Source organism: Adiantum capillus-veneris, chromosome 15 (assembly GCF_014529385.1).
Source record: "Adiantum capillus-veneris isolate H3 chromosome 15, ASM1452938v2, whole genome shotgun sequence".
In the NCBI taxonomy this organism is placed as follows: Eukaryota; Viridiplantae; Streptophyta; class Polypodiopsida; order Polypodiales; family Pteridaceae; genus Adiantum; species Adiantum capillus-veneris.
The window spans coordinates 125,488,195-125,632,373 of NC_140945.1; the positions used below are offsets into that span (position 1 = coordinate 125,488,195).

At 43.6% G+C, this 144,179-nt stretch overlaps 2 protein-coding genes and 1 pseudogene across 5 annotated transcripts; 1 reads left to right on the plus strand and 2 right to left on the minus strand.

Annotated features, from left to right (window-relative positions):
- Positions 1-34,808: 34,808 nt before the first annotated feature.
- Positions 34,809-100,935, minus strand: LOC147441450 (FAD-dependent oxidoreductase family protein). Of its 4 annotated transcripts, none has more exons than XM_086483090.1 (5): positions 100,465-100,935; positions 59,467-59,640; positions 56,091-56,515; positions 35,145-35,304; positions 34,809-35,073 (listed from the first exon to the last, which is right to left on the minus strand). In XM_086483090.1, exons 1-5 carry the CDS (start codon positions 100,732-100,734, stop codon positions 34,954-34,956), a joined length of 1,149 nt encoding a protein of 382 aa, XP_086339216.1. In that variant the 5' UTR covers positions 100,735-100,935; the 3' UTR covers positions 34,809-34,953. The 4 variants fall into 4 exon arrangements, with proteins under 4 accessions (XP_086339216.1, XP_086339217.1, XP_086339215.1 ...); XM_086483091.1 differs by having other exon boundaries at positions 35,201-35,304; positions 59,467-59,748; XM_086483089.1 differs by having other exon boundaries at positions 59,467-59,748; positions 100,465-100,932.
- Positions 88,653-90,201, minus strand: LOC147441451 (uncharacterized). The gene is made up of 2 exons (XM_086483093.1): positions 89,803-90,201; positions 88,653-89,712 (listed from the first exon to the last, which is right to left on the minus strand). The coding sequence occupies exon 2, from the start codon at positions 89,353-89,355 to the stop codon at positions 88,963-88,965; it is 393 nt and encodes a 130-aa protein (XP_086339219.1). The 5' UTR covers positions 89,356-89,712; positions 89,803-90,201; the 3' UTR covers positions 88,653-88,962.
- A 384-nt stretch (positions 100,936-101,319) lies between the features above and the next one.
- LOC147441452 (uncharacterized) lies at positions 101,320-102,108 on the plus strand (annotated as a pseudogene).
- Positions 102,109-144,179: the final 42,071 nt, after the last annotated feature.

Genomic DNA, 144,179 nt, shown 5'->3' on the forward strand with positions numbered 1-144,179 from the left:
CCCCCCCCCCCCCTTGTCAAGAACACTGGCACGCATTACAGAGGTCTCTCTCTCTCTTATTCACACCCACACACACACACACACCCCACACTACCCCCTTACACCCTCTCACACTTCCTCTCTGTCTCTCGCTCACCATCCCCGCTCTCTCTCTCTCCCCCTTGTCAGCCCGAAGGCACAACACACAATAGCCCTCCCTCTCTCCCATAATACACACACACCCCCCTACCTCGCCACACACACACACACACTCCCCGTCCCTCTCACCCCCCCCTCAACCCTCGCATGCTCACTCACGCCATCGGCCCCCCCAGCCTACGTAGTAAGCAGCCGTAAAAAATTATATATACATATATATAAAATAAAATTACTCCCTCTCTCTCGTTTCCACACACATGCACTCTCAATACACACACACAGACACACACACTTACACACCCACACACACCCTATAAACATACACATAGCCACTCACTAGAACACCTAATGCACGCATATAAACACACAACACATGCACGTCATACACACAACATGAAGTAAAAAAACAAAGATATTCGACATTGACGCCATTGACAAAGGAGAAGAAGCACCAAAAGCACAAGGAAACGACACCGAATCAGGAAGTGACGCCAAAGCCATGCCTCGGCCGGAATCAAAAGGAAGTGACACGTAGCATCTCAGGATCATGCAACAAAATACCAATTTTGGCACCATCAAACCTCACACCGGCCACCCGAACCATCAACAAAACCCCTTGTAAATGCCCCGAACTCCACTCTTCCCTAATAACCTAGCCAATGGCTAGTGGATTGTAAAAAAAAATCTCCCCATCCCACTCTTACCTCCTCTCTCTCTATCTCTACCTTCTCTCTCTCTATCTCTCTTACTAGAGAGGCATCTAGACTCTCTACAGTGACCAGTGGATATTTGCATGGAGCATTAATTAAGGACCACCTCTCAAGCCTATATAAAGAGGCCTCCTCTAAGCACAAAGGATCACACATGAAGGAAGAACACACTAGCTCCATGCACTCTACATTTCATGCACCTCTAAGCACATAATGCATCTCCCAAGCTAGGGAGCTCATGGCATCATGTTTTGTTGCAAGCATTGGCAACATCACCATCATCCCAATCTCCACCACACCATGGTTGAGTTACTATTCATGACCACCCCATGCATATAAGTCACTCACTATCACCCCGCAAGGCAACATGAGCACGCTAGGATTGAATGCACCGACACCATGCTACCCCGGGCCACTCTCGATGCTGATGATTGACATCGTCAGTGGTTGCATCATTTTGATGTTTCCCTAAACTAACCTCCCACTAACGTGCTAACCACCTACTAACTTCAAAGTTCGCCATGCACCATATGGCGCTCACATTCCATCATGCACCCCCAGTGCAAAGAGCAAGGTTGGTAACAGTGAAGACCACCATTTGTAAGTATCATCATCATCAATAAAGTGTGCAATGTTGTCTTGATCTTTGAGTCCATCCTCTTTTCTCCTTAGCTTTGTTCTTCCCACATTCGCAGGATGTTTCATCTCTTGTATATCACTCTGCTTGTGCTTCATCACATGCGCCCTCACCAGTTAGTCAATATGCTCCATTCCGGTCTTCTCACATACCTCTCTCATAGACACACTCCTGACTGTTGAGACTAGGAAATGTTTTATATCTCAACGTTTGCTATATCATTATTTCATGTTGGTTAGCTAGATGGCATCTCACTTTTGCTACCCTAAGTCATCTATGACTGCGTCCTAGCCGCACTTATGCTAGGTGGTGCCCCTCTATAGTTATAGGATAACTCCTACCTTGAGATGATTCTAGGGGTTGTTCAGGCTATGTGTGGTGTAGAGGCCACCCCATATGGGATGTCATTTCCGGCTATCAAGGTATACACACACACACACAAGGAGTTGAAGAAGAAGATGGAGATGGAGCAAGAGCACTCTTCAATTGCACAAATGAGAGAATGAGTGATTTTTAGGTTTAGGTGAGTTTTATATGAGCTCGTCGATTCACACTTGGGTGCCCATGCTTAGCCAACTAACCCTTGAATGTTCCAGTTAGAGTGTACCTCTCATCGACGATCACTCTTACCCTTTTCCTATAGGACCGACAACCCCAGTCCATGACTACTAGAAGTGGACGCCGGTGGTTAATATTTACTTTGATATTTTGTTGGTTTCTTGTTGTTTTCTTTTTCATCTCTAATCCAACATATATCTCTAATTTCATCTCCCTTTTTAACCAAATCTATCGCTCTCACTCTTAGAAAGTCATTCTCTCTACAAATTCTAGGTTCTCCTTGCTAAGCTTAGTACATCTCTCCCCGGAGTATCCTTATTGCCTACGGGCAAGAATAGGGCTTGGGAGGGAAACTTCTCATCTCTTTACTTCTCTCATATTTACATTTCTCACATACTATCCTAGATGAATAATCCACATGATGTGAATTTCTATCGCTTCCACTTTGTGCAATCTATTACAATTAACGTATGGATTAGCCGTAAAATACACGTTAGTGTTTTTGTTTGGCCCAAAAAAGATCAATGAACTACTTCTTTCACCGGATCCCATCATATTACCCCTTATAGACTATAACTTTTCTTTTGACGTAAGTGTAGTTATCTTGCTATGAACCAAGAGGATTTGTACACACAATTAATATTAATCATTAGACAAAACATATATATTATGATAAGCACAAAATTACAATTCCAAAGAACAATCCGTAGCCTATTTGGTCAGCAAAGATTGAATGCCATTAACTCATCTATTAACCCTTTCATATTACCCATGATACAATATGATCATAGCCTTTATGTTTTCATCTTTATGCTGTTTTGATGTTCTCTTTTGTGTTCTTTCTTTCTGTGTGTGTGTGCAAGAGAGAAAGAGTGGGGTTTCTTTGATTTCTTTTCCTTCCAAACCCTAGACTTCATGGCATCTATGGTATAACTCCTTCATATAGTTTCTGGAGTTCTCTCACAAACTCTCACAACAAAAAGCCCGATGCTTTCCTGTCAAGACCACGTAGGTGATACTAGAGTCTATGTCATCTTCATAGTGAAAATAAGTAGTAGATGGATCACAACCTACTTGGTTCATAGGGGTAACTCTCAAATGCAGAGGCTACAACCCTAGCACTACAAGGGATAATGGTGTGGTTTAGACAACATTTTGGGTTCTAGGGACCATATGCTATGAGGGTTTCTCAATAGGTGGGGAATGCATTAATGTAAGAACCGAAGGTGAGTCTATCTAGGCTAGGTGTGATCTCTTTTCCATTATGCATTTAAGCACTAGGAAATCCTTAGCTTGATGGTCCATACCTACCACACAAATTGAAAGTCCCGTTAAACTTTACTCTAAAGGTAGGGCATTCATTGGTGCTATGTGGTCCCAAGCAAACCGTAGCACCATTGTTGATCCCTTCTTGGATACACATGATTATTTTGTGGAGTATGATTATCCCTAAGGCTTTCTTGGATAGCCTTGGTGAGATTTTCCAAAGTCATTTCAGATATCTTTGGCTCTTTCATGATTGCTTTTAGGGTCACTAGCTCATGCCAGGAATAGACAACAGACACTCTTTCTCCTTCAATCATTAAATTGTTTTACAATTGAATTGCATTGGTGGTGACTGCTTCCCAAGTAGTGATACCTCTAATGACTAGGTCATTACAGATATCCTCATGTCATAGTCCCCTAATGAATCTATCGAGCAGTTGGCTATTGTTGAAATGCTCATTTGGATTACAATGAGAATTCAAATGTTTCAATTGACTAATAAAGTCCCTCATTGACTCACCTCCCTCCTGTTGGACTTTTTGGAGTTGAGATGCTACACCCCAAAGAACTCCCTCTTGTATGTACTCTTTGAAGAACAATCTCCTAAGAGTAGGATAGTGCGTGTGCTCTTCATTCCTTAGGGTTCTATACCAATCCTCTGATTCCCACTTCGATTCACATACGTGTGCAAATACCTCAATATGCTTTCTAACATCTCCATCTCCATTGAGTTTATGTGTGACCTTGGCCACTTGTACTGCCTTGCTTCGAAGCTCTCTATCAGGCGTGCTATGCATATTTCAACAATAGATCGACCAATATCTTGAGCAAATATTTCCAAGTCATCCAAGTGAGCATGTATAGTGGGTAGAGGTGCTCGTTGGACTGCATGTGAATGGTTGGCATTGGGTTTGACATATGGGTGATCCTTAGGTTCCAAGCTTGCTATGATGTTGCGTGATGTGGTGGCCCAAAGTTCATATGTGTGGCCCTAGCCATAGTAGAAGCACGATGTGATATGTGAATGCTCGCTGGTATGGCCCCACTAGTATAAGGGCTTGAATAGGGTGGTCATGGGGAGTAAGCTATCAAAATAATTTTTTTTCCATTCTCATTACTGGGATAGGCATAGTAGTCGTAGTGTATTCAAGGGAAAGATGAGCTAAATTTAGAAAGGTAAAACTATACTTGTGGGCTCAGACTGTATCAAGACTCCATGCAAAACAACATATGAAGGATCCATGTGACTTACTAAGGGAGTCTTGATTTTGTGATAGGGTAGGTTGTTTGGCCTTTCCCATATCCAAAAATCTCATAGGACCTATCGCAGGAATTTTAACCTCCTTGTTTTGTCTCTCCAATTGGAAAACCCCATGGATGACATCACATACCATCCGTTGCTACTCCTCTAGACTTGTGGCACTAGATGTAGATTGTACAACCTCTAACCAACCCACATGGTATGTGTAGCCCGTGTACACATCGGTCAAAGTCTCGATTTGCAGGTCATACTCCCAATTTTCATTGAGAAATACCCCCTCTAAGCTTGGCGTGCTAGAGGTTACCCTTGAACTGGAGGCATTATTGCTCCCTATGGGCTGACCCTCAAGGACTACTAATTTGGGAGCACATGGTTGCTTGATTGGCATGATTGTTGTCATAGGGGCCTTTGATTTCATGGCTTGACATTGTTCTATTATACGTAGGCTATCAATTTCCCTCTCCCTAGATGCTTGCATATATCGTTTGACTTCTTGTACTTCAACAAGACTCCCTTCATCGAGCAGTATAACTTCAGAGGGTGATAGCTTGGTAGGGTCTCTAGTGAATGCCGGGGGTAGGATATTGACATGGACACTCTTGGGGAGTATATGGTCTACATGAGAAGTGAAACGCAACTCTACCTCCCCGTCACCTTTGTTTACTTCACTTGTTGTAGGATCCAAACGAGTGGCTTGACTAATGGTTTCCATTAGGCAAGTAAGCACACTAGAACTTGGTTGTGGGGCCAAGACAGATATGTTTTGGTTTGTATTTTTTGGGTGTGGGTCCATCATTTCACAATCAGAGTAAGAGTCATTAGCCACCACGATGTGTGGATCTTGGGTTGCACTACATTGGGTCCCGGCCGAAGGCTTGGAACCTAACATGGGTGGATAATGGGTTCTTGTGTAATTTGGGGCATTGTCAGACTCTAGCACTCGTTTAGACAATAAATACATGTGATGCGCATACCCTAAAAGTGTTGACAAGTACCCTAAGAGGCCTCGCCACTAGCTATTTTGATCCTTTTTTACTTGATTTTTCTTGTTTTTTCTAGCCGATTTTCATGTGTGTGAGTGGGAAAGTCTAAAAGAAGCTAGTGGAGGGAAAAGGTAAAGGCTACATCCCATTTTCTTCCTTTTGCCCTTGAGAAGTGGGGTACGTATATAACATGAGACACATTATTTCTTCACTTGAAAGGAAGCTTTGGAGGACCCTACTTCCTTTTTTTTTTAAAGCAAAACTCACAATTGTGAGTGGATTATATTGAGTAGCCCAAAAAATTACAAGGTTTTGGGCAAAAGATCTCAGAATGACAAGATTATGGACCTTGTGTGTCAAGGATGTGGAGGGGGGGTGGTAGGGGTGGCTGCCCAAGACCCTACTTCCTATATATATAAATCAAGACCGAGACCAAGGTCGGGGCCAGTGAGGCTCTTTCTTTTTCTCGCCTACATTGGGTACTAGTTAGAGTCGTTTTTTTTTTGTCAATTCAAAAATCACAATCACTTATAGGTCTTTGTTTTTTGTTTCTGTTTTTTATTTTTTTATTTTTCTACTTTGATCTCAACAAAACTTACGTTTACAAACAAATTGAAATTACCATGCCTTAACACTGCATAGATTTGTAGAAAAACAGCAAATCGCCTATCATTGACATGCAAAAAAAGAAGTGAATAAAAATGAGTAGATATGAAGCAAAGCCTATACTGACAAAAAACCAGCAGAATGCCTCACATCTCCACTGTTAAGTATGGAGCCTGATTTAACCCTTGTAATTTTCTGTGGTAAAAATGCACATTTGTAAGGCCCTCATTATGAGGAGAAGCCATCGTGCGTGAAGAAAAATAACTCGCCGAAAACCAAAATTTTAACGCCCAATCTCGAGCTGGAATATTCCTTTTTGCCTAAATATTATGACCGGATGGCGGCCGGAAAGTGGTCGAAAAACGATCGGTTGATTGGCCGGTTGGCTGGTGGTGGCCGGTAGTCAATGGTTGGTGGCCGGTGGTCGAAAGTCAATGGCCAGTGGGGCCAGTGGCCAAATTCAATGGTCGGTGGCCGAATTCAAAAGCGGACTTGTCTTCCCAAGGGCGGCCACACATGGGCGGATTGGAGGGTCCGATTTGGACTTATCTACACAAGGGCGGCTACACATGGCTGCCTCTCATGAGAGAGGGCAGCCCTTTTGTCCTATAAAAGGAGGCCATTTCTACACACATTTCATAGTGTGAAGTTGATGCAACAAGGTGGGTGTGAGGTGGTGAGAGTGAAGCAAAGTGGGAGCTCCAAAAGGGTATAATCCCTTTGTAACCTACTTCTTGTTTTGAAGTACTAAAGCCACTGAGCGGCTGCTTTCCCGTGGACGTAGCTTACATTGATTGAACCACGTATATCGTGTGTACTCTCTCTCTCTCTCTCTACACTATAATCTCTTGTGTGTAAAAATTATCTCTCTCCATTCAGTAATCTACTCAATTATCTACTTAGCTACGTCATATATCCTAACATCTGCATCCACATGTGCATACATAGACAACACACACATACACACACTTTTTGACCTTTCCAACATGCAAAAAAGACCTCATCACACAGAATGCAGACTGCGGTGGAGCTTGGTGCAGAGCAGTTCCCCGGCAACAACGACACCAAAAGTGTCAATTGCAAGGAACTTTTTCAGTACCGTGTGCAAGTCACAAGGGCTGCAAGCACACAGCCTGTGCACACAGATAAGCTCTACAACTACAGATTGGTGTGTCACTCACCTCCTACAATGTTGTTGCTGAGAGAACCCTTGTGCACACCGAGAGGAAGAATCCACCATTGCTAACCGTCCCCCTCACTACCTCCGTACTCGTCGCTACTCAATCGCATACTCTCTCTCTCTCTCTCTCTCTCTCTCTCTCTCAAACAAACAAACAAACATCCAAGAGGATAAGGCAAGAGCAAGCTTCATACGTCCAAAATGATCGAAAGACTAGCTTTACAATCTGTATCTATGAGTCCATCCCTTTCACATACAGGCGTCCACATTCGGCCAATTACAGAAACCCCCATAGGTTGTATATATGCCTCATTGGAATTTACATTCAAACTTCCACCACTGAAAAGAGGAAATAAACTGTCATAAATTTCATGTGAGCTTATATTATTATCTCTAGTACATGATAGCAAGGACTAAATGTAATCTTCCACAACCACAACATCTCATGAAAGCAAGATACGCTTTGTTTGTGGATGGTACAACCTGTAACCTTTGCTTTCAGCACTATAACCATCAAAAATGCACTTGACAACCTTATCATTCAATTTTTTGTGTTGCATTTGTGGTAGCAAAGCATAAGCCAAAACCCAAAAGTGCGCATGTGATCAATAGATGGATTTCTATCATGCTTGGCTTCATGTGGAGTCATAGACTGCAAATCTTTTGTAGGACACATGTTGAGTACATAAGTGGCACACATGATGGCCTCAACCCAAAATGAATGTGGAAAAGCTTGAATTTTGACCATACATCTTGCCATCTCCGTAAGTGACCTCTCTCTCTCTCTCTCTCTCTCTCTCTCTCTCTCTCTCTCTCTCTCTCTCTCATGGGAGCTCTAGAGATAGACTCTATGCTCAAGCTCTTGGCTATGGATGCAAATCCAAGACAATGAAAGTTCCTTCTTCTCCATCTCTAGTATTCCATTATATTAAGCTATGCTAAGAGTTTTCCCATGAGAAAGTGTACACAAAGAATCCATCTCTTGATTGAAAAATACTTCTTTTCACCCTCATCTTCCTCTTTCTCCACAGTTCCTTTCTCTCTGTTGGGGTGTTTAGGGTTTGGGAAGGAGGTTTATACCATGGAATCTTGAAGAACACAATCTTCTTGATTCAAGAAAGGTTCCACAAGAGCATAAAAATGTATTGTAACAAAGATCTCTTTTGAGAGGATTATATACAAGTCCTTTCGTAGGGGGGGACGACTCCAAGCAAATCCGATTCTCATTGAATTGTTAATCTTATTTGGGTATTCTCTTTGAATTATATGCATAATTATAGTGTATTTTAACGTGTGATTGTATAAATAAAGGCACAACGTATCATCTCCTTAGTATCTTTCTCTTAAAAAATACAAATCTTGTTGAATCCAAAATTAAGTATTAGATTCTCTAACATTGGTATCAGAGCTCAGGTTTCTCTTTTCTTGCCTAAGAAGAGAGTTCCTTGAGTAAACTATTAAAGGAGTTGGAGTTTTTCATTGCAATAGGGTAAGTGGGACTGGATTTATTATTTTGGTTGGTATGACTGTTTATAGGGTACAGAGGACACCAGCAGGATCTATGTCCTTAGGACTTTCCTATGGGTTAACCATTACTGCGCTATTAGTTGCCTGATAAGAACCATTGTCGACCTCACACTATTAAACCCACGCCACTACTCTTTGCAGTTAACAATATTCTAAACCATGGGTGTAGTTACTTGAGTGCTAGCTTTCAATGGATAAGAGAAGTAGTAGCCAAAGTTTTGAAAGTGACAAGGAAAGAGCTAGGATACACATACAAGGAAATTTAATCATGGTACAACATAATCAAGAGAATATAATTAATATTGGCATCTTAGTTTTGGCTCATGGTATAGCATTTGATGATGATTGTAGAGTTTTCAATTACCTTGTTGACAAGTTACAAGAAGCAATGGGAAACCCTATTTTTCTAGTAGAGGTTCAAAGTCAAATTCAGGCACTTCAAGCTCAATTTCCCCCAAGTGCCCACGAAGAGAGAGTTCTTGTGAGGCTTCTTAGTGAGATCTTCAAAAGAGGAATCTCTTTGGGTAAATAGAGGAGGTACCATAAGGACCTCCAAGGTAAATCTCTTGAGAAGAAAAATCGCATCCTGAACTTCCAAGGGAGAGGTACAAAAGTGACACCCCTCCTACCTCTAAAAGTGATGCTGCCCCAAGAATGTGGCAGGAATGACGGTCACCTAGTCCTTCCAAAAAGAAGAGGAATTCATCAAGTACTCCCTCCCATGCCAATCCAAATAAGGGAGAAAGAAATCCAAGCAAAAGGGAGCGAAGAAAATGGTCACCATCCTCGCCTTCTTCCTCATATCATCATCACCATCTTCTGACACAGAGGACAACGACTTGCCACCCAAGAGAGAGAAGAGAAGGTGTAAACAAAGGAGCTATGTGGCATGGAAGAGGTCACACAAGTTGAACAAATTCAAAGAGAAAGGAAAGAACATCAACTTCCTTACCTATGATGGAACCTGCGGAGCAACTGATAAAGTGTTGACCTTTATCAACCAGCAATTTGATGCAGCTCTTGAAGATAAAGATTTCTCAGAATCTAATTTGAAGGTAGGCGATTAGTGAGACGAGGATGCTTCCAAGTAGTAGCACCAATGAGTATGTGTGTTTAATATTGTATCCATTCGTATTTGAAGTTATGAGTGTTAGTATGGCAATAAGCATGCATCAAATGCAAGTAGAACAAGTAAAAATATAATGTGGCGCTCCATACACATTTAGTACCCTCTTTGCAAGGCATCATTGCCCCAATGCATCTTATCTATTAACTTAGTCTTCATACTAAATGAATTTGACTTAGATGTCCATTTTGTTGAAACTATCTCATCAATGATTCACACACTTACTTTCTAATGAGTTATTACTATATCATTCACCAATCAAAGTTATAGTTTCAAACGATTTGATTTTAGCCAACTCAAGGGGGGAAAAAAAGGCTAGTTAAGGCTCTACCCCTTGTAAGACCAAAAAAAAAAAAGGTCAACATTTTGATCAGGGTACTGTTTGCCTTGGTTTATGTTGAATCATATGTTAAAAGCTTTTTTTTTCTTTCTCCTCTTTTGGAAGTAAGTGGATCATTGATGTCTCCGTCTAGCTTCTCATCTACCTTTATCATTTCTTTACTTAGCAAATTTTTCTTTGCATGTTTCCTTACATTCTATGTAGGCCATTTGAGGGTACTTCAAGGTCGAGAGCAACTTTCATCTTTTTTTTTTTTGGAAAACTCACAATTGTGAGTGGATAGTATTAAGAACATCAAGAATATACACCGGCCTCGAGCTCAAACCGAGCCTTGAGGGTCAAAGGATTACAAGTTTTCTACTTGACAGAGAAACCACACCTACTCCTAGGCTTTACTTATTACAAGATGTCATCATGACATGTATTGTTCTAGACCAATCCTCTAAGGCTTGTTTGCCTCCGATCATGTGGATCGTCACTCTGCCCTCTTGTATGATTTCACAAAAGCTTGCCACAACCAGATCCCCCTCAAACACGCGACGGTTTCTTGCTTGCCAAATATGGTGGAAGAAGTAGTACCTCATTATTTGAGTGCAGACAAGAAGAGCAAGACTTCCCAACCTGTTATTACTACCAAAGAACAGATGAGTCTTGAAGAACTTAATTTGCCATGTCCTTTGAATCCACTTACATATTTTCCCATCCATGCCACTGATTGCCTGGCATCCCATGAAAAGGTGGGCTAGGTCTTCACTAGCTATTATGCACCCTGAGCAACGATCGGACCCGATTGCTCTTTCTTGTATCTTTACGCCCGTCAACAGAGCACCCCACATCACTTTCCATAGAAATATCTTCATATACTGAGGCCACCTTGACTTCCAGATGTTCTCCATGACTCCCTCCCACCATTTTTCCATCCAGTGCCTCTTCCATAATTTGTTGAGGGGGCTATACCAATTAGCCTCGTACATTAATGTATGGTAAGTGTCTTTAGAATGTGGTTTCCAAAAGAGGCTACTCCCGGGCCATCTCCAAGTGTCCCATTCAAAGTTGGATTCACAAATTGGCATCACCACCTTATCAAGCTCTTTCATCACCCTGTAGACTAGTAAGATCTCAAAGCCATTCAGTTGAAATTGGATGGCTAAAGAGTCAGCAGTTTTCCAGCACTTCCTATTGCCATCCCAGAATTGCTCTAGTCGAACAAGCCCCTTATTATTCACATTCCTGGCCATTTCTATCCAATAGGGGCTTTGCGGCGGCCTCGATATTTTACAGATCCAAGGGGACCAGTGCAAAATGGAGTTCTTAAAGTATCTGGTTGCTTCCTCCCATTCCAGAACCTCAGTTGCTCTTTTGCACTTCCTCATCAATTCCCCTAAGAGTCCACTAGATGTAAGATAAGACCACTTCGGGGCGAAAAGTTTGTCGTGCATCAAAACCGCCTTCCACTTTCCCCCTTTCGATCCCAATTTTATTGCATCAAGCATTTTCTTGGTCATGATAGCCCAAGCTTGGTCCTCTTTAGCCAATGAGACCATAAATTTGGCACAAAGGGCCTTAGCATGGGATACAGGGTTAAGAATCCCAAGCCCTCCTCCTTGGTCTACCGGGCGAGCAACTACCTCCCATCTAGCCCACTGCCATGGCCGAGAGGTTTTTGTGTTGTTCTTCCAAAGAAACCTTTTCACTGGTTTTAAGGATTCTTTCCAGTTACACTTAGCCATCTTGAGCACGGGGCTGAGGAAGCAATAAACGGGATCATAAAATCATTAATCACTCTAATGCGGCTTTGGAAGGGGAGGAGAACAAACTCCCATCTTCTCATTTTTTAGCTTATTTTTTCAAGGACCCATTGAAATCTTTGCATGTGGGTTACGTCCAGCCCTATGGGGGCTCCTAGGTGTCTGAATACACTCCCTTTTGAGATAATCTCTCCTGTCCAGACTGTAGGGTCAAAAGAGTCGTTCTCCGATAGGGAAATAAGTCTTGACTTCTCTATATTGCACTTGGATCCTGATGCGACGGCAAATGTTTGCACAATCTCCAGAGCTCTCCTGAAAACTTGAGGGCACGCCTTCAAGAATAGGAGCGAATCATCTGCGAACATTTTGGCCAGTAGATGGTCGTTGCCCAGTAATGCCAGACCTTGAATATCTTCCCGCACAGCACATGCTTCGAGCATAGTAATGAGAGGATGCGACCCGATGGCAAAAAGCAAGGGATCCAGGGTACATCCTTGCTTAATAGACCTTTTAACCTCAAAAGAGCCCACAATTCTGTCATTAAACAAGATCTCTAAATGGCTGCTAGTGCCTAGTGTGCGTATGAGGTGGCAAAGGCCAGGCCCAAAGGCCCAAAGCCCAGAGCTCCCATGACTTCTTCTATATAGGACCATTCTATTCTATCATAGTCTTTGTCGAGTTCCATCTACAGCAAGATTCACTCTTTCTTGGAGAAGGATGCATACTCTATTCCTACCATTGTTGCCAAGATATTGTCATAAATAGATCTCCTTTAATGAACCCGTGTTGATGGGGAGAAATGATCCGACTTAGGAGGGGGGCAAGTCTAAGAGCTATTGCCTTGGCAATAATTTTGTATGCTACTGACATCATCGTAATGAGACACCAATGTTTAAGTTGAGAGCAATAGATATGTTTGGGGATGGGCTTAATCAGCCCTCTCTTAACACTTGCATCCAACGACTCTTCGAAAACAGCTTGATTGGCTATCCGTGTGACTGGACCTTGAGATCATCCCAAAATTCCCTGAAGAATTCCCAGTTGGGACTTTTCATTTCCAAGAGCTTTTAGTGCCGCTGAGCATTCCTCCTCAAAGAAGGCCATTTCCATGCAGTTGGCTTCCTCCTAGGGAACCTTCTTTTCCACGCTCCCAAGTAAAGACGCTCGGGCTTCTTCCACTTCCTGAGATTGGGTCTCTGGCTGATCGATAATTTGGCTAAGATAATTGAGCATAATTTCAGCCATCTCATCTTGGTTTTGAAATGTATTCCCTTTCTCATCATCGAGCACTTGCACACGGCCCCGACTCTTCCTCACTTTCAGAGCCCTAAAAAAATGTGCTTGGTTAGAAGGCTCTGGTTGAAGGAAAGTTTCCTTAGAGAGCAATCTTGCCTTCTTGATTTCCTCCAGTTGTTCGCTGGCTAGGTGAAATTTAGCTTCAAGCCATTGCTTGTACTCATCCTCGGTTGCCAGTCCGGCAGCCTTCCTAGAAGCTAATTGCACTACATCCTCTGTGAGATGTTTGATATGTGCCTCATTGGCTTTTTTAACCCAAGGACCCAAATTTTTGATAGCTTTTTGTACACTCTGCACAAATATATTCCAAGCACTAGGTTTATTCATCCCCACATCTTTCTTGAGCTTTCCCAACACTTTCTTGGTGATTCTTCTGAAGAGAGGGTCTTTGAACAGGTGTGTCCCTGTAACCAGAAGCTTTTTCTCCCCTCTCGAGGATTGCCCCTCCCCTTTATCTTTTGTGAGTTGTAAGTGTAATGGCATGTAATCGGAAAGGCTTTTTGTTGAGATTACCTTCATCTCTAATGTCGATGGGATCCAGTCAGCTTGATGAGAGCAGTAACATCTGTCTAGTTGGGAGGCAGTGCGGGCATACTGAAGGCTTGTGTAGGTGAATCCAGGCATGTTATTACATGGGCCCACTTCCCACAAGTCAATCATGGCCCACTTCTCACATAAGCTCAGCCATTTAGACTTTTCTAAGCCAGCCAGTATACTAGCCGAGCCTGTCCTATCCTTTTTTTTCTCGACCATATTGAAATCTCCAACCATTAGCCACTCCCCTTCAATCGGAGTGTCCCTGATCTGCATCCACATTCTAGCTCTATCCTTTGCGTTGCAGGGGCCGTAAACATTTACTATGGTGATAGGTTGATTGTCCCATCTGATTCTAACACCAAGGACTCTTCCGGAGGGGTGATTTCGAACCATCTTTGGCTCCAAATCTCTATCAGCAATGAATAAAACACAACTGAAACCGTCACTTCCTTCCCCATAAAAGATAAGTTTTTTTCCTACAGCCTGTTTTCTCTTGCTACGAGCCTCCAAATGGTGCTCTTGGATGGCCCAGCAATTGACTGCCTTCTCTTTCTTCACTTCTTCCCAAAAGAGAGTGCCCTTCTTCCGGGTTTTTAATCCCTTCATGTTCCAAGATTGAATAGAAGCGTACTCATCATTGGGAAAGGGGGACAAATTCTTCTGCCTCCAGGAACTGTTCAACAGAGTTCCTATTCAGGTTTTCCTCTTCCATTGGCTCCTTTTCTGCTAGAAACTACATGGTATCCAGCTTGGAAGTGAAAAGGTCCTCTTGATTTGTCTTCCCAAAAACTTTGAATAAGTTGTCATATAGGAGAGGAGAAATCCGACGGGAGACCTTTGATTTGTCCCAAGACCCTAGCCTGCATTTTGAATCGTTTATATGAGATATGAGATACTTGTTGCTAGCCCTCATCTTTTGACCTAAGAGTTGGAGACATCACGATCTTCAGCATTACTAGGGTGGCCGTTCTTTGTTGAAGTGGTGGATGAAAAGTGGTAGCTTTGGGTGGTCTTGCCCTTACCCCGATTGCCATGATCTTCTTTCTCCACATCTTATAGATGTGAGACTAAATAAGGCAAAATTTTGTGCTCTACATCATGTCCTGGAGACTAAGTAACACGTCGCATTCAATTTGGGGGGTGGGGGGCTCATGAGGGGATCAACGGGTCGAAAGTCCAAGGTGGGATCTTGCAACGGACTAAACTCAAGCAACATCAAAATCAAGGCAAACGGGAATCAAGGGAGTGCAAAAAATTAGGGCTCCACCACTCGGTCTTGAACCCCATGACCATACGGCCCGAGTTTGGGGTCACATGGGCTAACCAACTCACCCATGTGCACATGATGTACTCCTTCCCGTATTTATGGCTCTTTATTGTAAGTCAACATTCATTGCTGCGCATTGGGGGTTTAGTTTGTGCCTGGGTTTAGTTTTAATGTGGCATCTTTTTGCTGTGATTTCCCTGGTTTTTGTGCGTGCACTCGTGACCGTGGATCCCCTCACCATATTCCCTCATTGAAGGTTGTGTGTTATTTAGTCTTGAGGACATCATGTTTCCATACTTCAAAATATTGGACATTGTACGTGGAAGGGTGCATGATGACTAAATACGATCAATATGCTAGCAGCTACATCGAACGAATAGGTTTTGCACATGCCTTTACTAGAACAACTTGAATTGTTGGAGGGTGTGACAATTAGATGGGTTTGTATTTTAACTTGCTCTAGTGTGTTTGGAGGGTGAGAGATGTGTGCATGCATTGATGAAGTTCTTGATAACAAAAGAAACATTGACCTTGGCCCATCAACTGAGTCTCTCTTTTCGTCATTGCGAGTGCTCAACAGCAAAGATTGTGTTCGACGTTGTTATGGTGAAAGCAATCTCAACAAGAGGTTTGATATCCTTAAGCTAAAACTATATTGAAAATGCACTAGGGTTCACATTATGGTCATAACCTTTACTTGGTGAGTCGAGGGTCCTTTTTCGGCTCCTTGAGGTCACAAACGGCCACCTGGTATCAAAAAATTATATATATATAAAAAACGTGACGAACAGCATCGCAAGCGAATAAAAGCAACACGTTAAAAAGCGGTCCACAGACACCCTGTCAAAAGATGAAGGGTCGTAGTGAAGGTAGCAGAGACTGAGGAGGTTGAAAGGAGCAAGAGCAGCAGCTCTACAGTTGAGGAAAACATCGCTGCTCTAAATAAAAAAACTCCGCGTGAAAAGCTACCAAGTGAATAAAATAAAAAAAGAACTCTTCATTGCTCAATTGCTCTCAGAAGCAGTTTGATCTTCTCCACAAGCAGGTTGCAGAGAAGCAGCTCGGAGTTTTGTCTGCAGGTAATTTTTCTATGGCCACACTTTGCAAGTGCGAGAGAGAGAGAGAGAGAGAGAGAGAGAGAGAGAGAGAGAGAGAGAGAGATGAGTGTAGGCTATGATGGTAGTAAGCGATGATGGATTTTCTCATGCATGACACAAGGAGATTTTGACATGTTACCATTTGAAAAAAATATAAATTTGTTAGATGATTCACTAGTTTGAATACACACAACTAGTAAAAGTGCAAACTAGCAACTGTGATACACTTTCTAGTTGGTCAATCTAGTAAGTTTGTTGCTATATGGCAAATGATACTACCATATAGTAACTAAGTTGCTAGATCTAACTAGAAACTCTTCACACTTGCTAGTTTGACCTTAGCGTGTCAAACTAGTTAACCATCTAGCAAATCCAAACTAATGTCACCTAGTAAATCTAAACTAGTTAGTGACCTAGCAAATTTAAACTAGTAAGACATATAGAAAATATAAACGAGTAGGATGTATGCTAAGTCAAATCTTTAAGTGATTCAGGAAATGATTTAATCAACTAATAAGAGAGGTACATGTAACCAAATATGAAAGTTCAATAAGATAATGTCATTTTCAAACACACATAGAAGTTTCAAAGATACAAATCTCAATCTTCATTTGTCAACTCCACATCTTTGAGTGACAAAGCTCCTACCTTATCAAAATTGATACAAACTATGCTCTTCACTAAGACCCAAGTCACTAAATTCTCACACATGGTAAAAGAATTGGTGTCACCCGTCTTCCTCTTGAAGAAGGAATGCATTTTTTTGAGAGCAGTATAAGCACGTTTTACAAGATGATAAATGTCTTCAACCTTCTTAGTACCAAGCCATTTCATTAGAATGGCTTCTTTATCACCTACACATAACACTAGTGGCTAAAAAAAACAACAAAAAGTATTATGAAAAGGTTTGACGCAATTAGTACTCCAATCATAAGGCATACCATGTTGAGGTGCAAGGTTGAACATATCACACATCCACTCATGTGTAAAATCTCAAGTCCATTTGATCATTTCTGGCTTGATATCTTGAAGATCTCTCACTTTGCAAGTGGCCAACTTTTTGAGTCCACCACATACATCCTCAATAGTAAAAAAACAGGGCATACATGAAAGTGAACCATAAAATGGCACTTTTTCAGCATTTGGTTGCTCATATAGTTGCCTACAATATCTGTACATATCTTTAGTGACTCAAGTTACCAAAACTCTCAACCCGCTTGCCCCTAAGTTTCTCCAAAATCTTCCGCGTGCATGTATCTTTTCTTGGACTTGAAACAATTGTTGTTTTACTTCCCATCTTCTCCTCTTCTTTCGAATCAATGCCTTGTATGTATGCAAATGTCTTTGATAGTTTTCTTTGTCCATAGTTGCATCAATCTTTATAAAGGTATTTTGAGCAGCTTGGCATTCTATATCAAACCACATTTAACGTGATCTATCTTTGTTGATACCATGGCCATGCTTTATGGCAAAGCATTCTTAGGCACAAGAACAAATACCTTCCTTGAAAGCTTCCCATTTATTTTTCAATGGTGCGTCATATCTAAGCTTTGTCATCCATATTGTTTGCTCAACCATTTCAATGTACATAAGTGCCTGTTTGAAATCCATACATAGTGATAACTTCTCTTCCCTTGGCTGAGATTATCATCTTAGTTGTTTCTCCACATGCAAGGTCGATACTTAAGGTGAGATGGTCTGATTATGGGGTCCATTGGCCAAGCATAAAACTCTTTATGCGATACATGATGGCTTCGAAGAGTATTGTATAGTCAATCATATGGATAGAGAGAGTTTTGGGGGAGGAATATTGTGTGTGTGTGTGTGTGTGTGTGTGTGTGTGTGTGTGTGTGGGTGGGTGGGTGGGTGGGTGTGCGTGTGCGTGTGCATGTGCATGTGTGTGTGTTTAAGGAGGGGAGAGAGAGGGGGGGAATAGACAAAGGGGGTGAGAAAGGAGAAAAAGACAAACAAGAGGGAGGAAAGTGAAATTGAGAGAGAAAGAGAGAGAGAGAGAGAGAGAGAGAGAGAGAGAGTCTACCTACTAAGAAAATTAGGGTGAGTGAGGAAGATAAATAGATAAAGACTGTGCTACCCATGTTAGGTACATATAGAGATGAAGAGAGAGAGAGAGAGAGAGAGAGAGAGGAGAGAAAGGACGGTTGGAGGTTGAGAGAGGAGGGGAGTTGGAAGTTAGTGGTAGAATGTGGAGGAGCAAGAAGGGTTGTGGTGGCTCAAAAATAGTGTCACTTGCTACCAGCGATAGAGGCAGCAATGGGCGACATTTGGTGGTAGTGAGCGGCAAAGGTGGTGGAGGGAAAAAATCTCGCTCCAAATTTCACTCACTCTATGGCTATCTATCTTTTTTATTTCACACTAAGCAATACACTCTCTGTTGTGTGCCTTGAGCTTCCTTTGTCTTCTCCAAGTTGTGTGTGTTTTCTTGCAACCCTAATTCCAACATCCCTAATGTAAATTTTTTGCCATATTGATTTTTTGGTGATTGATTTTGTTTTTATGGCTTTTAGTAGTAATTTTTGGCTTCAAACTTGAATTAGACTCATCATAGCTCAAATGGGGCATCATAAGGAATTCTCAACTTTGAAGTGTATCTACTATCAAAATCGTCAACATCCAAGAAGTAAGTTCTCCATCTCTCATCTCTCATTCTAACTGTGAATCAAGAGCTACCCAATATACCTTATATTTTCCAGCAACACCAGTCCCAGAAGTCAATTGAATATCTAAAGCAAAACCTCTCAAATTTGCTTCAGATTTTCAATTCTCAGAGCCATATTTGCAATTTTGGAAATATTCCAAAATTCAAAGAAAGGGAGGAAGGAAATATAGACAGTGGGAACACCTAAAGATAGGAGCTTAGACTGGCGGTTGAACTAGTAATTATCAAGCCAATTACAACAGTAACTACACAATGGACAGACACTCAAAGGCCCAGTTTAACAGCTATAAATAGGACTCATTACTTCATTTGACGGGCCATTAGGTGGGAGATCATTGTATTCCATTGAATTGTGCACATCTGTCTAGTATCATTCCTAGAGCTCATCTCACTCTTCTACTCTTTTGACTATTAAGCTTTCAAAGCAATCCTTTGGCTCATGTTTTTGTACTACATTCTAGTTGTATTGATCTGAATACACAATCTAGTTTCACTTCCAGTTCTAGTATGTTTATCATTTCCATTCCAGTTACCATTTTCATTTCAGAATCATTGTCTCTGTCTCATGTGTTGTTTGAAGTTTGCTTGCCTGAGCTGGTTTAGCTAACTCTACTAACCCAATCTTGAATAGTTATCTGAAGAGACCAACTCATTCCAAGGGTTCCACGTGGTGTCCCCTTAAACCCATATGCAATAGAAATTGGGAACCACCATGGTATATATGGAAGAAGAGAAACAACAGGTAGCACAAAGGGGAAAGCCCTCTTTTGGGAGCTCGTGGCTATGATGGTGGTTGTCACTTTGTCTACAATCCTTTGTGTGTGTCATGCATGGTGCTCTTGCATATTTTGAGCAGTGCTTCCGGCCATTGGCAACACTTGTGCGTTGGGGGATTCAAACCTCGAGCGGCATACGATGGGTTCTTATGCAAGTGACGCTTCTCACAAGGGGGAGGGGAATAGTCACGGTGTCATGAATGTTCCACCTCCTACAAGAGGCAATACATGTGATGGCGTGATGCAAGAGAAGATATTTCTTAAAATGGAAAAAGAAAAAATTACTTTCTTTCCTATTTTTTAGCAATGGTCAAAATGAAAGAATGGAGAAATATTGGTGTATATGTGGGCGTGATTGGATAGAGGTGAATGGGGACTCTCTCTCTCTCTCTCTCTCTCTCTCTCTCTCTCTCTCTCTCTCTCTCTCTCTCTCTCTCTCTCTCTCTCTCTCTCTCTCTCTCTCTCATCAAACCTAGAAAATTTTGATTAGAGAGAGAGAGAGTCTCTCTCATCAAACCTAGAAAATTTTGATTAGAGATATCAAACCTAGAATTTTGATTAGAGAGAGAGAGAGTCTCTCTCATCAAACCTGGAAAATTTTGATTAGAGAGAGAGAGAGACAGAGAGAGAGAGAGAGAAGAAGAAGAAGAAGAAGAGAGAGAGAGAGAGAGAGAGAGAGAGAGAGAGAGAGAGAGAGAGAGAGATTTAATCTATCCATTATTGGTGATTTTTGATTGGGGATTTTAGAATAAGGGAGTATATCGATTGATATCGAGTCCAATCTCCACTCTTTGGACGTACGAAATTCATCAATGGGAGTCGATTGTTGGCTTATATTTATATCTATCTCTCTTTAATTTTTTTTAAATCTTTGTTTTATCTATGATCATCAATTAATTACCTAATTCCTAAAGTCCATATTCTATCCTACTTGGTCTCCCTTGGAGATTGACATTCTCCACATCTTTTTAGTGAACCCATAGCGATATTAACGTTCTTAAACAACAAGGGTGTCATGATACAGACACTCTTATTCATTTGTTTATCCATAATGTATGCTTTTTGTAAAGGAACACTATCACAAAAATTCTCATTCTAGGTATTCTTGAAATCCACATCACAACGTAGAGGAACCTTTCAACTCACATCATCCTACAATCCAAGCTCTCTCAATTTATCTAGCTTTCATTCCTTATGCTTTCCAACCTTTACTGCACCTTCAAATGTCTTTGGTCTTTTAAGCTCAACCTTTAATCTCAAATCAGCCCTCAAGCTTTGCATAAACATACACTTCTTAAGCATAAGAGGTGAAAAATCACTGCTCAAAGCAACACACCACCTGTTCCAAAAATCATTAAACTCATTCACAAATGCATCTACACTTTGATCATCACCGTGTGTCTTTTAATGGAGTTCCATACATCCTCTTGGTCCTCTGCCTTCTTTAATCTCTCAAGGAAATCTTTCTTGACCTCATGATAGCTCACCTGTGGAGGTTGAGATGAGATGAGATTAATCAAGAATCATACTCACTCAATGAATGCATCAGCATACTCACCTGCATGACCACAGAACTTTTGGAAACTTTGTTATCATGTCCAATCAAAAGCAGTACACAAAAGGTCACTTAAAGTAACAGCTCGATGGCGAGCATCAAAACACTATTGGGAAAACAAGGATAAGGAGCACCTCTATAGTAATGTCTCCCAGTAGTGCTCTAGACAAAAAATCAACACCACAAACCATTTCAAAACAACTCTCACGAAACCACAACTCGAAGGCAAGTGATCCCTTGGGAATTTATAAGAACACGCCCATCTAAAAGATCGCCATGGAAACTAGGAAGCACTTTCCCTAGCATAGAATTATAGCACATGCCAACCAATGCACTTGAGGAAAAAGCTCCCACCTCCACCAATTTACTCTTTAAAACCAAAATTTCAAAGTGTATGTATGCCACAAAACATGTAAGCCTTCACAAATTAGTCTACACCAAACTACTGTGGGCTGCCATATCTTGTACCTTGTGGGAAACGAACTTTATCTTCTAAACCACAACTCCAAAAGGAATGCTCTCAAGGATTTAAAATTCTTTATAATTTCTAAAACAAAATTTTTGGGGACATTGAAGTTTGAATCTATGCACCACTATATGCAAAAAATTTGCAAACAATAGGCTATCATGGCACGACTACATGCAGAGGAAACTAATCAAGGAAAACATTTGTATCCAAAATCATGAAGGAGACACAATAGCCAAAAACTTACAAAATTGTGATAATAAGATACCCCTTTCTTTTTTACAATTCACATCTTACTTATATACAAAAAAACACTTCAACTGCTTACGTATAGGTCTCTAGAGTGATCTACTAGTTTGCACTACATAGGTGACTTGCTTATGTAGGTACATTGTCGTGATGTGGCACGTACATAGTGGGAATGAATGCTAGGAGATTTATTTTGTGACTTTCTAGATGCATCAATATATTTACCATAACATACATATTCATGTCCAAGAATAAGGATAAGCTTTCTATCTTACCCTAGTATTTATCTCAAGGATAACATAATCTTACTTTACCATTAGAAAGTATTGTGGAAAGAAGCGTCAACAACTGTGCCTCTTTAATGCGGGAAAAAAGACATTGGTGTTTTTTCTTACTATCGCATTATTATCTCACACTCTATCTAGATCCTATAGCTATAGTAATTTTCAATATATTTTTTAGAAATTCTCATATTTCATTTGATAGCTACTAGGAAGGTACCAATTCCTAGTGGGACACTAGCTTGCATAATTTTCAAAGATACACCTATTTTAATTCGTTATTGAAATGATGCTTACAAAACTTGTCAAGGAGAAATGTCATGCTTTCATATTGCATGAGGTGTCCATTGGAATCAAATGGAAGTTTAGGCTAAAGGGACCACAAATAGACTTTTGCTCCCAGAGAGATATCCTACTTTGATGATTTTTTAACGCATAGTTTCCATCCGAGTTGAAAAACATATATAAAAGCGGGGTCGTAGCCCATGAGCTTTTTTTTTTTTGGAGCCATGGTTGAGGAGATATGCTCAAAATGGTGGACCTCAGTTTGCCCACATCATGCAAGGAAAAACCATTTCAAACTTTGTCAGCTCCTGTTCACACTAGATCTTCTCTTTCTTGTGTAACCCTTGGGGGTCCCCTTCACCTATAAAAGGAGACCTCTTCTTTATTGAAAAGCATTCAATAGAGGGTGAAAATATTAATGCCTAATCGTACTTAACCATAAGCATAAACCTAATCCCTATACTTACTCCTTGAGGAAGACTAGCCAATGTTATAAGCATTCCATAAAAGATCAACTCTAATCAAACAAGGACTTGAATTAAGTGCATCAATCAAGGCTTGAAGTCTTCCCTCTCCTTCTCTCTCCATCAAATTGACAAATAAATCCTGAAGGGTTTATCAAACAAGGTGTGTTTTGATTTGTGGGTGAAAGCATGTTAACTTGTCGCGCTTTTTGTGCTAGTTAGCAGTTTCAAGTTAGCAAATCTTCGAAAAGTTGGGCGTCCGGTAAATTTTTTACAAATAACATCAAAATTTGTCGGAGGTTGTACATTTGGATTCCTTGTTTCAAGTGCTTTCTATTGATATATCATATGTCATAGATCTTGGACATGTAGCTCAAATTATTGTACTAGTTAGCATATGTCAAAATTGTGCTAGTTAGCATTGTCCGGGACATGAAAAAGCATGACAGGTTAACATGCTTTCACCCTTGTGCTTTTGTTGGTTTCCTGATGTTTTTCTTTTCATCTATAGCCTAATCCTTATCTCTATCTCTATCTCCAAATCTATTTCCTAAACTAGCTATTATCCAATTCTAATTCTACACCAACCCTTATCTCTATCTCTATCTCCAAATCTATTCCCTAACCTAACTATTATCCACTTCTAAGTCTACACCCACCCTTACTTCTATCTCTACTTCTACTTCTATCTCTATCCATATCTCCATCTCTCTTGTGTCCTAATTGTTGAAGGTTGTCAATGTACAACACTCCGTCAAAGCTATGATCAACCTTCTTGGGAAGCTATACTAATGTTTGGTCTTATCAATATAATCTACTCTCCATTGTGAGTTTTGCTATTTTAAAAATATAAACGTCTACTTTTATAGGATTAATATAATATAATTTCTTGGTTTTGCTAATATAAAAAAAGTCTTGGTTGTCTGCATATGTTCCTAAAGCCAAGATTGATTATACTGAACATGGTAATTACCTTAGCACTTAAATAATTTTATGATGAAACATTACATGTTCCACATTTTACATCAAAATTGTGGAAATATGATATAGTGTACACTCGCACACACACACACACACTCACACACATGCATCGATACATGAAGATTTACAATCGATTTCCTACCTTCACTCTCTTTCTTACCCCCCACCACCCACACACACACATGTTTGTGAGCTTGTCATTCATGGAATTGTGATTAAATCCCCTTTTAAACATCGCATCTTTTTATGTGAAAACATGATACTCCTACATTCTTGAAGTAATCTCGCAAAGATTTCAAACATACCTTGAAGGTTTGTGTAAAAGTTAAGCTAAATGTGAATGCAATCACTCTAATGCCCATTTTCTTCATCAAGGTTTTCAAATGTTGTCAATCTTCTCAACATCTCCTCTCTCTCTCTCTCTCTCTCTCTCTCTCTCTCTCTCTCTCTCTCTCTCAATTTTGATGTAGCACTTTTAAGCAAGCAAGCTAAAATTTTCCATAAGTTGGCACCAAGGGTAGCATCTCCACCTCTAGCTCTACAGGCTACGAAGCCATGGAGATGGGTGTGCTCAGGATGGCGTTGCAGCAGGTTAGATCAAATGCGGTGCTTACTAAACGTAGCATCTTGGTAGACATGAAGGCAGGTACACCCTGGGATGGGTTGTCAGACGCCTTCAGCCCCCCCCCCCCCCCCCCCCCCAAGTCGGCATTCTTCCTCAGGCGACCTACATCTCATTTCTCCTAAGATACAGAAATAGATCATGTCATGAGACTAAATGCCGCTATCAAATATGAAAAAATTGTGCCAATGTTCGTGTGCTCCCGCTTGATATCCGCATTAGTAAAATAAGCCTAATAAAAACGAACACATTATGTATAGGGATGCATGTTGCAAAGTTGTGGCGGATAATATTTAAGTCGCAAAAATTGAAGGAGAAGATGAAGAGGTGCCACTGGTAGTAGATGGGAGGCTCAAGCAACAAAGGTTAGGAGCTTGAGGCAACAAACCTGCAAAGAAAGATTTGTGCCATTGTGCCTGCACGATGTGGCCACGCTACGGTTAGAGGGTGGAATATGAGATTATGGAGGATGCGAGGTTGAGGAGGTGTCATAAAATCTAATATCTAACCAACCCAAATGATTTTCTCATATTAAAATGATCATTTAATGTGGGGAAATAAACAGGAACAAGGGTTAGAATATAGACATGTGCTTATGGATCTATCTCAACATGGGGCCAAGGTAAAAGGGGTCCAAATGAGAGATGATCTGTCAAAGAGAAAGGCTAGCTAATGGAGCTTAAAAGACCTTAAGGTTAGCTTCATTAAAGACCTCCAATAGTTCGTGTGAAAAGCCTTGGACCTTAGGTAAGCTAGGGATGTGCTTGAGGTGGGAACATGGCCCAAGCTTGAGGTGCTTGTTGTACTTGATGACTGAGATGCTTGAGGTGCTTGATGACTGAGGTTCTTGAGGTGCTTGATGACTAAAATGCTTGAGGTGCTTGTCGTGCTTGAGATGCTGGGATTTTACTTGAGGTGGGAACCCGGCCCAAGCTTGAGTGGGTTAAGGGCCGAGCGTGTGGTGGGAACCAGGCCCAAGGTTGAGGGGCTTAAGGTGTCAAAAAGTCAACAAGTATCCCTACAAGGAGGGGGAAAGCCCTACAAGTAGGGGTATGAGAGATCACACACACACCCTCACACAAGGCAAGCCTAAACCAAGGAGGCAACAAGGACACATGTCAAGCTCCTCTCCATGTTGCCCTCATAAGGTGCTTAGAGCCTATTGGTTGGCCTCTCAAGGGTTCCAGTAAGAAATTAGTTTATTTAATTGATTTTTAAAGCATTTTTCAAGCCCTCTCTCTCAAAGGAGTAAGAAGTACACTTGTCCTAACGCTACCCTTATTTCTTGATATGCACTAAGCATGTGATTGGCCAGGCTTGAGGCCAATCAGGTGCAGGTTAGTGCTAGAAAATGGGGTCGACCAAAGCAAGGAGGGGGCTATCTTGGGGGGTATACTCTCCCACACACACACACACACTTTCATTGTGTGAGGTGCAAAGTGCAAGAGCTCCATCTCCTTCTTCAAGCTTGTAGAGGAATTGAGAGCCTACACCAACACTCTTGGTATGGAATGAAAATCCAGCCAAGAGCCATGCTCCAATTCTTAAGCTTGCCATCTTCTCCATCTTCATTACTATACTATTATGTATGCTAATCAAAAAGAGCGATGATAAGTGAGGAACTATTTCTTTCTCCTATGAATGTTTCTTCTTCCTCTTTCCTATCCTCATTCCCCGCTAGCTCTCTCCACCTTTGAAGGTGTTTCAGTCCTTGGAATTGAGGCTGGAGATGGTTAATGATTTTTACAAAGTCTATGTTATGCTCATGATGCATGAAGCTTTCCATCTTCATTGCATCACCTAGGTCACTAGGATCACAATGATTGTATTGTACCAAGTCTCTATCTTGATGGGAGAATCTAAAATGCAAAAGCCTATTGGGGAGACTGGCTCCACATAAATCCGGTCCTCAACTATTGTCAAGTTCTCTAAACTCTCTCTCTTACAAAAGTATTGTTCATGCCAAGTTAAGTATTATGGTTATGTTGCTACTCCTAATTAAGTTCACCCTTTATGTTCTCAAAGGAGTCTCACAAAAATGCTCACTCTAATTCTCCTAATTCCGCTATTCTCAAAGTTCATAGGCCATTTTCATAACATTGGTATCAGAGCTATTGGCTTCTCTTTTCTTGCTTAAGAAGAGAGGTCCTTAAGTTGACCATAAAAGGTTGGGCCTATTCGTTGCAATAGGGTAATTGGGACATGGATCTATTATCTTGGTTGAGAAGCACTTAGTTTGTGGTACACCATTGGGAACTATAGCCTTAATAATGGAGTCTCTCGGGGCTTGCCTTTGTCTTAACCATTATTGAGCTATGAGCAAGCTCAATAGGAACCATAATCAATCGAGAAATGTTTGACCCTCTCCACTAGTCTTTGCAATCAACAGTGTCTAAACCACGGGTAGAGCTGCTTGAGAACTGATTTTCAAAGGTAAAGAAGAGTAGCGACTAAGGTTTTTGAGGGTACCAAAGCACAAAGTAATCTATACATAAGTTTAATTAGCATGGCGGAAAATAACCAAGAGAGTAGAATGAACATTGATAACTTTTATTTCGCACATGAAGGTGCTAATGATGATGCCCCCATGTTTGTCAATTATCTTGTTACTAGGTTACAACAAGCTATGGGCAACCCTGCTTTGCAAGCCGAAGTTACTCAACAGCTTCGTGCTTATGGGATTTTCCTTCCTCCAAGAGGAGAAAGAGCCGAGCAGGCCTCTTGATGAGACCCCCAAAAGAAGACTCTCTCCCATAAGAGAGGAGGAATCCAAATAATGAGAAAGAAGTGAATCCCTAAGTTCCTCTGAAGATGTGGCTCCATGAAGAGGGCAGTCTAGATGATCGCCAACTCCTTCCAAGAGGAAACGGGCAACCCATAGTCATTCTCCTCGTCACTCCGAAAGGTAAGAGAGGAAACAAAGGAAGAAAAGGGTAAGAAAGAGGTCACCCTCTTCTCCTTCTTCATTACCTTCCTTACCTTCCGATGAAAGCAATAGCTATTCTCCTAGAGAATACAAGAGGGGAGGACATCACAAAGATTACCCTACATGGTGAAGGTCCCAAAAGCTCAAGAATCTCAAAGAGGGAGGAAAGAGTATCTCTTTCCTCACCTATGATGGAACCTTTGGTACTGCCGACAAAGTATTAGTCTCCATCCAAAAATTTGATGTAGCCTTTGGAGACGAGGGCTTCATGGAGTCTTCCAAGCTACACCATGTAGCTATGCACTTCCACAAATCTGCTCTTCAATGGTGGGCTAGCCTTTGTGGCAACGGCGAAGCCTCAAAGACATGGAAAACTCTACGAGTTTCCAGCATGAAGCAATTCCTTGCAAGCAATGCAAAGGGCAAAGTGCTTACCGAATGGCGGAGTTTGAAGCTTCTCTCCCATGAGTCTATCCAAAAATATGTGGACAAGTTTTGGGATTTTCATCTCAAGGCTACTATCTTTCAAAAGATAGACTACTTTGCCGAGCAAAAGCAATACATTTTTGGTGTCGTTGCCGGGGACTGCCTTGCACAAAGCTTGAGGAGCACTCAGTGCTACCATGAGAAGCCTTTCTTCCATCTGTTTTTAGTTTTGGTCTGAGTTTGTGTAGATTTGCGAAGTGGCTGTAATGCACAGGTTTAGCAAGTTTGTTAGAATCTGTTAGTGTTAAAATTTACAGATTTTCTGTTAGATTTGTTAAGATCTGTAATATGTAGGTGTTAGTAGATCTATTAGCTGGTGTAAATCTCTAATGTGCTCTGTGAATAGATGGAGTACTTTGTGAGTGAACAGTTTTGTTGTGTTAGTTAGTATAGACAATGAGCAGTAGAGTAGACAGTGAGAAGGTTGATTGTATGTGAGTGTACAGTTCTGTGTTAGACAGTGTGTGATGAGAGATAATTAGTGTTAATTATTATGTTAGTTGTGTGCTAGCTACAAGGAGGTTAGACAGAGTTGTTGTGTGCTTGTGTGAGCTCGACGTCCACACACAGTAATATCCAATGAAAAAAAAAATTGAAAAAGTTTTTTACAAAAATGCTCGAAATATCTGGAAAAAATAAAAACAATAAAGAAAATTTAAAAAACCTTATCTTAAAAGGAAGAATCGGGATCAGCTCCTGAAACCCAAACCCTGAGCCCGACCCAGGCCTCTGTTCTTAGCCTTATGATATACTATACACACTACTTTATATATAAAGACTAGGACTTCAATGTGAAGAGAGGGCATGTGAAACAAGTTCCTCAAGTCCTCCACCATTCCTTTCACATTCACCCTTTGGACTTACTAATTCTAGCCCTCTTCCCACCTAGAAAAAGACTAGTTTTAGGATTTCGAGGGCTTTACATAACCGAATCAGGGGCTGTAAAGCATGGCACGTCTCCCTAGCCAAGACGCTCGTTTTAAGCTATCACACACCATATTCCGTGGCTTGTTTAGAAAAAAAGACCAAAAATAACAAAAAATTTGGGTTGTAAACACCTAAAAAACTAGGTGAGAGGCCTTCACAGGCACTCACCAACACTTCTAGAGTGTTGAGGTCACATGCACCTACGCTCTGGTCGTGGGCTAGAGGACGAGCACATAAAGAGTGTCTCCGTTTACGCAAGCACTCATTATTCCTCCACCTTAGGCTCTAGGTCCTCAGCGGGAACTCAAGGTAGTACTCAGGACCCACATATTGCATCTAGTGACTCTTCCTCTGACTACGACGTCATGGAGGATTACCCGATGTTTCTTCAAGCCAAGACATGCATGCCATGGGCCCATGGTCTGGGCCGAGCGTGCTTAGCCGCTTGAAGGAAACTTTTAGTAGAGCCACACATGGAGCTAACGATGTAAATGAGGGGGGTGGGGAAGTAAATTCACCATTTATGACCAACGTAGACCCCATGCTCTTAGAGAGTGTGCATGTGAATACTCCATTCACTGTACCCCCTCACTCTTCAGAGCTATTCCCCTCCGAGGTTATATTACCTGATGGTAGAAGCCTTGCCGAAGTGCAAGAGGTTGAGTGGTATATCAGTGGCTAGGGAAAATCGAGAGCTTACGTAGGGCATGGAGACGAAGAGAGCTAAAGGCGAAAGCCCCTATGTCAACATCCATGCTAGGCGAGCAATTGAGTGCTCCTGAATTAGCAACCACTAAGGATCAACCCATAGAGAGACACATTACATCTAATTCAAAGGACACCCCTAGCACCTCAATCCTAGATGGAGAGTTTCTAAATGAGAACTTGGAGTATGAACAACAAATGAAAACACTAACCGACCTACACACGGGTCACACCTATCACGTGGGTTGGTTAGATGTCCTATAATCCACACAACGGGTGCTACTAGCCTAGAGGATCAACAACAAAGAGTTTGTGATTTCATCCATAGGGTTATTGAGTCACAAATGGAGACTCCCTCGGTGAGCTCAATGGATCCTCCATATGTTGTTTTGTCAAGGGCCTCAGTACAATCTTGGCCCACAAGTGATAGCTTTACTTTTCTAAGTCTAGCTCATCTTTCTCTTAATGACACCACAACTACCATGCCTACCCCAGTAATAGGCATGCCAAGAAACACTCCATGGACCTCATTTGTTAGTAAATCACCGCTACACAGTAGTTCAATGCCTGCAACAGTACCTACAAGTGTGTACCAATCATATACACCTATGGGTCCTCGTGCTCATTTAGCTCCTACCCCTCCCATTATTTCAACAACTTATGCTCCACAAGTACAACATCCAAGCTCGTATTTCAATGGGACCATATCAGCTACCACGTCTGCTATGTCTAGGGCCACACATATGAACTCCACATGTAGTCTCTGGAGCGTCTTTACCCACGATGCTTGCTCATTTAGGTGACTTGGCAACATTTACCCAAGCTATCGGACGATCTATTGTCAAAAATATGCGTAACACACCTGATAGAGAGCCTAGAAGTAAGGCAGTACAAATAGCCAAGCTCACACAAAAATTTAGTGGAGACGGAGATGTGAGAAATCATATCGAAGTATTTGAACAAATATGTGATTCCCTAGGAGAACACAATGACCTGCATAAGAGTATTGCTTTAAGAGTAACCTTGAGTGGAAAGGCTGGGGATTGGTATAGAACCCTAAGGGTGGAAGAAAAAACCATTTACCCTACTCTTAGGAGACTGTTCTTGAAAGAGTACATACGAGAGGGAGTACTTTGGGGTGTAGCATATCAGCACCAGAAAGCCCAATGAGAGGAAGAAGAATCTGTGAGAGATTTTATTAGTCGCTTGAAGCATTTGAATTCTTGTTGTAATCCAAATGAGCGCTTCAACAATAACAAATTGCTTGATAGATTCATTAGGGGACTACGACATGAGGACATCTACAATGGCCTAGTCATTAGAGAGAGGTATCACCACTTGGGAAGCGGTCACCACCAATGCGATCCAATTGGAGGACAACTTAATGATTCAAGGAAAAAGAGTGTCTGTTGAGCCTAAATTTACTAGCTCACAAACATTGGGGCATGAGACTTGACCATAAAGCCTATTGCTAAAGAGCCAAAGATATTTGAGATGAATGTAGCAGATCTCACCAAGGCCAACGGCCAGGAAGCTCTGGCCTGTTGTCAGCGGTTGCGAAGCGAGGGAATTTCTCCAAATGTAATCACATACGCTTGCATCTTGATCGTACTTGGCATTTTCTTGATCGACATGTATGACAGATGTGGTGTGCTTGTGAAAGCACAGAAAGTGCTTGAGGAGCTCTCTCTCTCTCTCTCTCTCTCTCTCTCTCTCTCTCTCTCTCTCTCTCTCTCTCTCTCTCCACACACACACACACACACACACACACTCTCTCTCTGTTCAGAATTTCATCTCTTGGAAACGCACTGATTGTGTGGCATGCTCAACAGGGGTAGGGCCAAAAAGCTCTAGTTTATGTTCGGCGGATGTGCAACGAGGGCATTGCTCCAGATGCAATCACCTATGTTTGCATCTTGAAGGCAGGTGGTACTATGCAGAACGTCCATATTCGCCAATATGGGCGTGATGATATTGTTAGTTGAGGGTTGTAGAAACAAAATGTCGTGCTTGGCACCGCTTTGGTCGCAGGGCCTAGGCTGCATCGATCACCGAGAGACCGCACGGACCACCACCGGATGGTATCCTGTTAGTAGGTAGGGTAATCCAAGATGAGGGGAAGGCCAAACTCAATAGTTTGCGCTGTGAAGGGCCTCTGAGAAGAGGTGTGGTCATACCAAGTTGTGTGCACCGCGATCATCCTGTAGAAGTAGGGAAGGCAGACTGAGCAATTTGCGCTGTGAAGAATCTTTGAGAAGAGGAAAGGCCATACGAATCTATTTGCATCGTCTTACCTGTATCTCCTGCCTCCAATTCTTCAATGTCAACCAAAATAGAATCCGCGCCAACAACGCCACCAAACCCGAGTTATGGTGTACTTCAGGAAGCACAAAAAGTTATTTAGGAGCTGCCTTTTCAGAATGTTAAGTCTAAGAATGCACTGATTGAGGGATATGCCGAACAAGGACAGGGCCAGGAAGTTTTGAGTGGTTTTCAACTGATGTGAAGTGAGTGTATCTCTATAAATGCAATCACCTATGCTTGCATCATGAAGGCATGTGGCAATTTGGAAAACGTTGAGATGGGCAAAAGAACTCACGATGATATTGTAATTAGTCAGGGGAAACGTTATGCTTGGCACTACCTTGGTTGACATGTGTCAGGGCCAAGAAGCCGTGGGTTGTTTTCAGCAGATGCAAGCAAGGGCATCTATGATTTTGCCTTGAAGGCATGTGGCACTATGCAAGACTTCACGATGATATTGTCAATTAGGGGCTCCTAAAAAAAGTTGTGCTTCACATTGCCTCGATCGACATGTATGCCAAAAATGGCGTACTTCAGAATGCACAAAAAGTTCTTGAGGAGCTTCTCGTATGGAATGTTGACTCTTAGATTGCACTGATTGCAGGATGTGCAGAACAAGGGAAGGCCATGAAGCTCAAGTCTGTTTACAGCAGATGCAAAGTGAGGGCGCCTCTCTGGATGGAATTACCTATGCTTTGGTCTTGAAGGCTATGGTTACATCTTGAATGCATGTGGCATTATGCAAGACACTGACATGGGCAAAAAAAAATGATGAGAATCTTTGTTGATAGTGCTTTGTAATGCAATGTTTTTAGATGAGAAGAGAGGATAGTTTGTAGAAAAAACAGAAAAGGAGAGAGAAGTATCTTCCACAACACGTATGCCGCTTGTGTGTCTCTAGACTCTTAGAGTCTCCTTCCTGTCACACTCTTATGCATAGACAGAATAGCGTTTCCCTATAGCTGCAGTCTATCGACAACATTGGGGAAGCATCGGTAGATTTGTGTTGATGTTGGCAGTAGCTCCATGGTCAAGGGACCATGATTTGTAAAAGAAGGTAATCTAGAGCAAGGCATCGATGTTTGATGCAAAGATGAGCAGGGTGAAGGCCACCTAGTTTCAATTGTGGAACACATGATTAAATCGGATGCTACCTACATCCATCTCTTCTACACAATGCTTTTCTCAATTCTCTCAATTCTCTCTCTCTCTCTCTCTCTCTCTCTCTCTCTCTCTCTCTCTCTCTCTCTATGCAAGACGCCCAACCAGAGTACTGACCATGGAGGAGGTTGATGAGATTCGACAACGACCGATGAGAGATTTCATCTAAACGCCCCCACGCCCCCCCCCCGGTACCCATCTCCTCTCAATCCCAAATCAACTTCGGATTTATTTCCTTTCTCCTTCATGCCTTAGTGTGTTAGTTTGTGTTAGTTCTTTGTAATTTCCGTACTCATACATGATATCAAATTCACCAATTGCAACTTTTTGGTCTCATAGATCATTTTGGCCTTTCGAAGACGTCAATATAACATTTCATTTCATTTTCTCTCTCTCTCTCTCTCTCTCTCTCTCTCTCTCTCTCTCTCTCTCTCTCCAATAGAGAGTTAAATTAGATTATTTAGACAACATCCAGACCTACAACTATTCCATGCATAGAGTAAGCCATGGAGATTTTTAAAAAAAAGATAAAAAAGCTTAATGGAATATGGCATGTTTACCTCTTTAATGAAAGTGACAAAGTGTCTTTCATATATTTATTTGTGTGCTAAGGCACATGAGAGGATGGTAGAGTACTTAACAAGCTTAAGCGCGAGTACTTTCTTTCGTGTTGCAAATAATTGAAGTGCTACTACGAATCAAGCCTAGCCTTTTATGAATAAACATAAAAAACAATTTCCATTAGACTACTACATTTTTTGGCTGCTCAAATCTCTCTCTGCAATACAAATTGTATGACATGTACAACCAGTTGGCATCAAAATATGTTTATGCATGATACCAAGCAAAAATCATCACTCGTGTGTGTGTGTGTGTGTGTGTGTGTGTGTGTGTGTGTGTGATGTTTTCAACCTAATACTTGCAATTGAAACTATCTTTACAAGTCATTTGCCCACACACCATTAATCATGTCCTAAATGTGTAATTTCAAAGCTAATTCAAGTTGTCACACATGGACCAGCCTTGTAAAGGACAATGAACTAGCATTAATTATAGTTGATCCTATGCCCTTAAAGATTGGTGTGTAAGCAAGTCTTGCATCTTTGAAAGTGCATCCTTCAAAATGGAACAATACATGGCTTGCAAATCTCTTCAATAGTTTAGAGGAATCTCAACATTTACACACAATACACACAATGCATGGGTTCAACACTAGGTTGGCACTGGGACACTTTTATGTCTCTTGGCCGAACAACTTTCTGGAACTATTACAAGAGAGATGAAAATGAGTTTTGCACCGTTTTGTATCCACAAACTTCTCTTATGAGCCATGTACCCTCTTGGTAAGGGAGTTGTAGCCCATTGGACAGTTTCAAAAAAAAAATTAGAAGGCTCTTTTCGCGCAGAAACTAATAATTCTATATGTGTCATGATTGTGCAAGTAGGGCTTTTAAGAGAAACCTATTCCAAGAGTGCCTTGGAGAAAATTGATCTAGACTACACAGACACACACACATCTCACATGTTCGTTCCGTAAGCCTAGATCAATTTTCTCCGAGGCACTCTTGGAATAGCATTATCTATATATATATATATATATATATATATATATATATATATATATATTGTCCAAGAGTTTGTCCAAGGTACTATTTGAATGTTGACGAATCAGAATCATTTTGCTCTAGTCTATTCGATATGCCAAAATCACTGAATTCAATCCATTTGGAATATACATTGGAGTGTACTGAAAAATGATTTCAAGCGGTTTGTGAGTTGATGCCAGAAAAGCTTCGGAGTCTCCTTTGGGTTCATTTCCTTCCACATAACATTGCACAAACTCTATCGGCGATAGCAAGCGAGGCAGTTAGACCTGGAGATTCAATCCCAAAGAGATTGACCAGCCCACAAATGCCATGATCCACTTCACCCTACAACAGGCAAAGAAAAACCTATAAATCTATTGATCCATGGTACCAACACATATAACTTGAATGACAACCTGAATAAGAAAATCTGCAGGTGGATCCTGGGGTCCAGAAATCTTGGGCCGTATACCAGAGTAGTCGGCTTGAAGGGCTCCATCCGGTAACGCAGGATAATACTTGCGGATTTCCGGATAAAATTTCTCTGCTCTCTTGGGATCGACGGTATAATCAAACCTGCAAATGATTGACATCAGCCTTTTTGCAACAAGACAATAAAAGAGATCAAGCAGCAACGCTTTTGTTTACACTCTCTCATGCATGATACTACAGGGACATGGATACAGACATCATTTATACTGTTGTCCTAAAGGCAAGCATGGCCTGTCCAGACGTTAATGCAATAATTCTATTTGTATTTCTGTCTGCATGGTGCTCAGGTGTAACAGACTTGGACACTCCAAGTCAAGAATCTACCATGACAACACCAAATAACCACTTCAAAACAGTTCATAGTTCACAATTGATTCAACACTGGCCCGGCGGAGTTCCGTGCCTAGAGATATTGGCCCCAAAGACTGGCGCCCCTTTTGGTATTTCTTTTTGTATTAATCTGTGTTCAAAGTACAAGAGTGCGGGCAAGCGCTCACAGTCAGACTCTGCGTCCAGATGCTCTGAGTTGTGAGAGGCCAACCCGTGTATTTAAAGTTACAAGGGATGCCAAAAGCAGAGTCCAGAAGCTGAAAATCAAAAGCCCAAATAAAGCGAAGGCTCTTTCTCTCTCTTGCTTATTAAAAGAATAAAGCAAGTCCCAAAAAGCTGTCCTTTTAAAATAAAGCAAAAAAGCTCTCTCTTTCTCTCTTGCTTAATAAAGCAGAAGGCTTTTCTCTCTCTCTCAATTCGTAGAAAATAAAGCAAGCCAAAATCTGCCAAAAAAACTGCCGTACAACGCTGCCAAGTCAGCAGTACGGAATTCCGCAATTTGCGCTGCCTACCACATGTCATTTCTGCAATTAGGGTTAGGGTTTCTACAATTAGGGTTTCCTACAAAAACAGCCACGTCATCACTTTGTGACATACCCCCCTCTTGAAAGCATTGTAATCGTCCTCGATTACGCCTACAAAACAGACAGACGCCATAAACCGTCTTAGCAGACACTGACTGTTAGTACCTACGTACTAGGAACACACATCTAGCACATGTACCAATCGGCAGTCACATCACACGACATCACAGGACACCACATGACATTCAACATTCATTCGGATCTTAGACCGTGATTTATCAGCAACGTAGCTAGCAATCGCATCTAGATCCAATCGAGACCTCATAGATGGCCGATTGACTAATCCCTATTTGCAACCATGTCTATTCGAGATCAATTAGACTAAAATGCTGCAGTCATTTCGTCTATCAATTCTTGCACTTAAACAAGTCAAGAACAAGTCAGTTTCATATTTTTCGGAATTCCATTTCATAAAGTCATCCAGCAAAATACTGTCAGCTCTCAGTATCCCTGAAGCTCAAAGAGACATCAATGACTCTAGTACTCGAAAATTGAGGCATCTGTTGACAAAGGAGCGGAGTAACTCCTCTCTTGTGCAAACCCACTGCACCAAATCTCCGGCCAAGCTGAATTCTGGATTCCATTTGGAATAGATTATGCTAAACCAAAAGCTTCAAGGTAAAGATTCACATTCTGAGGAATATCTGCTAGGTCTTCCTCCTCCATTCACTTCGCATCCATTGCCAAGTAGGTCTTGAATTTAACCAAGAGCCGTCAATTCGCTTTACCTTCTTTCTTTCTTTCAGTGCCAATTTCTGTTCTGGAACGAGTACCTGCTCGTTTTCGTCCAATTCGGGTTGCACCTCCGGCTTCCCATCATCGGGCACATCGACTTCAAAAGGCTTTAAGCGACTCACATTAAAAAAAACATTGTGAATCCTTCAAGTATTCTGGCAGCTTCAGCCCAAAGGAGAGATCATTTATCTTTTCGGAAAACCTGGAAAGGTCCACACTACGTCATGCTAAGCTTACAAAGAAGCCGCTCCTTTCCCTTTTGTTTTCTTTCTCGGTCGTGCCTTCCCATAATGTAAGAGCACTCAATTCTTCTCATTCAATTTCAAATCGACAATGGCAATCTGCTGCCTTTTTCTATATTTGCTGAAATTTCTGTAAAGCCTTCCAGACCAAGTCCCTCGTGGACTGGTTGGCTTCAAAGAAAAGTCTTATCGTTCGCCCTAAGGGTAGAACCTTCATAGCAAAATCAAAAATCTCAAATGGCATCTTCCCCATCAAAGAGTCAAACGTGTTTCTGTAGGTATATTCCACCAAAGGTAAAAACCTTTCCCAAGTAGTCTTCTGATCCAACCAAGAAGACTTCAACAAATCCAGAACCACTGAATTAGCAATCTCTGATTGCCCGTCAGTCTGCGAGTGGAACGAGAACTGCAATCGCTTGCCTATGTTCTCCTAAATAGCCGTCCGAAACAAACTCGTGAACCTGGAGCCCTGTCGGAGACAATCATCTCAGGCATGCCATGTAATCTGAAGACCTGGGCAATAAACAATCGTGCCCACGCTATGTTCTCGGGAGATAAAATCCATTGCAATACTTTCCCAGGGCGGGTGGGTATGGGTAAAAAGGCTATAACAATCCCTGTGCTTTATGCCTGTCAAACTTGACCTTTTGGCATACCAAGCAATCGCGCACAAACTCGTCCACATCCTTCTTGAGTCTCGGCCAAAAGATGTATTTCTCTACCCCTTTCAAGGTGGTAGTAATGCCGCGATGACCCGTGAAAGGCAGATAGTGGCATTCGGTTTGAACCTTTTCCCTCAACGGCTGTGTAACGCACAACATGGTTTTGCTTCATCAAGTCGCGATCCCGAATGGAATAATCCGCTACTATCTCCCCTTGTTGTATTCAATTGAATACATCCGCAAAATCTATTCTACGGCGTACTGACCGACCATATCCTCGAAGTTCCTATGATGTATCACGGAAATAGCCAGAACCAACGGCTTGCGGAACAAAGTATTTACCACCAATTTCTTCTGTCCCTGCACATGGACAATAGCTGCTTCCATGACAAGAAGTAGCGTAAACTCCCATCATCTGTGAAAACCGTAAAATCGGCTCCGAGTAGGTAATGTCGCCATTGAATAAGAGCAAGGATAGCTGCCAAAAGCTCTTTCTCACAAATCTGTGCTGTCAATTTTAGCCTTGAGAACAATCGGCTCTCATAGGCAATGACATTGGCCTTCTTGCATTAAGACCGCATCCACACTACGACCACAAGTATCACAATATACTTCAAACGACTTCTGCAAGTCTGGCAAAGTCAAAACTCGTCCCGTAGTCAATTTCTCTTTCAAAGTCTGAAAGGCAGTCACCTCTGTGGATCCCCACGAGAAAGGGACTCCTTTCTATGTCAAGATATGCAAAGGGGAAGCAACCTCTGCAAACTTTCTAATGAACCGCCAGTAGTACGAACACAATCCCAAGAAGCTTCTAATTTCTTGGACATTCTTCAAATCAGGCCAATCACGGATAGTCTCTATCTTGGCTGGATCCATTTGCACTCCTGCTATTGTCCCAAAAAGTGTATCTTTGGTAGGAAAAATTCACTTTTCTTCGCATTAATCACTAACTTGTGATATCGTAATGCCTAAAAGACCTGAAGCAGATGATCTCTATGTTCTGTCTCATTCTTGGAGAAAACAATGATATCGTCAAAGAAAGTGCCAACAAATAGCCTGTACTCTCGAAAAATCCTATCCATCATCCGGTGCGATTCGGATCTAATGATATCCACTCTTCAAATCAATCCTACTAAAACACGAGGATCCCTGTAATCTGTCGAGGATATCATCGATCCTAGGAATCGGAAATTTGTTCTTGATGGTGATTTTGTTGAGAGCTCTATAATCGATGCACATTCTCCAATATCCGTCTTTCTTCAAAACCAACATTGGAGGGCAATACGGTGAAGTACTAGGCTGGACAAGACCCTTTTCCAAGAGGTCTTTCACTTGGTTCATAACTCTTCGTTCTGGGCTCGGATCACATCGTAAGGTGGCCGGTTCGGTGGTGTGCTTCCAAGTATCAGATCATTAGTAGGATGAGCGGATAGTAACTCGCCTAGCAGGCCCTCTGAAAAGCAATAGGTATAAGTGTGAAGAAAATCTTGGCGTTCTTTTTTCAAGTCAAAACATATTCGACCTTTATCCCTCGTTCAGTTCTCTCCCAAAAAAATGAGTAAAGAAACTGAAGTTCATCAAGTACAATCTCTGAGTCCTTCATTTGTCAAAGTTGCTTTCTCACCCGGTAGTCAACCACGGCATTGTTGTGGTACCAAGGGATTTCGAGTAGAACGTCACAACCTTCCAAGGCAAATACGTAAAACTCCTCGTGTCCTAAACACCCTTGTCATTGCAAACAAAGTTTGCCAATGCTCGGTGTAATGGAAACATCCTGTCCCGGTGCCACTCGAACTACCTCCGCCTATGGCCTCAGGCTATCGGGCGTAATTCCAAATCAAGCCGCCAATTCCAAGTGAAAGAAGTTGGCCTTGGTTCCTTCAAAAGAGCTTCCTGATCTTTCACTTTGCCCCAAAAGCGGCAAAGTTTGTACTTTCATTCATTTGATTCGCTTCAAGCCCCACGCAATGTGGTACCAATTTTGCTTTTTATCTGCCTTTTCTTCCACGTTCCTCAGCTGCTCTCGAACTCTCAGGCCTTTCATCGTCCTTATCATTTTGTTCTTTATGTGCCTTTTTAGGGCACTTCACAGAGATACGTCCAGGTTCCCCGCATCCAAAGCACTTTCCCTCCCTGATGAAGCGAGCTCTCTCCTGAGGAGTAAGCTTGGGTCGTGCATCTTTCTTTTCTGAGTTGCTCTTTCTACTTTCATTTGTTGAAGTCTGTTCAGCTCTTTGTGTCATGATCTCATCGGTGGGGTAAGTCAGACTGCCAGAGTGGATGGCAAAACCCCGTTTCGCATGACTCATCAACTCCTGAATAGAAGCTGACTTCTGTTCTAAGCAGTGATCTCGGATCTCTGTAGGTAGACCCAAGGTAAACCGCTCGATCTATTCTTTGAACGAGATCTTCTTAAATGAAGAGGCGGGTAGAAAAGAGCTCCAGAATCTCTCGCAATAAGCGTCCGCTGTATTCCGAAGATGGTTCCAAGCAATTCGTATATCTCATTCATACTCTCGAGCCAAGAAGAAATAAAAAGCCTCTTGAATTTCAGCCATTTAACTGGCACAATCTTGCTTAATAGAAGCGTGGACCACCAAGTTCGAGCATTCTCCTTAAAGTAAGAGGCAGCTCTCCGAATCTTAGAGGGCTCTGAGTAGCGTCCTCTCGCGAAAGCGATGTCAAATTGCTGTACAAAAGACAAAGCCTTCGAAGCATCTCTATAACCAGAAAACGTGTCAAATTTAATTGACTGTCCACTTTCCTTAAACTCTCAGACTTTCTTGCTTTTGTCTTCCAGAAAGTCATACTGGTTGGCTTTATAAAAATTCTTCTTCTTTGCATAAAAGTTGATGTCGTCAGAGTCTGAACTATCTGTAGACGAGTCCTCTGTAGAACTGTCACTCACGGGGCGAGATTTAGACCTCTTCGCCTTTTTCTTGCCCTTTCGGAAGCGTTGCTTTTTGCTTCGCTTTTTGCAGTCTTCTTCGCTTGAGTCAGATGAGCTAGAAGAATTGTCAGAAGAAGAAGAAGAAGAAGAAGAACTGGGTACTTCTTCAAATCGAACACGCTTCTTCTGTTTCTTTGCCTTTTCAAATGTTGACTGACGACCCAAATAACCCGGGAAATCAATGCCTTTCTTCTGCTTTTTGCCGTGCTTTTTAACTTTGTTCTGCGCGTCAAAAAGCTGACCACTTCGTGCATCAACCACGTCTTCTAATTCCTTCTCTGTGTATTTCTAGTGAGCAAAATGTTTCTTGAGAACGGGTTTTGGAGGTGGTGTTGTGGTTTTTTGCCGCTGCTCATGCACCTCCTGGAAAGAAGTCTCGCTCGTATATTTTGCAAATTTTGGGTCCTTCGCAAAATTGAGCATCATCTTTGTTGCATCGCCGATCAATTGATGACACTCCATCTCTCGACGCTCCGCCTGAGTAGGCCGAGGCGGGGTATACTCCTTGCCGGAATCTTCGTTGTGATCCCTTCCCGCATCTCCAGATGCAGAAGGAGTCGACTGATCTTTGCCTAAAGTCATAGTTGCCGCGGAAAAAAAAATTGGGATCGGATTTCTCGTAGAAGAGAAATCGGCTGTGCTCAGATATCACCTTCCCGCGGTCATAGGTGCCGCGGAAAAAAAATTTGGGATCGGATTTCCCGTAGAAGAGAAATCGGTTGTGCTCTTAATAGACTTGGACACTCCAAGTCAAGAATCTACCACGACAACACCAAATAACCACTTCAAAACAGTTCACAGTTTACAATTGATTCAACACTGGCCCGGCGGAGTTCCGTGCCTAGAGATATTGGCCCCAAAGATTGGCGCCCCTTTCGGTATTTCTTTTTGTATTAATCTGTGTTCAAAGTACAAGAGTGCGGGCAGGCGCTCACACTCAGACTCTACGTCCAGATGCTCTGAGTTGTGAGAGGCCAACCCGTGTATTTAAAGTTACAAGGGATGCCAAAAGCTGAAAATCAAAAGCCCAAATAAAGCAAAGGCTCTTTCTCTCTTTTGCTTATAGAAAAATAAAGCAAGTCCCAGAAAATTGTCCTTTTAAAATAAAGCAGAAAAGCTCTCTCTTTCTCTCTTGCTTAATAAAGCAAAAGGCTTTTCTCTCTCTCTCAATTGCGTAGAAAATCTGCCAAAAAAAAACTACCGTACAGCGCTGCCATGTCAGCAGTATGGGATTGCGCAATTTGCGCCGCAATTTGCATTGTCTGCCACGTGTAATTTCTGCAGTTAGGGTTAGGGTTTCTGCAATTAGGGTTTCCTGCAGAAACAGCCACGTCATCACTTTATGACATCAGGTCTTGAGATTAAGACTTGTTGGATAGATCTTTGAGGTCTCTTGGGATTGTTTGGACAGCGTTAAAATCTGCCTTCTCGTGCGTGCATGTGTGTGAATAAGAAGAGAGAACGGGAACAACCTTTCTATCACCCAAGTGTGGTATATTGGTTATCCCACTTCCCTTTGGAGTATCAAGTCTTGAGTTTTGAAAGCGCGAAGCAGAAGGTACCGGTAAGTGCGCGTCGCGATGTAGTGCAGGATTGGGGCAAGAAGCAGGAGGCGGATGTGCAGCAGAGAGAAAGCGCTAGGGATCGAAGCAGAAGGGAGAGAGAGCTCGTACGTTTTTTGGGGAAAACTCAATAAGTGAGTTTTGGGTTTTCCCACTTTTATTATAGGTGACTTTAAAAAAATGTGTCCAGGTTCATAATTGGACAAAGTATAAAAATGTACAAAAAGGGGTTATTTAGGCCTTTAACCCAACAACCTCCCACTTAAAGGCATAAATGACGCCTTTAAGTTAACCAACTCCCACCAGCTTTATGCAATGCTCATATGGTGTTCTTTGCCAGACATATGGCACTCTGGCTATCACAACCAAGCATAGGTGCCTTGGCAGGCAAACCAAACTCACTGCATAGGCGTGCTAACCAAATAGCTTCTTTGGAAGCCTCAGTGGCTGAAATATATTCAGCTTCTGTCGTAGACAATGCAACAATCTTTTGCAATCTAGAACACCATGAAACAGCACCTCCCGCAAGAGTAAATACATAGCCACTTGTGGATTTCCGTGTATCCACATCACCAGCCATGTCAGAGTCACAAAATCCCTTCAACTCCATTGGTCCTTTACCATAGCAGAGGCATTTGTTTTTAGTCCCTTTCAAGTACCTCATAATGGACTACACTGCATCCCAATGCAACCTACCTGGATTAGCCATAAATCGGCTAACAACTCCCACTGCATGGGCTATATCAAGCCGAGTAGCAACCATAGCATACATAAGTGAACCACAAGCTGAAGCATAAGGCACTTTGCATGTCATTGGCTTCTTCCTTTGACTTGGGACAATCATCCTTGGAGATTTTGACATATGGCTGTAATGGCACACCAAGAGGCTTTGCTTCAGCCATGTTAAATCTGTCCAACACCTTTTCAATGTACTTTTCTTGCGACAAATACAATAGCCGCTTGTCTCTTTGCCGTGTAACACACACTCTAAGTATATGTTCAGCTGCCCCAAGGTCTTTCATTGAAAACGCAGATTTCAACTGCCCTTTAAGAGCATCAACAGTGCTTTTCTTTACAGCTATCAACATATCGTCTACATAGAGCACAAGAATGATAGGGCTGCCATCCTCATCACGTTTGGTATACAAACAATGGTCTGCATGGCTTCTTTTGTAACCATGTTTAAGCATGAAGCGATCAAACTTCTTGTACCACTGTCTACATGATTGTTTCAGCCCATACAAGCTTCTATTGAGCATACATACCAAATGTTCCTTGCCAAGGATAACAAAACCCTCGGGTTGCTTCATGTAAAGCTCTTCTTCCACATCACCATGCAAGAAAGCAGTATGTACATCCATTTGGTCCATTTCCAAATCAAGAGCAGCCACAATGGCAAACAATACACGCAACGTGGTCATCTTCACAACAGGAGAGAACACTTCTTGAAAGTCTATGCCCTTGGTTTGAACATACCCCTTTGCAACAAGCCTTGCCTTATACTTGGGTTTTGCATCAACAGTCTTGATTTTATACACCCATTTGTTAGGAATAGCCTTCCTTCCTTTGGGCAATTCAACCAAATCCCAAGTATGATTAGCATAGGTTAGTACCTTTAAAAGATACATTAAAAGGGGCCATTTGGGCCTTTAACCCAACACCAAATAGCTTCCTTTGAAGCTACTGTGGCTGAAACACCTTGAAGCTTCTGTGGCTGAAATGTATTCAACCTTAGTAGTACTCAATGCCACAATATTCTGCAACCTGGAACACCAAGAGACTGCACCACCAGCAATAGCAAATGCATATCCACTAGTAGATTTCCTGGTATCCATGTCACCTACCATGTCGGCATCACAATATCCCTGCAACTTTAAGTCACTTTTGCCATAACAAATGCACTTTGATTGTGTACCTTTCAAATATCTCAGAATGCATTTGACAGCTTCCCAATGCGCTTTGCCAGGATTCGACATGTATCGACTAACAACTCCCACTGCATAAGCAATGTCGGGACGAGTGGTAACCATAGCATACATAAGAGAACCACAAGCTGATGCATAAGGGATTCCCTTCATTGCTTTCAATGCCACTTCATCCTTTGGGCAATCTGCTTTGCTAAGCTTAGTGTATGGAGGTAAAGGTACTCCAAGAGGCTTAGCATCAGCCATATTAAATCTGTCAAGTACTTTTGCAATGTACCTTTCTTGAGATAAAAACAACAATTTCAGCTTTTTATCTCTTTTAATACGCATGTCCAAAATATGCTCTGCATCACCCAAATCCTTCATAGCAAATGCTGAATTTAGCTTACGTTTCAAAGGATCAAGACTAGTCTTATGTTTCCCGGCAAGCAGCATGTCATCAACATAGAGAACAAGTATGATGAGACTACCATCTACATCCAGCCCGTCTCGTCGTCGTTCTCATCGTCGTCGATATCGTCGGCAAGTCCATTGCATTATAGAGATTTGTGCAATCTATATTAGACCACTCTCGCCATAGAGAGTGGGGCCTTCGGAGGAGGGTTTGACAACATTCTGGTGTCGTATTCTTCTCTCTCTATCTCTCAGCCTCAGCACCTTCATTCACAGTGTTTGCCACTTTGTTTGTGATCATTTGCACTCTCTCACTATAAGAACGGAAGGCTCTCCCTTCCGTAAGTAAAAGGAACCTTGAGCACAGTTCGGAGCACTCATCTTGAGCAAAGTTCAACATTCACATCCGCTGCACCTTACAAGAGATTACCAGGCTCATCAGACAGGACTTGATTCAGTTAGATACGAAGAGGACATGGATACAGCCTATACATGAGCAAAGTACGAAGATGACTTTCTATAGAGAGCATCTTCTCCAACTCACAAAGGATGGTTTTGTCATCAGACCAAGATACATGGATGCTCATCTATCCCATGGAATACGATGTGCTATTGGTCAGATATGCACATCCTCACATCAGCTAAGATCGAGACAGGCAGATTTAGAGGAGTACCCGCTGAGTCCAGGATTTGTCAGGTGTGCCAAATAGAGCCAGAGACAGCTACTATGAGATACGAGACCACTTTCACTATCTAGTCAGAGACGGTTTTGAGCCACTTTCTAGAGTCATGAGATACCAGGATCAGTGATGCCTCGGATTATACTTACTAGAGATTCGCAAACACAGAGAGGACCTCTTGAAGAGGGGCACAATGAGAGATCCAACGACAGCGGAAGATTACAAATTTCTTTCAGTCACAGACAGAGGCGTTCGAGCAGCCTCCACAGCATAACAGCACCAGAGGCACTAGAGGCATACTGCTTGATTGGGCGATAGAGTTGGGACGGTCCCGTCGCCCACGGATGAGGGGGCCCTCTCGATATCGACGTAGATTGCGACAAAGGACCCATACCATACTCGTGCGACATAGGAGCCGTCCCGGATACTGATGTATATGTATATGATGCCTCGACTATCAGAGAGCTCCATTGTATCAGCTCACCCTTTGTATTCCCTTTGTATCAGCTTTCACCCCACCCCTACCCACTATTTTCTTTTCAGTTCTTTGTACTTTTTGTACCCAGACCTGGTATTAGATTCACCACATGTAACCTTTTGGTCTCATAGGTCATTTTGGCCTTTTGAAGACGTTAATATTACATTTCATTTCATTTTCATTTCTCTCTCTCTCTCTCTCTCTCTCTCTCTCTCTCTCTCTCTCTCTCTCTCTCTCTCTCTCTCTCTCTCTCTCTCTCTCGGGGTAGCTTCCTACAACGTTTAAGTTCTCTTCTTCTTCTTCTTCTTCTTCTTCTCTCTCTCTCTCTCTCTCTCTCTCTCTCTCTCTCTCTCTCTCTCTCTCTCTCTCTCTCTCTCTCTTTTTTTTGGAAAAGTCAGGGCTGTATATTACTAAGTACAATATAATCCCCAGCGGATGCCAAAATAGCCTATCACGTGGGGTGTACAAGCTGAATGTATGGGTGAGAGCCACTATAGTGACAACTCGACTAGAACAATCTCATGGTGGTCTGTGTGATGAGTGGAGGAGAAACCACCGAGGGGGGGCATAATGCCATGTAATCTGGCTACCTGTAAGTGTGAAGAAGAGTGGGAATCGAGCCCAACGCCGAAGGAAGGCAAAGCGACGAGCCTCGGCTGCTCAAGATGTACCTGAGGAAGAATCCCACTGCCAAATCAGGGTGTGAATGATGTGTCCAGCCAAATGGTAGTGAGGGTATCCTGAAGGAGCTGTGGAGCCGCACTGAGAATGTGAAGACAACGAGCTCGCCAAACATTCCATAGTGTAATGCTAGTGATGACTGAAAAAACTTCATCACGTGTCTGAGGATCCCCCTGCCAAGCAATATGTGGTAACATAGCCAAAGTCCCTCGCCGATAACCAGTCGAGGTAAGCTTAAGAGCTGGATCTGTGTCTGAGCCCTCGTAGAAAAGATGCGGTCCGGGCATCGGCATCAACCATGAGACAGATCCCCAAGTGAGAAATCCATGCTGAACACCCACTTTGCTGAGTAAAAAGCAAACTGCTAGCCACACTACATGAGAAGTTGAGCATGACCAAAGACAGTGTGTAGGTGACTCAAGTAGTCGCAAAGGACAACGAGTACATAACGGATCATGACCCATAGTAGCTAGCCAAGTCCCAACTGGAAGTCCTGCATGTGCAATCATCCACATGAAAAAAGAAATATGACGAGCCGCATGTAAATCCCAGATGGCTGACCAAAACTGTTGTAGATAGGCATGGGAGAGACCTGAATGTAACCAGAAACGCATACGAGTGGGCTGCTCTGGGTGCTGTCTCATCAATGCTAATCTTCCAATTCTAACAGTGTACTCAAAGAATGATACAGGTGCACCGGTGGGGTTAGAGTGAGGCCAATGCCACTCTCCTGGGTCCCAATAAAGCTGAGATAGGGCACGACCCTCCCACACCCAAAGCCTCCAAAGTGCAGCATCAGCAGAAGCGAAACGGGGGCCAACACGACGACGCTTCCCGCGGGAGCCAACTACTCGTGTGGCCTCCCATCGAGCGCCGGGGTAGACAAGGTGTGGAGAGGTTGTATCATATGTCAATCTAGGATGAATCCCCTGAGAGTAGTCAGTATCAACTGTGAACAGCATGGTGTCTAAACGAACTAATAAGAGAGTGCTCTGAGCAAAGAGGCCTTCCCAGCCACAATGTGGAGGCATCTGAATCGTGCCTCGCATGACTGCATCCCACTGTGAAGGAACGGCGGAGTCAATCTCAAGCAGTCTGTCTGTCACCCCGCGACCAATGTCATAATGTTCTGCCACAAAATCTGCATCCAGCATACGTGTCTCATGAAACAACCGCATAGAGGCAGCAGGGCCAGTGTCCCAAGCAGCCCAATCAATGTGAGTCCTCTCTCCAAGCTGACGAGGTGGATTAACCGAAGAATCAAGAACTGCATCATTCCAAATGAGAGGCTGGCGCTCAATCTCCTCACGACATGAAGGAGGTGAGCGTATGATAGCCCGTCGCATGGAAACCCAAATCTGAAGGAGCGATCGGATGAAGGGTGAGAGAGTGCTGGTGAACAAGGGAGCATCCGTAAAGAGGAAACGATACCCTGTATGCCAAGTATGACCATCTCTAGTGCCGAGGCGTGGAGTCGCGGTGCAAAGAGCGGCCTGAAGAAGCATCTTTCAAGGTTCTTGGCCGGGAAAAAGACCCGAACAATAAGCTTGGTAAGAAGGGCGCGGCTCTGTAATTCTCGATCAATAATGCCAAGGCCTCCCTCTGACCTAGGAAGAATAATCGTGGACCAGTGAACTCGAGCACGAGTATCAATAATCCCATCTGTGCCACTCCATAAAAAGTTCCGCACTAGTCGGCGGAGCTGAGCTATCACACCAGAATGTAGCATCAAACAAGAGGCCGTATACCATACTGTAGCCAGAATGACTTGGTTGGCGACCAATGCACGGCCAGCCAACGACAGATGACGTGAAGACCAATGACAACTTCGTGCGAATAGACTACAGTACAGGTGCAAACTACTGCTGTGAGGAAACGTCAAATCCAATCTGAAAGCCCAGATAACTGCATGTCTAACCCGGCTGCAGCCATGTGAAACCATCAGCTACCCCCCAAGTAGGTATGTCATCACTGCCAACCAGTAACCCATAGGATTTATGCCAGTTGATGCGTGCACCACTGGCAATGCAAAAAACCTCGAGGGCCTCCCGCATGGCATCAAGAGCAGCTAGCAAATAGCGCAACATCAGCATAGTGTCATCAGCAAACTTCTGATCGATAAGGTCTGGAGCTCAAGGTACTGGCATGGTCAAGCCACGAAATGCATGACTCTGAGCACGAAGAAAGTCGAACATAGTCTCTCCTACAAACAGATACAGATATGCTGCTAAAGGACATCCCTGACAGACAGATCGAGAAAGCTCAAAACTGCGACTTACACGGCCACCAATAGTAATAGCACTGCTTGCAGTCCTGAAGAGAGCGGAAATGCCTGAGATCCATCTCGAAGGGAAACCCATCCTGGCTAATGATCCTCTCTCTCTCTCTCACATGCGTCTCCCTGTTTTAAGGGTTTTGCCACTTCTTCTTTGCTATTTTTAGGGTTTTGAAATTGCCTTTTGGCAGTTTTAGAATTTTGTCACTGTTATTTTGCTGTTTATTAGGGTTTCGTCACTGTTTTTTGCTGTTTTTTAGGGTTTTGTTACCATTTCTTGTTGTTTTTAAGGGTTTCGCCACTGTTTTTAGCTGGTTTTTAGGATTTCATACCTATGTTTTGCTGTTTTTTAAGGTTTCACAAGCGTTTCTTGCTGTTTTTTAGGGTTTCTTATATTTTTAATTTTTTTGAGACTCACTCTCTCTCTCTCTCTCTCTCTCTCTCTCTCTCTCTCTCAATCAATCATGGGAATCGTCAAAGAAGTGCCAACGGCTTCCCCCACGTGTAAGAAGACGCATCCCTCACCGGCCGCCCACAAAGCCTCTCTCATACGGACAGGGAAAAGAATGTCGGCAATAGAGAAGGAAATGAGAGAATGGAGAAACGAAGTTGAAGAGTGGAGGAAGGAGAGGAGCACTATTCTTCAAAGATGGACCAAAGAAAGAGATGGCATATGTAGGAGGATCGCTTCGCTCCAGGAGAAAATGGTCATCCAAGATTCCACATCCGAAATCTACAAGCAAAAAGTGGACAGCTCGAAGAAGGAGAAATTCAGCCGTCCATGATGGAAGAATTGAATACCATGAGAGAAGAAATACGGGTTATCAAGGAAGGTGAGGAGAAGAGGTCATGGGCTGCAGTCATCTCCGCAACACAAAAGAAAGTAGAGGAGGCCGAAAAATGGATTGAGGTTGCCAAGAAAGGGAAAGGTACGGAAGCTCCTTGTACACCCACTCTTATTAACATGACCCTCGAAGAGGAACAAAGGAGGAGGATGCGGGCTCTACATGTGAGGGTAACCGGCCTCAAGGACATAAACAATGTGGAAAAAGAGGTCACAAGCCTCACATCCATGATGGGGGTGGGCAAGCCTTCATGAAGAGTGGGCAAGAAGAGTGATGGCCCGGGAGAATCTTCAAAAGTGAGAGCTCTCATACTACGTTTCCCCTCCTTGGAAGAGAAGAAGGAATTCTTGAGAAAGAGGCCTACTCTCAAGAAGACAGATATTTTTCTCGGTGATGATCTCACTCTCTCACAGCTTGCGCATATGAGAGAGGTAATGCCAGAGATTACGGCAGCAAGGGAGAAGGGAAAGATGGCTTTTTACAGAGATAGTCGGGTGGTGATTGTAGAGCAAAGCTCTACATGACTGTGTGAGACCTATGGGACCACACTGAAGATGGCTACTTGGAATTGTAATGGATCTCTGACGTTGGTGCCTTTGAGGACAATTTCAGAGACAGGGACATTGTTTTCTTCTCAGAGACGCATCAGGCCCTCGGACAGCTTATGCCACATGTGGTGGGATACAGATGGGAGACAACCCACAGGACAATCGTGAAATCTGAGCATGGGAGTAGAGGTTCAGGAGTAGTAGTAGCGCTATTTAGGGAGGAGTTACATCCACTACTACATATTGTACGAAGAGATGATCATGCTAGATACATGTGGGTGAGGCTGAGCGCTGACACGGGCCGATCTCTATACATTGCCATATGTTACTTCCCCCCCCCCCCCAGTACGTCAGTATATGCTGCATCTAGAGGATACTCACCTTTCTCTATACTACATGATTGTTGGCTCAAAGCCTATGGAGGATGGTGCCTTGCAGCCATGGCATGGAGGATGGTGCCTTGCAGCCATGGCGTGGAGGATGCAGAGAACGAGAGAGAGAGAGAGAGAGAGAGAGAGAGAGAGAGAGAGAGAGAGAGAGAGAGAGAGTCGATACTGCAAGGAGAAAATCACTACACGCTATGCTTAATTGAGAGTTTGTAATTAAAAAAAAACTTACAATATATGGCAATACTTGCCATGCAAACTCAAAAGGTAACTAAAGGTTCATTTGCAAGCTATAAGCGGTGTTCCCATAAGCAGATGCAGCTGAACCCGGGCTTGAATACCCCCCCCCCTGAAGCCCAAACCATTGACTATGGACTTGATACGGACCATGGCAGAGTCCAATCACCTGAAACTATGAGTAGAAGTCCCGCCCTTGACAATAACATAGGTGTGTGTGTGCACTTCTCTCAAACAACTATCAGTGTGAGACATACCAGAACTCGACCAAACAACAAAGGGTGGTCTTACCACTTTCATTTTCGTGGCACTGTCTATAACCCGTACATTTTATTGACAAATGACTGACATAAAGGAAACATAAAGACAAACTGAAAACTACAAGACATCACTTTCTATGAGAAGCATTGGTGCTTCACCATCTTCATCACCTTCTACCATGTTGATCTGTCGCTTCTCTTCTTAAAGCATTTATCCGGAGGATGATTGGTCGTTCCACAGTGGATGCAAGGCCTGGTTGAAGTTGCAGGCCTGGTTGAAGTGCAACCACGAGCTACATATGCAGTCGGTACGAAAGAGCTAATTCGTGGTACTCGTTTCTCTTCTTCCTGCAATGAGTTAACAATACCATCCAAAGAAGGCAGAGGATCCTTCTCCTTTAAAATAGTTACAATTTGACGAAATTCTGCAGGTAGGCTATTCAGAAAAACGGCTGTAAGATCTTCATCTAGCTGAATGCGGATGCTTTTTAGTCTGTTAGCTAAAGCTGCAATATATTCATCATCACGCATTGAAAGAGAATACAGCTCCATTTTAAGGCTCATGTTGGAGTATTTGGCTTTGGGACCAAACAATTTCTCTAGTTCCATCTAAGCAGGATTTGCAGATTGCATGTCATCCAGATAATGAATAAAATCATCTTCGAAAGATGTCAGAATAATACCCAATGCTTGCTCGTCCTTGCGTTGTTGTTCGGTAGATAACGCTCTGGTAACTGTAGTGGATGTGCCTGCTTCGTCGGTTGATAGCAGCTTGACGACGCTCCACAAATTCTTGCGCATCAGATATCCCTTTACTTTAATTTGGCAGGTGTGGAAGCTAGATCCATTAAATTTATCAATTTTCGACGCCATGTTGAAGCCTTTCAGAAGCCTGATAGAAAATTTATGTTATTGGTTATTGTCGGCTTAACTTCCGCTTGTCTTCGTCTTCAATTGTCTTTGCATGCATATATTAAGCTGCTGCAGAAACTTTCTAAATCACTGCAATTGACTCTTCCTGAGTTTGAAAAACGCCTTCAAATTATTTACGAGCCAATGTACAATTGAGCCGAGCACGGACGGGGTGACTTACACCTTGTCGAGGGTCTGAAGACCCGCTTGCTTAAGGACTCAAGACCGAATTGGGTGGTCACTTGAATAAAATGTGAAATAAACAAAATAAAACGACCTCTTTTATGCAGAGATGGCACAAAAACGACAGCGTAGAGGGTAGTCTGGCTCGCAGCAGGCTGTAGAGGCAGATTTGGCAGACGAGTGTGTGTCAAATGTTGATTCTCAAGCCAGGGCGACCATGCTCATGCAAAGTTTGCTCAAATCTGTGCAGGTTGTTCAACCTCCTCTCTCCTCTCTAAGCGGCTGCTCCCGCATTGGTGAACCGAGCTGATGCCGATGCCAAGCAAAACCACCTCGCTCTAATACCAGGTGTTGGCTCAAAGCCTATGGAGGATGAAGCCTTGCAGCCATGGCGTGGAGGATGCAAAGAACGAGAGAGAGAGAGAGAGAGAGAGAGAGAGAGAGAGAGTCGATACTGCAAGGAGAAAATCAACTACACGTTATGCTTAATTGAGAGTTTGTTAAAAAAAAAAAAACTTAAAATATATGGCAATACTTGCCATGCAAACTCAAAAGGTAACTAAAGGTTCATCTGCATGCTATAAGCGGTGTTCCCACAGGCAGATGCCACTGAACCCGGGCTTGAATACCCAACAATGATGATGTATGGGAGTTTTCTAGGGATGGTAATATCATCCTCCTAGGGGACTTCAATGCCCAAACTGGCAACTCTTAAGACAGTCTTCTACGACACTTCACATGAGATGCTTAGAGAGCTAGATGTGGGTGAGTTGGGGCTTGACAGATGCTCACATGACAGAGAGTAGACGGAGTATGGGAGATACCTCATGGAGATGACGACTGCACATCGGTTAGCCATACTTAATGGCTTACAGCGATTTCCTGGAGCAGCCGATTTCACATGCTTTCCACACAGACACGAGACCAGTACAGTGGACTATGTTATGGCACAGCCGAGCTTTATTCCTTGTATTCAGGATTTCATAGTGGGAGCCAGACCAGTGGGCATAGCAGTGGATCATGCACTTTTGACATTTTCTCTTTCATTTCAGTACAGTACAGCCCAGACATCAGGAGGTAGGTCACATACTCGTTATACATTTACACCAGAGACTAACTCAGTTTATACAGAGGAGATCTATAGCCATCTATGAACAGATGGTCCCAGCCTCTTAGTGGAGGAGTGCACTACTTTACTGACTGAGACATTGCATGGTGCAGCATCAGAGGCATATCCACACACTCAACCAGGTCGGAGGCGATATTCTGAAAGCATGCCCCAGAATAGTTGGTATGATGAGGAGTGCAGAGAGATGAGAGTCCAGCTTCAGAGGGATCTTTTTTTAGGAGTCATCACTTACAGACAATCTCGGATTGCTTCACGCCTTGTGCGACGGAAGAAACGAGCTTACTTGGCCCAGATGGAGCGAGACTTGTATCAGTTGTTCTTGAGTAGAGACTGAGGAGAGGCATGGCGATTCTTTCATGAGCACTCTCCTCCCCCAATGATTACTTCTCCTGATGTGTGGGGCCAGTATGCCTCATCGTTATATACCGTTCCTGGACAGGACCCCCTTCCAGATCCTACAGAGCCATGCCCACCTACGAGCACCTTCTTTACCACTGAGATGGTAAAGAGAACCATTGACAGGATAAGGACCAGCAGGGCATATGATCATGATGGTCTAGTAGCAGAGCACTTTACACATGCTAGAGATATGCTGGTAGAGGTTCTTGCAGTGTTGTTCAATCGTGCTATGTGTGAGGGGTTACCTGAGACTTGGAGGTTGTCTACTATTGTGCCTATCTTCAAAGCAGGTGATCCTACAGAGCCTGGGAATTACCGCACTATTATGGTTGGGCACACATTGGCACGGTTGTATGCATCCATTCTTGAGCAGCAGTTGAGTAATTGGGCGGAGGGTGAGGATGTACAAGCAAAGGGCCAGACCGGTTTCAAGAGGGGTTTCTCCACTCTTGATCATATTCTGACACTCAGAGCCATCATTGAGAAGGGCAGGTCACATGGGAGACGAAATTATTGTAGCTTTGTGGATTTCCGCAAAGCATTTGACATGGTACCGAGAGCTCGATTGATGCGCAGATTGCAGGAGATGGGGGTGCCCATAGTGTTGATTTGGGGGATTATGGCTCTATACAGATCAGTGATGGGACATGTACGCACTCCGGAGAGGATATCTGATTTAGTTCACTCCACCATTGGGGTGAAACAGGGTTGCCCATTGTCTCCTACTCTATTTGGTATGTATGTTGATGAGGTGTCTGATTACATTGACAAAGGGTGATAGAGGTGCCCAGCTAGCAGGGACGTGGATCCCATTGTTGTTATATGCTGATGATATTGTGTTGATCTCTGACTCACCCAAGGGTATGCAGCAACAGTTGGATGCATTACACAAATTTGCAGAGGATAGTGGATTGTCTGTAAACCTTGGTAAAACCAAGGTTAAGTGTTTAACACCACACCACAGTGGATCAAGAGATCAGCACCGACTTTCACATATGGTCAACAGATTGTAAAGTATACAGATGCACACACTTACCTTGGGGTTGTCTTCACTGGGCCGAGGTTTTCTTTGGGGAGAGCAGCAGAGACTAGACTGACTAGAGCTTTTGCGGCCTTGGGAGGCTTGGAGAGGATGTGTTCGTCGCAGGTTCAGATCCAGGAACCTCGGACAAAGTTATGGCCCTTTGATACCTTAGTAGCCTCAGCTATGTTGTATGGGGTGCAGACATGGGGACCTTCTGTAGGCTAGGATGGTTGGAGACGTATGGAGAGGCCCTTGGTATCTGTGATCTCTCGACTGATCAGAGCCAAGGCCTCCGTACCCCACGCTATCATTCGAGCAGAGCTAGCTGCCCCTCCTATGGAGATTGAGGCGCTTACCAGATTAGTCTCCTTTGTGCACAGCTTGTGGGATACTACTAGAGATGGATATGCTAGACTGGCCCTTGAGTCTTCCAGACAGTTAGCTCTTCAGGGGGACACTTCATGCTGGTATGCACAGATGACATCATGGTTTCAGACGCATGGTTTCACCATGGACACATTGCCCCCTTTCCAGTACTCTCTTCAGGCACCCTCGATGTCTCTTACACGGGTGGAGATTACTAGACTCATTCGTCGGGACCTGATCCAACTGGATACCAGGAGGACATGGATAGAGCCGCCACATGAGTTGGGCATGAAGATGGATTTCTATAATGAGCATCTTCTCCACCTCACAGGAGATGGGTTTGTGATTTGACCCTGCTACATGGACACACATATGTCTCATGGTTTGCGGTGTGCCATTGGTCAGATACGCACATCCTCTCAACAGCTGGAGATTGAGACTAGTAGATTTAGAGGGATACCAGCAGACAGCACGATATGCCGCTTATGCCAGTTAGAGCCAGAGACAGAGCTACATTACATATGTCATTGCACAGTGTACTTTCCACTGCTTATTCAGAGAGGGTTTCGGTCCTTTCTCTAGGGTCAGAGTTATGAGGATCAGAGATGTCTTGGGCTATATCTACTTGAGTTACACAGATATAGAGACACTTTACTGGGGAGAGATAGAGAGAGACAGTCCCAGAGACAGATTACTGACTAGATATGGGACAGCAAGAGGAGCAGTCATCTTTGCAGAGCTCGGATCACACTCATTCGACCACTACCGGCACTCTCATCGACCGAGCACTGGAGCTACGGAGATCTAGACGGCCACGATTGAGGAGAGGGGCTACACGGCATCGACGGAGACTACAGCAGAGGATTCGAGCCATACTCTCTCCATATCCAGAGTGCATATGAGGATGGATTCTAGTAGTCGTAGTATCTAGTTCTTTTGTACCCAGACATGGTATCAGATTCACCATTTTGTAACAGATTGGTCTCATAGGTCATTTTGGCCTTTTGAAGACGTTAATATAAATTTCATTTCATTTCTCTCTCTCTCTCTCAATTTTTATGCAATTCTCTGAAAGCAAACTTACCCAAGCTGATGAACCTCATCTTCAGCAAACAGCCACTCCACATCTGGGCCAAACCTTACCTGTCCGCCCAAGTCCAGAGTCACATGAACCCCAAGACCACCTTTTTCTGGTATGGGATAAACCAGATGCGAAAAAGGCACTTTCTTGAATCCTACCAGACTAAAATAGCAACCACGGGCAAAAAAGCTGCTTGGCACATATGTGGTTGGAAATCCTTCTAACCTTCTCGCAACTGCACTTGCCCTCAGGCCCGCTGCATTTATAACAGTTTTGGCACATAAAATCATTGAGTTTATATCACTGTCATCCTGTGCTGTAAAGACTTCTCTGCTGCACACAAGCATTTCAATCCCTTCACTACATACATTGCCTGCAAGTACTGACGAATTGAAAGCAAATGTTGCACCATGGAGCTCAGCATCTGCCTGATGACGAAAGAGAAGTCACAGCCAACAAAAAATGTGTAAGAAAGGTTTTCATGATACAAAAGCAAGAAGTCAATTATGCAAGAAAATATAAGAAATAAAGTTTTGGCAGTGATTCACGCCTTGAGTTCTTGGAAACGTTATTTACTTGGTACGGACTTTGATCACCGGAGCTAGGAGATATTTCCTTACTTAAGCTAAGTTGTCAGATAAGTGGATGAGATGGGCAATTTGTTCTCCCAATTTCATTTCTAGATTGTCTACGTCAAGGGCATGAAGAATATTGTTGCAGATGCTCTCTCTCTCTCTCTCTCTCTCTCTCTCTCTCTCTCTCTCTCTCTCTCTCTCTCTCTCTCTCTCAAGGATTTTGACAGTCACTACGACATTCCATGAGTAATGGGAGAAAAAGGGTGACGACGTTTCGTTACACTCTCAAGGATCGTTACCTAATGAGAAGGACAAAGCAATGTGTTACACAGGCTTAGAGACATTAAGCGTTGACAGAATGCCATACATAATCCACGTTACATTGGGCATCGATGCATCAAGGCAGGCAGTCCTACTTTTACTGACTTCGGCTGGAGATCTTGTATGATATGCCAAAAGATGAAGTATAACAAGCACAAAGAACCACCTATTCTTCAACCTTTACCTATTCCAGATAGACCTTTGGAGAATATTGCTATGAAGCTGATCTTGATCTTCCAAAGAGTCAGCATGGGCATAATGACATTTCGACTAGTGTGGAATATGGGTAGAATCAGCAAGCAGGCTCACTTTGTTCAAGTAAAGAAGACATTCAAAGCCGATAAGATGACAACAGAGAGATACGGGACAGTGAATATGTGATGGCGTGACCCATGATGGTGTGTCAATGTATGGCTGTTGACCTATATGGACAGACTACATGGACCTTCTGATGTGGTAGTGATTGTGTGGTAGCGTATGGAGTTCTGACGTGGCAGCACCCCTTGCATGCTTTTCTCAGTGACCTCCTCCCACATAATTTATTAGCCAAGTCGCTTTTGGGCACAGGTGTAATTTTGTAAATAGCAAATGCTTTTGGCTCCCCAAGAAATATAGGTATGTGTCTCATATTATGTGAGTGACCTCACAGAGTGATTGTATACTTACGATTGCTCACCTAATAAACAAAGAAATACCACAAGGGACGCCTATTAACTCCACCCCTCTCAGTTGTGAGCTGTACTTTTCAAGTTTTGTCTTCTTGTTCTAGTTCAGTTAGCGTTGTTGTAGCGACCACCAGGCCACTTTTGTCCTCGTGCATTGTACATATGCCCATCATTCTAGGGCTAGCTTGTCTTTGTGCTTGCACCTATACGACAACTTGTCGAGCGCCCTTCTTCTCCTCTTAAAAACACTCAACTTCCAAAGTGCTAGCTGGATGCATGTGCCAATCAAACGCACACGAGTTTGATTCGAACCCCGGGGCTGAATCAAATGTGGCCCTAAATTTTTAGCCTTTTACAAGCATTGACCATTGATAATAAAGCATTTACAAGCACTTTTGTAACATTATGACATTCAACATTAGAACAAATTTAATTCAATGGACATTGCGAAAGAAAACTCTGTTCTTAAAACCCAATCATGGTCAAGTTTGGAATGTTCTTTCAAACTCCCAACTTTCAAAAGTTTTGAAAACATTTCAAAAGTGTCTGAAACAAACTATGCACGTAATTCACACAAAGTTGCTTTCTCCTTTGTACCAAATCAATAAAGAAATAACTGCAAGGGCGAATCCTCAGTGAAGGAGACATCTTGCTCTTAACTCAAACAGTTGACAAATCAGAACTCCTAGATGCAAGACGGGAGCCTGGTTCTTCAAGTAAAAAGATAGTCTAGAGTCAAGATTTCACAACTTAACCCTGTATGTCCTTAGGCAGGCTTCCCCATGTTCGTATCCGTGCTATAAATGCACATTTTTTTCTTAGAACATTGCTTCATCGCCATATGTCATGAGCAAGCACATAGGCATTGATGCACATCATTTTGCTAGAACATTAAGTCATTACCATATGTCATGAGTGAGCACCTGAGCATTGGCAAGGCCTAGAAAGGGAGTAGAAAGGCCACGATTTGGAACAGATCCCTTAGCTAAAATGGAGGTTAGCCTAGGGCCCTGGAGCAAATAAGGAGTCTAGAGGAACAAAGGCTCATTGTCAGTATTCTTTTTGCATTTGGATTCTTGGCCACTCGGTAAAAGGACACTCCCACACAAGAACTTTGCAACATGTGAACCGTTGTTTGCCTTCCCGCTAGCCAGCAAAAGGTCTAGAAGGGACAAGGCAGCCAACAACAGATGGAGTATATGAAATGTATAAATGCAATTATATGAGCTCCCCTATCTGAATGTACATGTACCCTCGTAAATTTTAAAGCCTCTTGTTTCAAGCCACGATCAGATCAAGAGTGACTCCTCTTCTTTTGAATCACTATATGGCCAAAGTTTTTCCCTCTCCCACTGCCAATTCAAACATAATTGGGATTAAGAAAGATTTCGACTCAATCTAAGAAACATACTAACCACATCCATAACCAACAACCTGCATGCATTTTGAACGCTTGCAAAGCTAGCAAAAATGCATTCATATGTCAGCTCAACCTTCATTTCTGAAGCCAACACCTTCTGCTTCTGTGCATCATTATTCACAGTTGCTTTCTCGCACCAAACTCTCTATGCTTGATGAGTTGGTTTGACATCCTCTGCAACAGACTGTGCTTGAAACCTCATCCCTCATTTTTACCCAAAAAAAAAAAAAAAAAACTGTACTTTCAGTTAGTTGGACATTATGACAGAACAAAGCACGACTTTTCAAGCTGGCTGCTCAAAGCAACTCAAGTATAGTTCCATCAGACATACTATGAAGAAAACAACCGCAGGATGTTGTCCAAGAAAAAATAATATTTCCAAAGATCTCAGACCATACCTGAAGGCACATCATGAAGGAGTGGCAGTCAATAATACCAGTGGATGGAGACCACAATGCTCTAACACAAGTTATATTGGGCTCCAGCTCAGATACTTCCTTGCTACTTATGAAGCGAAGGTCGGAGACACCATTCTCGTGCCCAATTGACAGGATGGTCTCCAGCCGAGAAATCTGGCAAGCATGTGTAGCCACAATGAGCTTGCCAATCCGCTTATGTGGCACATCATGCTCCTCGCAATAGGAATAGAGAGACTTTTTTCCTTTGACACAGAGCAAGGCCTGACATTTGTGACACTCTCTCTCTCTCTCTCTCTCTCTCTCTCTCTCTCTCTCTCTCTCTCTGTGTGTGTGTGTGTGTGTGTGTGTGTGTGTGTGTGTGGCTGTTTAAATCTTAACTAATAAGACATAATTGAATTTTTTCATTCAAAAGACAACTGGCCAAGGAACAATGGACAGATAAGTACAAAAATAACTCAGTATCAGAATTATTTAGGTACAATGATTGTAGGAAAGAGATCCTCTTTCAGTTAGACCAGTAGTAAAAGAACTTCCCCGTTCTTCAGTGAGTGCTTCATTAAGTAAGGTTGCTTGCCAAAGAAAAGAAAACCCTCCAAGATAGGATAGAGTCCTTACCAGCATCCATCCAAACAAGACAACAATTCAGTTAGCCTTGGATGTGTTTTATAGGTATCAATGGACCCTATCAGTTGTTATCCATGTCCAACTTACAGATTTTATTTACTTTAGACAAGCTAGGTTATTCATTAGAACTTGTATGATAGCAGCGTTTTACTTATTACATCAAAAGATGAGTGTTACCTTCTACCTTTTTTATTGAGTTGTGAAGCCCACCAAGAATCCATATATCAATTTAATCATAGTGAGATCTATTTTTTACACCATAGCTTGGTAGCTATGCTTTGCAATAGTAACCATATACTTACCTTCCTGAGAAACAATTTCAAGGTGTCATTGGTGTTCTTTTACACACCGAGAGGTCAAGAACAACTTAAACCGTTTAAGATGCCCAATGGTATCAAAAGGGGTTAATGTATCATCTCCCTTTTTGCAACAAAAAATGCAAGTATAACCAATCAACAGAGTATCAAAAAAACTCCATCTATACTAAGTAGACTCATGGATTACCAACCATAGCTTTTTCCCAAAGCCGAAAGTATCAGCTGTATACTTACCTTCAGACTGCCAAGTTATCACGGACTGTAGTATCCGGCCCGATTCGAGTATGATGCTTAAAGTTTCACCGGTCATGGTTACTTAAAAAACCACTCCATCCACTTATTTGCTATGAAATCCCAACGGTGATAAGCCCAAGTGTGGCAACCAGTTTTATTTAAAAAAACCAACAGTATCCAAATCCTGCCAGTCAAGCTCCCTCCCCCCTTGAATATTGACTATCCAAGAGAAAGGTTACGACCAGGGCAACCCATAAGCTACCACATTAGTATCGACATTTTATTAGCTAGGTAAGATAACCTGTTATTGAAAAAAATATAACCCTTAGCTGCTAGCATAGAGCCTGCTAGAAACTTTCCATCCTTGCCAGTGTTCGACAGAGGTCTTTTACCATATGCAAAGCAAGGTCAGGACCCAAGCCAACTATGCAATGGCTCAACACAGTTTTTTTTTAAAACACACACAGCCCTTATCGGCCAGTTCAAAGCAACCCTTGTAGCGGCAAACTGCCAGGTGGTTATGAGTGAAATCAACAACCCTTAGCTGCAAGCACAGAGCCCATACCTACTTGCAAGAGGAACCTCAGTCCATGCCAGTGTTTTAACAGAAACAGTTACCAACACGAGGTCTCAAGACCCCAGCCAATCATGCACAGTAGTTTGTTTTAAAGAAGATCATTTTTTAAATAAATGTAACAAGCAACCCTTAGTGGTTTAAGTACGACCACTTGCAACAGACTTATGCTTAGCCGCAATATTACAACCGGTTATTTACAGGCGCCAATTTTACAACTAGTAGTGCTCAACCTGCAACGGCTGAAAATAGAGCCATAACAACCAGTAGCTATAAACCTGCCATGGCTTGAAATAGAGCTAGTACAACAACCAATTTTAAACAACAATCCACCCACGTTTTCTACAGCAACTCATCCTCCCCCCCTTTTTTTTTATGCATAAGAGGTCTCAAGGTACAAGCTGAACATGTCCGGCACAGTATTTCAAGGTCAAATAACAGTATTTACACCAACCAGCTCTCACTCGGAGCCAACCATGCATAGTACCATAACTGAAAAAAGCTAAAGCAGGTAAAACAAGGCACCTGAGATGTTTGAGCAGCAAGCTCCATCGCTCAACAAGTTCAGACAGTAACGATACTAAGCAGAGAGAAAAAAACCTAATCCAAGGCTAAGTGAGGGCCAAGGTGTGCCCTCACCTCTGTTTAAATACGTAGGTATGCACGTTTCCAGAGAAGTGGGGATGAATGCGCCTGGCCGCCCCTTACTATGCAGATCCCATGTCCGGCCCGCGATTGCCATTGCCTAGGAAGTCCATCCTCAGAGAGTGGAAGAGAGTAGACAGGGCCGCCTATCCCTTATAATCATACCAAATTTTTCACGCTTCGATTATGCAAGGGCCTAGCCCCATTACAAGGAAAGTATGGCAGAGCAAAAAAAAGCTCTATAGTCCCAATAGGGGGTGAAAAAAACCGAAGTGGGGGAAGATATTTGAACTAAAGCAAGCAAAGACCAGTACTTTAGTGTGTGTGTGTGTGTGTGTGTGTGTGTGTGTGTGTGTGTGTGTGTGTCACCGGCAAGGCGGTGTATACACAACGCGCACACAATAAATTGGAAAGCCAATAACACATGAACTTGCAATAGAAACACGATAGAGAGGAGTTCTCTACCCAGATGCATTGGCCCCTAAGTTAGGCGCCCCACACGGTACTTTTTATATTGATAGAAGTCACAAAGTACAACTGCCGAAGAGTCACTCTCTTCAAATGTGCAACCATGCATTGCTCTCCCAGAGAGGACCCCCAAGGTTCATAGTTAAAGGCACTCAGCCTAAAAGTAGAAGCTGCCCTTATCAGTAGTTTTTCCGTAGCTGCCCTTATATATCAAACCATACCTTATATCAAACCTTCTTCGCATTTATCCAACAGCAACCGAGTATCCAGCTTATGTATTCAATACAAAACCATCTCACCCACTCAGGCAGGTCATGTATAAACATGGACCAGAATCCCTCTAAAGACCTTTGGTAACAGAGTAACGAAGACCCAGCAAAAACTCATGCATATTCTTAGATATGTCAGATTATTTTAATGCATAATGAAACATTTACCGTGCCAGCAAGCCTAAGCAGATTCCATGTTAGCGTAATAAGGAGCAAATTGGGGAGTACCATATCAGATGCGAGAATGCATAGCAAATCATTCATAGTTCCTTTAGTAGGAAACCAGCTCCGCCATTCTACTATGTACCATGAATTAACCAAAGAGTCCTATTGCGTCTAGTATGCCAGATCACGCCACCAGCCAAGTAATCTTCCAAAGTTTGTCCATCCTGTAAGATCTTTGTTAGTCCTAAACAGTAAGGAAAACAAGCCAGGAAAACGAGTAATACCACCGAATCTTGCTAAGTGCAGGTAGCAAAAACAGGTCCACGCTCAGCAGCCATACCTTTCCCCTAGTCCGAAGTTCATCCGGTTAGTAGATTTGCATTAAGCATCTGCAAACCCGAAAACATACCTTATCTCAAACCTTGTTTGCCGTAACCCTACAGCAATCGAGTGTCAGGTTGATACATTTACCACAAAACCATGTCTACCAACTCTGGCAAGCATATTCTAACCGAAACACTCTCAAACCCCATGGTAATCAGAGTATAAGAGTCCCTGCACAGCATCTGCTATACTCTGAAAAATGTTTGTCGTTATTAATGTATAGTAACCCTTCCAGCAAGTCTATGCAGAATCCCAGCTAGAATAAGAAAGAACAAATGTTATCAGCTACTAGAAGATACATGCACTCATCCATACATGCTTTAGTAGGAAACGATCAACGGCATACCATAGTGTACCAGACCATAAACAAGGAGTAATCGAGTATCGGAGACACAGTAAAAACTCATGCATATTCTGAGATATGCCAGACCATGTCCATGTATAATAAAACATTTACCGTGCCAGCAAGCACAAGTAGATTCCATGTTAGAGTAATAAAGAGCGAATTTGGGAGTACCATATCTGATGTGAGAAAGCATACGCAATCATTCATGGTTACTTTAGTAGGAAACCAATACCGCCATTCTACTATGTACCATGCATTAACCAAAGAGTCCTATTGCGTTTAGTATGCGAGATCAGGCCACCAGCCAAGTAATCCTCCAAAGTTTGTTCATCTGGCAAGAACTCTGTTAGTCCTAATTAGTAAGGAAAACAAACCAAGAAACCAAGTAATACCACCGAATCTTGCTAAGTGTAAGTACCAAAACCGTCCCGCAACTCAACAGCCATACCTTTCCCCTGGTCCGAAATTCATCCAATTAGTAGATTTGCATTAAGCATCCATAAACTAGAGATCACACCTTATGTCAAACCTCATTTGCCATAACCCTACAGCAACCGAATGTCAGGCTTATACATTTATCACAAAACCATGTCTACCAACTTTGGCAGGCATTTTTTTAACTGAAACACTCTCAAAACCCAATGTAATCGGAGTATAGGAGACCCTGCACAACATCAGCCATACTCTGAAAATACCTTGTTTTGCATTCATCACCTGGCTATCTAGTGCCCTGCTAGTATATGTACAACCAATTAATCTCGTCAGGGTTATACAAACAAAGTAGATATAACCAGCTGAAATCCAAACAAGATATCCTTGGCCAAATGAGGCTCCACCCTACATCAGGTAATTAAGGGCAGCGATGAACTCGTAACTCAAGCAAGCCCTTTCGGAGGCTGAAAATGCTGGGGTGCTGACACGCCAGTACTGATGCTACAGGTACTTAAGGGGCTCCATTTATAGGTGCCAAATGCTGGGTCGAGCAGCCTCCAAAATCAGCCCACGATTTGGAAGATGAAAAGTCACTTATTACAAAATGCCATGCTAGAGGCGGTTCACACGCAATAAATGCCTATATGTTGAAATGTTGTATTGTGCAAGAGAGGGTATGCAACTATGACTGGCCTGGACATGCACGTCCTACTAAAGGCTCACAAGGGTGCCAAGCTAGGCCCTAAGATAAGACTGACGCTAGACTGTAGCAGAAGCTTGTCCACGTGGCGCAAGTGAAGTGCGCACGTGATGTCACGAGGACGTGGCAGTTATTAACCATGTCACAGAGATGTGGCAACTGCTAACCTTGGTTGTTGGTTTCTTTCCAATGGGGTTTATTTTATTTGTTTAAGACCCTCTTTTTGAAGTAGCAAACGGTCGGACATTGTATGGCCAATGTGAACGGTAGATTCACCCGCAGACGGGAAGTGGTCGGCACTGGAATTCGTATGGTAAGAGGATGTCTAGGCTCAGAGCAAGATCATATAGGTCCCCCCGTCGCACTTAGCAAGTTGGTGGATACTAGGAAGTGAACTCAATTAAGGCGTAAAGTCAAGGTGGGACTACCAACAAAAAGTATCCGACAGTTGGGCCACATTGCATTTTTGGATGCGGTCCCAATGAGGATAGATGGTCAGAAGACTAGTGGGAGCCCAACGGAAGCATCTCCTAAAATTTAGGGAATTGCTATTTTGGGCCGTGAAATGTGTTCGCGTCATTACCTCCGGTATGACTAGGGGAACACTTTATAACTCTGCCGCGAAGTCAACTGACGCGTCGGTTGGGATATTTTTAAGCGGCGAACCCGAAACGGGAAAATGCTTGTAAATGCGCCAAGTGTCTAACTTTTCATGCACTTGCCTCTTGCAAAAAAATGGGCGCTGATTTTTATACTGGGAGAGGCCTCATTTGCAGTCTGTCACAGGTTAAGAGCTATGGAGTGCTTTCTTTCCCTCTCATGTACAGTGTGGTGCTAGGAGTGATGCCCTGCACACTACACACTGCTCTCTCTCTCCCCTACGTGCAGTTATGTGATGCCCCACAAGAGGGCTACTCATTTGACTGATGTACAGTTGTGTGGGTTCATGCTTTTGTGCTGACGCAAGAGCCTCCTTGAGCAGGAACAGGGGTAGCTAACTGCTGCTCCAAAGCAGGCACTAGTGAGGGTCATAACCTCACCGTACAGGTGCAAAATCAGCGCTGTGTATGCGCTGTAAATTCACTGTTTTTCAGCCGTACGGACGCCAGGATCATTGGGAATCGTGCCCCACTGGCAAAGGACAGTTAGGGGACTGTTTAGGGCTGAAAACAGGGCAAAAACCAGTAAATACAGCGTGCTGAATTTACTGTTTTTGGACAGGAATCAGAGGGTATACGATAGTGCAAGCGAGTTCCAGCAGGGGAATTGGTTTCGCGCAAGTTTTGGGGCTGTTATGCTACCGAAATTTGGCCAAATCAAATGGTATCTAGGTGGATACACCGGAAGGATTCCCAAGACCTTACCTTGTAGTTTACCCTCCTAAAGAATAAATAAATACCGAAAGGGGCGCCAATTTTGGGGCCTACAGGTTGTCGGCGTCTGCTCGGAGCATTCTAGCTTCCGAGCCGTGTGTGTGATTAAGTGTTAATTCCCGTTACAGGTCTCCTTTACAAAGTGCTCTGTGTGTGTGCTTAAAGTAAAGAATTTCGGGTGAAAGCCAACGCCTACCGCCCTACGGGCCGGTTTCATGTGACATCCCCCTTGTTAAAGGTGAGGCACAATTGCCGAACTTCTACCTGTACTTGTGATGTTGGATGCTTCTGATGCTTGTGAATGCATAAACCGATGGAAACTCCTCCAAACTTGTGGATATTGTGGATGTAGGTATTGTTGCGATGTAAACACCGACCATACGAGTTGCTAGGTAACCTTACTACTGTCACAAACTACCAACATTGACTCCGCATTGCAAGCAAGTACGACCAATCGAACAGTCCTATAGTGAAAACATTGCCGGTGAAGATGAAAGGTAAGGGTGCTCGGAGGTATTTCCAAGAAGTGGATGCACGCTACAAGCGAATGCGAATGCAGAAGAGGGTTAGGGATCCTTGTACCAACTCCTTCCATATCCGCATACAAGGCAAGTAGATCTTGGTATTCAAGATCTGGTTTTTCATGTATCCAATATCGATCTTCTCTCAAAGACATAGCGATGAAGAGGGGAGCGCGCCCGATGCGCGATGGACTATGGGTGGGAGTGGCTAATAAGTCCGAGATCGGGGCACGAAGATTCCTTGAGGGAAAAAAACTAAGAGAGGTTCTTTGGGTTCTTGGTGGTTCTTCCCTTGAGTTCGCGGAGCCGAAGCATGCACAGAGCTCTAATACCAATGTCAAGTGCAGAGGAAGTGTTTAAGGATTTAGCTTGGATCTAGTACTCCGCACAAACACAAGGTTACTTTACTTCACTTGAAAGAACTGAACTGAACTAAATGAAAGAGAGAGATGCAAAGAGAGAGAGAAAGAGAGACGACACGGCATGTCTAGTCCCAACCACCCTCTAGGGCCCCCTTGCTCTGTTGCCAAAGCAAGTACTTGCTTTATTACCTGCACAAATGCTCATACAATGACTAAATGTTGAAATGTTGAGATGCTAATGGGTACTGATGCGGCGACTGATGTTGGGTACTGCTGAGGTGCTAAAGGTACTGCGGTGCTGGATACTACGGGTACTTGGTGCTTGGTTGCGTGCACATCTAACCCTATGTGCATGTGGACAAGCTAACTCAGGTCTAGGGTTCAGGTCAACCTAGGAAGTGTTCTGGCACCTTTGTGAGCCTGCGTGCAGGCCGTGCATGTCCAGGCACGAGTAGTTACATATCCTCTGGTTGCACAACCATTAGTACCCAGCATGTCCATGTTCCGGTCAGTGAACCCAACTCTGGGGGCAGTACATTTTATTGACCAATTATTTATTTTATTAATTAATTATGTCATTATGGGGTAGTGGGGCTGTTGGGAAGGCCGCTCAACCCAGCTTGCTGCAGCTATAAAGGGAGACCTGGGGCGCCCATTTCTAGCAAAAGAGACGAAAGGAGCTCAAGCTTGCAGTGTTCTCTCCTCAGCAAGACGGCAGAAGACTTAGCGTTTTCGGCCCGCAGGACAACAAGCGTTTTTGGATTCTGCCAGATCCTCTAGTGTTTTCAGTTGCAGATCAGTCAAACGTTTTTCTCCAACAGATTCACCTAGCGTTTCAGTTTCCATCACCAGATTCAACAGGTCAAGTAGCATTTTCAGATTTCAGCACTTAGCCTTTGCGGATCTAGCCCCTAGCCTCGTAGATCTCACCTACCCGCAGCAGATCCTCGCCGTACCGTCGAGTCAGCCAGCGTTTACAGTTTCAGCCCGCTGTTTTCAGATTTCAGCATCTGCGTTTTCAGCGCATCATCATCGAGTCGTAGTCATCACCATCCTCACCGACATAGTGTCCATATTCAGCAAGAAGTCAACGGTTTGCAGATTCTAGCATTTCAGCCCTAGCGTTTTCAGTTTTCAGCCCGTCCTCGTCGTCGTCATCATTGTCTTCGACATCGTCGGCAAGTCCATTGCATCTAGACCATTGTACCAGATTTGTGCAATCTATAGCATAGACCTCTCTTGCCACAGAGAGGGGGTCCCTTGGAGGAGGGTTTGAAACCGCTTGGTGTCGTATTCTTCTCTCTCTCTTTCTCTGAGTCTCAGTACTTTCATGCACAAAAGCATTCACTTTGTTTGTGATCATTGCACTCTCTCTCTAAAGGACGGAAGGCTCTCCCTTCCGTAAGTAAAAGGAACACTTGAGCAGAGTTCGGAGCACTCATCTTGAGCAATATCAACATTCACTTCCGCTGAACCTTACATTGGTATCAGAGCTTTGGCAGTGTTCTCTATCACTCAAGGAAAGAACCACAAGAAATCTTTTGCTTGTTGCAGTCACGAAACCCAAGTTCACTTGGGCGTGTCGATTCTAATCGTGTTTTTGAAGAGTGACACGTAACCCAAGAAAGAAGGGCTTGTCCAACCTCCCCTTGTTCCTCTTTCACTCATTGAGAGCGGACCGTGCATTTAGCGGCCGGCCACTCAACTGGAGGTGGGAAAAAGCAACTTTGGTGTGAGCGCAAGGCCGCCAAGGGGTGCACCCGCGCAGGGAAGAGTCGAGCTCCGGTAAGACAAAAGCCTTCTCAAACACTGATTCCAAGCTAAAGAACTAAAGAACCTCAAGAACTCAAGAACTCAAGAACCAAAGAACCTCAAGAACCCAAGAACCTCAAGAACCCAAGTTCCTCAAGAACTTAAGTACCCAAGATCTCAGTGTATGGTCGTCACCCAAAGCGGAATGGATACTTTGCGTGAAGGTGATGAGAGTGGAGTTGGTGACGAAGAAGTTTCCCTACCAGGACGATTTTTTTCTAATCCTCCCCGATCCCCATCTATGCCACGGGTTGCACCAAATCCTATGGAGGCTTTGGTCAAGTCGATGATGGACATGATGCTACAACAAGAGACGCAACGCGCCGCCATGGATCGCGACCACAAAGAAAGAAGGGAGGCTATGGAGCTTGAGCGTGAGAAAGCACGCGAAGATCAACGCATAGCGGCCGAAGAAAGGCGAGCGGCCTTGGAATTAGAGCGTGAGGCATAGAGAGGCCAACTCATGCAAGAGTTGGTCCTACAAGTACTCACCTCGAAGTCCGAGCCGATCAAAGAAGTGGGCAGTTCATTAAGTAGTGCAAATAGAGATGTGGACTCCAACAATCCAGTCACTGAGAAGTTGACGTTCAGTAAGTACGACGGTAAGATGGATACTAATGTTATTCATTCTTGGTTGCATCAATTTAATGCTTACTTTGCGACAACTAAGAAAACAGGGAATAGTAAAGTTTTGACGGCAGCCATGTCACGAGACACATCCAACCCTATGTGTCCGTGGACAAGCTACAGCATGATAAGGATTCAGTCAGTCCATTCAGTCTAGATTTAGAAGTGATCTGGCACTTTTGTGAGTCTATTCGTAGACCGTGCATGCCAAGTCACTTAGTGTAGATGCATATCCTCTGGTTGCACACAGCATGATCATCAGTATTCCCTTCAGAATCCATCAGATTCCATCAGGGGAATTTTCCAGTGCATTTAGCCTATTTTACCTATTTTTGGCATTTTTCACTTATTAATTTAAGTGACTTTCTAACAAAAGTAGGTAGGGCAAATTGGGTGAGAAAATATATAAGCAAACCAAAGTTAGCACTAAATGGCAGAAGAGGCAACAGGAGCCAAGCTCAGCAGGCAACTTCTCAACAAGACCTTGGTGGATTCCCTCCAAGCTAGACGAACCCTTGTGCCTAGCGTTTTGCAAGATCGCCAATCTCCACTTTGCCTTGGCGTTTTTCAGCAGGTACCGGACCGCAGCCCCTTGGGCTTCTAGCGTTTTTCCTCATCACTAACAGGCTGTCCATCTCAAGGTTTTCAGCAACTACCCGCAACAGACAAAGCAGCGATTTTCAGCACTAAACACAGCAGGAACATCAGCGTTTTTGGCAAGCAAAACCTGCGTTTTCAGCAGTACAAAACAGCCTCGAAATCAGCGTTTTCAATCGCAGCAGATTTCAGCCTTGAGCGTTTTTGGACAGTAGTCAGAAGCTTCCAGTTTTCAACCCCGTTGTCGGCCTCGCCATTCCCGTCATCACCGTCGACATAGCCTAGATTTGCATCAGTCACATGCACTCAGTTTGTACCAGTTTGTGCAATCAATAGTAGACCACTCTCGCCGACGAGAGTGGGGCCTTCGGAGGAGGGTTTTACAACGTCTCCGGTCTCGTATTCTCTTCTCTCTCTATCTCTCAGTCCCATACACTTACACGCACAGTGTCCATTCACTTTGTTTGTGATCATAGCACTCTCTCATTAAGAACGGAAGGCTCTACCTTCCATAAGAACAAAAGGAACCTTGAGCACAGTTTGGAGCACTCACTCATCTTGAGGCAAGCGCAAACATTCATTCCGCTGCACCTTACATTGGTATCAGAGCTTTGGCAGTGTTCTGTATCACTCAAGGAAAAAACCACAAGAACCATAGAATTTTTTTTGCTTGTTGCGGTCGCACGAACCCAAGTTCGCTTGGGCGTGTCGATTCCTAATCGTGTTTTTGAAGAGTGACACGAATCCCAGGAAAGAAGGGCTTGTCCAGCCTCCCCTTGTGTCTCTTTTCACTCATTGAGAGCGGATCGTGCACTTAGCGACCGGCCAATCGACGTGAGGTGGGAAAAAGCAACCTTGGTGTGAGCGCAAAGCCGCCAAGGGGTGCGCCCGCGGAAAAGAGTAGAACTCGGGTGAAGAGAAGATGCTTCTCAAACACAGTTTGCAAGCGAAAGAAAACCTCAAGCACCTCAAGAATCTCAAGAACCCAAGAACCCAAGACCCTAGTGCATGGTCGTCACTTGAAGCGGAATGGATACTTCGCATACAGGTGATGAGCATGAGAGAGGCGAGGAAGAATTTTCCCCACCAAGAGATTTTTCCGACCCTCCTTCGCCGCCATCTACGCCACGAGTTGTACCAACTTCTATGGAGGAGATGGTCAAGTCGATGTTGGACATGATGGCACAACAACAAGAAACGAATCGAGTTGCGTTGGCACAACTAGCAAGAAAAGGAGAACAACAGGAAGCTAAGGACCGCGAGCGCAACGAAAGAAACGAAAGAATTGCCCCACAACAAGAAGCAAATCGCCTTGCTTTAGAACGCGAGCGCTATGAACGAAACGAAAGAAAAACAGAAAGAAAGGCCGAGCGTAAAGCTCAAAGAGTGGCCTTGGAGATCGAGCGTTAGACTCAAAGAGAACTACGCACTCAAGAATTGATTCGACAAGTACTTGCCTCGAAATCCGAACCAACCAAAGATCGTGGGAGTTCCTCAAGTGGCGCAAGCCACAATGCGGATTCCAACCATCCAACCATAGAGAAGTTGACTTTCAGTAAGTATGATGGTAAGATGGATGCTACGGTTATTCATTCTTGGTTGCATCAATTTAATGCTTATTTTGTGACAACTAAGAAGACAGGAAATAGCAAAGTTTTGACGGTAGCCATGTACCTTGCCGGTGATGCCATTAATTGGTACCACGCATGGCAAGAGGCACAGTTAGCCGCGCACCTAGAGGAAGCCGACGAGCTCACGCCCCTTTCTTTCAATTGGACTGATTTCCAAGACAAGCTCAAGGCGCGGTTTATGCCACCTCAGTACCTCGCACGATTGAAGGACGCACGATTGGCGCGCTCTCAAGCAAAATGGTATGCCGGTTATGTCTTTTTCTAATCGTGTTTTACAGCTAGGTACCCAATTACGCAAGTCGGATGATGAACGCAAAGAGACATTCCTTTTTGGGTTAGACGACTATATCAAGTTTGATGTAGAAGTCTTGGACCCAATCGATCTCAACAAGGCGGTAGCCATTGCTCTCGCACAGGAGATGAAGCACAACAAGGGAAAGCCTAAGGAAAACAAGACTTCCACAAGTACCTCACAGACTTCTCAGAATCCTCAGAACGGTAAGAACGGTAAGAATGGTAACTCTTCTAACCAATCTTCCAACAGTCTCTCAGAAAAGAATTCTTCCAATGAATCTAAGGGTAAGGCTAACACAATTGCTAAACCTAATCTTACTCCAGATAAAAAGGTAGCACAAGGAATTGTAGGAGGATACATCACGTCGAAAGAGCAAAGCACTTATTCTCATTGTTTTCATTGTCACATTAAGGGTCACATAAAAAGAACATGTCCTAAGCTTGAATCGAATGAATCCAAGGTTGGATCAAAACGTACGTACTGATCCGTTCCGTACCGTACGGATACAGATCCGTACAGTACAAAACGATCCGTACGCTTTTTCTTTCTTTTTTTTTGGTTGTGGAAAGCCCGTACGGTGCTGATTTAAAATAAAAATCCAAATCTCTTGCAATAGTTACACAGTATATGGTTGCCTTGTAAAAAGTGTCTTTGAATGTCTCTATAAGTTGTTGGCTTCTCTCTTGTTTTTTATTGGAAATGTCCTAAAAAATTTAGTACTTTGCGGATTTTTTACAAGAGTACGTATTTTTACGTACGTAAAAACTTTTCCTGTACGGAACAACGTACAATACGTACATATACGCCACGTACAGTACGTTTGGTACCACCTTGAATGAATCTAAAGAATCCACAGAACCCACTTCCTCTGTCAATGCAATTAATGATAACACGAGTGTGCCCCAAGTTTCTCATGACCCTCCCATTGATGATACTCTCATTAAATGTTATGGTCATAGGACGGGGCAGCGTTTTGTCATATTGTTTGACTCAGGTAGTATGCATGATATGATCATTCCCTCTCTTGTTGAGAGAGCCCACCTAGAAGTTAGTCAGAGATCTCCTATCGAGGTCTCTGGCTTTCTTCCCGGTATGGACGCTCTCATCACAGAGGAGTGCCTTGATGTGTTGTTTGCAATTCAACAAGCTGCCTTCACTAGAAGATTTGTTGTCTCTCCTCTCTCAGGATGTGATATGATTTTGGGCATTCGATGGTTTCGTGATGCTAACCCTCTCATTGATTGGGAGGCTAACACTTTCACTCTCAATGCCAAAAGTGATTCTCCCATTGTCATTCATAGAGAGGACGTTGTTCATTCTCCATCTCTCATTGCTAATATGTAGGACAAGATTGAACGGATTCATGAGAAGGAGACTCTCTCAGTCTCTTTTTCTCCAAAGCATGACACACAGGATTTGCATGATTGTGAGCAGCATGATGATTTGAATGACAATGATTTGCATGATGATGATTTGATTGACAATGATCAGCATGATGATTTGGATAATAAAGACAAGAATGATGATTTGCATGATCAAGATGTGATTTCTTACAAGCATGATGAGTTGCATGAAGAAGATGTGATTGTTCACAAGGATGATGTGTTAGTTGATGCTTTTTCTAGCGAAGCTAACCTCGTTGCAGATTCGATCAATCACGAAGGATCGATCTTGGCTCTCGAGCCTAGGTCCAAAGAACCCTCACAGGAAGTATTATGTGTTCGCATGATTGATACGCACGCATGGTTCGAGTGTTTCATTCGTGATTGTTTCCTGTATTTTAGTCAGCGTCTTTATGTGATCCCTTTTCCTAGGCATGACATATTGTACGTTGAGCCGTTTCCCTCATGAATGAGCACGAATGTATGCAGATTGTTCATGAAAAGCTGAAGAGTATGCATTCAAGGACATCACATTCCATGTCTCTTCCTTGGCATGACACATTTGTAGAAAGAGCACATGAAAGTATAAGCACCAAGCATAGGCATTTCCATTGTGAATTGCCACAATTGATTGCTTTAGATCAAAAGACAAAGATTCGATCTCATTGTTTGCATATGTTTGGTGAAGGGTTTCACTACGTCTCTATGTTGAATGTTCATCTACATTGCATACACAGTCTTTAGAGAAGACAAGATTTTTTCCATTCACTTTACATGGAATGGGTATGTTCATGGTTTTGTGTTGAAAATGGTTTCAAGAATTTTCAGCCATGGAGATTTTTATATACCTAGATGAATCCAGGATAAGCCCAGATTCACCCTTGAAAGATAAGTGCAAGGTATAGACCCATGGTAGTCAGCCACAAGACAATATAACCATCAACTCCATCATGCATAGTATTGACTAAATACCACGACATCCCCACTAACGTCGTCAGTGCCCAATAGTGGGTGTAGAACTAGGTCCTAACATATGCTCCCCAACACAACACACACCACACGCACACACACATGAGCATACATCAACACAAAGTTCAGCGTACTGAGTTTCTGTCATGACTCCGGAGATCAAGGGCAGACTCAGCCATAATGAAGCCTAGCACTAAAAGAAGCATGAAATCGAAAAAATTAGCACAAATGAGGTAGTTGATAGGGCATACGTATTACGCACCACAAAAGATAGAAAGAATTAGCACATTATCAACTGGTCGTAACTCGGACGAAAACTTCACAATGTGAAGTCTGCATGTCCGCTATACGACTAAAAAATATACCTAGATGAATCCAAGATAAGCCCAGATTCACCCTTGAAGGATAAGTGCAAGGTATAGACCCATGGTAGTCAGCCATGGAGATTCTTGAAGAAGGAAGAAGCATGACTCTAGACGAAGTTCAAGCATTGAAGGAGCCACAGAAGACTTTGTGTCGCTTTCGGCGCAGCCCAAAGAAGCAAGCGTTGCAGACCTTTATGAAGTTCAAGTACCGCACGACCCACACATCAGAGTGGGCCGGCGAAGAGTCCCTTCCAGGATTCCGAATGCTGTTGGCGATCTCCCTCGACGCCATACAATTCGGTACCAGTACCTCACTTTGAAAAGGAGGGGATGTCACGTGACACATCCAACCCTATGTGTCCGTGGACAAACTATAGCATGATCAGGGTTCAGTCAGTCCATTCAGTCTAGATTTAGAAGTGATCTGGTGTCACGTGACACATCTCAACCCTATGTATCCGTGGACAAGCTACACCACCACAGCAGGGTTCAGTCAGTCCAGTCAAGTCTAGATTAGCAGTGATCTGGCACTTTTGTGAGTCTATTCGTAGACCGTGCATGCCCAGTCACTTAGCAATAGATGCATATCCTCCGGTTGCACAGCATGATCCCTTCAGAATCCATCAGTTTCAATCAGGGGAATTTTCCAGTCCATTTAGCCTATTTTCCCTATTTTTGGTTATTTTCACTTATTATTTTTAAGTGACTTACCAACAAAAGTAGGTAGGGCAATTTTGCTAAGTTAATATATAAGCAAACCCAAGTTAGCACTAAATGGCAAAAGAGGAAGCGGGAGCTTCCCGGCAACTTCTCAGCAGTACCCCCCCTCAGCACCATAGCCTAGCCTCTAGCAGCTCTGGCATTTTCCTTCACAGCAGATCCTCGCCATCAACCCCCATTGTCTGGCGTTTTTCCAAGACAGCCCAGCCAGCGTTTTTGGATTGCAGAGCCAAATCAGCCTAGCGTTTTTTGTTAGCAACAGGACCCCTTCAGCGTTTTTGGTTTCAGCCCCTTACCGCAGCAGATACTCGCAGTTTCAGCCTTAGACACGGAAGCAGATTAGCCCCAAGATGGTTGCAGATGATCCCCCGTTTTCAGCCTTAAAAACGCAACCAAAACTGTCATTTTCAGCCACCGAAACAGTCCCGAATTTCGGCAGTTAGAAGATCTCAGATTTCAGCCATCAAGTCGCCGTCATAATCACCATCGTCGTCATCGGCATAGTCCAAATTGCATCAGTCCATTACATTCGCATTGTACACTTTTGTGCAATCAAGTAGACCACTCTCGCCGACGAGAGTGGGGCCTTCGGAGGAGGGTTTTACAACCTCTCGAGTGTCGTATCTCTTCTCTCTCCTTCTCTCAGTCTCATTCACTTGCACGCGCAATATCCATCACTTTGTTCGTGATCATAGCACTCTCCATAAGACGGAAAGCTCTCTCTTTCCCTAAGAACTAAAAGGAACCTTGAGCAATAAAGATCACTAATCTTTAGAAAATACAACATTCATTCCGCTACACCTAACATCTGGCACTTTTGTGAGTCTCTTCGTAGACCGTGCATGCCCAGTCACTTAGTGTAGATGCATATCCTCTGGTTGCACACAGCATGATCATCAGTATTCCCTTCAGAATCCATCAAATTCCATCCGGGGAATTTTCCGGTGCATTTAGCCTATTTTACCTATTTTTGGCATTTTTCACTTATTAATTTAAGTGACTTTCTAACAAAAGTAGGTAGGGCAAATTGGGTGAGAAAACATAAAAGCAAACCAAAGTTAGCACTAAATGGCAGAAGAGGCAACAGGAGCCAAGCTCAGCAGGCAACTTCTCAACAAGACCTTGGTGGATTCCCTCCAAGCCAGAAGAACCCTTGTGCCTAGCGTTTTGCAAGATCGCCAACCTCCACTTTGCCTTGGCGTTTTTCAGCAGGTACCGGACCGCAGCCCCTTGGGCTTCTAGCGTTTTTCCTCATCACTAACAGGCTGTCCATCTCAAGGTTTTCAGCAACTACCCGCAGCAGACAAAGCAGCGATTTTCAGCACTAAACACAGCAGGAACATCAGCGTTTTTGGCAAGCAAAACCTGCGTTTTCAGCAGTACAAAACAGCCTCGAAATCAGCGTTTTCAATCGCAGCAGATTTCAGCCTTGAGCGTTTTTGGACAGTAGTCAGAAGCTTCCAGTTTTCAGCCCCGTTGTCGGCCTCGCCATTCCCGTCATCACCGTCGACATAGCCTAGATTTGCATCAGTCACATGCACTCAGTTTGTACCAGTTTGTGCAATCAATAGTAGACCACTCTCGCCGACGAGAGTGGGGCCTTCGGAGGAGGGTTTTACAACGTCTCCGGTCTCGTATTCTCTTCTCTCTCTATCTCTCAGTCCCATACACTTACACGCACAGTGTCCATTCACTTTGTTTGTGATCATAGCACTCTCTCATTAAGAACGGAAGGCTCTACCTTCCATAAGAACAAAAGGAACCTTGAGCACAGTTCGGATGTCACGTGACACATCCAACCCTATGTGTCTGTGGACAAGCTACAGTATGATCAGGGTTCAATCAATCCAGTCAAGTCTAGATTAGAAGTGATCTCGCACTTTTGTGAGTATTCGTAGACCGTGCATGCCCAGTCACTTGGTATAGATGCATATCCTCTGGTTACACACAGCATGATCATCAGTATTCCCATCAGAATCCATTAGAATCAATTAGGGGATTTTTCCAATGCATTTAGCCTATTTTCCCTATTTTTGACATTTTTCACTTATTAATTTAAGTGACTTCCCAACAAAAGTAGGTAGGGCAACTTTGCTAAGAAAATATATAAGCAAACCAAAGCTAGCATTCTTTGGCAGATGAGCAAGGAGCACAACTGGCCTTTGGCAGCAGGTACTCCCTCTCTCTCAGCAAGAACCCCTCAAGCACTTGGCGTTTTTGGTTCCACCCTCATCGCCAACATTTCAGCCCTAGCGTTTGTAGCATCGCCATCCCTTCCTTGCCTTGGCGATTCAGCCATTGCTTGACCGCAACATCCCCTTGCACCTAGCGTTTCCAGATCAGCCCAAAATGCAGCAATTCCATTAGCGTTTTCCAGCCCAAACGCAGCAGACCAAATCAGCGTTTTTTTCAACATTAAAACACAGCAGCAGGCTAGCGTTTTCATCAGGCTATTTCAGCTTTTCAGCAGCATAAAAACGCAGCAAACCAGCGTTTTTCAGCAGTCCGAATCAGCCCCGAAATTCAGCAGATAGCGTTTTGTGGACAGCAATTAGAAGGTTGCAGATTTCAGCCCTTAGGTCATCGTCGCCGTCCCCGGCGTCATCACCGACATAGTCACGAGTTGCATCAATTTTCCATGCATCATTATTGTACCACTTTGTGCAATCCATAGTAGACCACTCTCGCCGACGAGAGTGGGGCATTCGGAGGAGGGTTTTACGTCGTCTCTGGTGTCGTATCTCTCTTCTCTCAGTCTCATACACTTGCACACACAGTGTCCATTCACTTTGTTTGTGATCATAGCATTCTCTCATTAAGAACGGAAGACTCTCCCTTCGATAAGAACAAAAGGAACCTTGAGCACAGTTCGGAGCACTCATCTTGAGCAAAGCGCAACATTCATTCCGCTACACCTTACATTGGTATCAGAGCTTTGTCACTGTTTTGTATCACTCATGGAAAGAACCACAAGAATCACAAGAATTTTTTTTGTTTGTTGTGGTCGCACGAACCCAGTTTGCTTGGGCGTGTCGATTCCTAATCGTTTTTTTGAAGAGTGACAGGAATCCCAGGAAAGAAGGGCTTGTCCAACCTCCCCTTGTGTCTCTTTTCACTCATTGAGAGCGGACCATGCACTTAGCGGCCGGCCAATCGAAGTGAGATTGGAAAAAGCAACCTTGGTGTGAGCGCAAGGCCGCCTAGGGGTGAGCCCGCGGAAAGGAGTAGAACTCGGGTGAAGAGAAGATCCTTCTCAAACACCGTTTGCAAGCGAAAGAAAACCTCAAGAACCTCAAGACCCTCCAGAACCCAAGTTCCTCATGGACTTAAGAACCAAAGATTATAGTGCATGATTGTCACCCGAAGCGGAATGGATACTTCGCATACAGATGATGAGCATGAGAGAGGCGACGAAGAATTTTCCCCACCAGGAGATTTTTTCGACCCTCCCCCTTCGCCATCTACGCCACAAGTTGTACCAACTCCCATGGAGATGACGGTCAAGCAAATGTTGGACATGATGGCGACACAACAAGAAGCGAATCGCGAAGCGACTCGCCTGGCGCTGGCACAACAAGAAGCGAATCACATTGCACTGGCCCAACAAGAAGCGACTCGCATTGCTTTGGACCGCAAGCACGAAAAACGAAATGAAAGAAATGCAATACAACAACAAGAAGCAAATCGAGTTGCGTTGGCACAACAAGAAGCAAATCGCCTTCCTTTCGAACGCGAGCGCGATGAATGAAAGGAACGAAAAGCAGAAAGGGAGACCGAGCGAGAGGCTCAAAGAGAACTGCGCACTCAAGAATTGATACAAGTACTTGCCTCGAAGTCCGACCTACCCAAAGATCGTGGGAGTTCATCAAGTGGCGCAAGCCACGATGCGGATTCCAACCATCCAGTCACAGAGAAGTTGACTTTCAGTAAGTATGATGGTAAGATGGATGCTGCGGTTATTCGTTCTTGGTTGCATCAGTTTAATGCTTGCTTTGCGACAACTAAGAAGACAGGAAATAGCAAGGTTTTGACGGCAGCTATGTACCTTGCCGGTGATACCATCAATTGGTACCATGCAGGGCAAGAGGCACAGCTAGCCGCGCGCCTAGAGGAAGCCGACGAATTCATGCCCCTCTCCTTTAGTTGGGCTAATTTCCAAGACAAGCTCAAGGCGCGGTTTATGCCACCTCAGTACCTCGCACGATTGAAGTACGATTGGCGCGCTCTCAAGCAAAATGGTATGCCAGTTATCTCTTTTTCTAATCGTGTTTTGCAGCTAGGTACCCAATTACGCAAGTCGGATGATGAACACAAAGAGGCATTCCTTTATGGATTGGACGAGTATATTAAGTACGATGTCGAGATGCTCGATCCAATCGATCTCAACAAGGCGGTAGCGATTGCTCTCGCACAGGAGATGAAGCACAACAAGGGAAAGCCTAAGGAGAACAAGACTTCCACAAGTATCTCGCAGACTTCTCAGAACCCTCAGAACGGTAAGAATGGTAACTCTTCTACCCAATCTTCCAACAGTCTCTCACAAAAGAATTCTTCCAATGAATCTAAGGGTAAGGCTGACACAATTGCTAAACCTAAGCTTACTCCATATGAAAAGGTAGCACAAGGAATTGTAGGAGGATACATCACGTCGGAAGAGCAAAGCACTTATTCTAAGGAAGGTGGTTGTTTTCATTGTCACATTAAGGGTCGCATAAAAAGAACATGTCCTAAGTTTGAATCGAATGAATCTAAAGAATCCACAGAATCCACTTCCTCTGTCAATGCAATTAATGATAACACGAGTGTGCCCCAAGTTTCTCATGACCCTCCCATTGATGATTCTCTCATTATATGTTATGGTCGTACGTCGGGGCAGCGTTTTGTCATATTGTTTGACCCAGGTAGTATGCATGATGTGATCAGTCCCTCTCTTGTTGAGAGAGCCCGTCTCGAAGTTAGTCAGAGATCTCCTATCGAGGTCTCTGGCTTTCTTCCCAGTATGGACGCTCTCATCACGGAGGAGTGCCTTGATGTGTTGTTCGCAATTCAACAAGCTGCCTTCACTAGAAGATTTGTGGTTTCTCCTCTCTCAAGATGTGATATGATTTTGGACATTCGGTGGTTTCGTGATGCTAACCCTCTCATTGATTGAGAGGCTAACACTTTCACTCTCAATGCCAAAAGTGATTCTCCCATGGTCATTCATGGAGAGGACATTGTTCATTCTCCATCTCTCATTGCTAATATGCAGGACAAGATTGAACGGATTCATGAGAAGGAGACTCGCTCAGTCTCTTTTTCTCCAAAGCATGACACACAGGATTTACAGAATTGTGAGCAGCATGATGATTTGGATGATAATGATGAGCATAATGATTTGGATGATAATGATGAGCATGATGATTTGCATGAAGAAGATGCGATTGTTCACAAGAAGGATGATGTGTTAGTTGATGCTTTTTCTAGCGAAGCTAACCTCGTTGTAGATTCGATCAATCACGAAGAACCGAACTTGGCTTTCGAGTCAAGGTCCAAAGAACCCCCACAGAACGATTCGATCACTCAGGAAAAACCGATCTTGGCTCTCGAGCCTAAGTCCAAAGAACCCTCACAGGAAGTATTATGTGTTCGCATGATTGATACGCACGCATTGTTCGAGTGTTTCATTCGTGATCGTTTCCTGTATTTTAGTCAGCATCTTTATGTGATCCCTTTTCCTAGGCATGACATATTATATGTTCAGCACGTTTCTCTCATGGATGAGCACGAATGTATGCGGATTGTTCATGAAAAGCTGAAAAGTATGTATGTAAGGAAGTCACATTCCATGTCTCTTCCTTGGCATGACACATTCGTAGAACGAGCACATGAAAGTATGAGCACTAAACATGGGCATTTCCGTTGTGAATTGCCACGTTGATTGATTTAGATCATAAGAGAAAGATTCGATCTCATTGTTTGCGTGTGTGTGGTGAACGGTTTAGCACTCCGTCTCTTTGTTCATCTACATTGCATACACAGTCTTTCAAGAAGACAAGATTTTTTCCACTCACTTTACATGGAATGGGTATGTTCATGTTTCTGTGTTGGAAGTGGTTTCAGGAATTTTCAGCCGTGGAGATTCTTGAAGAAGAAAAAAGCATGACTAAAGACGAAGTTGAAGCATCGAAGGAGCCACAGAAGACTTTGTGTCGCTTTCGGCGCGGCCCAAAGAAGCAAGCGTTGCAGACCTTTATGAAGTTCAAGTACCGCATGACCCACACATCAGAGTGGGCCGGCGAAGAGTCTCTTCCAGGATTCCGGATGCTATTGGCGATCTCCCTCAACGCCATACAATTCGGTACCAGTACCTCACTTTGAAAAGGAGGGGATGTCACGTGACACATCCAACCCTATGTGTCCGTGGACAAGCTACAGCATGATCAGGGTTCAGTCAGTCCAGTCAAGTCTAGATTAGAAGTGATCTCGCACTTTTGTGAGTCTATTCGTAGACCGTGCATGCCCAGTCACTTGGTATAGATGCATATCCTCTAGTTGCACACAGCATGATCATCAGTATTCCCATCCGAATCATTAGAATCAGTTAGGAAATTTTTCCAATGCATTTAGCCTATTTTCCCTATTTTTGACATTTTTCACTTATTAATTTAAGTGACTTCCCAACAAAAGTAGGTAGGGCAATTTCGCTAAGAAAATATATAAGCAAACCAAAGCTAGCATTCTTTGGCAAATGAGCAAGGAGCACAACAGGCCTTTGGCAGCAGGTACTCCCTCTCTCTCAGCAAGAACCCCTCAAGCACTTGGCGTTTTTGGTTCCACCCTCATCGCCAACATTTCAGCCCTAGCGTTTGTAGCATCGCCAGCCCTTCCTTGCCTTGGCGATTCAGCCATTGCTTGACCGCAACATCCCCTTGCACCTAGCGTTTCCAGATCAGCCCAAAATGCAGCAGTTCCATTAGCGTTTTTCAGCCCAAACGCAGCAGACCAAATCAGTGTTTTTTTCAACATTAAAACGCAGCAGCAGGCCAGCGTTTTCATCAGGCTATTTCAGCGTTTTCAGCAGCATAAAACGCAGCAAACCAGCGTTTTTCAGCAGTCCGAATCAGCCCCGAAATTCAGCAGATAGCGTTTTGTTGACAGCAATTAGAAGGTTGCAGATTTCAGCCCTTAGGTCATCGTCGCCGTCCCCGACATAGTCACGAGTTGCATCAATTTTCCATGCATCATTATTGTACCACTTTGTGCAATCCATAGTAGACCACTCTCGCCAACGAGAGTGGGGCCTTCGGAGGGGGGTTTTACAACGTCTCTGGTGTCGTATCGCTCTTCTCTCTATCTCTCAGTCTCATACACTTGCACGCACAGTGTCCATTCACTTTGTTTGTGATCATAGCATTCTCTCATTAAGAACGGAAGACTCTCCCTTCCATAAGAAAAAAAGGAACCTTGAGCACAATTCGGAGCACTCATCTTGAGCAAAGCGCAACATTCATTCCGTTGCACCTTACATCGGAGCACTTATCTTGAGCAAAGCGCAAACATTCATTCCGCTGCACCTTACAAGCCATGTATCTTGTCGGTGATGCCATTAATTGGTATCACGCATGGCAGGAGACCCAGTTGGCCGCGCACCTAGAGGAAGCCAAGGAAGGCATGCCCCTTTCTGTCAATTGGGCCGGCTTCCAAGACAAGCTCAAGGCACGGTTTATGCCACCTCAGTACTTAGCGCTATTGAAAGAAGATTGGCGCAATCTCAAGCAAATTGGTATGCAAGTCATGTCTTTCTCTAACCGTATTTTGCAGCTCGGCACCCAATTACGCAAAAGGGATGATAAGCGCAAAGAGGCATTCCTTTTCGGGTTGGACAAGTATATCAAGTTTGATATTGAAGTACTCAACCTCGTGGATCTCAACAAGGCGGTAGCAATTGCTCTCGCACAGGAGATGAAGCACAACAAAGGAAAGCCTAAGGAGAACAAGTCCTCTCACAGTACCTCTCAGACTTCTCAGAACCCACAGAACGGTAAGAACAGTAAGAATAGAAAGAATGGTAACTCTTCTAGCCCATCTTCCTCTATTCCTTCGGTAAAGAACTTTCAAAATGAATCTAAGGGTAAAGCTAAAACACCTGCTAAACCTAAGCTAACCCCAGATGAAAAAGCCGCACAAGGAATTATAGGAGGATACATAATGCTAGAAGAACAAGTCATTTATGCTAAGGAAGGTCGATGTTATCAATGTCACGCCAAGGGTCGTATAAAGAAGGCTTGTCCTAAGACAGCACCACCTAGAGAACCCAAAGCACCGACAGCTACCACAAGCACTTTAGTGAACCAATCTGAGTCTCCACATGTTTCTGACACATGTTATGGTCATGTGAAGGGTCAGCGTTTTGTCGTATTGTTTGATCAGGCAGAACTTGGGCACTCCAAGTCTAGATTATGTCGCAACACAAGAGAGATTCACTTAAAATACTTCACAACTTTAAAATCACACTTCATTTTGGTCGACACAGCCCGTGTAGTTCCGTGCCTAGAGAGATTGGCCCCAAAGACTGGTGCCCCTTTCAATATTTCTTTTATATTAAACTTTGAGCCCCGCAGGGTCCTCCGCTCTCAGACTTTGCGTCCAGATGCTCTGATACCAATCCGGGCTCGGGACCCGAAGATACTACATGTGAATTTCCAATAGCTCTGTCTGCTCTTTTGTAGAACCGGTATGCTTTCAGAAAAGCACACGCCTGGTGCTCTGATACCTCTGTCACAAGACAGGCACGACGTGCCAATAGAAAAGAACTGACTGAACAGACTTTTAGCACTTCAATAACAACTGAACTGAGAGAGAGAGAGAGAGAGAGAGACGACACACGACACGGAGTCACGAAATTCCACCCCAGAGAGTATTGGCCCCAAACCTTGGCGCCCCTTTCGGTATTTCTTTATATTGCATCAACACAGTACAAGCCGGTTCCTATGGAGGCTTTCGACAAGATGGTGATGGACATGGAGTTAGACCGCAAAGCACAAAAAGCAGAAGGAGAAGCAGACAGAAAGTCCTACGAATAAGAAATGGCAGCCATAGAGTTTCAGTACGACTTAGAAGAAAAAGAAAGTCAAGCCAAATTGGATCGCGAGAACAAAGAACGAGAAGCACAATTTGATCGCGAGAACAACACAAGACAAGCAGAATATGACTGCAAGAACAAAGCAAGAAAAGAAAAGGGCGACCAACACATGAAAGAGTTCTTGCGACTCTTTTCTCAAGTGCAGACACAAAAGCAAGAGATTCACGGGACGGAGACTCTCTCAGTCTCTACTTCTCCCAAGCATGACACACAGAATTTGCATGATGATGATTTGAATGACAATGATTTGCATGATGATACGCATGATGATTTGACTGATAATGATGAGCATGATGATTTGGATGACAATGACAAGCATGATGATTTGCATGAAGATGTGATTGTTCACAAGAAGGATGAGTTAGTTGATACTTTCTCTAGTGAAGCTAACCTCATTGCAGATTCGATCAGTCACGAAGAACGGATCTTGGCTCTCGAGCTTAGGTCCAAAGAACCTTTACAGGAAGGATTATGTGTTCGCATGATTGGTACGCACGCATTGTACGAGTGTTTCATTCATGATCGTTTCTTGTATTTTCGTCAGCGTCTTTATGTGATCCCTTTTACTAGGCATGACATTGTTCATTGAGCACGTTTCTCTCATGGACGAGCACGAATGTATGTGGATTGTTCATGAAAAGTTGAAAAGTATGCATTCAAGGAAGTCACATTCCATGTCTCTTCCTTGGCACGACACACTTGTAGAAAGAGCACATGAAAGTATGAGCACGAAGAATGGGCATTTCCGTTGTGAATTGCCACAGTTGATTTCTTTAGATGAAAAGAGAAGGATTCGATCTCATTGTTTGCGTATGGGTGGTGAACGGTTTGGCACTCCGTCTCTTTGTTCATCTACATTGCATGCACAGTCTTTGAGGAAGACAATATTTTTCCCACTCACTTTACATGGAATAGGTATGTTCATGGTTTTGTGTTGGAAGTGGTTTCAAGAATCTTCAGCCATGGAGATTCTTGAAGGAGAAAGAAGCATGACTCTAGATGAAGTTGAAGCATCGAAGGAGCCTCAAAAGACTTTGTCGCTTTCGGCCCGGCCCAAAGAAGAAGACTTTGCAGACCTTTATGAAGTTCAAGTACCGCACGACCCACACATCAGAGTGGGCCGACGAAGAGTCCCTTCCAGGATTCTGGATACTATTGGCGATCTCCCTCGATGACATACAGTTCGGTACCAGTACCTCACTTTGAAAAGGAGGGGATGTCACGTGACACATCCAACCCTATGTGTCCGTGGACAAGCTGAAGCACGACAAGGGTTCAATCAGTCGAGTCAGTCTAGATTTAGAAGTGATCTGACACTTTTGTGAGTCCGTTCGCAGACCGTGCATGTCCAAACACTTAGTGTAGATGCATATCCTCCGGTTGCACACAACATGATCATAAGCATTCCCATCAGAATCCTTCAGGGGAATTTTCCAGTGCATTTAGCCTATTTTCCCTATTTTTGACATTTTTCACTTATTATTTTTAAGTGACTTTTGTTGGAAAGTAGATAGGGCAAATTGAGTAAGTTTGTATATAAGCAAACCTAGACTAGCACTAATTGGCAGAAGAGACAGCAGGAGCACCATTGCTCAACAGGCAACTTCTCAGCAGAACCCCAAGCCCTAGCGTTTTTGCTCCACAGCAACCACCTAGCGTTTTTGGACCAGATCAGCCAGCGTTTTTGCTTTTGCAGATCCCTGGCGACAGAAGACTCAACAAGAGACCTAGCGTTTTGCAGTTGCAGACCATCCGACGACAGCAGAGCCATTTTCAGCCCTAGAATTTTTTATTTGCAGATCAGCCCCAGTGTTTTGCAGATTTACCGCGACGGATCATCAAGAACCATCAACGTTTTCTGTTTTCAGCCCTTAGACACCGCAGATCAAGTCCCAAACCTCGCAGATCTCACCTTCCCGCAGCAATTCCTTGCTACACGGTCAGTTTTCGCAAGGTTTACAGTTTCAGCCCGAAAAACGCAAATTTCAGCATCTGCGTTTTCAGCGCGTCGTCATCGCATCGTCGCCATCGACATCATCACCGACATAGAGTCAGAATTCAGCAGATAAAGATTTGCATATTTCAGCCATTAGGGATTTCAGATTTCAGCCTGTCTCGTCGGCAAGTCCAAGCATTGTAGAGATTTGTGCAATCATAAGTAGACCGCTCTCACCATAGAGAGTGGGGCCTTCAGAGGAGGGTTTTACAACATCTCTGGTGTCATATTCTCTTCTCTCTCTATCTCTCAGTCTCATATACTTGCACGCACAGTGTCCATTCACTTTGTTTGTGATCATTGCACCCTCTCATTAAGAACGGAAGGCTCTCCATTCCATAAGAACAAAAGGAACCTTGAGCACAGTTCGGAGCACTCATCTTGAGCAAAGTTCAACATTCATTCCGCTGCACCTTACAAGCAACCCTCACACCACAAATCCGAAAGACGAGCCAACCACCAAAATGGCAAAGGAAAACATCCACCAAGATACTAATTGCACTGTGGGCTTGAGCACACCATCCAAAGCTGTAAGAAATGGGCAAGGAAACCAAGGACTGGAAGACACTGTGCATGGTACTCCGTTGAACGGAGCACCGGAAGTCAAACGAAGATAATAACCTGGAAGCCCCCTCTCAAAGAGAAGTATCCTCAAAAGTACACTCTGAGGTCGGAACAGAGCAAACACTGTCTCGGAAAGCTCCAGAGCTAAAGCTGAGAACTCCCCCAAAGATAGGAAGTCTCCCTCCTGCTCAATCCTGGGAAAAGAAAATAAGTACCACTAGAAAGAAATTTGAGACAACCTGGAGTAAGACTGCTTCCTCTAAAAATGAATAGCAAAGCCTGAATCAAGGTGGTCTCGTACGGTCACGCACGTTTTGTCCACGTACGAAGACGTGCAGTACTCATCGAACTAGAAAATTTTATGTCGTGCGACATCGTTACGTACGTTCGAAAATAAAAACACGCAATTCTTCAGCCTAAATTTTACACTTGAGACAATTCGACAATTGATAGAATACTTGAGAGATGTAGAGCTTGACTCTTGAGGGTTGAAACTTGAGCTTGAGAGGTTTATGCAATGGAGACCTTGAGGATTTTTTGTAATGGCCATTAAAACCACCGGACGGGACCGGACGGGACGTCATGTCTATCAGACGTGAACTACCCAAGCCTGAATCTCATGGAACCTGAGATTCAAAGAGAATCACACCATCGGTAAACTCAGACTACTAAGAATAGGAAGACCTGAAAGGCTGTCGACTCGGGATCATGTTTGCCAAAGAAGTCGTCAGGGTCCAAAAAGAGTCATCGTTGGCTAAGGGTCTGGCACCACATGCTCCACCTCTAAAACTCATCCAGGGAAGTCGGATGATCAAATAAGAAGTGGTTCTGGAGATAGAAAAATCCCCCTTTGCCTGTCAAAGCCAACTCCAACACATGCACTGGAATATGCACCTGAACTACTTGCATACCGGATAAACAAGAGTTAACTGAAGCTAGACCTGGAACTTCCATCCTTAGATGGAAAATAAAAAATCATGGAACATCCTCTACTTCAAGAAGGGAAGTGATCCCCCTCTGTCATCCATAACCCACAATCTAATACAAGAGTGCAACCGAATCATCAACCTGCTACCCATCAGATAGGTAGCTAACAATAACCAAGAAAGATGTGCATTTGCAAAAGACACAACAAATCTGCCAATCCATCTCCTCGAAGAAAACACGGCCATAGAAACCTCCTCCAGAAGTGATGAAGAAGATCCTACTCCTATCCAAACACTTCTCTCTGAAGAAGAAGTTGAAAATGAATAGCTCCCCCTCTAGATCAAACAACTGCATGCTTGCTCCCCTTGCAGGAAGGCATGGTAACATGACTCCATCTGGGAAATCCAAAGCAATCCAGCACTGCTACACATCCTGAAGCCTCCATCGGGTTCCCCTCGGTGAAGAGAGGTAGGGGTAATCAAGGGAAAGACGGGCAAGTCATAGACAAGGATCCAAGGCCTTCACATACTCAAATCTACCCCAAACTTGGAGAAAACCAGATAAAAACAGCAAGCTTCTTCTCTCTAAATCCTGTCCAAAACCGCACCGGTTCAGCCACACATAGTAGTCTCGTACGGTCCCGTACGTTTTGTACGCGTACGATGATGTGCGGTACTAAACGAACTAAAAAAATTTATGATGTACGATGACGTTATGTACGTTTAAATTTAAAAAAACAAATAATTCTCAAGTCTAAGGGCCTAAGGCTTAGGCCTTAATACTTACTTATAGAAACTTGACATTTGTATAGATTACAAGTTAGTAGTTACAATACTACAATGTAAAGAGTCAAGACTCAAAGACTAAAGAGAATGAGCATTACATAAACCAAAATGATCATTGAAATTTGATAAGTAGAGACCAAGTGGCAAGGGCTACAAAGTACTCAAAAAGTGGCAAGGGATACAAAAAAGTGGGGGGACCAAGTGGCAAGGGCTACAAAGTACTCAAAAAGTGGCACACCGTAATAGAGAGACTAAATAGTAAAGTCACTAGTCACTAGTGCTCTCATCATCTTCCTCATCTTCCTCTTCTGAGCCTTGCTCATCAACATCATCCTCTTCCTCACAAGAGTCGAAGGATGACGGCTCATAATCTCCATCACTAATGAGGTTGCCTTCATCATCATACTCTGGCTCTCGAGGCTCTCTATCCTCCATAGTGATGGCCGCCGCACAAGAGTCGCTTCCGGAGCCTCGCCGCACATAGGTCCTAGGAGCCTCCGTGGGTGTTGTTGATGCTTTGCCTCTACCTCTTGTAGCCTTGGCACCTCTGCCTCTTGTAGCCGATGTAACTCCATGGATGACGACCTTCTTGCGTGATCGTGTGCGAGAAACCCGGCGATCAATCTCCTCAAGCTCCAAGTAGAGCTCACGAAAAATCATTTGCTCCTCAGGGTCTTGCTCTTTATTGACACTCTTTAGAGTGTCAATCGTAAGTGTGAGCTCATCCACGTTGACCTATTTGACATTTACAACATTGGACAATGAAAACATAATTAGTATATTCAAACTAATTAAAGACTAGACTCTAGAGTATAGAAAATGGAGTGAGTCGTGATTATAATTTATAATTTATACATGTCGAGCCATAGGCATCTCATGCATAGAGCGCAACATGCGTAAATTGGAGCGACAATAGATAAGTCGCTCTAATTGCTTCGTTGAGAGCTTGTTTCGGATTTTGGTGTGGATGAGGGAGTATGCGGACCAATTACGCTCACATGCTCCCGATGAGCAATCCTAAAACACATCAAGAGAGGCATAAGCTATAAGAGACTATAGTTAAAGAGATTAAGCACAAAATGTAAAAGTTTGAGGCTTGTCGCTTACTTGGCCAAGAACCCTCAAAGCAAGTCGTTTGAGAGTAGGCAATTGATAGCCAAAGCTCTCCCACCAAAATAAAGGCTTCACCAAGGATTGCCGCTTCCAACACAAGTTGGAAGTAAATGCGGTGCCTCGTTGGTCGCTATAGTTGATTACCTCTTGGAGAAATGCTCCAATGTCCTCTTCTTTTAGCACCTTAAAGAGGTAATTGTTGCGCTCCTCAATAAGCTCTTGATTTGCAAAGAGTTCGAGCTTCTTGTAAGCCGGATGCAAGAGAGCCGCAAAGTAATGGATAGGTCTCTTCATCCAATCCCACCGCTTTGTGATTGGGAGGAGAATGTCGTCTCTCTTGGGAGAGTCCTCAAGGTAATCACTGCAGGAAGAGAGAGGAAATGTACTAAGTAGAGAAACAAGCATGTAGAATTTAGATATATGAGGAGCTCGCTGCTGCTGTACTCTCCAGCTGCGCCATCGCCATCGCCTCCTCCCCCCCCCCTCCCCTCCCTCTCTCCCTCACGTGCTGCCCGCTGTCCTCCTCGTGCTGCCCTCAGCCCCCGCTGCCCCCCGCCTGCTGTCCCTCCCGCCTGCCCTCTGCCCCCGCTGCCCCCCCCCCTCGCGCTGCCCTGTTCCAGCCTTTCTGCCCGCCCTCAGCCCCCTGCTGCCGCCACCCGCCCTCAGCCTCATCCCATGCTGCCGCCTCACGCCCTCATCCCTTAGCCCAAACCCGCTTTATCCCCCCCCCCCCCCCCCGTCTCGGCCCGTTCACCCATCAGTTTGGGCCCCCCCGCCTCGGTTGCTCCCTGCAGTTTCGGCACTCTCGGCATCTGTTCCAACTCCTTGGAGCAGTGTTTGCGCGCCCTTCTACAGCATCCTCCCGTCGTCCTCTTCTTACGCCACAGCAGTAGACATAGATGGAGGCTCCAGCTTCGCCACAGAGGGACTCGCCTGAAGCCCCCTCGCCCGACCCCGCTGAGCCCACCATTCGACTTGCTCTTTCGCCGACAGAGCAAGCGAGCCTTGCCGCAGAGGTAGAGCGCTTGCAGGCGACTTCGGTCATCTGCAAGGTTCTCGGCACTCGACCTAGCAGAGGAGATCTGCGAGACCTTCTCCAGGCCCGCCTTCTCGCAGAGGTGGGCAAGATCTTGGATGTCCAGATTCTCGGACGGGGGTACTACTAGATTGAGTTCGAGACTTCCGAGATGGCCTCCAAGGTCATTGCTATGAGTCCACTGGCCATCCGAGCATCACGCGCCCACTTTCGACAGTGGCGACATGGTTTTGACCCGACTTCGGATGTACTAGTAGAGGAGGCAGACATCCCCATCTCAGTCTGCTTTCCGGGTTTACGGAGGGAGTACCTTCCACTTCTCTCCAGGATTGGCTCCGCCATCGGGACAGTCCTGGAGACACCTCGTACGGCAGCATTAGTAGCTGCCAAGGCGGCTGGCATCCCTTCAGTTCGAGTTTTGGTCAGAGATACCCACACGCTCCCGAAGGTCATCCTTCTGCCTCGGGTGAGTGGGGGTTGGTTTCGACAGAGTATGGAGTACTCGGGTCTCCCGAACCAGTGCTTCATTTGCAGACAGATGGGCCACCTAGCGAAGGCCTGTCCACGGAGGAGACCACGACCCGCACCCCAGCCTCAGCCCCAACCTGCCAAGGCTGGGCCCCAGCCACAGCCAGCGACACAGAGCACAGATTCAGCGCCACCCTCCGAGCCTGGGGCTCCAGCGGAGGCTCCAGCGGAGGAGGGGTGGCAGCAGGCCCGTGGCCGTCGACGCCAGGGGCCACAGCGACAGCCTGGCACTCAGAGTGGCCCCCAGGTGCCTACTCAGCAGCAGTGGGTTCCCACGGGAAACCGCTTTGGGCCTCTTGAGCAGGAGGAGCCTCCTTCGCCAGCCTCCACCTCCGCTTCACCCTCGCCAGCCGCTCCGCCTTCCGATCTCCCCTCCTCCTCCTCATGCCCTCCCCCGCCCTCTGCTACCGCTCACCCCCCACCTAGCCCCCCCCATGTCTCTGCCGCCCCACCCCGCTTCTCCTCTCCCCCGCCCGCCCCAGCCCCTTCTCCCCCTCCTCCTGCTTCAGTACCTCAGTCGGCTCAGGAGACTGGACCCTCGCCGGCGGCTAGGAGATCTCTTGGCAGCGCCTTTGCCACGAGTCGCCTAGCGAGAGAGGGTCAGCCCTTCATGCGGCCCCCTCTGTAGATTCAGACATCTTCTCTTGCAGCTATCCCGCGTGGTTTGACGAGCATTGACCTCCGACGCCGCTGGGATTTCTTCGATTACGGGTTTACTCGTTTTCTTGGCGACTCTGCAGCAGACCACGAGGCAGCCTGCTTCAGAGTCCACGCTTTGTTCCTCGCCGCTAGGGGGACAGAGGCCTTGGACTCAGCAGTTGGTTTCTCCTTCCCCCTCTGTGGCAGGACTGAGACAGAGTGGTCCCTCGACTCAGTGGTGGGATGGTTGCATACACAGGTTCTCGAGTTCTCTCACCACATGGGAGAACTTGGCGTTACAGATTTGCTGCAAACGTTGTGGCCACTGGCCAAGTTTGCGGTGACACCCCCAGACTCAGCAGGATGTAGACACATTGTGGTGTACTTTTTTGCTGATACGTAGTGTTTGCCTTGCTATGTATTCATTCATGAGGACTCCTGGACAGAGGAGGTTGCTTTACGCACGGCTCGCTCTGCTTGGGCTTGGACCAGGCACTCACTGCAGTCTCGCCTATCTAGAGGACGCTCGGATGCGGATTACTCCCCATCCAAGCCTGCTTCGAAGATAGCTCGTCTTGCTGCTGCGGCAGCATCTGTTCTCTCTCGCTCCCCATGAGGATCGTCTCGTGGAACGTGCAGGGACTAGGTGGGCCCCAGTTTCAGCGACAGCGGGGCCGATTGCGTCAGGAGCTTCAGTGTTGCCTTGTGGGAGGAGAGATTGATCTCCTTATGCTTCAGGAGCACCATTTGTCTGAGAGCCGCATTCGGCGATGTGGTCAGATTTTGCGTGGACGCTATGATACCTTTTGGTCAGCTGCTTTTGGACCTGGAGGCATCCAGGGTGGGGTATGTATGACTATTGCGGACTCACTACATCAGGCCATTGTGGGCAGAGGGATTATTGTACCAAGCAGGGCTCAGTGGATTACTATGCAGGTTCAGGGTAGCCTTGTGGGTTTCCTGAACATCTATGCGCCCAATGTGGCGAGTGCTCGTGCAGAGTTTTGGTCACAGATTGTTGAGTCTTTGCCACAGGTTGACCAGTGGTGTGTAGGAGGGGACTTCAACATGTTGGAGGACCCTTCTGACAGGATCGGAGGCAGCCATGCTACTGTGCATGGAGTCGAGTTAGCAGCTTGGGAGAGGTTTTGTATGACGCTGAGGGTCTCGGATACATGGCAGCATTCTGGCTTTGTGAGGCCTCCAGAGAGTCTTGCCTTCTCTAGATCGGACCGCAGAGTGGGAGGAGTGAATCTATCGCGCATAGATCGCTTCTACACTAGTGACCACTTCAGTGACTTGGGGGGATCAGTGGGCATCCTGGCAGGGACATCCTTCTCGGACCATGCACCAGTGATTCTCACAGTGGCAGATAGGCAGAGGAGTGGGAGCACGATGCTTCACATCCCAGAGCGGGTCTTGTTGGACTCAGCACTCAGAGAGAGGGTCGAGACTCTATGGACAGAGGGCATGGACAGCCAGGCTCCACCTGCAGACAGAGTGGCCTCAGGCCTAGCTCAGCTTAGCCACTTCTTTCTCCAGGAGTCTCTGGCTCAACGGGCTGCAGCGAGAGAGGAGGAGCAGCGTCTCAGACGAGGCATTGCTTCACTACAGAGGATGCAGGAGCAGCATCCAGACAGTCCATGGTTGGAGGAGCAGTTACAGCAGGCTCGACAGGAGCTTGCTTGCACAGAGGAGAGGCGCCATGAGTTTGCCTTTCATCGACAGGCATCTCAGTGGACTCAGGTGGGTGACAGGGTGACAGGTGGTTTTTTTGAGACAGTGGGACCTCGGCACTCGCATACCAAGGTCAATCAGTTGAGGAGACCCGATGGGTCAGTTGTTTGTGAGCCTGAGGATATGCGTGCAGTCGCTACTGACTTTTACCGTGAGCTACTGTCGGCTGAGCCCGAGTCAGAGAGACAGGATGCATGCAGGGAGCAGGTTTGGGCACAGATGCCCTGTCTTGTGACTAAGGAGATGCGGCAAAGGCTTGAGTTACCTCTTCAGCTTGAGGAGCTGCACACGGCTCTTAGGGCCCTCCCTCGTGGTAGCTGTCCAGGTGAGGATGGGCTGACTCCTAGCTTCTTCTTGGAGTACTGGGACCTGCTTGGCCCAGATCTTTGTAGTGCCTTTCAGTACATTCTGCACACAGGAGTGATGCCGGAGAGCATGAGTGAGGGCCTGATTTACCTCATTCCAAAGGAGGGTGGCTCCTTGGATGAGATTCGACAGTGGCGCCCCATCACCATTCTCAACTCAGCCTACAAAATTCTTGCCAAGGCTCTGAGTTTGAGGATTCAGCCACTTTTGGAGAGCCTTATACATGGGACTCAGACAGGTTTTGTCAAGGAACGCAGTATCCTTGACAACATCTTCACTTTTTGGGAGGCTTCTGCCCTTGCACGGCTCCGTGGGGAGGACCTTGTGATTCTTCTTCTCGATTTTGAGAAGGCATACGACAGAGTCGACTAGGACTTTCTAGAGGGCACGCTACGCAGGATGGGCTTCTCAGAGGCTTGGATCAGAGGGGTGTCAGCTTTGTACAGACAGGCTCACAGTCAGGTGCTTTTGGCAGGAGTAGAGGTGAGCGCTTCATGCTCACACGATCGGTCAGACAGGGTTGTCCTCTTGCCCCCTTTCTCTTTCTGTTCTATGCGGAGGCGATGAGCAGATTTTTGGTGTCACAGCAGGTTGGTTTGAGGGGCTTAGCACTCCCTCTACGGGGAGATGAGCTTCTGGACGCTGAGTTTGCCGACGACTCAGCCTTGTACTTAGAGGGCCAGGAGGTCAATTTACACAGATGTGGGTAGGCTCTGGAGACCTTCTGCTGTGAATCGGGCGCACTGATCAACTGGAGAAAGACAGTGGCTTTCTCGGTTGGTAGTGCTCCTGTGCCATATTGGATGCCAGGAGAGGGTTTCAGGTGGATTCCTCCAAGGACTGCAGTTCGGTACTTGGGTTGTCAGGTTGGTTTGGATTTGTCCCCCGAGCAGCAGATTGCTCCTCTTCTCCTGTCCATCAGGAGAAAGCTGTTACATTGGAGCTCAGCCCGACTTTCGCTGGCTGGTAGAGTAGTAGTTGCCAACCAGGTGTTGTTGGCGACTATGTGGTACATCACTTCTTGCTGGATCTTCTCGAGTTCTTGCATCAGCCAGGTACAGAGGCTGATCAGGAACTTCCTTTGGTCAAGTCGCGACACTCAGATTGCCCGAGCCAAGGTGGCTTGGTCGGTCATCACACTTCCTTGTTCTCAGGGAGGGCTTGGGATCATTGATCCAGCACAGCAGAGCAGAGCCCTTCTTGGGAAGTTCGTCATCAGAGGACTTCTTCCAGGCGAGGAGCCCTGGAAGGAGTTCTTGTTGCAGAGGCTTCGTGCCAGGGTGCCTCAGTCAGGAGGCCCTTGGCAACCTTCGACCAGATGGATCTTTACAGAGTTGCGTCGAGTTGGTTTGAGCAGGAGACTGGAGGACCGATTTGCTGTGAGTCTGCTTCGTTCTTGGGAGCTATTACGGCGTGGCCTAGAGCAGAGACAGCCGACGTGCACGGAGGAGCGCCTACGGCAGCCCCTCGTCTGGAACCCCATGGTTAGCACTCAGCGAGGCTACTTGGTTGGGAGTAGGCCTCATGTTTCTTGGGGTCCCATGGCAGCAGGTCCAGCGCGCTCTCTAGGTGACTGGCTAGAGTTCACAGGTTTGTCAGAGGAGGTGCAGGTTGTCCAGCTACAGGGCATGAGAGGGGTTCAGAGCATGTGTCAGGACATCTCAGAGTCAGTTCGAGCTGACTGGCTCACGCCTCTCGAGCAAGTAGCACCCCGGTGGATGGGAGCCTTCACACGACTGGAGGTTCTCATTTCAGTCAGGGCTTGCTCAGAGACTGTCCCAGCCCTGTTCTTCGAGCTTCAGGGTGGGGGACGACAACAGAGAGTTGCAGTAGAGGCCCCGCAGGTAGCAGAGTGTTGTTTCCAGAGGATCCGAGTTGTGGGCATCTGTGGGAGGACTTGCGTCATAGACCCTGACCCAGCAGCTCTTGAGACAGGACACTGGAGGCTATGGGCTTGGGAGTGCTGTCCACTGGCACGAGTACAGTGGGATCCTGGTGAGTGGCTATGAAGGGACCCATTCTCTTCTGCAGACCGCCCAGGAGTCCCTTTCTTTCAGTACACTGTTCGGCTTGGACGTCATATACTTGCAGCACAGAGTGAGGCCCGCCCTGCTGCAGCACGTCATTGGCAGGAGGAGGGTCTCACAGTTGAGTTCTTGGCAGCTTTTTGGCAGAGGCTGTGGGACTCCAGACAGCCGAGGCGCGTCACCTTGTTCCAGTGGTTGGTTGCACACAGAGCCAAAGCAGTAGGGAGCTGGCTTGTACATAGTGGTCTCTCGGCCGCATGTACAGCCTGTGACCAGTTGGTGGAGAGTCAGCGTCACTGTCTTTGGGACTGTCCCTCGGCCCAGCAGGTGTGGCTACGAGTTCTTCGGCTGATGCCTGCCCTCTCCACGGCTCGACAGTACACTTGGGGGGCAGCGGCTTGGTCCACCCTCACGGGCCCGGCACTTCAGTTTGAGCTATCTTCCACCAGCAGGATGATAGTGATACAGGGGGGTCGACCTACACTCCAACCTACTACAGACCTTACTCCACAGGAGTGGAGCAGTGAGAGAGCGGAGTGTTGGGAGCTCATCAGCGGCCTAACTCTCTGGTTCATCTGGCGGGCCCGTTGTTTCCGCATCTTTGAGGCTCGCCTTGTACCACCAGCAGAGACTGTTCGTGACTTTTGGCTAGAGCTGATCCATACTCTCAGAGGACAGCTTGAGGGACTACAGGGCAGCTCTGACCGCATGCGGGAGCGCCGCGAGGCTTTCCTTCGACTCTGGCGCCCTGGGCCGTTCTACTCCATGGTCCAGGGGGTGCTCAGATGGCACTACTGTCCACCTGTGTGGCTTTTCCCTCCTCCCATCTCTTGATTTAGCCCCATTGTACATATCTGTTTTTTCATTGGGAGTCTCCCCACCATGCTTGTTGTAGCCCTCTCTTGCAGAGGTGGATGTAGCCCTATGGGCAGTTTTCATTAACTAATAGAAGGATCTTTTTCTCAAAAAAAAAAAGAATTTAGATATATAGAGAATGTATTATGTAATGATAAATATGTAGTTATACCGTGTTCCATCGGGAGCCCCATCTAGGATTGTAGACTTCTCAATCTCCTTGTAAGCTTCCTCCATGAAGTGCCATAGAAGTCCAATAGTTACCCCTTCCATGTCGGTCATGCGGAGAGCCTTGTACAAGGGCAAGATCGCAACGACAAGACCCTTAATTTCTTGCCAAAACTCCTCCCGCAAGCAAAGCCGTTGGATGGCTTTTGCATCTTGTTGGCAAGCGGCGGACTCTCCATTCATCCACTCCTTAAACTCATCGGAGACCATGGTCTTTTGTATTTTGTTTTGCACATCATAGAGCCGCTCTAGAAGTAGCCACATGGCGGCAAAGTGAGTGGCCGATGGCTTCTTCAACTCAAGGTCGGAGTAGGTGCGGTAAATGGCAAGCACCCTCACTTTGCCATTGATGAAATTGATGATGGAGAGTGCTTGGTTGAGGATATCTTTCACCCAACCTAGCTCCCCTATGTCTTCAAAGAGAAGGTCAAGGCAATGAGAGGCACATGGAGTCCATACTATGGATGGAAATTCCTTCTCTAGCCTCTTACTCATTGCCTTGCAATTTGAAGCATTGTCGGTAATCACTTGCACAACATGCTCCGCACCAACCTACACAAGAGGCATTTGTGACAAGAAGAGTTAAAACTTAAAAATTAAAACATAGGACTCATTGGCAATTGCTCAAGACATAAAGGGCCAAGGCTCGATTTACGGTTTTACCTCAAGAATGGCTTGGCGGATGTGCTTCCAAATGAATGCCCCGGTCACTTTCTTCCCTCTCGAACCTGCATCCACCGCCCGTAAGAAGAACGTACCAAGAGGACAAGAAACAAGAATGTTGATGATGCCCCCCTTCTTGCAGTCGCTCCATCTGTCGGAGAGGATAGAGCATCCATACTTTGCCCAACCCGCACGTACGGGCTCAAGTGACTTTTCAATCCTTGCCCTCTCTTCATCAAGCTTCTTTGTTTTCATGTCATGGTATGACACACCCGTCCACCCTTCGCATGGACCAACCGCCGCAATTGCTATGATCATCCTCTTCCATCGCTCCAACCGAAGAATGTTGAAGGAGAGATTGCATTCAATCACCATGCGGGCAATCTCTATTTCCGCGATTCTTTGTCTCTCCTTGAGGAAAGACAAGGGGCCGGAGCATCCACCCACCGATTTCGCAAGAGAAGTTTGCTTTGCCATCTTCGGATGGCCGACCACCATCACTTGAAGACCCCTTGGACTTCTTGGACTTCTTGGAGGAGGCACTACCATCACATGAGGCCGCGGTGGCACCGGTAGCCCTAGTTTTTTTCGTACCCGTGTGGTTGCCTAGCCGTACTTCCGTACTCGGATGAGTACGGAAACGTATGGAAAGTGATTTCGTACCCGGCAGTAAATTTGGGGCAAAAATTTTTCGCCTACAATTTTTTGGTTGCGCGAGTTGGGCTGCTGACTCTGCTATGCAGGCATTGCAGCACATCAGTGAGTTGCGAGCTGCAAACCAGCGGCCAACCCATTCTCTCGCCCTCTCTTGCTAACCTTCAGCTTCTCCCGTGCCCACAAGCTAGTCTCCAAAATCTAATTTCTGAACTTTCTATGGTTTTGTGTTTGTGTATAAAGTTTAAAACATGGTGGTGTAGTATGTAGGCTTTTAAGTATCCTATGTAGTAGGCTATCTGACGTGTGGAATTTCCAAGTAGTCTCATCCGTACTTATTCCGTACTTCCGTACTCGTGTGCGTGCGACGTGTGGTTGACGTATGGAAAAACTATGCCGGTAGCCATGGACATAGTTGGAGAGGCCTCTTCCTCCGAATCGGAGCTATCAGCATCCGGCGACACGAACTCATTCGAGGTGACTCTACCCTTGCGTGTCTTCAATGGAAGATACTTTCTCTTGCATTCCGCAAGGATATCTTCGGGGATATTAGGACATGGCCCCGCTTGTCCTCCCATCTTTGTCAAGTGGATGATGAGACGGGTGACAGAAGAGGTCATAGCTTTTGGGCAATATTTGCACCACCACTTGCAAGAGTTTTGCTTGCCCCCCACCCGCTCAAAATATCGGCAATGCTTCTCAAAGGCTTCATGAAGAGGAGGCAGCATTATGTAGTATGTAGCTAGTAGCTACTAGTATGATGTATGATGTATCAATAGATTAGAGAGAGAGAGAGAGAGAGAGAGAGAGAGAGAGAGAGAGAGAGAGAGACCCAAGGAAGCTTGAAGGAGAGACCCGTCACCCAAGGGAGCTTGAAGGAGAGAGATGGTAGACCCAATGGAGACTCGAGAGCTTGAGAGCTTCAATGGAAGCACATGGAGATGAGAGGGTAGAGCATTGAGAGGCTTAGGGCTAAAGCTTGTAGCTTGTAGTTGTAGGTTGTGTTGGATAACAAAGGGGAAGGGTTGCTTAAATAGGAGAGGAAGAGCATGTGAGGCTTGACTCTTGAGCAATGGGCATTGACCCTTGGGCAATAAGCATGGCAATGGCCCATGGGCCATGGGCTTGCATTTGGCTTCAAAACTGCCCGCAAACGGCTCCAAAAGGCCTACAAACTGGACGTTGCAAAACGGTCAAAAAGCTACCAACGATCATAAACTGCCGAAAATAGTCACCGGACGGAACGAACGGAACGCACGGGATGGGACGGGTCCGGCCGGACGGAACGAGAGGTTCCGTTCGACGTACAAAAACTACCCTGCAGCCACATATGAGCATCCAGGTGGTAGTATCACCACACGGCTCTGATACCATTTAGAGGCACACTGTGATTGACCGTGCAATGGGCCTAGGGAGATCCACGCGTCCTTGATTATAGAGGAGGGCATCCCAGTATAGACGGAGATTACAAAGGACGATTTGGATTATTTTGGCGCACCACGCACGATACCCAGTCAGGTTTTTGACCATGGAGGACATCAAGGAGATCCAACACCAATCATTACTTTGTACCTTAGAGAGTCTCTAGTCTTTCCCCCACTTCCACTTTCACTACAACATTTTGTTTAGGATGTTAGTCTTTCTTTTAGCACACAGACTTTGTATTAGATTCACCGGTTTGTAACTTGTTGGTCTCATAGGTCATTATGGCCTTTTGTAGACATTAATATATCATTTCATCCAGCCAGCAGTGTACTCGTCCGCTAGACGTCTTGTTTATTTATATGTATTTGTGTGTTTTTGTGTATACAAGATAGATATATACATATACATATACATGTACATAGATAGATATATCTATGTATAAATATACAATTGTACATATTCATACAATATGTATAACAAGGTTCTTCGGTCACATACCTTCAATGAACTGGGAGGGTAATATATGCCGGCATGGATGACCTCACTGTTGCGGGAGCTAGTGCCAGTGCCAAAAGTGGGAGCTGACTCCACAACCAGAACTTCCCTGCCGCGCATAGCCATGGCTCTTGCAACGGCCAACCCAACCACGCCGGCACCCACTACCAGGCAGTCCACTTTCTCTCTGGGTACATGACTCCATTCGTGCTGCGTGTGCAAATGCCTGCCAAGGTGCCGATGCATACCAAGGCACCTCCACATTTGCGCCATTCTCAATCATTCTGCAGTGCTCCACGGGGTATCATCTGAAGGTCTCTTTGGAAAATTTATAAATAAACTATCAAACAAGGTGAGATTTCACGATGGCCTGTTGTTTGTGTGTGTTTGTGTGTGTGTGTGAGAGAGAGAGAGAGAGAGGGAGAGAGAGAGCTCTTGAGCAAGGCACCTAGTATAATGGTCTATGATGATGAAGACGAAGAAGAGCATTATGACTTATGTAACAAATTTGATGAGGTGTTTGGCCTGCCCAAAGGGCAAAGGCTATAGAGATGCCTTCTTTTTTTGCTGACTAAAATAGAAAAAAAAGAAGAGTTGTATTTTTAAGATTTTTTTGATAGATAAAAAATGTTCATTGGTTGAAATAAGATAGTGGGCACTCATTTGGATGACTACTCTGTAAATCTAATGATGGATTTGTTTTATTCACTCTCTTTGTAGTTTGGTAGTGGAGCACTTTTGAGTCTTATTATTAGAGCGCGTGCTCTCTAGCCTCTCTCTCTCTCTCTCTCTCTCTCTCTCTCTCTCTCTCAAACTTTTGCTTGTTCTCTTACTAAGGCCCCTGTCAGACAAGTCCAGATGGACATCTCTCTAGCTGAGCTGGACAAATCAGAGCAGCTGCCTTTGTTATCTGTTGTCACACTCTGCCCACCTAAGTGTGCCATGCTTGGTCATCATTTCGAGCTCCAGGATGCGCGGCCTGACCGCCTCGCCCAGATCTCATCATGCGCTGTTGATTGGCCACACAGCCTGCGTAGAGGGCTTGGCCGTCCGCGCAATAGCTGGGTATCGCCTTGCGCAGCTCCTGCAGCACCATAATGAAGTTCTCGACGTCCTCCTTCAGAACCGACAGTCATGTATGTGACAGGGGCAGTGTCATCTCTTGCACCCGTCATCAGATTCCTCCAACTCATCACTCTGTCTTCTGCCTCAACCTCGACACACAGCCCTTTTGCTAGCTACCAAATTGCTCGACCTGCTATTTTCAAAGCTCCGCAATCAGCACGGTAGTGATTGTCGAGGCATGCAGGGTCGGGGTCATGAAGGCTCTCTCTCTCTCTCTCTCTCTCTCTCTCTCTCTCTCTCTCTCTCTCTCTCTCTCTCTCTCTGTGTGTTATTTTTCCGAGATGTGCTTTGCAGTCTGCCCGACACTACAGTGGTTGCCCCTACATATAGACATGCACTACATCTTTAAACCCCGAGGCTGCCAGCAACCATGTCATTATGTGGCTTCCAATCCTCCTTGTTGAGGCCATGGATAGGAGGATGGACTTGCATGAAACAATCATTGATGTGCTGAACAGAGAGGTTTCCCTAACATCTCTTTGTTGTAGTTCATTCAAGTTCGGAGCTCTCAAGGCCTGCTGATGTTCAGAGGTGAGGCAGTGGGCTACCTCGAGGTTAAGGAAGTGTCAAAATTGTTTTCAAAGCTCAACAAGCAAAGGGATCAGAACTCGAGGGTCCACGGATAGGTCACCACTCCCATGGACATGAAAGTTATCGACCTTGAGCGGAAATTGGTGGCGTATGCACATTTTCCTGTTGCAGGTTTTTATGTGAGTTTTTGTAGAGTCTCCTTATATTGAGCTTTTATGTGCCCTGCTCTACAGGTGGGGGAAATGAAGAAGCTAGTGGAGGAAGGAAAGTTGAAGCATATAGGGCTATCCAAGGCTTCGGCATCAACCATACAATGGGTCGATGCAATTCACCCCGTTAGTGCAATCCAGCTAGAGTGGTCTTTGTGGTCACGTGATGTGGAGAACGACATCATACCCACGTGCAGGTGGTTTCATCTTCTCTCCACGCTTGTTCCTAATCTTTTTACAAGATGATGATGTATTTGTCCAACAGGTAAATACACAAGACCACATCTTCTTGATGTGGTGATATAGCATTCCAATGGGTTTTTGTTGTGACTATCGCAGGCTATGGTGAATATGGTAGGGTTTTGGGCAGATCCAAGCAAGAAGGTAGGGTGGAAGAGCTGAAGCTAGCAAAGAAGGTGCCGAGGGGGATGGGAGACAATGTGGAGTCATGACAAGTGGGCTGGGCGGCGGTGAATAGCTTCGGCGGGATGGCGATAGCGAAGTGCAAGAGAATGAAAGTAGGACACGTAAAAAAAAGTATGGACCTCACCCAACACTAGTCAAAGATCACACGCTGAGCAAGGGGCTAGGAGGGTTGCAACCAACACCCCTGCTGCCCATGGCAGTGCTCACATACACACTCCAGGTCGTTAAACCAGTTGCTCCTTTTTTGCTCATTTGCAATTTTTGCCCTCTTCTGTAGAGTTTTAGCTGCTTGCTTGTTCCCTTGTCCTGCCCTTTTGCATTTGGATGCTGCTTCCTGGAGAAAGAGAAGGATTGTGACAAAGACAGGGTGAAAGACATTGAATTTTTAGTATCCTCAAAGATATTTTAATTTTGGCATCAGTACTAGTTTCCATTCGTTCCTCTTCTTTCAACTTAGCCTCATGTTCAAAAGGTTCTTTCTCCAGATCTTTGGTTCTAAAGAAGTGGGGTTTTTTGTTGGTTTTTGATGCTCGAAAGTCCAGGTTGAATGTAAATCGCTTTGTGTGTTTGTTTATTTCTGTGTCATGATGATGTTGCACAAAAATTGTCCATGTGTGCTTTAAAAAAAATTAGCCTAATGCTCAAGCTCCTATTTGCAGGGTTAATTTGCATTCCATCTTGTGTTTGTTTGCTATACGTGCTTTGGTAGTTGTGCTTGTTGCCTGATTTAAGACGGAAGTTGTGGCCATGGTAATGGTTGCCACCTTATTGTTTTGAATCAAGGTTGTCTAGAGTTAAGCTTATGATATTAATTATGCAGGTGATTTTGTTGAGTAATCTATTGAAAGTTTTGTGGCCTTAAAATTTCTTAGGCTTTTCTTGGGTCTTGCAAGATGATCGATCGCTAGGCTCATGTTAGTGGAGGGATAATGTAGGGGAGGCAAGCTGATTTTTGCACTCTTGACAGGTGCCTACCTCGACTATGGTGTACTCGAGCAAGTGACAGTCATTGACCGACTGATCTTGTCATGGGCAACTCCACTCGACGCTACTACCATCTAGAGACAACACTCGAAAGACTTCGCATTTGAGCCCAACACTGCTGTATGTGAGAGAGTTGTACCTGTCATAGCCTTTGTGGGTGCCATCGACGGCGTTATAGCTCCCATGATGGGATTTGTCATGGATTTAGTGCAGCCTTGTCCACTTTAGTGGCTGCCACTTCCATCTCTTTAGAGCAAGTAACAGCGTGTCCTCTTTGAGCTTTGGGGTCAAGGATCTTGCTTCCAACCCCGTTGAGCAAAGGATCCCTTGCCAATGCCTTTCCCTTCTAAACCCAGCCTGCACGGGAATAAAACTTGTGTCTTTGTAACAAGCAGTGAAGAACTCGATGGCATGTAGTTGGGCTGGCAACAAGGGCCAAGTACATGTAGAACTCAAGGAATATGCAACGGAAGTAGGGCCAATTCTGTGGGCATACGGCAGTGGTCGACGAGCTGGGGCGCTGTTACAGCCAGTGAGGGAGTAAATCAAGATGAGAGGGGTAGAATTGGGTATGTAGGGGAATTAGAGGCAGCTTAGTACTGAAGGGTGTGCTCAGAGTAAAACAACAAAATGGCTAGCAACACTATTGAGGAGATGGTGGAGGAGGTGAGCTGCATTGTGATCTTTCTTAGGTGCTAATTATTGTGGTCCCATGCTTTGGTCTGCATGATGTTGTTGTACGAAAAGGGGTTTTAGGTTTTTCTTTTCAAATTCATTTTGTACATTGAAGAAATTCAGACCTCATGTACTTGTGTGATACACTTGGATGAGTTTATGTGAAGGTCCCGAAAGCATGCACCTTCCTCCGAAGAAAGGAAGGCTCTCACACTCGCTTGAATTGCTTGCTCCTGACAATTTTGGCAAGGAGGCATGTTGTGTTTATAATGTCCTTGCTTTGCCATGTTCTAGCATGCTCCTCTATATGGTGAATGCCCTCTCTTGCAATGATCCCTCTCACTCACGTTCTCCTCCCAGTATTGCACGTCTTTTAGAGGTCATTTGGAAAGTTTGCAAGCATGTGGCTTGCAGTAGATTGCTGCTTCTTCTCTTGATTTCCTATAGTGTGGAATGCAAGTTTGTGTCCAAGTCGATCCAGAAGAGTGAAAAGCATTTTTACTTTTTGTAGCACTCAGGCTTACATGCATATCGGTGATCAATGAAAGCTTTACTGCCTAGTTTTCTTTTGCAAGTGAAGCTTGATCTGATTAGGCCTTTGCTTATTCAAAACCACTTTGTTAGAGGGCAACATTTGATCAATTGCATGAGCATAGTTGTGGAAATAATTGACTCGTTCATTGCATGAGCTACACATAGTTGCAGCTACCAGAGAGTGATTAGGTTGGGTAGATCGTGAGCTGCCAACAATTTCTTCTTGTTTGAGGATCAAGCTGAGGGTAGTTACTACTAGAGATGATGCTGGTGGCTAGAGTTCTACCATTGAAGGTGGTTGATAGACAACTATTGGCTTGGTGTGTTGGCTTTACATCTTGGGTGATGCTTACTATGGGTTGTTAAGCTGAAGCTTGGATATTTGTGCACAAATCATGTAGATGCATGAGGTCGTGTGTGCACAAGGTAGGCTGTGAATGGTGGTGTTTCTTGGTGATAAGAATTTGGTGCTTCTGTTGATCTTGATAGTGATGTAGTAGATGTGATGTGGCTAGTTGGTCCGCCACAACCTTGTGCCTGATGCCAGTTTCACCGCTTTTCTTTGCCTACTTTTTTGAGAGCGCTCAAAATTGGAACTTTACCTTTATGAAATCTTATACTACTCAATGGTATCTTTATCTTTCTTTATTGATGTCTACTTAGCAATTAGTTTGATCATCTTGTCCATTGCCTTTATTGATGTCTACTTAGTAATTAGTTTGATCATCTTGTCCATTGCATACAAACATTATTTTTGACATGCATCTTTTTGCTTTGGCTCTTTTAACTCTTGAAGGAGGAAATGAGGGTGCTTCTCAAGATGTAACCTTTGCGAGCAAATCGTCGTTATAAGTGAGTGTGATTGAGCAAAGGAGAATATACAAATAATGTGATTGAGAGCTTAGAATATTAGTAATTACCATAATTGATGTATGCAGACAGTGTCCACGAAGTAATTATCAGTGCATCATTCTTGTTCACAACCTATATAAACTATATACGAGCATTTTTATTTGTACTGCTAAAAAGATCAAAGTTCTCACAACAAAGATGGAAATTGCTTCGACATTTTATCTATTGATTAGTACAAAATATCAACAATTAGTAGTAATATAGAACTCCCAATGGCAGGCCTTGTGATTTTATCACTTGTTAATTCTATTCGTTATCCTAAGGAAAAGGAGCATATTTGCATGCAAAAACATGCAAGCACAAATCTGTTCAATGCAAAAAAACCCATTCCCAACTAGCATGGTGAAATACGAGATCGTTACAAAAGACCCTCAGTATTTCTTGGAAGGCCGTGTATGAGAAAGCACGATATCCGTGTGAATTGGGTTAAACAAGGAATACACTTTTAGCAAGCTTATGAAACTTTTTTCATTCCATTCATCAATAAATATACAATCAAAAAATACACTTTTAGCAATCTTATGAAACTCTTTTCATTCCATTCATCAACAAAAAATACAAAGGGAGTACAAATGAAGTCAAAGATTCCCAAAACAAGAGGAAAACGAATGATATTTGGATTGAAGACTGTTGAAGTAAGATCATCAAAAACAGCCCTCTATATAGATCCATTGGTAGAGTTCACTTCGAACTTGTCGTTGGTTGGCAAAGGTTGGACAGGAATACATCAAGATATGTGGCATCCCTCCTCATTTACATAAAGTTGTGATAGCTTGTGATAGAGTTCAAGAGTGCATAGAAGATAATGGATACATCTAAAAAAATGCTTCCAATTGGTGAGCCTACACAATCCTCTTAGAAGGGGGGAGCTACACCCAATATCATCACTTAACAACCCCTTGAGGAAACGTTATTTGCAATTCAAGAAGTAGGTGATAATGATTTTGAGAAAAGAAAGCAGGAGACGAATCATGTCGGATGCAGGCCAGGGCAGCCTCAAGAAAGGAAACAAAAAGCAAAACGCACTCGGGCATGGCAGCTGGCGGGTGAGCAGGTGAACAACACACAAGGGAGGTCATGCTACCGCGAGACGCGCGAGAGGCAGGTGCTGGAGAGGGCGAGGGATCCATGTAGCCAAGGGGGTTGCATGAAGAATGTTGCTTTACACCATCACCCACAATAAAAGGTTAAGCAGATTTGGGTTTCAAAGTCTCAAGAGGTAGCAACAAATATGGAAATGAATCTTTTTGTTAGGGGTATTAAAAATGGTCATAATGTTTATACAAAGACAAAATTGAATGGTTTCAATGAAGCTACTTCAAGCATAAGGGTTTTATAATAGTTTCAATGAAGCTACTTCAAGCACAAGGGTTTTACGAGGGAATCAAATTAGATGGCTACCCAAGCTTAACCACCAAACACCTCCTCAACAGATGTAAACAACTCCAACTACAAAGTCAAGTATGTTGATATATAAGAACAAATAGAGAGTCAAAGAAAAGTAGACATCATCAAAGTCAAGTAAGTACCATGCAAACAAAGTAAAACCAGTGACAATCAAAAGAGTATGGCAAAAAAATAAAAAGATTTCAAATTGATCTCTCATCTTTCTTCTTTTAAAGGTACGAGCTTGCCTATTTTTGAAAATGTCTTTGATACAAGCTCAAGAATCTCAAGTCAAGTCACCAAAATGCAAACAACATCCTTTGGCATGCAAAAAACATCCTTTGGCTTCAAGTAATATTTCATGTTGCTTAAGAGTCTTAGCTATTCTAAATACTACTCAAGCTGACGAAGTTGGGCATATCTAAATTGTGTTTCTCATGCTAGTATATGTGAGCATAGTGTCAAACTTTATGTACTTTTTAAATCTAAAAGAGCAAAGGAGAAGAGTTCCAAAGACACTCGTGCATTTACCACACAGTGAGATATACTTGTTATTTTATGAAAAACTCTTTTAGGAAAAGTGGAAGTTCTTGAGACATCTTTTGATGTCACATGTGCTATGTTTATTCCTTGAAGCACCGATCAACTCCATTCTTTGCACCGGATGCTTTTCTTGAAAATTTTCTTGTATGCATATCGAGTGTTCCATAATTAGCACTTGCATTAAGCACTCTTTTTTTTTCTTGAAGCATCCATCAACTCCATATTTTGCATCGGATGCTATTCTTGAAAATTTTCTTGTATGCCTATTGAGTGTTCTATAATTGACACTTGCATTAAGCACTCTTTTTTTATTTTCTCTCAGGCACTTACCTTGCATGAACATGTACTTAAATGCCCAATTCTCAACTTAAATAAGAGCGGATACCAAAGACGTTTTTCCCCACCAGGGTTTTTCTATAGAAACTCTCACCACTATCTTCTAATACATACCCCTTCTCCATGGTACAACGAGAATAAGGAGGCTTGCTACACATGCTTAATGGAAAAGAATCAAATTTGGGATATATATTTTTCAGGTATGCTTTGCCAAGAGTAGATCTAAGGTCAACAACAATTCTCCATCAAGAAAAATGGAAACAAATGAAGAGGCAAATAAGATCAACTCCAAGGCAAAGGAGTTCATTTCACAGATCAGCATGCCATGCATACTTCCTACATGAGATCTACAACTTATAAGGAATAGCTACAAGTTCCAAATAGCTCAAAGGACAAGTCCAAGTAAGAAAGATTCAATTTTGACCAGCTTGTTCAATATTGTACTACAGGATTTTGCTGACAAATTTGAGAGTTAGTACAAGTAGATGCTTTTACAATATGAACCAAGCCCATAGGTGTCACTTTTGGGTCAAAATGGACATGGAATCATCACACATGGCTAACAATTGGCATTCTAGATATTCATATCAAAATTTCTACCAAGGGGCAATTTTCAACTTTTAATTTTCTTGTGATTGCATGTATGTGTTTTATAGACCATGGGGATGTGTGGGACAAGTACTAGTGGAATTGGGCAAGATTGTTCTATATCGCGATACTGGTCTAATCTTCAAAATTGGGGGATTTTCATCACCATTGGCATCCTAAAACCCTAGAAAGTCCAACTTCAATGCTTCAAAGCCAACATTGGGCCTTTATCAAGAATACCAAATGTTACCAAATTTCCATTTCCAAAATACCAAATGCTATAAGAAATTCTTCAGTATTTAGGTAATGTGATTTTATTAACAAAGGGGGAGTTTTTTCATCACCAGAATGTTGGCACCTGTTCACTAAGTCCCCTCGTCAAATTTTGGCTCCTTTGGGCCAATAGATCATAACAAATCACAGGATAAGCCAATAACTTTTCATGCTTGAAATCACCTAAGACTTCATGTACATCATCAAGGGCATATGGACACCTAACTTATGTGGAAAAAAGTTTAGTATCGTAATAGTTCAGTATCACGATATTGGTCTAATGTGTCAATTTTCACTTTTTACAAGTCCTGTGGGTTCCCTTGTGCCTGTAAACATGTTGTGCATTTAGTATGTTAAATTTTGAAGTTGAAAACAAACCTTAATTTTCAAATTTTAGATTTCAAGAGTCTAATCATTACATGAACATTGTCTGAACCAACAAGAACACATCGAGGAAGATATCACTCAAGGAATGGATAGTAAGTTTCAAATTATATCAATTGAAAAGACTTTTGAAGCTCCTCACCCAAAGATAGCCGGCCCAAAGACCAATCTACATCTAGTTGTGTCACGGCAACACAAGCTAAGAAGGGGGAAATGTTAGCAGCTAAGCTAACACATGTCATTGAAAGCATAACCACAAGCGATCAAAGCAGGATTCACAACTACAATAATAATTATTAGTATGTTTGTATATGTAAGCCTTTATTGATTAGATTGGGGATGATGGCTTCCAACTTGTAACTTAATTATATGAGTACTTAGTTTACCAGTTTTATAAGCCATATTGGCCAGAGGATTAGATCTTAACCATGGAAAAGTATAAAGGAAAGCTTTTGTAAATTGAACTTAAGTTTGGATAAGGAAAGTGAGCAATCTATTGTTCTAAATACTTTGTCTACCCTTTTACTTCTCATGTTCGTATCTCCTTCGTGTGAAGTGTTATTGCAAATCCACATCTAGCATTCTGATCAAAAATGAAAGCTCTTCAATTTAATGTAAGTCTCTTGAGAAGTTTTTATTTGTTTTGGTGTGGCCATCTTCTTTCTATTTTGGCTCGTTATGCTTGATTTATGCATTTGTTTGGAATTCCAAGCATATGAGAGGATAGAGCTCCCTTAGATGAAGCTATTGAGTGTATTATTAGACATCAAAATTGAATTGCTAAAAATAGGCCACTAAAAATAAGCGTTATTTTTTTCAAGTTCTAGATTGAAGATTTGAAACCATAAAGAGGTTCTACTTGGTTTTTTCTAGCATCTCAACAAATTTGGTCCCATTTGAAGCATTTTAGCTTAGTGAAACATGCATGTGTTCTTGTGGCTAGAAGGTTAGCTTTTGTTGACTAACACTCACTAGGGATTGACACTTGAGAGTAACAAGTTGTGAATGGATTTTCTAAGGGAGTGACAACCTTTTGTAGCCTCCATGCACTAGGTGGGTTAGCAACATCCCATGGATTGACACATTAGTGTCTATGGGTCTTTCTTTGCTACCATTGATATGGTGAGGTTAGGCAGTCATTGACAAAAGATTATTATGGCTAAAGATTTCTTACAGAAACATTTTGATATGTTATGCATTGCTAAGAATAATGTCAAGTAAGCTCAAGTAAGCTACAAAAAGTTTGCAGATGCAAAATATCGACAAGTGTCCTTCACAAAAGGAGAGTTGGTGTTTTTGAAGGTTCTAGAACATTGCAATAGTCTCAAAAATAGGCCTACCCCTAAGATTTCACATGTTATTATAAGATTCTAAAAAATATTGTCAAGCGTGTTTACGAATTAGATTTACTAGTACATTCTTGTGTTCATCATGTCTTTCATGTAGCCATTTTCGAAAGCAGTTAGAGTAGGAAGATAATGTAGTTGATCTTGATGTGTTTGTTGACATGATTGAGCCTCTTTCTGAACATCACAAACCAAATTAGGTTTTGGATCATCACAATTTACAAACAAGGAATCATGTTTGCAAATAAATCTTAGTTAAATGGAAAGATAGACTTGAATAAGGTTCCACTTGGAAACAAACACATTAGTGCTCTTCAAAAGGTATTTCCCACTTAATTTTTAGGATCAAGACTCTTCTTTTAGGGGTGTATAATGTGAAGACAAGAGTCTAGTGGAACAAGGCCCTAGACGAGAGATAACGACAAAGCTAAAATGGTGCTAAAGTTACAGAGCTCCTAAAGATAAAGTCCAGGGGCCCTATAGAGGGAGATGTTTAGGTGGAGAGTATCATGTTTGGCTTGTGGTTTTATATCACAATACCTCACACTCGACTACTAAAAAGACTATAGGTATTGGGGATCTCATGCGAGATGATTTGGAAGATTATCGCACTATATATGACATTACCATGTTGCAATACCCCTGAGGTATGCGTAAGGAGTTGAGCAGTAGTATGAGGGTTAAGGTGGTGGTGGAGTTTCCATTGCAAGTATCCTAGTCTTATTCTATCGTATGTAAATGATATTGTGCTTATTGCAAACTCATATAAGGGGTTACAATGACATATGAGTAAACTAGAGCAATTATGTAGAGAGAGAGAGAGAGAGAGAGAGAGAGAGAGAGAGAGAGAGAGAGAGAGAGAGAGAGAGAGAGGTTCACAATTTGACCTTAGTAAAACCAAAGGTTATGGTCTTCCACACAACAACATCAGAAAGGATGCATACAAAAATTATATATGTATAAAATATAATGGTGGTGGTTACATCATATGTACACGTAGGGGTTACCTTCACAACCTCTCAATGGTTGCTTCATGATGCACTAGGCAACCCAAGATGAATGCCATGAGGTCATACAACACTCTCATTGGTTAAGACACAATTTCATCAAGCACACTTTCAGGAACTCTATACAAAGGGGTGGTTTTTTGGGATATGGGCTTTGGTGTGTATATCAACGATATGGGCACTAAGATTATCACCAAAGAATTGGCAATAAATAGATAGACCATAGGTGTGGTTGCTTTCTTAGATGATATTTTTGTCCCACATGACATTGTTAGAGAAGAGTTGGCTACATATCCTATGGTTGTCGAGGCCCATTTTTGAACTATCAATTTCATTCACAAAGAAAGAGAGTTGGATCTATAGAGCATCACATCTAGAGCATCTAGAGCTATAACAAAGCAAGCAATGCAACATTCATGGTATGCATCCGTATTATGAAGGTTCTCTCAACATGGACTATTTAAAGAGGATTTACCCACCTTCAAGTATGACTTTTTTCCCCTTACATATAGCCCTCTTGAGAGGATAGAACTAGATTTTGAGATGTGTCCTACACTAGTTATATATTTAGAGGGCATAAATTGATTTTACTAACCCATTATCAAGATGTAGTATTATTGTGAGCATTTCTTCCATGGATTTATTAGTCAAGATTCCAAAATACATGGATGACGCTATACGAGACACAATGGAATAGCTCAGAGTCTCATCACATACTCTACACATTGAGGCAAGAAGAGCACTAGGGGTGACATGGGAGGATAAGATATGCACACTGTGCAGTTTAGATATTGAGTCGAAGAAGCTCTTCATTTGAGGAATATGGACTTTAGAGAGTGAGTTGAGAGGAGCACTTCATATGCAGATGCCTAGTGTAGTACGAGATCAGAGGGAGATACCTCTACTTGTTCTGAGAGGGTTTCAGGCTTGTGGGGTCTATATAATCACATTAACATACCACATGAGTTCAGAACATAGGGGTTAAAAGAGGGGTCAATCTATTCATGTCAACATTTTAACAGAAGTACCCTGCAAGCGCATGGTAGGGTTTCGATCACTAAGGTAGGTGATGGAGTATCCAAATTTGGGATGTTTAGGTTTATACCTTATGAAGATACATTAAGGTAGAGATTGGATACTTCAAGCCAACCCCCCAAGGTGAGGGAGACCTCCACTTATGGTACCCACCTGGCCTCAAAATGGGACCATACCCATTGCAATACATCAAATATCACTCACTATGCTAGATGGGTATCAACGACCACATTGGAGGGGTTTCACTTTAGATATGGCTATGAGCACTCAAGGCACTAGATGACCTCGTTATTCAGAGTCATGATCTCCACATCGCATACGTTGGTATGTCTATGAGAGTCTAAATAGACAACAAGCGAAGCTAGCATATATAAGGCATAGATCTTTTGTCGAGATTCTATAGGAGACCCTCTCCATGCCATCATTGATGCATTCTACCTTATTTCCCCATCTATTGTCGAGATGGGAGTAGCATTTTTCCCTAGTTGAGCATACTAGTACACACCACATAGCATCATAGAGCTAAACATGCATGTGATTGGGATCACAATTGATTATTACATACAACCAAGAGCTCATTCTTTCTCGCTACAGAGCTCTATTTTTTGTACCTTTCTTAACTGATACCTAGAGACATGGATTACTTGTACCAACTTTTGTCTCATAGTCCAATTTGTCCTTTAGTAGACATCAATACTCTCACTCTCTCTCTCTCTCTCTCTCTCTCTCTCTTTGTGGTGTGGCAAAGTGCCCTCTGCTCTCTAGTTTTTATGTGTTGCATAAATGATGTGTCACATATGCAATGCCTATTGTCACAAAAGTGATGTAGCTATTTTTAAAATTTTCATGTTATATGTGTGTTGCATATGCAATGATGGTACATTCAATGAAGAGAAAAAGTTACATACGCTTCCTAAGTGTGAGGGTGTGTCATAGGAGGAACATATTTACTACCATGAACTAATGCGATTTTAGGACTTCCAACCCTCATTGAAAAGGCTATTCAATCAAGCCCATGCTTGGATATTAGCTATTAGTTAATGAATTGCAAGTAGCATTGTGAGAACCATTGATGATGCTAGGTATGGTAGTTTGTCCATGCCAACAAGGTTTGTGTAGAAATAGTTATTTTTTTGGTAGATGTCATACCTACTCGCATCAAAATCATATGCCTTATCCTTGAATGAATAGCTTTGTCCAAAGGAAAATTGACATACATTATGAAGGAATGGTGGTATTTCTCTCATAATACTCTCATCTTTAAGTTGGACGCTTTTCCATTATCAATAAATCAAGATCACTTTGGCTTATTGCTTTTTCCTTCATACTGGTTCATTTCTCATTTCATTAATGGGAAACTTTTTAGATCTCCTTTGTTTTCTCTTTCCTGCCGATAAAATGCTCCCCTTGATGTTGGCCTGGCCTACAACCCCTGGCTTCCAATCTAATCGTGAACTACCTAATGCCACAACATCCCCCCCAACACGTTCTTTGTGTGAGTTTCTCCCACTAGTTCAATGGCTCACGTGCGCGCGCGCGCGCACACACACACACACACACACACACACACACACACAGCCTCCCAATTATGCTCCCCCACAATGGTTGCGGGGTGGGTTTCCCTTTTGTGCCTATTGATGGGGAGTTTGATAGAGAGAAGGCTATGGGAAGAGACACACAGACATGTGTTGCATTGCCCAGCATGTTGGTCACCTCGCCTTTGCTGGACAAAGAGATGTTGGGTGGAGAGAAACCCATTGACTGGCACAAAGAGCATGCTTCATGAAAGAGAGAGGGAAATACTTTGTCCTTTCTACAATCAAGATTATGAGTGAGAGAGAGAGAGAGAGAGAGAGAGAGACCACACGTCACAAACCACAAAAAAATCTCCTCCTTGATTTATTCCTTTCAAGATCAAAAGTAGGCACCTGTAAAGATTCTACCCCATAAACCACAATCCAAAATCGTGCCCATAGAATTCCATTTCTATGTCTTGATGTTAGGTCCATTATACTTTGCTCTCACACTTGCAATAAATCACTTCATTTTTTTAAAATTACCTTTCCTACAAGCAACACAAAAAACTTATGCAATGAAATGTAATCATTAATGATCCAAGTACACAAGTATTTTCTTTAGAAAAGGCTTGACATTTGGTTTTTTGGTTTCCCAAAGTTAATGAGGTTCAAAGCACTCCCCCCATCAACATAAGTGTCAAAGATAAGCACAACCTATCTCAAGCTTACTTGAATGTATGGCTCAATGTCTGGTTCATCATCTAAGTCTTGATCCTTGTGATATTTTACCCTTGGTGATGAAGGTCCATTCATAATCAGCGCCATTATAGGCGTTATGTCATATTCTTCTTTTTTCCTCCTTTGTTGGTTGGAAACATCAAAAAAAATTTCCTCTCCATTTCTATTCATCATTCCGGACCATGCCTTTTCCTTTCCTACTTTAGCCTCAATCATTTTTACAAGTGAAATCATTTGAATGGGTGTGACTTCATTTCCTTCTTCGTCGCAAAATTTGGTTTGTCTTTACTCAATGCCACATATATCCAAGGTAGATGATATATCTATCCATCCAAATGGCTCAAACAAGTGCTTTGGAAATGTTTCAAGGATATATGTGCCATCTACCACATCCATTTCAAGAATACAATCTTCTCTTCCTAGGCTATCGTGGTCTAAAGCAGCATACATCATCATGGGTGTATCGTCTTTGAGCCATCCAATCTTGAATCATTTGGAGTTGTCTCATGAACAATCACCCCAATATGATTGCATAGTTTGATTTTGGCCCCAAAATTTGCAATGAAAAAAGTATGTTCATAGTCAGTCCCACAAAACGTGACTATCACTCCTTCCTATAATCCTAGGGGTCTCTCGTTGTGTGAGTCTTTCTAATTACTAGTTTTCCCCAAGATTTTGAAATCTGTTTAGTAGAAATAGAAATTCCTGCTCCACTATCCTATATAGCAAGATATTTAGCTCACCCGTGTTGGCTTCTCAGGCTTTATTTGTTGGTCGTAGATAACATAGAAGTGACCCGTTCTTGAATGGTTCTATTCATCCTTTCAGCCACACCGTTTTGGGTGGGTGTGTAAGGTGTGGTAGCCTGTCTTCTTATGCCTCTTTTTCTACAAAATTCCTTGAACTCGGAGGAGATGTACTCGCCTCCATTGTCACTATTGTAAGAACTAGGAAGTAGACTCTAGGATCCTCCTCCCAACCTCCCTTTATATAGGCAGGCTCCTAGCCCCTTGCCCTAGACGGATCCCCTGTCCACACTGCCTAGCCCGACCCTTGGTCGTAGTCCATGACTATCCTAGTTCTTAGGGTACAGGACCCTTGTCCTGACATTACTCCCCCCTTAAAGAAGAGTTTTCGTCCTCAAAAACAAAAGTGGGAAACTTCTTCTTAAGAACACTAATGTTTGCCCGAGTGGCACCTTCTTCAGGTCGGTCTTTCCACTTGATTAAGGCTTGTTGTTTTACATGATGGCATGTACGCAACTCATGGTAATCCATAACACGTTCAGGTTCATGCGATAACGTAGGAGGTTCAATGTAATTGACCAAAACCTGTTGGTCAATGACGTTGTCGTCCCCATGTAACCGCTTTTGTAGACGGCTTACATGAAACATCGGATGAATGCGAGAGTGTGATGGTAGGAGTAGTTTGTAGGCACGATCACCAACTCGCTTGAGTATTTTGAAAGGCCCACAATATTGGGGAGATAATTTGGGTGTCGGTCCAGTTTTTAGACTTTCTGAATGTTCTGGCACCTGTAAAAATACTTCCTCCCCTTCTTCGAAGGTAACTTGCCGACGTTTCTCATCAGCGTATTTCTTATACCGATCTTGTGCTTGTCGAAAATTCTAACAAGCAAGTTTCAGCATATCCATGTGGTCTTGGAGAAAATCCTTAACCTATTGGAGTTTTTCGATTGCCAACCCCACCGTAACTGGTGACCTAGGTTGAAACCCGTACATGAGCATGAAAGGACTGAAGCCTGTTGTGACATGCTTAGAACTGTTGTAGGCAAACTCGAGAATAGGTAAGTATTCTTCCGAGTCTGTCTGTTTTTGGCTAACGTATGCTCTAAGCATATCTTCTAGCACCTGGTTAACCCGTTCCGTTTGACCATTTGTTTCTGGATGGTCAGCTGTACTGAGGTTGAGTTGTGTACCCAATCGTTTAAATACAACTCTCCAAAAGTGGCTGTTAAACTTTGGGTCACGGTCACTAACAATATTACTTGGCAACCCATACAATTTGTATAGATTGTCCACAAATAATCTTGCTAGTTCCGGTGTCTTAACCGTTGATTTGGTCGGAATAAACTTACAGAGTTTAGTCAACCTGTCTATGACCACCCATACTGAGTCATGACCTCGTATAGTGGTTGGTAAACCTACTATGAAATCCATGGAGAAACTTTCCCATTTTCCATTGGGAATTTCCAAAGGATGTAAGAGTCCTCCTGCTTTCAGGCTCTCTGCTTTGTTAACTTGACATTTCTGGCAATGCTAGACATAAGCTTGAACAAAGCCATGTAGGCCTGGCTAGTGAAACTGTCATCTTACGAGAGAATAAGTTTTTCTAATCCTCGGGTGCCCTGCACTTGGACTATCGTGACATTCATAAAGAAATTGGTGCCGAATGTCTGTGTCCGTCGGTACACAAACTCTCCCCTTGTGGAGTAGGTAACCATTGTCGATGGTAAAATGCTTCCATCGTTGTAGTTCATCACTTGATAAAGGAGAACTAGGTGTGGAGGTTAACTGTGCACTACCCGCATTGGAGTGAGAAGGATCCCTCTTTTGAACGTGGATCCACACTTTGGAATATGTTTCATCTTGCTCATATTTGACCTTGAGAGATTCCAAAAATTCACTACGAAGTTCCGTGGACAAGAGCAAATTGATCTCTGGCATTCGACTAAGAGTGTCTGCCACTATATTGTATCGGCCTTTGCGATACCTTAACTTGGCGTCATATTCCTGAAGGATCTCGGCCCACCTGGCTTTTCGACCCTTTAAATCTGTTTGTTGTGTAAACCATTTGATGCTTTCATGGTCAAACACAATCTCGAACTGAGCACCATACAGATAGTGATGCCATGTCTTTAAGGCAGACACTATTGCATAGAGTTCACGTTCGTAAGCAGAATAATTCTGTTGAGTTGCATCCAACTTCTTAATTTCAAATGCAATTGGCCGTCCGTCTTGTAACAGGACTGCTCCAATAGCACGGTCACTGGCATCCATTTCCAAAACGAATGGTTTCAAAGGATCTACAATAGCCAGTATAGGAGCTGTAGCTAATGCATCTTTGAGTGTTTCAAAACTCTGCTGTTGAGCGGAACCCCACTGAACAGCCTTACCTTTGCCTTTTAGTTGGTCCGTCATAGGTACAGCAAGGTGAGCATAGTTTTTAACGAACTGTCGGTAAAAACCTGCGAAGCCTAAAAAGATCTGTAATTCTTCCATATTTTAAGGAGGTGGCCATTTCCGGATGGTATCCACTTTGGATTAATCCATGTATAGACCATCAACTGAAATGACATGCCCTAAATAATGAATTTCTTCCTTGAGGAAATCACATTTATATTCTTTTGCATATAAGTTGTTTACACGTAACAACTCAAACACCTACCTGAGATGTTGTAAGTGCTCTTCTTCAAAAGCACTATAAACTAGAATGTCATCGAGGAACACAATGACAAATTTGCCCAAATATGGTTTCAAGACACTATCCATAAGTGTCATGAATGTCGCGAGCGCATTGGTTAACCCGAAGGGCATCACCAAAAACTCGTAATGTCCAAACCGTGTTCGGAATGCAGTCTTAGGTATATCTGCAAGCCGAATACGGACTTGGTGATATCCTGACCTCAAGTCAATTTTTGAAAAAATTCGTTTATGAGTTAGCTTATCAAATAACTCATCGACCCTTGGCAATGGGTATTTGTTCTTAACTGTAACCGCATTTAAGCCCCGGTAGTCTACGCACATGCGCATAGTGCCGTACTTTTTCTTCACCAAAAGTATAGGCGAAGCCCATGGTGAAGAACTGGGTTGTATAAACCCTCTGCTAAGGTAGTCAGCAAGCTAGCGTTCTACCTCAGCAGCCTCTGAGTAACTCATACGGTAAGGTGGTTTACTAACAGGTTTACAGCCTGCAACCACGTCAATGCCATGTTGCACTGAGCGTGTCAGTGGTAAACCTGATGGCAAATCATCAGGAAACACATCTTGAAATTCTTTTAACAATTTTTGTAACTGATTAGCAACGTTTGCTTGTAGAGAATTAGAAATTGGTGGAATAGAGGGGAGAGAAGCATGCGGCGTTGAGGAATGTTCAACAGACTCAATGTTAGAAAGAAAATGAGACAGTGAGTAACACAAGAAAACCTGTTCTATTTCATTATCAGAAGCGAGCTGCACAAGCTCGGTAGTACAAATCAGTGGTGATGATGGTATATCCTTTTCTCCTAACAACAACACATGTGTGCCATGGGAATCGAACATCAAATTGTTGTGCTCATAGCTACGCTTCAGTGATGGTCCTAGGCTATGCAACCACTCTCTACCAAGAACCACATCAGCCCTTTCCATGTTCATAACTTGAAAATCCAAATAAGTAGAGTACCCTTGTACTTCCAATGGAACAGCTCGACATTGAGTATCCCATACTTCACTATCATGTCCATTGATCATTGCTACCTTGTAGCGGTGGGTACTCGGAGTTTGAGGCAGTTTGAGCTTTTTCACCAATCCATAATTGATGAAATTGTGCGTAGCACCGTCATCTACCAAGATGTGCACCTTGTGCCCTTGCAAATATCCGTGCATACGTACTAACTCATGTGGTCCAAAGGTGTGTTGCCACATGGAAGCTATGAGACACCATTCATGCACCACCTCAGCGTGTGTTACTTCCACTGTAGAGAACTTGGAGGAAGACTCGAGAGATAGTAGTTGCACCGCGTGCATTGCTTTCTCCTTCCCGTGGGTAGCAGATTTCCCCTTGGGACAATCCTTTTTGCCATGGCCTCTTCCTAAGCATTGAAAACATAGCTTCTCTTTCTTGGCCTTATCAAAATCCTCAGGGGAGAGACGACCCCTGGACCCCTTGGTTTTTTTAGATGCATCTAAATTAGCAACTATAAATTTTCTTTTATTGTGCCCGTACTGAGTGCGTGTGTTACTATGTGTACTAGCAGGCATGTTACTGTTATGTGTTTTCTTATCATCAGGGTCATCATGAATATGTGCTTTCACTATGGCTTCCTCAAGTGTTTTAGGGTCCTGAGATTTGACATACTTCTTAAGTTCTGGAGTCAGACCTCGTATGAACCCTCGTACTTGTTGAAAGGTATCCAATCCTTCCAACTTGAGGACAACGTCCCTATAGTGAGAGATATATTCAAGGAGTGACGGAAATTGGCGCATGGAACACGTGTCCCAAGTGATCCAATTCCGATCGGCCTCGTTTGTAGGCAAAAATTCCTTGCTAAACATTGATTCAAAGGCTTTCCAACTCTGTGGTATGATGTTCTTCTCCTTGAGAGACATCCACCATTTGTAGGCCTTGCATTCCAGAGTTAAGCTCGTTTGCAGAGCTCTTACTACATCCGGAGTGCGCTGTAAGGCATGAATTCCATCCCATTTACTGAGAAAGATGTTCATTGCATCCTTATTGCGGTCCCGGTCTTCGCCTTTGAAAACTGGTGGTTTGAAATTCTTCAACAAATCATCTACCTCTTTGGCAGTGAGAGAATGCAGTGTTTCATTAATTGGGCCTTGCCCTTGTGTTCCAACGTGATCATGCATGTGGGTGTCAGCCGAACTCTTAGTCTGCTATTACATCAATTGAATGACTAAAGTGGAAAGTTTAATAACATTTTCATTTAAAGCCCTAAAATTTTCATCCATGATTGTCATGCGTGTCTAAAGTGCACGAAATTCCTGAATATCGAGCAATTCATAAGTATCTTCTCCTGCCATAGCGTCGCGGGTACTCTCCTTGAGAGTATCTGGCCGCGAGCCGTCATTGGCAGGATCGGGAGTACTTTGCTCGAAATCGAATGTCATGTTGATATCCGAATTCACGGCTACACAGTGCAGTTAAGAAGTACTCAGAAAAAATACCTGATGTTGGTAGCTCGTGCAAAGTATAGCAAACTCCGCGTCGTAGCAGTGAGTCGTCGTAGCACATAATCGAATTCCGCCCCATATATTGTTGAAGCTTTACCTTTGAGGCGAAGCTTAATTGAAATTGAATTTCCCACCGTGTATGGTTGAAGCTTAATTGTTGGAAGCGTCAATATTATATTGCTTGGATGACTCTTGAAGTCGTCGCTCAAAAAATCTGCAGGTACTGAGTGTAGTCTAACCTCGGGAGATTCGACTTGAAGCCGAGAGTTTTCCTTGCTTGAATTGCTCGAGCTTGGTTCACCGCTTCGACTTGCTGAATTTCCTGTGGGAAAGGCTACTTGCAGTGGCCAAGGTTTAAGGTCACTGGCCAAAGACCTCCTAAATGTGAAAATAGCGTGGTTTTTTTGAATCCAAAGCTGCAGGCAGCGTGATGAAAACTGCGCGCTACCAGATGATGATGGCGGGGCTCGCCGAGGCTGGCTATGGCCGAAAGGTGATAACACACGGGTCTACTGCTCCATGGCGCCCCCTCCAAGCCCGGAAGCTCCCAATTTCATGCACCCTACACTCAGCTTCCAAACAAGAAAGGCGTCCTGTTTTGGAAAAAAAACTATCTAATTTTGGAAAAGCCCCCAAAAGAGCCATGGTTCTCACCAAAATAGCTTGCTTTTAGGGATCTAAAGAGACCACGCCTAGAGAGAGATTGTAAGAGACACCTAAACTCTGATACCAGTGTAAGAACTAGGAAGTAGACTCTAGGATCCTCCTCCCAACCTCCCTTTATATAGGCGGGCTCCTAGCCCCTTGCCCTAGACGGATCCCCTGTCCACACTGCCTAGCCCGACCCTTGGCCGTAGTCCATGACTATCCTAGTTCTTAGGGTACAGGACCCTTGTCCTGACAGCTATGCAAATCTTTAAGCTTTCTACCTGATTGGTTCTCGACCAATGCTAAGAACTTCTGAAAGACACTAAAGACGTCGCTCTTCTGCTTCAAGAGATAAACCCACACCTTTTTCGTAGAGCCATCCATGAATGTTAGGAAGTATAATGCTCCCCTAGAGACTTGACTGGCATAGGTCCGCACATGTCACTATGAACGAGATCTAGAGGACTCCCTAACTCCTTGTCCAAAGGCGTTGATGTCAATCTAGTCTGTTTTCCATAGATGCAATGCTCGTATAAAGAGAAGTTAGAGTAATCTAACACAGGGATATAACCAAAACGCTGTAAGATTTTCATTCCATTTTGACTCATGTGTCCTAGGCGGCTATGCCACAACTCTGTAGATGGCAGCTCGGCTACACAAATAGAATTCTCTTTCACGAAAGAGACAAAAAGTGAGTACAATGAGCCAGACTTCTAGCATTTAAGCATGACCAGATTTTCCTTCTTGATAATCCAAGAACCATGAGCAAATACGGTAATGTAACCCAAATCATCCAGCTGTCCAAATGACATCAAACTATTTGTCAATTTGGGTACATGTCTGACATTGTGCAGCATAAACTTAGTGTCATTACGCATATAAAACTTGATGCTGCCCACATCGCATATGTCAAGCTCATAAGAATTGCCTAGCTTCACTATGCCATGCATGGTAGTGCATGTAGAAAACCACTCCTTGTGAGGAGTCACAAGAAACCTAGCACCCGAGTCCACAATCCAATTTTGTGCATAACACTCATCAAGAGCTAGCAATGCATCATGACTCAAATGATGTGAAAATCAACACATCATTTGGCACGTCGAAAACTGTCTCAATGGCTAGAGACTCAACCACATTGACCTCTTCAATTTTCACGCTGCTTTTAGGTTTGTCAAAGTTTGCTTTCTCTTTGCCCTTGTTATGTTGCATTGTGTGGAAATCTTTCTTTAAATGTCCCTTCTTATGGTAGTAGTAACACTCAACATTTCTCATGTCTTTGGCATGACTCTTGCTATGAACTTGCTTGCAATCCTGAGAATGATCGCGGCTACGACCACACTGCCTTTGCTTGTCACAATTGCCACTAGCCACATACACATCACCATGTCCACTCTCATCAAGAGAGTGACGTCTAATCTCCTCAATGAGCAATGCACTTGTGATATCATTGAACACTAACTTGCCATTTGGATCTGAATTGCTAATGGCTATGCAAAATATGTCCCATGAATTGGGTAGAGAGCATAACAAGAAAATAGACTTGAGTTCTTCATCAAACTCACTAAAGCCCTGAGATGTCAATTGACTGAATAAGGAGTTAAACTCATTTAAGTGTCCAAACACTGTGCTACCTTTTTCATGTTGAGCTTCATAAGCTTTTTCATGAGTAAAACTTTGTTGGATGCACTTTTGCTATCCCATGCTGAACATAAGCTATCCCATAGAGACTTGGATGTCGCCTTTCTTATGATAGTGAAGAACACTGACTCAGCTAGATGTAGTCGTATCGTAGCCATGGCTTTCGCATCCAAAAGCTCCCATTGAACCTGCATATAGCCATCACCCTCTTCACGCTCTTTTAGTGGTGGAGAACACTAAATCGGCTAGATGTAGTCGTATCGTAGCCTTGGCTTTCGCATCCAAAAGCTCCCACTGAACCTGCATATAGCCATCACCCTATGCACACTCTTTTATCCTTCATGCACTCTTTCCACAAGGTGAAGTTACTACCATCAAACTTGCGGATAAAATATTCCTCCTTTCCTAAAGAAGAATCCATCACTGAGAAGAGGGTTTGAGAGGTGCCAAACTTTGGCGAGAAGTTGCAAAAATTTTGGCAGAGTAACCTTTGTATCGGGAGCATAAACTCAACCGAAATAAGCTCAAAAGTGCCAACAATGAAAGTCATGACTCACGAAAAAAATTCGGTAGAGTCTCCTTTGTATGAGGAGTCAAAACTCAACTCAAAAAACACATAAACTGCTTAAAAGCACCACTGGGCATAAACTGCTAAAAACCATTGTTGTGTGATTGCCAACTCGATGTCAAAAGCATAAGAAATTGTCTAGATTCATATCCTATGGCGAGGATACCGCAAATGGGGAACTCCAGCTACATGTATCACCGAAGGTATCTCAACATTTGAGAATACCCCAGCTCAAAGAAAACCTCGCGCTATCAACCCTCCAAAGGCTAAAGCAGACACAGAACGACTAACCACAGTCTCAAAAAGGGCTCTTCCGGTACAAGTCTCAGAAATGACAGAGAAAACTATCGAAATGCCAAAAAATGGCTCCACACAAAGTACACTAGGCAGTGTCCGCAACTCAACGTACATGAGTGACTACGCTCAAACAGGCACCAAGAACTGTTGCATGCAATAAAAGCGATCCCTGCGAGGACATCTACTCTCAAAAGAGTCCAATAGCACTATGGTGTGCTAAAGCAAACGTGCATCTATCAACGCATCTATCCGGAGAGAAATTGTTGTCAAAATAACTGCCAAAATTGCATGAAAGGAATTGTGCCTGTAAGTGTCTGAAAACCTGGAGAAACTAGGTGTAAATGGGCTCAAAAATCCCCCTGTAACCTGCATGTCGATGTCGATATGTGCCAAATTTTTCCACTGGACAAAAATGTGCTAGTCAAATAGCCGCCAAGAGAGTCGTAGCTGAAAACCATGCCGTAAAGTTTGATCGATGCACTCGGTGGCGATGTCAGGTGTCACTCGTTTGAGGCAGAGGCACCTCACCCGTGCACGTGGCAAGCACAGCTGTCCGCGAGAAGATGGTCGTCTGCGGTAACACTGGCGTGGGGGTTGGATGTTAAAAATCTACCCATGTAAAGACTATCTCCGTGTATTACCACTTGTGGATGCGGTTATTAGTGAGTGCAAGGGAAGGAGAGAAGGGGAAGGAGATGATAGGATACAAAGAGGTGTGCATGGAGCTTGTGAGAAGAACTAAGTAGGTTTTGGTGGATCCCTAGAGAGTGGAAACTCTCTATTTTCCTTATTGTTATTATAACCAAACAATGGAGTAAGTGGGTGGGCAACCAGCCACGAGGCCTGAAACCTAATAGTCCACGATCCCTTGAGCTTGCACAATTAGAGATTATAGAGAAGCCAAATGAGTCGTGCTATACGAAGATGTCAAAACCAAGTGTTAGCTCAACAACAAAAGGAAGCAAAAATTCAAGCGAAGACCTTAGCACAAGAGGAGCCCGTAGACTTACATCCTGCACCTAGACATTTTAATTCTTATACCATAGGGGAGAAAAAAGTTGTGTATGCCAAAGCCCAACGAATGCCTATCAATGGAAGGAATGGAGTCTATGATGGTCACGTGGTAGTTAAGGAGATAGAATTAGTAGAACCAGGTGAGGAGTCTAAACCAATTTTTATTGCTCAAGACCTTACTAGACTAAAGAGGTTGTACTTAAAGAGCTTCTCAAAGAATTCAAGGATATATTTGCTCAGACATATCATGATACGAAGGGCCACCTTCCATGGTGCAACATACAATTCCCATGATTAGCATTGCTAAACTAGTCCAACAAGGACCCTATGTCAGGCCAAGGGCAAACCCAGGCGAGTAGGACTCGGGCCACAGGGCCAAGGGCCGGCCGGCTGCTAAAGGCGGATAGGGGGATTCTATTACAGTGGCCAAGGGCTATATAAACAAGGGGTTGGGCGGAGAATCCTCATAACGTAGCTCCTAGGTCTTATATTGGTAGCCACGGTGAAAAACATTAGTGTTCTTATGAAGATACCACCACTTGTGTTTTCGAGGACGAAAACGCTTCTCCAAGGGGGGAGTAATGTCAGGCCAAGGGCAAACCTAGGCGAGTAGGACTCGAGCCACAGGGCCAAGGGCCGGCCGGCTGCTAAAGGTGGATAGGGGGATTCTGTTACAGTGGCCAAGGGCTATATAAACGGGGGGTTGGGCGGAGAATCCTCATAACGCAGCTCTTGGGTCTTATACCCTACCCAATGAATCCTAAGTATACAAAAATTGTTCAAGAAGAGATTGAAAAGTTATCCATGGATTCATATACCCTATCGAGCACTTGGAATGGGTTTCTTCCATAGTCATTGTGCCAAAAAAGAATGGGAAATTCATAGTGTGTGTGGATCTCAAGAAGGGTAATGCAGCCACTAGGAGATCATTATCCCTTGCCATATTTAAAACATGTGCTTGAAAGAACTGCAGGCAAAGAAGCTTATAGCTATTTATATGGGTACTCTGGTTATAATCAAATCACAATTACACTAGAGGACCAAGCTAAAACTGCTTTTTTAACTGAATTTAGAGTGTTTTCATTTCGTGTTATGGCCTTTGGCTTGACAAATGCCCCTTGCTGCATTTCAACAATTTATAAACACTACATTCAAGGAATATTTAAGGGAGTTTTGTGAAGCTTTCCTTAACAACCTTTGTGTTTATTCCTCTCGGAAGAAGCATCTATCATGTTTACGAAAAGTATTCGAAAAGTATAGATTGTATCGCATCTCATGAACCCTTTCAAATGTCAATTTTGGTTTAAGCATGGAGTCATTTTAGGGCATATAGTGTCCAAGAATGGGATTTCCACATATGAGAGAAAAATTAAAGCCATTGCCAATTTGCCACCACCGACAAATTATAAGGGAGTTCAAAGATTCGTGGGCCATGTTGGTTATTATCAACGGTTTATATTAAACATTGTTGATATAGCTCATCCATTGTACAAGCTTCTTATCAAGTTGCATTGGACCGAGGAGTGTGACCATGCTTATGACTTATAAAAAAAGGCCCTGACAAGCGCCCCAATCCTACAAGTGCCCGATTGGAATGTAATTTTCCATGTGCATATTGATGCATCAAACTTTGCTATTGGGTGTGTTCTAACTCAACCAGGAGAATATAAATTGGACTACCCTATTAGCTTTGCAAGTCGCCAATTAAATAATGCGGAGATAAACTACACCACTACAAAGCAAGAAGGTTTAGCTATGATTTATGCTGTAAAGAAATTTTGGTATTACCTTCTTAATACCAAGTTTGTGTTTTACGTTGATTATCAAGCGTTGTTGTATCTAGTAAACATGCCATGTTCCATGGGAAGAATTACACTATGGTTGTTAATTTTGCTCAAATTTTATTTCAATGTTGTTGTAAGACCTGGCAAGAAACATGTTATTGCAGATCATTTGTCTCGTATACCCAATGGTGAAGTCCATGTTGGAGTTGATGATGAATTGCCCAACAGTTACCTATTTATAGTCGAGACAATTCCTGAATGGAGTGAAAATCAATTTTTTAGTTAATGGGTTTCTCCCCAAAGAGCTTTGAAAGGAATTAGCTCAAAAGTTAATCAAGGAATACAAACCTTATTGCTTGATTACAGGGACTCTCTATAAGCAAGGAAAAGATGACATTCTTAGGCGTTGTGCCCGTGAGGATGAATATCTATACATTTTACAAGTAGCACACATGGACATATTTGGTGATCACTTTTTAGGAGAATTGACTACTAGAAAGATATTACAATCAGGCTATTGGTGGCCCACTTTATTTAAGGATGCATCACTCTTTACAAAAGGATGTGATGAATGCCAACATCATGCAAAACCACAAAGAAAAGATAACATACCTCTACATCCTATTAAGGTGACCCAACCATTTGAAAAGTGGGGCTTAGACTTTGTAGGTCCAATTAGTTTGGCAGCCCGTAATACTCAATCTCGATATATCATCGTGGCCACTGGCTAATGTGACAAAATGGAATGAAGCTAATACTACATGCAAGGCCGACGCAAGGACAACAACTAAGTTTCTCTTTGAAAATATTATTACACTAATTGGATGTCCCTTTGAGATTGTGAGTGACAATAGTACCCATTTTATTAATGAAGTAATAAAAGAACTCACATCAAATTTAATGATATCTCACCATAAGTCTACACCTTATTATCCACAAGCAAATGGCCAAGCTGAGAGTACCAACAAGACTCTAATTTCTATCTTGCCTAAGACGATAGAGGCTCATCGTACATATTGGGACTTGAAGCTTAAATCAGCTCTACGGGCTATGGAGTGTGGTGTCAGCTAGGAAAACCACCCTTATCCACAAGTACCATCCAAGTCAAAGTTTTCAAAAAGAAGAAGACCACTTTTTTTGGAATCCTACACACACTCCTATCATTTATGAGAACACGACCATGATTCAAAGATTTTTGGTCATTCATATTGGTACTATAGAGGGTAACATAAACCTAGGGTGCAAGTGGATGTCTCTAACTAAATGTAATACAGATTGGGGGACCGAGAGTATCATGACGCAGAAACCAACTCTTAGCCCTATTGCTCAAGATACAACACCCAAACTATCACCTCCTGATGATAACATAAAAGACAGTGAAATTTTGCAAATCAAAGGAGTTGAAACATCCTTGCCTGCAACACAACCCGCTAAAGCTTCAACCTCCATGGCTACGACAGACAATGTCACACCCAAGACTTCACTTGATTGGACAAAGGATACATATCAATGGATCCCCAAGGCATCATTTCCGAACCCTCCTACACTTCAAGCTCATTCACAAAAGAAACCGCGAAAGAATTGTTACCACATACATGTGGTAGTGATGTGTGTGAACACACTAGGACCATTGGGGGCATTTTTTTCCTCTTTAGGAGGGTTTTCCCCCCGTGCATTGTATATACACCCATCACTCTAGGGATATCTATCTTTCCATTGCACATTAAGTAATACACTCTCTGCTGTGTGCCTTGAGCTTCCTTCGTCTTATCCAAGCTGTGTGCGTTTCCTTGCAATCCTAATTCCAACAATTGGTATCAAAGCAGGTTGAATCCTCCCGGGCTTAGTCGCTAGCAGCTCAAGCACACACCTGCTCACTTTTTCCAATTTCAGTGAGCTTTGGCAAACGTTTGCAAATCGACAAAATTTTTGGGTAGGCTCATAGAGCTAAGTCTACTTAGATTTTTGATTCGGGCTCATTTCTGCCTCCATTTCCACTACAAGCGGTGCTGCACATGCTATTTTGTCATTTTGTGAATGTTAGTGCCATTTTGTGCATAACAGGTCCCTTATAGTCTTCTATGGTTTTTGCTTCATAGCATGTGTTGTTCTCGCTTCTGTTGGGGTATAAAGCCCAATGTGGTCGCCCAGATAAGTGGGCGGGCTGCCAGGTACATTATAGTAGAGCGAGTTCACCATATCGTCGTGCTCTTCTTCTCGCACTCTCTCTCGCGTCGCACTTCCGCTCGTACTCCTTCAACTGGTATCAGAGCTCAGATCGAGGCTCTGGGCAGCATTTGCAGGTAGCCAGAGTCACCTGCTCAGATTGGAGTGAGATTCGACAGGCGAAGACGTGGCCCCAAATCCTGTGGGTGAGCTCAAAGGGCTCGGTGTTCTCAGAATTTCATTCTGAGGTCATCTCGGCCACCATTCGGCTTCGACAAAGCTCTGCGCATGCCATTTTTGACTACGTGGTCTTGGCGGGTGCATATCCGACTCTGCAAATTTGGGGCCTCGGCCTACGACTGCAGGTGCTGAGGATATCGACACTCCCAGAGTGTTGATTTGTGGCTATCTACACATCGAAGGACAACTCACAGTTCTTGGAGGCGTGTCACATACGACACGGGCGCATCTACACACAGATGTAGGCGACATCCACTAGTTCATCAGGTAGCTTGTGTTTGCTACTTAATATTCCAGATTTCATCCTGACATTGCAAGTACTTCCACATGGGATGTATTGTCAGAGATTATGTATGTCTGTTGAGGGTTTGCTGGCTGTGAGTCACACAGCAAACAATCGCCGCAGCGGTTACAACATATAGTGGGAAATTTGTGGATGTATGACTTTGTGGGAAGTCTATGTATTGTCAGATTTACTGCAGCCTTTGTTGAGGGTCGAGTGAGGTTTTATTGAGATGGGGGATTCTCGAATGTTGAGATCCTTTCGGCGATACAGGTCTTGGAGCTATCCCTCGAGCACCCTTAGATAGGCAGCTAGGATGTATTGACTGTGATTTAGACAATTGGGATTGCATCTTTGCTTTACTGTCGTTGAGGCATTGTCGTAGTCTATGCTTACAGGACAGTGAGAGACAGTACAGGTGGAGGACAGGTTTACCCACAGCTTACAGTGTTAGAGAGACAATGGTTTTTTGAGCTGTTTTTGGTCTGTTTTTTTAGTACACCAGAACCATTTTACAAAGGAGACTCTGCCGAAATTTATGCAAAATATGAAGCTTTCTTGGTTCATTTGACAGGTTGATATTGGTTCAGAGGTCAGTTTACAAGGGAAACTCTGCTGAATTTTTCCCAGGAAAGTAAACTACTGTGAAGCGTAGCTATGGCTGGATCACAGGACACTGCTCTTTACAATATCAAGAAGCTGGATGGAACCAATTTCCCATTGTGGAAGAAGCAGATTTGGCACGTGTTGGTACAAAAGAAGCAGATAAAACCTATAAAGCTCAAGGGGATAAAACCAGAAGATATGGACGAAGACGAATGGAGCAAAATGGATGAATTGGCACTTTGTACCATTATGTTGACTTTGGCAGAAAGCGTTTACTTCAATGTAGCAGACGAGATGTCGGCTTATGAAGCATGGAAAAAGTTGAGTGGTCTTTATGAGAAGCAGAGTGAAACTTCACACGTATACTGGCTTAAGAAGCTTGTTGACTTGAAGATGAAAGAAGGGACACCTATGTCCAATCATCTGAATGAATTCAACGCCATCTACAGTCATTTGTCAACTCAAGGTGTCAAGTTTGATGAACCTATTAGAGCTATGTTCCTGTTGATCACATTGCCGGAAAGTTGGGACACTTTTCGCACAGCTTTGAGTAATTCTGCACCTCCAGATGGTTTGACCATAGCAGGTGTAGAAGGCAGTCTTCTTACTGAAGAAACCAACAGAAAGACAATGGACAAAGGCAAAGGAACAACCTTAGTTGTTAGGGGAAGGACCAAAGAAAAGTACAAAGGTGGAAAGAGGAATCAGTCTCGTAGCAAGTCCCGCAGTGCTAAAGGCAAGAGTGACATAGAATACTACCATTGTGGCAAGAAGGGTCACATGAAAAGAGACTGCAGAGAATGGAAAGCAGAAAAAGGCAAAGAGAAAGCTGAAGACCATGGTGAGAAGAACAAGTCCTCAGTGAAGATTCAAGAAATAAATGTGACAAACACTGTTGCAGAGGATGACAGTTTAGTGTCAGGAGACATCTACTTCTTGAAGAATACAATGGACTCAGCTCTTCATACAGCATCTGATGGAAATGCACTGAGTGACTGGATTATAGACTCGGGGGCATCACTTCATGTGTCTCCAAACAAGGAGTGGCTCCTTACAATCCTTCTCAAAATGGTGTTGCTGAGAGGATGAATAGGACCATACAAGAGAAGGTCAAGAGTATGTTGTCTAATGCATAGGACCATACAAGAGAAGGTCAAGAGTATGTTGTCTAATGCACAACTGCCAAATGGGTTTTGGGATGAAGCTGTATCAACAGCTGTTCATCTTATAAATAGATCTCCTAGCAAGGTTTTGCAGAAGGATTCAGTGCCAGAGATGGTATGGTCAGGAAAAATGCCCTCATACAAGCATCTGAGAATCTTTGGCTGTGAGGCATATACTCACGTTCCAAAGGAATTTAGGAACAAACTTGAGCCAAAGAGTAGAAAGTGCATCTTTCTAGGCTATGGTAATTCTGGTGAGATGGGGTACAGACTTTGGGATCCCGAATCCAGAAAGGTTATCCGCAGAAATGATGTTCACTTTAATGAAGCCAAATATCATTCCAAACCAGAGAGGGTTGAGGAGATTAGAAGAGTTGTCTTCCAAGAAGATGGACCTGCACGTGCAACACAAAATGTCAGGGCTCAATAGGAGCAAGGACAGGATAGAGTGGAACCACAGGTTGTGACTGAGCCTCAGCCATCTATTTGGCCTAAATCTGAACGTATCACGCGACCTCCTGATCGGTTTGTTCCATCTATGAACTATGTCATGTTGATTGATTGCAATGAGCCTTCATGTTACAAGGAAGCAGTGAAAATGAAGGACTCCGGGAATTGGCAATTGGCCATGCTGTCAGAGATGACATCTCTGCATAAAAACCAGACATGGAAGCTAGTTAAATTACCACAGGGCAAAAAGGCTCTACCTTGTAAATGGGTTTACAGGTATAAGATCACCGCTCATGATAGTAATCCAAAGTACAAAGCAAGGCTTGTTGCCAAGGGCTTTAAGCAAGAACAAGGCATTGACTTTGATGAAGTCTTCTCTCCGGTGGTCAAGATGACTACATTGAGATGCTTTCTTGCATTGGTTTCCATATTAGATTTGGTGTTGCACCAAATTGATGTCACGAAATTGTTCTTGCATGGTGATTTAGATGTGGAAATTTACATGCAGCAGCCAGAAGGGTTTGTTGAGAAAGGCAAGGAAGATTTGGTATGCCAGTTGTTAAAGAGTCTTTATGGCTTAAAACAATCACCGAGGGTATGGTACCATAAATTCCACAAGTTTATGCTTTCTCAAGGCTACAAACATAGTGAGTTCGATCACTGTCTATCTACAAAGAAGGCTAAGGATGGCAGTTGGCTGATCCTTATTTTGTATGTGGTTGACATGTTGATTGCCGGCAAGCACTTGGAAGAAATTTCAGCTTTGAAGTCAAAGATGGCAAAATCGTTTGACATGAAAGACATGGGTGAGGCAAGTCATATACTTGGTATGCGCATTGAGAGAGACATATCAAAGAAGTTGATTTGGTTATCTCAAACAGAGTATATTGACAAGGTTTTGCAACGTTTCATATGGAGAAGGGAAAGGCATTGAGTGTTCCATTGCCACCATATGTGAAACTTAGTAAACAAGATTGTCCCATGTCTGAGGAAGAACAGGATGAAATGGATAAGATTCCATATGTGTCTGCAGTGGGTAGTTTGATGTATGCAACGATTGGTACTCGCCCAGACATTGCATTTGCAATGGGAGTAGTAAGTCGATACATGTCAAACCCAGGCAAGAAACATTGGGAGGCAGTGAAAGGAATATTGAGATACCTGAAACCTACAAAGAGTATGCGTATATGCTATGGGAGTCAGGAGCTAAGTGTAAAAGGTTTTACAGACTCAGATTATGCAGGTGACTTAGACAACCAAAGGTCTATGTCAGGGTATGTCTTTACATTGGCTGGTGGAGCAGTATCATGGCGTTCTAGATTACAAGATTGTGTTACTCAGTCTACTACAAAGGCTGAATATGTTGCAACATCAGAGGCATGCAAAGAACCAATTTGGCTTAATCGACTAGTTACAGATTTGGGAATCAAAGAAGAGATGCCTGAGTTATATTGTGATAGTCAGAGTGCTATACAATTGGCTCGCAATCCAGTTTATCACTCAAAGACAAAGCATGTGGATGTGAAGTATCATTTCATCAGGGAAATGCTCGAGGATAATCAAATTCAGCTTGTCAAAGTTCACACCACAGAAAATCCTGCTGATCTACTTACAAAAGGACTTCCCTCAGAGCGCTTTGCGCATTTTCGCAAGCAGTTAGGTGTAGGGTAGTACATCACTTCTCTACATCTCTTGTATATTAGCTTGTATAGTAGCTTCTCTCACACTTAAAGTACCACATTGGACTTTAAGTGGGAGGTTGTTGGGGTATAAAGCCCAATGTGGTCGCCCAGGTAAGTGGGTGGGCCGCCAGGTATGTACACATATTCTTTTGTATAAACCTAATAAGAACTCACTATGCTCTACACATTACAGTAGAGCGAGTTCACCATATCGTCGTGCTCTTCTTCTCGCACTCTCTCTCACGTCGCACTTCCGCTCGTACTCCTTTAGCTTCATTTCTCCTCTTTTTGGGCAGTTTTCACATCAGGTGCAACATTTACCATGGCTAACAACAACACAGATGTGTTCAAGATGTTTGTTGCTGAGGAAAAATTGGATGGGGACAATTACCCTACGTGGGATTACATGATGCAACATATTCTTGTGTCAAGGGCCATCTAGATTATTGTGCAGGGCATTGATGTACGTCCTGGTTATGAGGATGTAGGCGATGTTGAGGATGTTGCAGGTCTGGCAGCAAGGATTGCTGCTGTTAGAGTCATTTTGCCTATGGCATAACAAGCTTGTTGGGATGTAAAGGATGCACAGGCTCATGCATTGATTGTGCTGTCTGTGAAGTGCACCATTACTCCTCACATTCGTTCAGCGAAATCTGCAAAACAGGCTTGGGATATTCTGGCTGGTCTTTATGCAAGTCATATTGAGGCTAAAATTGCATTGTTGCATAAAGAGCTGGAATCGAAGATTATGCATGAGGAAGATGATATGGACACTTTCCTTGTTGGTGTCAAAGATATCAATGAGAAACTTATTTTTGCAGGCGAAGTCATTTCAGATAGTTCCCTTGTGCAAACTGTTCTTGATGCCTTGCCAGACTCTTACAAGACTTTTGCTAGGACTTGGAGACTTATGACCCAAGGAAATCCTGAAGTTGTCAAGTTTGATGCATTGTGCACATTGCTGTTACAAGAGTAACTTTCTAGAAAAAATAGGACTAGACATTGCGCAGTTGAAGAAGCTTTTATTGCTGCTCAAAGAAGGGGTGGTAACAGCAATGCAACCACTTCTTATGGTTCTTTTGCGAGTGGAAAATCACATGTTCCTAATGCTTCTGCTGGCAACAATTCGTCTAGAAATTTTGGTGATAAGGTCAAAAAGAAGATGTGTTGCCATTATTGTGAAGCTAATGATCACTTGATCAAGTAGTTGTTGGAATTAGGGTTACAGAGAAACGCACATAGCTTGGAGAAGACGAAGGAAGCTCAAGGCACACAATAGAGAGTGTGTTACTTGATGTGCAATGGAAAGATAGATAGCCCTAGAGTGATGGGTGTATGTACAATGCACGGGGGAAAAAACCTCCTAAAGAGGGAAAAAATGCCCCGGCGATCCTAATGTCTTCACACACATCACTACCACATGTATATGGTAACAAATCCCCCCTAGAGATAGCACATGGTAAAGGGAAGTGCCATGCTCTGAGGACATGATCAGTCCTCAAAGGGGAGTAGGCCCAAAGATTTGCGGAAAGCTTCAAGCTTCTCACGTGATAATGCCTTTGTGAAAAGATCTGCAAGGTTGTCATGTGTTGGCACATAAGCCAAGCTGATCTCTCCTGCTAAGAGCCTCTCCCTGACATAGTGGTAATGCACCTCAATGTGCTTTGTGCGAGCATAAAAAACTGGGTTCCTCACAACTACCAATGCGCTCTGACTGTCAGTATAGATAATGTTGGCAGTGTCCTATCTAACACCCAAATCAGCCATAAGGCGTCTAAGCCATACACACTCAATCGTAGCTGTGAAGACTGCCCTGTACTTAGCCTCACAACTCGAAGTGGCCACAGTAGGTTGCTTCTTGCTCAACCATGATATACATGAACTCCCAAGCATGAAACAGAAACCACTTGTGGACACTCGCGTGTCAAAACAACCAGCCCAATCTGAGTATGAAAAAGCATGTAAGTCTGGCGGCAATGATCCCCCTTGGGATAAAACAAGCCAAGATGTAAAGTGCCACTAAGGTAGCAAAAAATGCACTTGACAGCCTGCCAATGCTTAAACCTTGGGCTATGCATAAATCTGTTGAGCTGTGAGACTGCAAACTGGATAACTAGCCTCGTGTTGCATACATAAATGAGGCATCCAACAGTAGTTTGGTAAAGAGTGACATCAGCAGGATCTCGAGCATCATGTAGACTCAACTTCACGAACCTGTTTCCATGGGAGTGGCAATACCAAACTTACATAGCAATGTCTCTATGTAACTTTTCTGACAGAAGGCAATACAACCATCGCACTCCTTAAACTATATGCCCAAATAATGATGCAACAGTCCCAAATCTTTCATCTTGAAAGTAGCATTCAAATCAGCCTTAAATTCAACAATATGTCTCTCATTTGGTCCAATGATCAACAAATCATCTACATAGAGAACCACAATGAGAAGTACATCACCCTCACGCTTTACATACAATGTGCTGTATGTTGGACTGTTACGAAAGCCTCGTTTGACCAAATGAGTGTCAAATTTCTCATACCAAGCACAAGGAGATTGCTTCAACCCATACAAAGCCTTCTTACATCTGCACACTTTGTCCTCTTGTCCTTTTATGACAAAACCCCGAGGCTGCGTTACATAAACTTCCTCAAATATGTCACCATTCAAGAAAGCAGTAACAATGTCTGATTGATGTACATCCCAACCAAAATGAGCTGCCAATGCACATAGAAAATGCACAGTAGTCATATGACAAGTGTGAGCAAAGGTCTCTTCATAATCTATGCCTTTTTCTTGTGCATAACCCTTTGCAACAAGGCAAGCCTTATGGAAATTGATCTCACCATCTGGCTTGCGTTTCAACTTGTAAACCCACTTCATACCAATGGCCTTTGTGCCAGGAGGCAAATCACATAAAGTCCATGTGTCATTTTCTATAAGTGTATCATATTCTGATTGCATGGCAGCCATCCAATTTTTTGAATTCTATGCTTCATCAAAAGACAGAGGCTTCTCAACATCATGTAAGCTAGACACAACCAAAGCCTAACAATATGATGCATAAGATGCATGGCGAGAGCCTGAACGAGTAGGATTAGACAAAGGTGCATCCAATTTACTATCACACAATGTATGCACTAGCCATTTTGGCATACCTCTAGCTTGCTCATTTTCAGCCTTTTCCTCATCAAGTACATCATGCACATCTACATCAGTAATAGGCTGATCTGTAACATTTTTAGAAACTCCCATAGGCTGTACGTTTGCCTCATTGGAATTTACATTCGAAATTCCACCACTGAAAAGAGGCAACAAAGTGTCATAAATGTCCTATGAGCTTGCATTTTTGTCTCTAGTACATGACAGCAAGGGCTGAACAAAATCTTCCACAGACACTACATCTCGTGAAACCAAAATACACTTTGTTTGCTGATGATACAATCTGTAACCTTTGCTTTCAGCACTATAACCAAGAAAAATACATTTGACAGCCTTATCATCCAACTTTCTGTGTTGTGTGTGTGGCACCAGAGCATATGCCAAACAACCAAAAACACGCATGTGCTCAATAGAAGGCTTTCTATCATGCCATGCTTCATATGGAGTAATAGACTGCAAGGCTTTCGTAGGACACCTGTTTAGTACATAAGTGGCACAAATGATGGCCTCAAGCCAAAAAGAATGCGGCAAAGCTTGACTTTTGACCATACATCGTGCCATTTTTGTAAGTGACCTATTTTTCCTCTCATCAACACCATTTTGTTGTGGTGTATAAGGCACTGTACATTGGTGTTTTATCCCACGACTAGCTAGGAATGCATTGAATTCATGAGGCATATACTCCCCCCCTGGATCGGAACAGAGGGTGCCCATAGTACATTTTGAGACATTTTCAGCCATAGCCAGAAATTGTTTGAAGCACATAAAAACTTCTCTTTAAGCGGAAATACCCATGCACGACTGGAGTAATCATCAACGAAAGTCATGATGTAAAGGTAATTGCCCAAGGACGGAGTTTGCATGGGCCCACAAACATCACTATGCACAAGCTGCAACCTGCATGTGGCCCGAACTGAACCATCCTTTGGAAACTTAGAATGCTGCATCTTACCCAAAATACAGCCTTCACAAACATGTTTGACAGGTGCTTCAAGAGGCGGCAAAGAAGCAACCATATCAGATTTTTGCAAACGCAGTAAACTGGCAAAATTCAGATGACCAAAACGTGCATGCCAAAGTTTTGCATCTGAAATAGCCCTTGAATCTGCAACTACATTTGCAAAATTTTGTCCACACTTGTCATACAAAGTGAGCTTATACAGCCCACGGCACAAAAGCCTAGATGCAGCGATTTCATCATCAAAACTGAGATCAAGAACTGTACATCTATCATCCACAAATTTGACTACAAGTCCATGTCTAGCAAGTGGAGATACATGCGAAAGATTCTTCTTGATCCCAGGTACATAAAGTGCATCAACAAGTGTGAAAGAACTGCCATTAGCAGTAGTAAGCACAATTTTTCCAACTCCCTAAACTGGATAAGAGGCATTGTTGGCACAAGTGACAGAATTCCCATGAGGGACAGACTCAAGAGAGGTGAACAATTCATGATGTGAGGTAATGTGCTTTGTAGCACCACTGTCAAAATACCACACATGTGAATCTACAGCAATTGACGTGCATGCATCATGGACAATAGGATTATAGGTACACTTTGCACTAAAAGCCCATTCTGCATCAACATCTATGTCACAGTCTCCTTTCACAGAAGACTCAACAATAGTTGCATTTGTAGTGGAACCAACATTTGCAGTGGAATCACCCTCTTTCTTCTTAGCCTCTTTAGCCTTTAACTAAGGACACTGCTTGATCAAGTGATCATTAGCTTTACAATAATGGCAACACATCTTCTTCTAGCCCTTATCACCAGAATTGCAAGATGATGTGCTGCCAGTAGAAGCATTGGGAAGAGAAGTTTTGCCACTCACAGCAGAACCATAAGAAGTGGCTGCATTGCTGTATTACCACCCATTCTTTGAGAAGCAATAAAAGCCTGTTCAACTGCACGTTGTCTAGTCCTAATTTTTCTGGAAAGTAACTCTTGCAATAGCAATGTGCATAATGCATCAAACTTGACAACTTCTGGATTTCCTTGGGTCATAAGTCTCCAAGTACTAGCAAAAGTCTGGTAAGAATCTGGTAAGGCATCAAGGGAACTGTTTGAAATGACCACCTGCAGAAATAAGTTGCTCATTGATATCCTTGACACTAGCAAGGAAAGTGTCCATATCATCTTCCTCATGGATAATCTTCGACTCCAGCTTTTTACCCAGCAAAGCAATTTTAGCCTCATTGACACTTGCATAAAGACCAACCAAAATATCCCAAGCCTGTTTTGCAGATTTTTCTGAACGGATGTGAGGAACAATGGTGCACTTCACAGAAAACGCAATCAATGCATGAGCATGCACATCCTTTACATCCCAACGAGCTTGTTCTATCGTAGGCAAAACAACTCTAATAGCAGCAATCCTTGCAGCAAGACCTGCAACATCCTCAACATCGACTACATCCTCAGAACCAGGACCTACATCAATGCTCTGCACAATATTCCAGACGCCCTTTGACACAAGAACGTGTTGCAGCATATAAGCCCACATAGGGTAATTATCCCCATCCAACATGTCCTCAGTAGCAAACATCTTGAATACATATGTGTTGTTGTCAGCCATGGTAAATATTGCACCTGATGTGAGAACTGCCTGAAAATAGGAGAAACAGAGTAGGGAATAACACGTTCTATATAGCACAAACCATAGAAGACTGTAAGGCACCTGTTATGCAGAAAATGGCACTGACAAAAATTCTGCACAAAATGACGAAATCGCTTGTGCAGACCTGCCTGTAGTGGAAACGGAGGCCGAAATGAACCTGAATAAAAAATCTGAGCAGACTAAGCTCTACGAGCTTACCCGAAATATTTGTCGACCTGTGAACACTCGCCAAACCTCATTGAAATCGGAGAGCGTGAGCAGGCATGTGCTGGAGCAGCTGGCGACTAAGCCCCGGGAGGACGCAACCTGCTTTGATACCAATTGTTGGAATTAGGGTTGCAGAGAAACACACACAGCTTGGATAAGATGAAGGAAGCTCAAGGCACACATTAGAGAGTGTGTTACTTAGTGTGCAATGGAAATAGAGATAGCCCTAGAGTGATGGGTGTATGTACAATGCACGGGGGAAAAAACCTCCTAAAGAGGGAAAAAATGCCCCGGTGCTCCTAATGTGTTCACATACATCACTACCACGTGTATATGGTAATAGTAGTGTCCTAAGTTGAAGGCCAAAGAGGCTAAGAAGAAAGAGGGTGGTTCCACTACAAATGCTGGTTCCACTACAAATGCAACTATTGTTGAGTCTTCTGTGAAAGGAGACTGTGACATAGATGTTGATGCAGAATGGGCTTTTAGTGTAGAGTGTACCTATAATCCTGTTGTCCATGATGCATGCACGTCAATTGCTGCAGATTCACATGTGTGATATTTTGACAGTGGTGCTGCAAAGCACATTACCTCACATCATGATTTGTTCACCTCTCTTGAGTCTGTCCCTCATGGGAATTCAGTTACTTGTGCCAACAATGCCTCTTATCTGGTTCAAGGAGTTGGAAAGATTGTGCTTACTACTGCAAATGGCAGTTTTTTTTACACTTGTTAATGCACTTATGTACATGGGATCAAGAAGAATCTTTTGTCTATATTTGCACTTGCTGGACTTGGTCTTGTAGTCAAATTTGTGGATGAGGTACAATACATGATCTCAGTTTCGGTGATAAAATTGTTGTATCTGACATTCTATGTCGTGGGCTGTATAAGATCAGTTTGTATGACAAGTGTGGGTAGAATTTTGCAAATGCAGTTTTGGATTCAAAGGCTATTTCAGATGCAAAACTTTGGTATGCACGTTTTGGTCATCTAAATTTTGCCAGTTTGTCACGTTCGCACAAATATGATATGGTTGCTTCTTTGCCGCCTCTTGAAGCACCTATCAAACACGTTTGTGAAGGCTATATTTTGGGTAAGATGCGGTGTTCTAAGTTTCCAAAGGATGGTTCAGTGAGGGCCACATGCAGGTTGCAGCTTATGCATAGTGATGTTTGTGGGCCCATGCAAACTCCGTCCTTGGGAAATTACCTTTACTTTGTGACTTTCATTGATGATTACTCTAGGCATGCATGGGTATTTTTGCTTAAAGCGAAGTGCGAAGTATTTATGTGCTTCAAACAAATTCTGGCTATGGCTTAAAATGTCTCGAAATGTACTATGGGTACCATCTGTTCGATTGAGGGGGGAGTATAAGTCTCGTGAATTTAATGCATTTCTGGCTAGCTGTGGGATAAAACACAAATGTACAGTGCCTTATACACCTCAGCAAAATGGTGTTCCTAAGAGTAAAAATAGGTCACTTATGGAAATGGCACAATGTATGCCACTTGTGTACTAAACAAGTGTCCTACAAAATCTTTGTAGTCTATTACTCCATATGAAGCATGGCATGATAGAAAGCCTTCTATTGAGCACATGCGTGTTTTTGGTTGTTTGACATATGATTTGGTGCCACAAACACAACGCAAAAAATTGGATGATAAGGCTATCAAATGTATTTTTATTGGTTATAGTGTTGAAAGCAAAGGTTACAAGTTGTATCATCCACAAACAAAGCGTATTCTGGTTTCACGGGATGTTGTGTTTGTGGAAGATTTTGCTTAGCCCTTGCTGACATGTACTAGAGACAGTAATGTAAGCTCACTGGACATTTATGACACTTTGTTGCCTCTTTTCAGTGGTGGAAGTATGAATGTAAATTCCAATGAGGCAAATGTACAGCCTATGGGGGTTTCTAAAAATGTTACAGATCAACCTATTATGATGTAGATGTACATGATGTACTTGATGAGGAAAAGGCTGAAAATGAGCAAGCTAGAGGTATGCCAAAATGGTTGGTGCATACATTGTGCGACAGTAAATTGGATGCACCTTTGTCTAGTCGCACTCATTCACGCTCTTGCCATGCATCTTATGCATCAGATTGTTATTCTTTGGCTATGTCTAGCTAACATGATGTTGAGGAACCTCTGTCTTTTGATGAGATGCACTTATAGAAAATGACACATGGACTTTATGTGATTTGCCTCCTGGAAAAAATGCCATTGGTACGAAGTGGGTTTACAAGTTGAAACGCAAGCCGGATAGTGAGATTGATCGCCATAAGGCTCAACTTGTTGCAAAAGGTTATGCAAAACCAAAAGGCATAGATTATGAAGAAAATTTTGCTCCCACTTGTCGTATGACTACTATGCATTGGCAGCTCATTTTGGTTGGGATGTACTTCAATTAGACATTGTTACTGCTTTCTTGAATGGTGACATATTTGAGAAAGTTTATGTAATGTAGCCTCGCGGTTTTGTCAAGAAAGGACAAGAGGATAAGGTGTGCAAATGCAACAAAGCTTTATATGGGTTGAAGCAATCTCCTCGTGCTTGGTATGAGAAACGGCTGACACTCATTTGGTCAAATGAGGCTTTCGTAACAGTCCAACAGAAAGCACATTGTATGTAAAGCATGAGGGTGATGTACTTCTCATTGTGGTTCTTTATGTAGATGATTTGAATGCTACTTTCAAGATGAAAGATTTGGGGCTGTTGCATCATTACTTGGGTATACAATTTAAGCGGCATGATGGTGATATTGCCTTGTGGCAGAAAAGTTACATAGAGACATTGCTATATAAGTTTGGACTTGAGGATTGCAAACCTATTGCCACTTCCATGGAAAGAGGTTTGAAATTGAGTCTTCATGATGCTGGTGATCCTACAGATGTCACTCTTTACCAAGTTGCTGGTAGATGTCTCATTTATGTATGCAGCACGAGGCCAGATATTCAGTTTGCAGTCTCACAGGTCAGCAGATTTATGCATAGCCCAGGGTCTAAGCATTGGCAGGGTGTCAACATGATTTTTTTCTACTTGAGTGGCACTTTACATCTTTATCCCAAGGGGGGATCATTGCCACTAGACTTACATGCTTTTTCCAACTCAAATTGGGTTGGTTGTTTTCATGCAAGTGTCCACAAGTGGTTTTTGTTTCATGTTTGGGAGTTCATGTATATCATGGTTGAGCAAGAAGCAATCTACTATGGCCACTTCTAGTTGTGAGACTGAGCACATGGAAGTCTTCACAGCTACAATTGAGTGTGTATGGCTCAGATGCCTTATGGCTGATTTGGGTGTTGGACAGGACACTCCCAACACCATCTACACTGACAATCAGAGTGCATTGGCAGTTGCAAGCAACCCAATTTTTCATGCTCGCACAAAGCACATTGAGGTGCATTAATTTTATGTCAAGGAGAGGCTCTCAGCAGAAGAGATCAGCTTGGCTTATGTGCCAACACAGGACAACCTTGCAGATCTTTTCACAAAGGTATTGTCTCATGAGAAGTTCAAAGCTTTCCGTAAAGCTTTGGGCTTGCTAGCCATTGTGAACTGATCCTGTCCTTAGGGAATGGCACTTCCCTTTACTCTTCATGCCAGCCCTCGTTCACCACATCACTCCCAGGGGGGATTTGTTACCATATACATGTGGTAGTGATGTGTGTGAACACACTAGGACTGTCGGGAATTCTTTCCCTCTTTAGGACATTTTTCCCCCCGTGCATTGTATATATGCCCATCACTCTAGGGCTATCTATCTTTCCATTGCACACTAAGTAATACACTCTTTGTTGTGTGCCTTGATCTTCCTTCTTCTTCTCCAAGTTGTGTGTGTTTCCCTGGAACCCTAATTCCAACAAGAATAGGTTCACTCAAATTAAGAAATGCAAGGTTACATTGTGTTGGATTCCTAAACAACTACTCGAAGCCCAGGTTACTATGACAGGAATGATAAATATGGGTACCTAAATGTAAATGGTATTCTATCTTGTCAACTATAGATCTATGTGAGTTAAACCCTGTAACTCCAAAGCCGATTGAAGATCGTGGGAAGGGAAAGATCTAGGAATATTACACAGCTGTTCTGAAGCTAGTTTGGGTTCTAAAGCAAGACCAATCTATTCTATCTAGCTCAAGAAGGAGGGAGTCACATGAAGCTTCTAGATCCTCATGTAACACATCCATATATGTAAAAGCTTCTACACAACCTCCACTCACTACTGTGATCCTCACAAACCTACAAGAGAATCTACACCCTCCATTGATAAATTATTGCCTGATGAATCACTTCAAGTTCGTTTCTGGGAAAGTACCTTGCAGCTCGATGAGGCACCTAAGGTAATAGAAAACAATTGGCTAAAATCTTCACCTATTACCAACTGGAATAATTGGTTTCAAAGGGTAATGACAGTCAGCCCTTGCTTTGGGGAAGAAAGAGGAACCATTCACCTTGCAGGATGGTTATCTTCTCCATGGCAATAGGCTATGTGTTACCCACTCCCTTCGTGAGAAAGTCATGTATGAATCCCATGCTCCTCCCTATGTGGGGCATAGAGGCATTGAACCTACTCTCCAAGGAGTAGAAACATACTTCTATTGGCGTACCATGAAAGTGGACATACAAGAGTATGTTTCAAAATGTGTTAGTATGCCAAAAGACCAAGTATGATAGAGGGAAGGAACCTGGATTACTCCAGCCATTGCCTATCCCAAATTCACCAT

Excerpts from the sequence above, each read along its gene's own strand:
- LOC147441451 (XM_086483093.1), bottom strand. The coding sequence starts at position 89,355 with ATGATTTTTCGTGAGCTCTACTTGGAGCTTGAGGAGATTGATCGCCGG.
- LOC147441450 (XM_086483089.1), bottom strand. The coding sequence starts at position 100,734 with ATGGCGCAAATGTGGAGGTGCCTTGGTATGCATCGGCACCTTGGCAGG. Across the intron at positions 59,749-100,464 it reads ACCCTCCCAGTTCATTGAAG|GCCTTGCTCTGTGTCAAAGG; the intron begins GTATGTGACCGA and ends CACAAATGTCAG. Across the intron at positions 56,516-59,466 it reads CCTTCATGATGTGCCTTCAG|GCAGATGCTGAGCTCCATGG; the intron begins GTATGGTCTGAG and ends TTTCGTCATCAG.